Source organism: Hyperolius riggenbachi, chromosome 9 (genome assembly GCF_040937935.1).
Source record: "Hyperolius riggenbachi isolate aHypRig1 chromosome 9, aHypRig1.pri, whole genome shotgun sequence".
NCBI classification, from domain to species: Eukaryota; Metazoa; Chordata; class Amphibia; order Anura; family Hyperoliidae; genus Hyperolius; species Hyperolius riggenbachi.
Genome location: NC_090654.1, coordinates 266,043,521 through 266,154,689, shown reverse-complemented (window position 1 = coordinate 266,154,689; position 111,169 = coordinate 266,043,521). Strand labels below are relative to the sequence as shown.

General features: G+C 45.6%; 2 protein-coding genes across 4 annotated transcripts; one reads left to right on the top strand and one right to left on the bottom strand.

Annotated features, from left to right (window-relative positions):
* Window positions 1–11,407: 11,407 nt before the first annotated feature.
* ABCD4 (ATP binding cassette subfamily D member 4) lies at window positions 11,408–41,319 on the top strand. Of its 2 annotated transcripts, XM_068252209.1 has the most exons (19): window positions 11,408–11,666; window positions 12,222–12,340; window positions 13,943–14,070; window positions 18,485–18,624; window positions 18,712–18,828; window positions 24,084–24,209; window positions 26,359–26,409; window positions 27,109–27,203; window positions 27,780–27,901; window positions 28,008–28,099; window positions 29,271–29,348; window positions 32,411–32,622; window positions 34,941–35,032; window positions 35,139–35,175; window positions 37,149–37,198; window positions 37,342–37,394; window positions 38,840–38,916; window positions 39,493–39,608; window positions 41,112–41,319. In XM_068252209.1, the coding sequence occupies exons 1-19, from the start codon at window positions 11,629–11,631 to the stop codon at window positions 41,178–41,180; spliced, it is 1,812 nt and encodes a 603-aa protein (XP_068108310.1). In that variant the 5' UTR covers window positions 11,408–11,628; the 3' UTR covers window positions 41,181–41,319. The 2 variants fall into 2 exon arrangements, with proteins under 2 accessions (XP_068108310.1, XP_068108312.1); XM_068252211.1 differs by lacking the exon at window positions 11,408–11,666 and having other exon boundaries at window positions 12,262–12,340; window positions 13,948–14,070.
* A 12,871-nt stretch (window positions 41,320–54,190) lies between these two features.
* VSX2 (visual system homeobox 2) lies at window positions 54,191–104,312 on the bottom strand. Of its 2 annotated transcripts, none has more exons than XM_068252207.1 (5): window positions 104,007–104,312; window positions 91,270–91,351; window positions 81,565–81,688; window positions 62,426–62,606; window positions 54,191–55,645 (listed from the first exon to the last, which is right to left on the bottom strand). In XM_068252207.1, the coding sequence occupies exons 1-5, from the start codon at window positions 104,308–104,310 to the stop codon at window positions 55,293–55,295; spliced, it is 1,044 nt and encodes a 347-aa protein (XP_068108308.1). In that variant the 5' UTR covers window positions 104,311–104,312; the 3' UTR covers window positions 54,191–55,292. The 2 variants fall into 2 exon arrangements, with proteins under 2 accessions (XP_068108308.1, XP_068108309.1); XM_068252208.1 differs by having other exon boundaries at window positions 54,191–55,582.
* Between the last annotated feature and the right edge of the window lie 6,857 nt (window positions 104,313–111,169).

Below are 111,169 nucleotides of genomic sequence, written 5' to 3'. Positions count from 1 at the left end.
ACCCATCAATCACCCCCTATCACCACCTGTCACTGTTACCCATCAGATTAGACCCTAATCTGCCCCTTGCGGGCACCCAATCACCCGCCCACACCTCAGAACGCCCTCAGACCCCAGCCCTGATCACCTCGCTAGTGCATTGCTTGCATCTATTTCCCCCCTCTAATCACACCTTGAGACACCCATAAATCACCTCCTGTCACCCCCTAGCACACCTACCCATCAGATCAGGCCCTAATTTGCCCCGTGTGGGCTCCTGATCACTCGGCCAAACCCTCAGATCCCCCTCAGACCCCCTTCCGATCACCTCCCCAGTGCATTGATTGCATCTATTTTCCCCTCTAACCGCCCCCTGAGACACCCATCAATCACCTCCTGTCACCCCCCTAGCACTCCTATCCATCAGATCAGGCCCAATACATCCTGTCATCTAAGAGGCCACCCTGCTTATGACCGTTTCCACAAAATTTGCCCTCTCATAGACCACCTGTCATCAAAATTTGCAGATGCTTATACCCCTGAACAGTCATTTTGAGAAATTTGGTTTCCAGACTACTCACAGTTTTGGGCCCGTAAAATGCCAGGGCAGTATAGGAACCCCACAAGTGACCCCATTTTAGAAAGAAGACACCCCAAGGTATTCTGTTAGGTGTATGATGAGTTCATAGAAGATTTTATTTTTTGTCAAAAGTTAGCGGAAATTGGATTTTTATTGTTTTTTTCACAAAGTGTCATTTTTCACTAACTTGTGACAAAAAATAAAATCTTCTATGAACTCACCATACCCCTAACGGAATACCTTGGGGTGTCGTCTTTCTAAAATGGGGTCACTTGTGGGGTTCCTATACTGCCCTGGCATTTTAGGGGCCCTAAACCGTGGGGAGTAGTCTAGAAAACAAATGCCTCAAAATGACCTGTGAATAGGACGTTGGGCCCCTTAGCGCACCTAGGCTGCAAAAAAGTGTCACACATGTAGTATCGCCATACTCAGGAGAAGTAGTATAATGTGTTTTGTGGTGTATTTTTACACATACCCATGCTGGGTGGGAGAAATCTCTCTGTAAATGGACAATTGTGTGTAAAAAAAATCAAAAATGTGTCATTTACAGAGATATTTCTCCCACCCAGCATGGTTATATGTAAAAATACACCACAAAACACATTATACTACTTCTTCTGAGTACGGCGATACCACATGTGTGACACTTTTTTTGCAGCCTAACTGTGCTAAGGGGCCCAAAGTCCAATGAGTACCTTTAGGATTTCACAGGTCATTTTGAGACATTTGGGTTCAAGACGACTACTCACGGTTTAGGGCCCCTAAAATGCCAGGGCAGTATTGGAACCCCACAAATGACCCCATTCTAGAAAGAAGACACCCCAAGGTATTCCGTTAGGAGTATGGTGAGTTCATAGAAGATTTTATTTTTTGTCACAAGTTAGCGGAAATTGATATGTATTGGTTTTTTTTTCACAAAGTGTCATTTTCCGCTAACTTGTGACAAAAAAAAAATCTTCTATGAACTCACCATACCCCTAACGGAATACCTTGGGGTGTCTTCATTCTAAAATGGGGTCACTTGTGGGGTTCCTATACTGCCCTGGCATTTTAGGGGCCCTAAACCGTGAGGAGTAGTCTAGAATCCAAATGCCTCAAAATGACCTGAGAATAGGACGTTAGGCCCCTTAGCGCACCTAGGTTGCAAAAAAGTGTCACACATGTGGTATCGCTGTACTCAGAAGAAGTAGTATAATGTGTTTTGAGGTGTATTTTTATACATACCCATGCTGGGTGGGAGAAATCTCTCTGTAAATGGACAATTGTGTGTAAAAAAAATCAAATAATTGTCATTTACAGAGATATTTCTCCCACCTAGCATCTGTATGTGTAAAAATACACCCCAAAACACATTATACTACTTCTCCTGAGTACGGCGGTACCACATGTGTGGCACTTTCTTGCACCCTAAGTGCGCTAAGGGGCCCAAAGTCCAATGAGTACCTTTAGGATTTCACAGGTCATTTTGCGACATTTGGTTTCAAGACTACTCCTCACGGTTTAGGGCCCCTAAAATGCCAGGGCAGTATAGGAACCCCATAAATGACCCCATTTTAGAAAGAAGACACCCCAAGGTATTCCGTTAGGAGTATGGTGAGTTCATAGAAGATTTTATTTTTGTCACAAGTTAGCAGAAAATGACACTTTGTGAAAAAAAACAATTAAAATCAATTTCCGCTAACTTGTGACAAAAAAAAAAATCTTCTATGAACTCACCATCCTCCTAATGGAATACCTTGGGGTGTCTTCTTTCTAAAATGGGGTAATTTGTGGGATTCCTATACTGTCCTGGCATTTTAGGGGCCCTAAACCGTGAGGAGCAGTCTTGAAACGAAATTTCTCAAAATGACCTGTGAAATCCTAAAGGTACTCATTGGACTTTGGGCCCCTTAGCGCAGTTAGGGTGCAAAAAAGTGCCACACATGTGGTATCGCCGTACTCAGGAGAAGTAGTATAATGTGTTTTGGGGTGTATTTTTCCACATACCCATGCTGAGTGGGAGAAATATCTCTATAAATTGACAATTGTGTGTTAAAAAAAGAAAACAATTGTCATTTACGGAGATATTTCTCCCACCCAGCATGGGTATGTGTAAAAATACACCCCAAAACACATTATACTACTTCTCCTGAGTACGGCAATACCACATGTGTGGCACTTTTTTGCAGCCTAACTGCGCTAAGGGGCCCAAAGTCCAATGAGCATCTTTAGGCTTTACAGGGTGCTTACAATTAGGCACCCCCCAAAATGCCAGGACAGTGAACACACCCCACAAATGACCCCATTTTGGAAAGTAGACACTTCAAGGTATTCAGAGAGTAGCATAGTGAGTCCGTGGCAGATTTCATTTTTTTTTGTCGCAAGTTAGAAGAAATGGAAACTTTTTTTTTTTTTTTTTTTTGTTACAAAGTGTCATTTTCCGCTAACTTGTGACAAAAAATAAAATCTTCTATGAACTCACCATGCCTCTCACTGAATACTTTGGGATGTCTTCTTTCCAAAATGGGGTCATTTGGGGGGATTTGTACTATCCTGGAATTTTAGCCCCTCATGAAACCTGACAGGTGCGCAGAAAAGTCAGAGATGCTTGAAAATGGGAAAATTCACTTTTGGCACCATAGTTTGTAAACGCTATAACTTTTACCCAATCCAATAAATATACACTGAATGGGTTTTTTTTTATCAAAGACATGTAGCAGAATAACTTTCGCGCTCAAATGTATAGGAAATTTTACTTTATTTGAAAAATGTCAGCACAGAAAGTTAAAAAAGTCATTTTTTTGACAAAATTCATGTCTTTTTTGATGAATATAATAAAAACTAAAACTCGCAGCAGCAATCAAATAGCACCGAAAGAAAGCTGTATTAGTGACAAGAAAAGGAGGTAGAATTCATTTAGGTGGTAGGTTGTATGACTGAGCAATAAACCGTGAAAGCTGCAGTGGTCCGAATGGAAAAAAAGGCTCTGGTCCTTAAGGGGTTTTATGACTGCAGTCCTTAAGTGGTTAAACACACCTCGTGTTCTCTTTAAAGCGCCTATAGTGGGAACTGAGCCATAGGAAAACATAGACATTAGTATGAAAATCAGTTTTCTTTCAGTTATAACTTAAAGCAACGTATTAAAGAGGAACTCCAGTGAAAATAATGTAATTTTGAAAAGTGCTTCATTTTTACAATAATTATGAATAAATGGTTTAGTCAGTGTTCCCTAATTTACATTCTGACATTTATCCCATGGTGACATTTTTACTGCTGGCAGGTGATCTCACTGGATGTAGCTGCTGCTTGCTTTTTTGGCAGTTGGAAACAGCTGTAAACAGTTATTTCCCACAATGCAACAAGGTTCACAGACAGGAAACTGTCAGGACCATGGTCCTCCCAGTTTCTTGTGGGAGGGGTTTCAACACAATATCATCCATACAGAGCCCCCTGATGATCCGTTTCTGAAAAGGAATAGATTTCTCATGTAAAAGGGGGTATCAGCTACTGATTGGGATGAAGTTCAATTCTTGGTCAAGGGGCCTTACACTCTCCATTCATTGGGTAAACTCTTCTCCCAAGGGCAATACAGGTACCGCGTTACGGTTGAATGGAAACTTACTCAAGAAAATATTTTATTTAACAAACATATCAGCGAGACGTCGCATCCAAGCTGGTCTGGTATCATGTCCTGGGAGGTTTAAGATCTATGTTTCTCTTTCTCTAATTTCCCAACGCAAATTCTCCCCTCGTAGGTCTTGTAAGTCTCTAAACATTTTCCACCTTGTGTACTGCACTCTGTTCACTAAAAGATACATTTCCAACTGGGGTCTCCCAGGCCCAAACTATTGTTAAATCTATCATGCAAGACTCATAACCGCAAAGTACAGTAATTGCATTGGTGAGTTTGCCATGCTTCTTCTTTAGAACGGTGACCGCAGGAATTATGTTTCTTCTGCTTTTCCTTTTCTGGATCTACAAAATTCAAGCGGACATATATATGTTGTGTGGACCTAAAAAAATAATTAAATGCACATCAGCAGCATAATAAGGATACATCCAAGCAATTTAAAAATAAAAATATCCACTTACCTGGGGCTTCCCCCTGCCTGCCGTCCTGTGCCCTCGTTGCAGCTCCGCTCATCGCCGATGGCTCGGAGTCCCCTCCGGCGCAGGATGTCCACTGCACCTGTGCGAGCGTCTCTCAGAGTCGTAATGACATCAGCCTGACTGTACTGCGCAGGCACAGTAGTTCTGCGCCTGCGCTGTACAGTCCGGATGACCTCAGCGTGACCAGTGAGCCGCATGGTGGAACGCAGAAGAAACCGACCTGGTGAGGTTGACATCTCCACCGGAGGGGACCGGGAGTTGCAGCGAGGGCACAAGACGGATGCTGGGGCTGGAGGAAGCCTCTAGTAGCGTGAATCGGGGGGGTTGGCCCTAGAGCTGCGCAGCCGCGGCCAGCTCCGGCGGCCATATTGGCAGAGGCAGGAGAGCCCGACCCGGGCCATGCGGTCGTGACAGGCCGGGGGTCTATTGAGTGGCGGGGACCCGGCGGAATGAAACGGAGGGCGCGGATGGCGTCCTCCGTGTCTTTTAAAGAGATGCAGGTACTTCACTTTTTTAACTTTTTTTTTTATAATTTGGCCTCGTAAGTCCTTTAAAGAAAAACATTTCTTTGTTACATCCAAATCCTGTTATAAATCTTCAGTGTTTCTACTTCCTGCTTTCATGGTAGCAGATATACAGTAGCGAGAAAAAGTATGTGAACCCTTTGGAATTACATTGATTTCTGCACAAATTGGTCATTAAATGTGATCTGATCTTCATCTAGTCACAACAATAGACAATCATAGTCTGCTTATACTAATACCACGCAAATAAATGATTCCATGTTTTTACTGAACACACCATGTAAACATTCACAGAGCAGGTGGAAAAAGTATGTGAACCCTTAGATTTAATAACTGATTGAACCTTCTTTGGCAGCAATAACTTCAACCAAACTTTCCTTTAGTTGTAGATCAGACGTGCACAACGGTCAGGAGTAATTCTTGACTATTCCTCTTTACAGAACTGTTTCTTGTAATATTTGGTGTAAGTCGCTTTCTTGAGGTCATGCCACAGCATCTCAATTGGGTTGAGGTCACTACTCTGACTGGGCCACTCCAGAAGGCATATTCTTCTGTTTAAGCCATTCTGTTGTTGTTTTACTTCTATACTTTGAGTTGTCCTTTTGCAACACCCATCTTCTTCTGTGCTTTAGCTGGTGGACAGATGGCCTTAAGTTCTCCTTAAAAATGGCTTGATAAACTTTGGAATTCATTTTTCCTTCGATGTTACCAATCCGTTCAGGCCCTGACACAGCAATGCAGCCCCAAACCATGATGCCCCCACCATCATACTTACAGTTGCAATGTGGTATTGATGTTGGTGTGATTTGCCTCTTTTTCTCCACACATTGGCTATCATTCGTAAAGCATTTCCGCATGCGGAAATGCTTAAAACAGCTGACTTTACCGACCACTTAGCAAGTGCAGCATTCATAAAGGCTCTTTCCGCATGAAAAAATGACACTACCGAGCAGAGTGATAAATCACCGCTTTGTGCTGTGATTATCGGAACAAATGTAGAAAAATGTTAATTCATAAAGATTACCGCCAGCGGTGTGAGGTCGGGAAGTACCGCTCCCTCTGATGTGGCGATAACAATGTTAAGTGAATGGAGACACACAGACCTCCCAGGCAGCTGCAGCAGAGCGGAACACGGAGAAATGTATCAACTCGGCAGCTTCTGTGTCTCCGCAAGCCTACCGCCAGCCAAGACTCCGCACTGCTATCGCACCTGAATACATCTTTATGAATGCCCACCCAGAAGTCTAAAATACCGCCAGCGTTGTTTTCCCGCATTGATTCTCCTTACCGACAGCACTTTTATGAATTATACCCTTAGTGTGGAGAAAAAGAGGTACAGTCGCTTGGCAATCCTGCTGGTCCTCTGCCTGTAATACTTTCTACCACAGACCCTGAACAAGCATGCAGCAGATCGGGTGTTTCTGACAATATTGTTAGAACTGACAAGATTAAATTCATGCTTGTTTCTGGTGCCATTCAGTTCACTACTGCAGCCAAATGGATCAGCAGGACTGCCAGGCAACTAGTATTGTTTAAAAGGAAATAAATATGGCAGCCTCCATATCACTCTCACCTCAGGTTCACTTTAAAGTTTGCAAAAGAGCACCTGGATATTCCAAAGCAGTATTGTAGTAAAATATTCTGTGGACAGATGAAACCAAAGTTGAGAAGAAACACACAACACTAAGGGCCATATGCAATTCTCTTTTTCACCTGAGTTTTCTCCTACGAGAAACATTTTCATTTTCGATTTAAAAAAACATTTCAGCACTTTGCAATGAAAAAAAGTATCAAAAAGTAGGTAAAAAGTACTATCAAAATTGTTTTGAGCATTTTTTTGCTTGCTGAATGTTTAACCACTTAAGCCCAACTGGACGAGATTTCTCGTCCAGTTGGGCTGCGCGCACTCCCGCGGGTCGCGCGCGCTCCCGCGGGCCCCCCCGTGCGCGCCCCCGCTGCTTGCCGCTAGCCCACCGATCAGTGAAAGGGATTATAAATCCCTTTCGCTGATCGGACCCCCCCCCCCCCCGGAGAAAAGCCGACAGCGTCTCTTCAGACGCTGCGGCTTTTCTGAGCTCTGGTCTCCTTTCTTCTGCCTGGGAGCGAGATCGATCGCTCCCAGGACTTTTTGATTCTGGCCATCTTGTGGCCAAATAGCAAATTACACCTAAAATAAAAAGTTTTACAAGTAAACATATAAATATATTAAAAAAAAAACCCTGTTTACCTCCCACACCAAAAAATACCCACATACAAGTTTAAATAAAAAAAAAAAAAACATAAATAGTTACCTAAGGGTCTGAACTTTTTAAATATGCATGTCAAAGGAGTATATCAATATGATTTAATAAATTATAGGCTTCTAAACAGTGATGGACGCAAAACGGAAAAAATGCACCTTTATTTCCAAATAAAATATTGTCGCCATACATTGTGATAGGGACATAATTTTAACGGTGAAATACCCGGGGCATATGGGCAAATACAATACGTGAGTTTTAATTATGGAGGCATGTATTATTTTAAAACTATAATGGCTGAAAACTGAGAAATAATGATTTTTTTCCATTTTTTTCTTATTCTTCCTGTTAAAATGCATTTACAGTAAAGTGGCTCTTAGCAAAATATACCACCCACAGAAAGCCTAATTGGTGGCGGAAAAAACAAGATATAGATCAATTAATTGTGATGAGTAGTGATAAATAAATTGGCAAATGAATGGGGGGTGAAAGTTGCTCGGATGTAAAAAAATTTCAACCCTTCGGGCTTAAGTGGTTAAGGGCTGGTTCAGACGGACGTTTGGAGGCGTCGCGTTCGTTGGCGTCACGGCGGCAATGCGTTCGGGCTTTCAGCAGCGTTCGCGTTGCGTTCGGATGCGGTCGCGTTTTTTCTTCCCCTAGGGGGACATTACCCGTCGTGGTTAACCGCCCCTGGAAGCTACATGTAGCTTCCAGGGGCTCCTTGAACGTCAGGGTAAAATTGGGACCCGAACGCCGCGCTCGTGCAAACGCGCGTGAAAGCTTGGTACAAACGCTCCCATTCACTTGAATGGGAGCGTTTAACGCCAAGCCCCGAAAGCTGGCTGTAAACGCTCTGCAAGCGTCCGTCTGAACCAGCCCTAAAGGTCATTTTATTGACAACTTTCAAAATATCACCTTGGAGAAAACTCAGGTGAAAAATGGAATTGCATATGGGCCTTAAAGTGAACCTCCGGACTAAAAATCGACTCAGCAGCACTAAAAAGGCTTTGTGTTTCTTTAACAGTTTCACAGCATCAGAACTTTGTTTCTCTTATACAAGCCTCATTTTTAGCTGCACAGAAGAAAACTGCCCGGGCTTTTTTCCCCTGATGCTGTGCAAAGCATGATGGGATTTCTGATTTTGTTGTTCTCGTTCTGCTGTTTTGGTGCAATTTTTTTACATTTTAAATTTGACATTTGAAGCCTAGCGTGTGCAGCTGGGAGGGGTTATCAGGACACAGGATAGTTGGAACTGTGTCTCCTGCTCCTTGTCACCTCCTTTCAACCAAAAAGATGGCTGCCCCCATGACAAAGATGGCAGCCCCCATGAATCACAAACATTTGCCTGTTCTTTTAAAACAGGGTGGGTAAGAGATTATATTACCTATCTATTCTAATTAACATACTAATGTAACTTGATGACAGTATGTTTGTTTAGGCTGAAGTTCCCCTTTAAGGCTCATACACACATCAGACCATAGTCTTTGGAAAATGAAAGATCACAGACCAATTTTACCCCCTTCTATGTAGTATGAGAGCCATATCTACACAGTCTATTCTATGGAGCTGAACTCCCCATCAGATAGAAATCTTTGCAAGATGCTGCACACAAACATGCTGTAGACATTCAAAAGATCACCTCCTGCAAAAGATCTGTCCCTGCAAAAGATCCGTTCCTGCAAAATGCATTCATAGTCTATGATATCTGCAGATCATCATACACACCTTGTTTAACAGACATTCATCTGCAGATCAGATCCACCAGGATGGATTTTCAGATCTGCATATGATTGTCTGATCTGCAGATGAATGTCAGTTAAACAAGGTGTGTATGATGATCTGCAGATCCCATAGACTATGAATGCAATTTGCAGGAACGGATCTTTGGCAGGAACAGATCTTTTGCAGATACTGATCTTTTGTGTCTGTACAGCATCTGTGTGTGCAGCATCTTGCAAAGATTTTTTTCATATGGGGAGTTCAGCTCCATAGAATACACTGTGTAGATATGGCTCTCATACTACATGGAAGGGGGTAAAATTGGTGTGTGATCTTTCATTTTCAAAAGACTATGGTCTGATGTGTGTATGTGGCCAAAGGGCTGGTTCAGACGGACGTTTGGAGGCGTCGCGTTCGTTGGCGTTGCGTTCGTGATGCGTTCAGGCTTTCAGCAGCGTTCGCATTGCGTTCGGATGCGGTCGCGTTTTTCTTCCCCTAGAGGGACATTACCCGTCGCGGTTAACCGCCCCTGGAAGCAACATGTAGCTTCCAGGGGCTCCTTGAACGCCAGTGAAAATCGGGACCCGAACGCCGCGTTTGTGCAAATGCGCATAAAAGCTTGGTACAAACGCTCCCATTCACTTGAATGGGAGCGTTTAACGCCAAGCCCCGAACGCTGGCAGTAAACGCTCTGCAAGCGTCCGTCTGAACCAGCCCTAAGTGTGATAAAAAAAGAGGCACAGCACACCAACATCAATACCACATTGCAACTGTAAGTATGATGGTGGGGGCATCATGGTTTGGGACTGCTTTGCTGTGTCAGGGCCTGAACGGATTGGTAACATCGAAGGAAAAATGAATTCCAAAGTTTATCAAGCCATTTTTAAGGAGAACTTAAGGCCATCTGTCCACCAGCTAAAGCACAGAAGAAGATGGGTGTTGCAAAAGGACAACTCAAAGTATAGAAGTAAACAACAACAGAATGGCTTAAACAGAACAGAAGAAAATACGCCTTCTGGAGTGGCCCAGTCAGAGTCCTGACCTCAACCCAATTGAGATGCTGTGGCATGACCTCAAGAAAGCGACTTACACCAGATATTATTCCCACCTTGGGTTCCCTTTAAACGTGCAGCAATGTTTTTTTGGACAGCAGTTGCTTCCTTTGTGGTATCCTCCCATGCGAGTACCATATAATGCCTCAGAGAGGCAAGCACAGGATCATAGCTCCCAGCTGTCCCATTTTGGAGGGACAGTACCTCTTTGGGAGCCCTGTCCTTCTTTCCTCCTCATTTGTCCCTCTTTCAGGATTTTGGCCCTCTTTCTATGTAAACAGTGGCGTAGCTAAGGAGCTATAGGCCCCGGTGCAAGTTTTACAATGGGGCTCCCCAAGCACTCTATACATAACAATTGATACGGCGCAGCAAAACCTGCCAAGGACAACAACAGTGTCAGAAGTGCAAGTAGGGAATGGGAAACAGTTTGTTAATTATTAGGGCCCATTCACACTAGAGCGTTTTGCCGCTATTTTGGCAAAACGCTGAAACGCTAGCGCTTTTTATGGGCCCGTTCTAACTTGGGCGATTTGTGCTAATCGCTGCAAATCGCCCAAAAACGCAAACGCGTCTCCTGCACCATTTTCACGCGATTTCCCGGCGATCGCGTTTCAGTGCTATAGAAGTGCTAAACGCGATCGCGGGAAAATCACCGCAGTGTTCAGTGATTTTTCAGCTTTAAATTGCGGAAAAATCACTCCTGCAAAACGCCGGCAAAAATCGCTGGCGTTTTGCAAACGCAGGTGTGAATGGGCCCTCACTATTTAAAGCATCTATAGAAGTTATTATTACCAACACAGGGCTAATAGAGAGCTAATATTGTGATTGAGGGAGGGCGCCGATGCGGTCGCTACCTCTGCAACCCCTATTGCTACGCCACTGTATGTAAATATATATATATATTTCTTTACTAAAAATGTGTTTGATTGACTCTAAACTTTATTCACATCCATTAAGATAAACTAATTTGAAAGCACAGGATGTTAGCAACGTCTGTTATAGCAGAGAGGAAGTTCTGAGTTCAGGTCCGCTAATAGGGCTGCACATGAAAAGCAGGGGGGGGGGGGGGGGGGTTGTATATGGTAGAGGAGAGTATATATGTGAAAGGGGGGGCTGCAATACTTATGGATGACATTAAGTAGCGGTGGACGGTAAGCACTGTGTATCGGCTGGACTTTGTCTCCCTCTGGTGGTCGCTCACGGGTATTACACCTTTCTTGTATGATTCGCAGTCGGCGTGGAGGCGCTACTCAGCGGTCGCATTAGCCGATCGGGAGGATGGGATTGGCGGACTTTGATGATTACGTCATTAATATGTTTTGCAAAACATCCGTCCAATTTTAAATAACCAACAACATGGATGCGAGTCCTCAGTGCGGCGACACTTCCGGTTCTGCCTGTTACTTCCGGTTTCCTGAGGACTTTACTACTGCAGATTGCTGAAGATGAGGAGAGAAGTGAAGAGTCTGAGAGCTGAGAAGGGGTCAGTAATACCTTCATATATTTTTCATCATGTTATATTTATATAGGAAGGAGGGGCTGAGTTATAGTGTATTATTATTATTTACTATTTATGTAGCACATCATCCACAGAGCTGTAGAGAGTGTATATAGTCTTGTCCCCTTAGCTGTAGCTCAGAGGGGCTCACAATCTAATCCCTAGCATAATCCTATATCCATCATGGAGGTCAATCCATCATCTGTATGCTTTTGGGGTGTGGGAGGAAACTGGAGTGGCAAGAGGAAACCCATACAGACACAAGAAGAACATACAAACTCCATGCAGATAGTGCTCTGGCTGGGATTTGAACTGGGGTGCTAGCGCTGCAAGGAAAGAGTGCTATCCACTACATCACCATGCAGCCTACAGTGTAGACACTTGGTGGTGGTGGCGGCGGCACGGACAGTGGAGTATTCTGACACGGTGAGCGTGGGGTATACACACAGTGGTATTGGGGTGGGGTGAGCACACACAGCGCAGTTATGCTCTCCTTGTTTTGGTGTAATGTGTATCTTATGTATGGTAAATGTTTTGCAGGCCTCGTCTGGACTGGCAGTTTTTGTGCCGTTTTTGGAGTCTGCAGTCTGTACTGTTTCCTCGATGGACGTCTCAGAATACATTAATGCTGCTAACGCTGCTGATTGTGGCACTTGCTGGTTAGTATACCCCCTGCTATCATTACCCTCTGTATACCCCCTGCTGGCATTACTTTCTGTATACATACTCTGGCCTTTCACCTTTCTCGCCCAGGCCTATATGCAATCAACTTTTTTTTTCTCCTATGTGATATTTTCAAATCTTGTCAATAAAATGTCTTTTAACTACCTAACGACCGCCCCACGCCAATAAGAATGGCCGCGGCGGCAGCCCCAGGACCGCCTGACGCCAATTGGCATTAGGTTCTGGAGCTGGCTACTGCAGGAGATCACGTGCAGGCTGTGCTCGCATCTCCTGCTTGGGGGGAGGAGCTCTGCCCGCCTTCAGTCTCCGAGCGGCGATACCTGGCAGGTAAAGGTGCGTACACACGCACTACATGCGCCAACAACGGATCCGTCAGACCCTCCCGCTGGGCGGACTTTCGGGCGACAGTAGCACGTGTGTACGCACTGTCGGCGGACTGATAAGGCTGTTTCTAAGCGATCTGCTGTGCGGATCGTTGAGAAACAACCTTATCAGTCCGCCAACAGTGCGTACACACGTGCTACTGTCGCTTGAAAGTCCGCCCAGCGGGAGGGTCTAACGGACCCGTTGTTGGCGCATGTAGTGCATGTGTACGCACCTTTAATCAAACAGAAAATTGTATGGTGTGTACTAGGCATTAGAAAGACTAGGTTGTGTTAACTCATTCTTCCTTAGCTCATATTAGCTAGCGGGTTCCAATTTCCCGAATCTAAAGAGGTGGTGGCTGTTTTTACTGTTTCATTGTACTTAGTAATTGTATCTGTGTGCACACATTCCCTCCTGCTTTGTCTGTAATACCGATTCCAGCTATCCGGTACATCGATTGTATCCACAGGATTGGATTGTCTGTGGGCCAGAGTAGATTGGGAGTCTTGAAGAATTCTGGCCGGCAGGGGGCGTGCAACACCTTCCCTGTCCTTCTCCTGTCCCTTCCCCATCCATCACATGTCTGGTCATGTCCCTGCCGCATTCATCACCTGTCCTGTCCCTCCCCCTGACCATCGCCTGTCCCTCCCCCTGACCATCGCCTGTCCCTCCCCCTGACCATCGCCTGTCCCTCCCCCTGACCATCGCCTGTCCCTCCCCCTGACCATCGCCTGTCCCTCCCCCTGACCATCGCCTGTCCCTCCCTTGTCCCGTCCAATGTCCTGCCCTGTCCTTTCCCCTGACCATCGCCTGTCCCTTCCCCTGACCATCGCCTGTCCCTTCCCCTGACCATCGCCTGTCCCTTCCCCTGACCATCGCCTGTCCCTTCCCCTGACCATCGCCTGTCCCTTCCCCTGACCATCGCCTGTCCCTTCCCCTGACCATCGCCTGTCCATCGCCTGTCCTGCCCTGTCACTTCCCCGTCCATCACCTGTCCTGCCCTGTCACTTCCCCGTCCATCACCTGTCCTGCCCTGTCACTTCCCCTGACCATCGCCTGTCCCTTCCCCTGACCATCGGCCGTCCATCCCTTGTCCCGTCCCCCGTCCTGCCCTGTCACTTTCCTTGCTTCTTCCTCCCCTCTTGTTTGGATTATCTATGGGATACATTAATTTGTTGACAATTTACAGGTTTTCTCCTTTGTCCTGTCAGGGCAGGTGGTCATATACCAGGTTGGCATCTTGCCCAGCCAGTTCTATGGTGTCCTTTCTGATCAAGATGTGAATGGATTTAAGCGACTGGTGCTGCTGGCGATTTTCTTCATCTTTCTCATCTCCATGGTGAGTCACTCTTTCTGAAACAAAATGTTACCGTCATTCTGCCTAGCTGTAACAGACTTGTGAAAGAACTCCTATTGGTATAATCATACCTCCCAACATTTTGAGATAAGAAAGAGGGACACTTAAGGTGGGTACACACATCAGATAAAAGTCTTTGGAAAATGAAAGATCATAGACCAATTTTACCCCCTTCCATGTAGTATGAGAGGAGACTCTACAGTCTATTCTATTGAGCTGAACTCCCATCTTTGCAAGATGCTGTACACACAGATGCTGCACAAATACAACAGATCAGTATCTGCAAAAGATCCGTTCCTGCAAAAGATCCATTCCTGCAAAATGCATTCAGGCCTAGTGCACACCAGAGCGGTTCGGCTGCGTTTTGCGATCCGCTTGCGGCTGCGGATACGCTTGGGTAATGTATTTCAATGGGCTGGTGCACACCAGAGCGGGAGGCGTTTTGCAGAAACGCATACTCCCGGGCTGCTGCAGATTTTGGATTGCGGATGCGTTTCTGCCTCAATGTTAAGTATAGAAAAAAAACGCAAACCGCTCTGAAAAACGGCACTTCAGAGCGGTTTGCCAGGCGTTTTTGTTACAGAAGCTGTTCAGTAACCGCTTTACTGTAACAATACATGAAATCTACTACACCAAAAACGCTTCACAAAACCGCAAAATGCTAGCTGAAACGCTACAGAAAACTAAGAAAAAGCGTTTCAAAATCTGCTAGCATTTTGCGGATCTGCTAGCGGTTTTTGGTGTGCACCAGGCCTCATAGTCTGATACCTGCAGTTCCTCATACACACCTTGTTTAACAGAAATTCATTTGCAGATTAGACCATTATCTGCAGATCTAAAGATCCATCCTGGTGGATCTGATCTGCAGATGATTGTCCGTTAAACAAGGTGTGTATGAGGATCTGCAGATATCATAGACTATGGCTGATGGTGATGGCAGTTGGCTGATGGTGTAATGGTTAAGGGCTCTGCCTCTGACACAGGAGACCAGGGTTCGAATCTCGGCTCTGCCTGTTCAGTAAGCCAGCACTAATTCAGTAGGAGACCTTTGGCAAGTCTCCCTTACACTGCTACTGCCAATAGAGCGCGCCCTAGTGGCTGCTGCTCTGCTCTGGCGCTTTGAGTCCGCAAGGAGAAAAGCGCAATATAAATGTTGTTTGTCTTGTCTTGTCTAGACTATGAGTGCATTTTGCAGGAACGGATCTTTTGCAGGAACTGATCTGTTGCATGTATACAGCATCTTTGTGTGCAGCATCTTGCAAAGATTTTTATCTGATGGGGAGTTCAGCTCCATAGAATAGACTGTGTAGGTATGGCTCTCATACTACATGGAAGGGGGTAAAATTGGTCTGTGATCTTTCATTTTCCAAAGACTTTTATCTGATCTGTGTATCCACCTTAAGGCTACACCCCTGCCACACCCATGGTCACGCAAACCATAAAGATTTCATAGGAAAAATATGTTGTTTTATAATTCACACCTCACTGGTCCTTTCTATCCTGGTTCATTTTCCTTCATATTAACATTTGATGAAACTGGTGATCTAATAAAGGGGCAAGCAACCTAATCGCCATGTTATAAATATGGTGGATGGGAGATTTTTGGCAGTCGGTTTAAAATAGTGACCCAGATGAAAAATGGCAATATTTTACGCTGGGATTGGGTTAGAAGGGCGCCTGGGTTGATGGGGTATAGTATGTTTCTAAAAATGGTAGCTTTATATGGAACTTTTAAGAGATTAATCGTGACAAGAATTGTCCTACCTTATAGTTGTCCCATTGCGGATAAAGGACAGTAGAAATTCAAGGTAGAAAAAAGGGGTCAGGTTTATTGATGCACTAGACAACGCGTTTCACGGCCCCAGCCGCTTCCTCAGCTCAATAATAGTGCCTGATTGCTTAATCAAACTGAGAGTCCTGGCACTTTTTTCTACCTTGAATTTCTACTGTCCTGTCAGGGGCATAACTAAGAGCCCCCGGGCCCCCCTGCAGAACTTGTGAGCGGGCCCCCCTCCCCCCTGGGGCCCGCTCGTGGCTGTTTTGGGGGGCTGGAGGGTTCGCACCATGAGGGAAAAGCTATGGCCACAGTCCTCCCTCACCTCGGGCTTTCCCCTCTGTGCTCCCCTCCAGCTTCAATAGCTATACAAGTGCAGAGGACTGAGCGGCGGGCAGTGGCAGGCAAACATACCTTCCGGACGCTTCTCGTTTTAGTGACTGATGCGACTTCCTGTTTTATACAGGAAGTCGCGTCACTCACTAGAGCGAGAAGTCTCCGCGCTGGAACGCACGGAAGCTATGTTTGCCTGCCGCTCCGCTCAGTCCTCTGTTTTTGTATAGCTATTGAAGCTGAAGGGAGCACAGAGGGGAAAGCCCGAGGTGAGGGAATCTTCCTCGCCGACTGTGGCCATAGCTTTCCCCTCCTGTTGCGACCCCTCCAGCCCCCCAAAACGGCCACGAGCGGGCCCCAGGGGGGCCCTGCGGGTGTATGGGCTGCATCTCCTATTGTTACGCCCATGTGTCCTGTATCCGCAATGGGACAACTATAAGGTAGGACAATTCTTGTCACGATTAATCTCTTAAAGTGAATAGGAAACGCATTGTTAAAAAAATGAAGCAAATACTTACCTACGGAGAGGGAAGGGTCTGGGTCATATAGAGCCTTCCGTCTCCTCTCTCGGTGATCTCTATACTGTGCTGCCCCCCCCCCTTCCCCTCCCCCCCCCCCATTTCAATCCCCCACCGAAAGGGTATTTGGATGTCTTCGGGAGCCGTGTCCTCACGAAGCCGTGCAGCTCCATACTGCACAGACGTGAGCGTGCTTGCGCAGGTGCAGTACAGGGCCGCTCTTCTTCAGGAGCACTCGGGCTCCCTGAAGACTTCTGAAGCCTCCTTCGGCCGGATAAAGCAGTATTTGACTAAATTAGTCAAATACTGCTACCGGGCGAGCCAGCACTGGAACGAGGGGACCAGGAGAGGAGCGGGAAGGCTCTATAGGACCCAGAGCCTTCCCTCTCCTTGGGTAAGTATCTGTCTCATTTTTTTAAATGCGGTTCCCATTCACTTTCAAAGTTCCATATAAAGCTACCATTTTTAGAAACATACTATACCCTATCAACCCAGGCGCCTCCTAATCCAATCCCAGAATTATCCATATCTCCCCTACTCTTAGGGGTGATTTTGGTCAAATTTCCCTCGACCTACAAATCAATCTTTTGGAGCAGCGACCGCTAAGCGTTGAAAGGCCAAGTGGAGACGGTACTTCTCCACATGCTAAAACGAGTGGTTGCCTCTTTCAGCAGCCCAACCTTGTGAGTATAATCTCCATTGAATTTTGTTCTACACCTATCTGAACTATTAACGTATTGCACCAGATTGGGCTCCCGGATCTCTCTGTGCTTTTTTTTTTTTTCTTTTCACAACAATATTTTAAGCTGACTGACAGTTTCATAGACATGGAGATCTTAAGCTGCCATTATTGCTACATAAAGAATTCCATTTTTGTGGCAATCCTTTCCCTGCAATAAATACATTAGTGTAATATCTCACCTAAACCCAGCAATGTCCTCCTCCTCCATCCTCCTCATTAGTTCCAGCCGGCCGCTCGCTGCCTGCTCTGGAGGTCCCGTCCTCTAATCTCACCTACACCCAGCGATGTCCTCCTCCTCCATCCTCCTCATTAGTTCCAGCTGGCCGCACACTGCTTTCTCTCTGCAGGTCCCGTCCTCTAATCTCACTTACACCCAGCGATGTCCGCTCCGTACATCCTCATTATTTCCAGCTGGCCGCACACTGCTTTCTCTCTGCATGTCCCGTCTGTGTAATCACCTGACATGCAGAGGACAGGAAGTAGTGTGAAGCCGGCTGTAACTGATGAGGACGGGTGGAGGGGACATCGCTGTGCGCAGGTGAAATACACTGAAGCTGCACCTCCGATCAGCAACAGGAGAGGAGACCCAGAAGGGGGAATCCATAAAGAGGGAAGAATGAAGTCGACCACCCTCTGCCACATCCCTGACTAAGGGGCAGCACTGGCTGATGCAGAAGAGGACAGCCCGGGACAGCAGTGGGGGTTAAGCGTGATGCGGGACCACGCCCCCAACCCGTGATTGTCCCTCCGAAATCGGGACACTTGTGAGGTCTGGGTACATTATAGTGCATGCTCCCCTCCCAAAGCACTACCTCCTCTGTCCCCTCCCTCTTTCTAGCACAAGACAGGCCGCTGCCCCATCACCTCTCCACCTCCATCCTTCACCAGACCTCACCCCAACACCCTGCACCCTCACCCTCCATCTCCCACTCCCTCTGGTGTCCACCCGGTTCTGACACTGTTATGTGTTATGCCGGTTTGAGGTTGTGCTGATTATTTCTGCAGTGAATGTTGTGGTTTGTCTTTCAGCTTCGCAGCACTGAACAGTACATCAGTAAATTGGTGTATGTGAATTGCCGGAATGTGATGACGCAGTATTTACATCAACTCTATTTCACCAAACAAGTCTATTACACACTGAGTGTTCATCATGCTCACATGGATAATCCGTATGTGACGTTCAACCAAACATTACCAATTACGCGCCAGTAACTCCAGCCATGTGAGCTGACAATCTACTGACTTCTGTCTTCTAGAGACCAAAGGATGACACAAGATGTGGAACGATTGTGCCGAGAGCTCAGCTCCTTCGCCAGCAAAATACTTACTACACCCTTCACACTGGTCTATTATACCTATCAGTGTACCATCAGGTCAGTATGGTGGAATGTCTTTGGCTTCAGAAGGTCAGGTGGTAGCTGAGTAATCGACTGGAGCACCTATACTGGGGTACCTCTGCGCACCCGCGAATATTGGGGTACTTCTGCGCACCTAGGAATACTGGGGTACCTCTGCGCACCCTAGAATACTGGAGCAACCTGCAATTTGTAGGTGGCTATGCAAGAGAATGTATTCTTTTGTACCAAGACTCCGGCTTTGTACTTAGCTCTAGGGATAGCGGTGGTTCCTGGATGATTGATTACTGTGAAAGCATTTGTAAAAATATTTGCATGTGAGGGTGTGAAGGGTTAACTGACTTTGCTATGTTGTTGGCCATACCCTGTTTAGCACCTCCATAGTTGCTTACCTAAATGTCCTATCTTGAGGTGATGTGCCTGGATCTGTGTGTCTGGATCTATGTGTTTTTTCGAGTAATGTACTTTGTAAGGTGGGGCAGGGGTCTCCAACCTTTCCCGGGCCGGGGACCACGTTCTGACCAAATTTTTTTCCGGGGACCGCCGCGGGGGTAGTGGACGTCAGGTGTGTGTCCTAGTGGACAGTGGAGCGGGTTACGGGGGGGTGCTGGCGAGGGTGCAGTGGCATAGCTAGCATAGTTGCCCCAGTATAGGGAGTTTAGTTGCCCCAGTATAGCCATTATAGTGCCCCAGTATAGCCATTATAGTGCCCCAGTATAGCCTGTATAGTGCCCCAGTATAGCCTGTATAGTGCCCCAGTATAGCCTGTATAGTGCCCCAGTATAGCCTATATAGTGCCCCAGTATAGCCTGTATAGTGCCCCAGTATAGCCTGTATAGTGCCCCAGTATAGCCTGTATAGTGCCCCAGTATAGCCTGGATAGTGCCCCAGTATAGCCTGGATAGTGCCCCAGTATAGCCTGGATAGTGCCCCAGTATAGCCTGGATAGTGCCCCAGTATAGCCTGGATAGTGCCCCAGTATAGCCTGGATAGTGCCCCAGTATAGCCTGGATAGTGCCCCAGTATAGCCAGGATAGTGCCCCAGTATAGCCAGGATAGTGCCCCAGTATAGCCAGGATAGTGCCCCAGTATAGCCAGGATAGTGCCCCAGTATAGCCAGGATAGTGCCCCAGTATAGCCAGGATAGTGCCCCAGTATAGCCAGGATAGTGCCCCAGTATAGTGCCCCAGTATAGCCAGTATAGTGCCCCAGTATAGTGCCCCAGTATAGCCAGAATAGTGCCCCAGTGTAGCCAGTATAGTGCCCCAGTATAGCCAGTATAGTGCCCCAGTATAGCCAGTATAGTGCCCCAGTATAGCCAGAATAGTGCCCCAGTATAGCCAGAATAGTGCCCCAGTATAGCCAGTATAGTGCCCCAGTATAGCCAGAATAGTGCCCCAGTATAGCCAGAATAGTGCCCCAGTATAGCCAGTATAGTGCCCCAGTATAGCCAGTATAGTGCCCCAGTATAGCCAGTATAGTGCCCCAGTATAGCCAGTATAGTGCCCCAGTATAGCCAGTATAGTGCCCAAGTATAGCCAGTATAGTGCCCAAGTATAGCCAGTATAGTGCCCCAGTATAGCCAGAATAGTGCCCCAGTATAGCCAGAATAGTGCCCCAGTATAGCCAGAATAGTGCCCCAGTATAGCCAGAATAGTGCCCCAGTATAGCCAGAATAGTGCCCCAGTATTGCCAGAATAGTGCCCCAGTATTGCCAGAATAGTGCCCCAGTATTGCCAGAATAGTGCCCCAGTATAGCCAGAATAGTGCCCCAGTATAGTGCCCCAGGATAGCCAGTATAGTGCCCCAGGATAGCGCCCCGGTATAGCCAGGTGGTGGTCCCCGCCGCTGTTATTACCTTAACAGCGGCCACTTTCCCCTCTTCGGCGCGTGTATTTATTCAAGCAGCGTATCTGCCGGCTGCTCTGTGTGATACGACAGGAAGCAGGGCAGCAGCTTCCTGTAGCGGCGATATGTATCGCCGTTACTATGGTAACCGAGCCCTTTTTCCTGCGCATCACACAGAGCAGCCGGGAGATACGCTGCTTGAATAAATACATGCGCTGGAGAGGGGAGAGCGGCCGCTGCTAAGGTAATAACAACGGGGGACGGGCGGGAGGGGGGTTGAAGAGGACAGTCCTGCGGCCCAACTGGGAGCGTTTCGCGGACCACCAGTGGGCCGCGGACCACAGGTTGGGGATCCCCGAGGTGGGGTGTCTGCCCTTCTGAGTCTCTGAGGATGGACGGATGGAGGATAGACAATGTCTCATTGTCTGGCTTCCCTGCTGACAACTGTAGTGCTAGAGAATAGGGAAGGGGTTTATGCTGCTGAGGTGAAGAGCGGGTTATGCTGGGAATACACGGTACGTTTCTGTGACTCGATTCTGCTGCCCGATCGATTCCCCGCTCAATACCGTGGGCGATTCTCTTCTGCTCGTTTTCCTTATCTTTTTCTATTGTCCCCCATGCGGTATGGAGCGCGGAATCGATCAGGCGGGAGATCGGACATGTCGGAAATGATCAATCGAGACATCTAAATGTGGCAAAAACGTACCGTGTATTCCCAACATTACAGTCTGAGAGTAGCTTCACAGTTATTTTAAAAACATATCCGTGGCTCCGTTTTTTGGCCCGGATCAAAAACGGAGCCATGGATACCAATATTAAAAATAGCAGCAGTCTTCATAGCAACAGTTTCAAAACAGATCCATGTGCGTTCCGGGGGATCCATTTTGAGAAACTGAATGGACGGTCCAGGCGTATCGGGACTTCACGGACCGCACGTAGAGCCACATACACGGAGGGGTAGTGGCAGGCATTGCAAAAATGGATCTCCCTCTACACAGGCACAGAAACGGAGACTTGGGCGCAGCCGGAGCCACCATAGACCGTAATAGGAATTACGGCTATAGCAGCTCACAGGGAGTAACTTTGGCGCCAACAGAAGACGTAGCTGAAGTTACTTTTAGAACACAATAATTCGGCCTCCAGCATTTTCTCTTAAATTTTCCCCTAGGAAATCATTTTTAACTTCTATTTAAAGGGGCACTAAAGTGAAATTTAGGATACTGTGATAACCTTAGTAGCATGTTGCAAATAGGAAGAGAAACGACATATTAAGTATTGTCTGTTAAGCTGCCTGTTAATTTACCAAAGACATTCGACAGCACATTACAGACTTGCTGATGAGCTTACATTACGAGAACTGTTTTTTGTAACAGCATGGAGAGGAGAGATATGAGCTGCACAGCCCGACTGAACAGCAGTGGACATAACCCCATGCGTGTTGAGCGCTGACACGTGGTGGTGTTAAGGGCGGCAGAGGACCGCAACATGTTGAGTCTGTCAGGACCGGTTCTAGCTACAATGGGGCCCTGGAGCAAACATAACTTGGGCAGGCCGCCCTAGCAATGCCCCTCTTCCCCGCAGCCTCCAGGTTGACTCTCAGAATCCCTCCCACCACACACCCAGCCAAACAAAATCATTAGGTGTCCATCATATGTCCCCAAAAGCATAGTTTGGGACCCCATTATTCCCCTCCTTTTTTCCCTTACAAATCCAGAATGTACACACATTGGGGTCGTACCTAATCCAGGCAGGACGCGGGAGGCAGCACCATGCTCTATGCTCCAGACTAATCCCCACAGTGCCTCTTACTCATTTCCTGCAGGCGTGTATGGAGTCACCATAGTTGGAGGGGACACACACCTTTGGGGTACTTGCCCCCTTTACCTCTATGGAAGCGCCGGCCCTGGAATCTGTGCATGGCTGTGGCCGTGCTCAGATCTGACTCTGTGGGGGGGACACCTGTCTAGTGCCTGTACAAAGCACTAATAAGCACCCGCCTTGTGCAGGAGAGTAGCTGGCAGGCAGTGAATTAACCGCCAATCATTTGCCAGTATGAAAGGGGCCTTATCCCAGTAGCCTAAATGTCACTATAGTGCCCCTTTAATATAACTTTTCAGCACTTTGGAATTAAAAATGTACCAAAAAGTAGATGAAAAGGTACTGTCAAAATGATTCCGAGTATTTTCTTGTTCGCTGGTGGCTTAAAATGCATTTTATTGGCAAGGTGTGAAAATGTCACCTAGGAGAAACAGTTTTCTACATATGGTCCATGGAGTCTTTCTCGGATACAACTCTACACTTAATACTATGTAGTAACGTTCTAAAATAATGATGAATCTATAGAAACATTCAGCACTTCATCATGTAACGAATATATAAAGTCAGCGCAGGTCTATAGTAATACAGCTTTCGTCATTTTCTGGTATACAGGATCTTCGAACAAAAAGGTAGAGAAGCAAGGCTTACCAGATTCTAACAACCCACATTATAAGGTTGTAAACGAGTTTGATAGGTGGTCCGCAGAACTTTCAAATGGTGTCGTTTCACCAGCGATGTTGCACACCACAGATTCCTCCGGAACATATTAGATATCCTGAGGTCGCAGAGACTCGCCAAAGAGGAGTCCAGTAGGATAGTGACATGAAAGAGATGTACGGCACATCTAAGTGTAAACCGTCTTTATTACATAACAAGTAAAACAATTTAAAAGCAAGGATAAAAGAAACTCACATGCGGGGCCCGTGCACTGGGAACCCCGAAAAGTAGCGCGCATAAAATGGTCAATAGAAGACCTCAAATAAAATGGTGCCGCCTGTCGCCTTCCCGCGACCTCAAATAAAATGGTGCCGCCTGTCGCCTTCCCAATGGCGGCACCATTTTATTTGAGGTCTTCTATTGACCATTTTATGCGCGCTACTTTTTCGGGGTTCCCAGTGCACGGGCCCCGTATGTGAGTTTCTTTTATCCTTGCTTTTAAATTGTTTTACTTGTTATGTAATAAAGACGGTTTACACTTAGATGTGCCGTACATCTCTTTCATGTCACTATCCTACTGGACTCCCCTTTGGTGAGTCTCTGCGATCTCAGGATATCTAATATATTCCGGAGGAATCTGTGGTGTGCAACATCGCTGGTGAAACGACACCATTTGAAAGTTCTGCGGACCATCTATCAAACTCGTTTACAACCTTATAATGTGGATTGTTGGAATCTGGTAAGCCTTGCTTCTTTACCTTTTTGTTCGAAGATCCTGTATACCAGAAAATGACGAAAGCTGTATTACTATAGACCTGCGCTGACTTTATATATTCATTTCTTGTGTGGACTTTTGGACATTGTCCTTCTCGGCTGCGGTCGCCTTCTGCCTTGGCGCTGACACTTGTTGTTTACTTCATCATGTAACAACCGCTTTTACACGTTTTCAGCACAGGTTGGATGGGTCCAGTTTTCATCTTTGGATATTTTTTGGTTGGATCTGTGCTGAACAAACTTCTGATGGGTCCAGTCATTCCGAAGCTAGTTGAGCAGGAGAAGCTGGAGGGAGATTTCCGGTGAGTGTGATGGGTTGCACTGTGTATGTCCGTGGGGGAGGAGGATGAGGGTTTGGGTTGGTGGAAGGATTAGTAGTTTACAATGGGAGTTCGGGTTGGTGGTAGGATTAGTAGTTGAGTATGGGAGTTTGGGTTGGTGGTAGGATTAGTAGTTGAGGATGAGGGTTTGGGTTGGTGGTAGGATTAGTAGTTGAGGATGGGAGTTTGGGTTGATGGTAGGATTAGTAGTTGACGATGGGCGTTTGGGTTGGCAGAAGGATTAGTAGTTGAGGATGGGAGTTTGGGTTGGTAGAAGGATTAGTAGTTGAGGATGGGAGTTTGGGTTGGTGGTAGGATTAGTAGTTGAGGATGAGGGTTTGGGTTGGTGGTAGGATTAGTAGTTGAGGATGGGAGTTTGGGTTGGTAGAAGGATTAGTAGTTGAGGATGGGAGTTTGGGGTGGTGGAAGGATTAGTAGTTGAGGATGGGAGTTTGGGTTGGTGGTAGGATTAGTAGTTGAGGATGAGGGTTTGGGTTGGTGGTAGGATTAGTAGTTGAGGATGAGGGTTTGGGTTGGTGGAAGGATTAGTAGTTTACGATGGGAGTTTGGGTTGGTGGTAGGATTAGTAGTTTACGATGGGAGTTTGGGTTGGTAGAAAGATTAGTAGCTGAGAATGGGAGTTTGGGGTGGTGGAAGGATTAGTAGTTGAGGATGGGAGTTTGGGTTGGTGGTAGGATTAGTAGTTGAGGATGAGGGTTTGGGTTGGTGGTAGGATTAGTAGTTGAGGATTGGAGTTTGGGTTGGTGGTAGGATTAGTAGTTGAGGATGAGGGTTTGGGTTGGTGGAAGGATTAGTAGTTTACGATGGGAGTTTGGGTTGGTGGTAGGATTAGTAGTTGAGGATGGGAGTTTGGGTTGGTGGTAGGATTAGTAGTTGAGGATGGGAGTTTGGGTTGGTGGTAGGATTAGTAGTTGAGGATGAGGGTTTGGGTTGGTGGTAGGATTAGTAGTTGAGGATGGGAGTTTGGGTTGATGGTAGGATTAGTAGTTGAGGATGGGAGTTTGGGTTGATGGTAGGATTAGTAGTTGACGATGGGAGTTTGGGTTAGCAAAAGGATTAGTAGTTGACAATGGGAGTTTGGGTTGGTAGAAGGATTAGTAGTTGAGGATGGGAGTTTGGGTTGGTAGAAGGATTAGTAGTTGAGGATGGGAGTTTGGGTTGGCAGAAGGATTAGTAGTTGAGGATGGGAGTTTGGGTTGGTGGTAGGATTAGTAGTTGAGGATGAGAGTTTGGGTTGGTGGTAGGATTAGTAGTTGAGGATGGGAGTTTGGGTTGATGGTAGGATTAGTAGTTGACGATGGGAGTTTGGGTTGGCAGAAGGATTAGTAGTTGAGGATGGGAGTTTGGGTTGGCAGAAGGATTAGTAGTTGAGGATGGGAGTTTGGGTTGGTAGAAGGATTAGTAGTTGAGGATGGGAGTTTGGGTTGGCAGAAGGATTAGTAGTTGAGGATGGGAGTTTGGGTTGGTAGAAGGATTAGTAGTTGAGGATGGGAGTTTGGGGTGGTGGAAGGATTAGTAGTTGAGGATGGGAGTTTGGGTTGGTGGTAGGATTAGTAGTTGAGGATGAGGGTTTGGGTTGGTGGTAGGATTAGTGGTTGAGGATGGGAGTTTGGGTTGGTGGTAGGATTAGTAGTTGAGGATGAGGGTTTGGGTTGGTGGAAGGATTAGTAGTTTAGGATGGGAGTTTGGGTTGGTGGTAGGATTAGTAGTTGAGGATGGGAGTTTGGGTTGGTGGTAGGATTAGTAGTTGAGGATGAAGGTTTGGGTTGGTGGTAGGATTAGTAGTTGAGGATGGGAGTTTGGGTTGATGGTAGGATTAGTAGTTGACGATGGGAGTTTGGGTTAGCAGAAGGATTAGTAGTTGACAATGGGAGTTTGGGTTGGTAGAAGGATTAGTAGTTGAGGATGGGAGTTTGGGTTGGCAGAAGGATTAGTAGTTGAGGATGGGAGTTTGGGTTGGTAGAAGGATTAGTAGTTGAGGATTGGAGTTTGGGTTGGTGGTAGGATTAGTAGTTGACGATGGGAGTTTGGGTTGGTGGTTGCTGGCCGTGCGACTCTGGTGAGGGAGAAGTAATGCTGCCGGTCATGTGACTTTTTCTCTTTTTCTCAGGTTTAAGCACGTACAGATCCGTGTGAACGCAGAGGCCGCAGCTTTCACCAGGTTTGTTTGGATGGTTTAATTCTCAGGATAGTGAGATGAGTAAATACATTATACATGTCAAAATTTGGGGTGGGGCATTACTTTGTACTATTCAGGATAGTGGGTGGAGTAATGACATTGCACATCTTCTAACTATGAGAGCAGCCATTACACTGTATTTGGGGCTGTTTATGGGAGGAGCCATTAAACTGTATTTAGGCTTTTGGGAGGGGCTAGTACACTGCAGTCTTTATTGTAAGGGGGGGTGGCAAAACGTTTTATTTGAGATAGTGATAGGGCCATTACACTGTTCATGAGGGTGTAGGAGGTGGGTGGGGCATTGCACTTTACACAAGGCTTTGGGAGGTGCCGTTACATTGTACTCTGATGTTGTGGGAGGGGCCACTACACTTTTGGGGATATAGGGAGCCCCTCCCTAAATCCCCAAAAGTGTAGTGGCCCCTCCCACATCAGTCAGGCCCCTCCCACATCAGAGTCAGGCCCCCATTACACTGTGGGGAGGGGCTATTAAACTATACGCAAGGCTACTGGTGGAGCCATAACACCATTCAGAGGCTGTAAGAGGAGCTATTACTCTGTACTCTGTTGTGGGAGGGACCATTACACTGTATGTGGATGTGGGAGGGGCCGTTACGCCTCAGGTGTTTGGGATGAAAGGTACTGAGTGCATTAGTCTCATGCAACGTATTGCTGTTGCAGGGCTGGGAGTGTGGAGCAAGAGAGAACCGAGCGCCGCCTGCAAAACCTAATCGCCACACAGAAGGAGCTCATGTATCGGGAACTGTGGCTGTACTGTGAGTAGGGGAAAGGAGGAGGGGCTGTGTGGTGAGGTAGAGGGAGGTGAGGAAGATTACATAGCACAGGGAGGGCCATTGCTTGGCTCCTTCCTGCACCCAAATAAACAGCGGCTGGATCATATGTATCAGGTGGGGCGGAGCAGCTGAGGGGTGAGGTAGTGGGTTCAGCAGGAGATGGGGGGGACTGCAGGATGGGTTGGAGGGACGGGACTTTGAGGTAAGGTAGGGGGAGGGAAGGGGCAGGCCTCAGGGTGAGGTAGGGGGATTAGGGGAAGGGCTGGATGAGGTTGGGGGCTGGGTAACATGAGATGGGTGGGAGGGTCTTGCGGGATGAAGTTAGTTGGTTGGGGAGAATGGACTGCAGGGTGAGGTTAGGGGAATGAGGGGGCGGGGTGAGGTTGGAGAATGGGGTTTGGGGCCGGCCAGCATGAAATGGGTGGGAGGGGCTTGCGGGATGGAGTAGGTTGATTGGGGTGGGGTAATGGACTGCAGGGGGAGATAGGGGGATGGGACTGTTGGGTTAGAGAGTCAGTGATGGTGATCACTTTCTGACATATTGTCTCTTCCCGGCAGTAGGAACAAACGTGTTTGATTATGTTGGAGGAATTATGAGTTACATGATAATTGCAATTCCCATCTTCTCCGGAGTGTATAATGACCTCAGCGCTGCTGAACTCAGCGAACTCATCAGTAAGGTGACTGGAATTCTGCAACCTTTCCCACGGCCCACTGACTCCCACTGCCCCCCCCTCCCCGCTAACTTCTATTTCCTTCTGCTAATTCCTAAATCATCTCTTATAGAATGCCTTTGTTTCCATCTACCTTGTGAACTGCTTCACTCGGATCATTGACTTATCCAGCAGCCTCTGTGACGTGGCTGGCTACACCCACCGGTGAGTATCATAGGAAGGGGTGGAGCTCTGACCTGGTACACTGTGTGGATGGAAGGGATTGGAGCTTTTGCTAGGTACACAGTGTGTATGGAAGGGGGTGGAGCTCTGACCTCATACACCGTGGTGATAGTAGGGGGTGGAGCTCTGGCCTGAGAGATGTAGGTGATAGATGGGGTTGGAACTCTGGCCAGGTACACCGCATGGATGGAAGGGGGTGGAGCTCTTGCCATGTACTCAGGGTGGATGGGAGGAGTGGAGCTCTGACTAAGTACACAGCATTGGTGGAAGGGGTGGAGCTCTTGCCAGGTACACATGTTGATGTTAGGGGATGGAGCACTGGCCAGGTACACAGCATGGATGGAAGTGGGTGGAGCTCTGACCAAGTACACAGTGTGGAAGGCAGGGGGTAGATCTCTGACTGTATCCAATGTGAATGGAAGGGGTGGAGATCTGGCCAGATACATGGGGAGAATGGAAGAGGTGGCGCTCTAGCCAGGCACATGGCATGGATAGGAGGGTGTGGAGCGAGAGTTTGGTACACAATGTGGACAGAGGAGGGTGGAGCTCTGGCCAGGTACGCGGTGTAGATAGGAGGGGGTGGAGCTTTAGTGAGGAACATAGGGAGAATGGAAGGGGTGGAGCTCTAGCCAGGCACACGGTGGGAGGAGGTGGAGCTATAGTTGGGTACATGGAGGGAGTGGAGCTCTGGCCAGGTACACAGTGTAGATAGGATTGGAGGGAAGGGAGCTATAGTCAGGTATGTGGAGGGAATGGGAGGGGGTGGAGCTATAGTTGGGTACATGGAGGGAGTTGAGCTCTGGCCAGGTACACAGTGTAGATAGGAGGGGGTGTAGCCTTATTCAGGTACAGTGTGGAGGGAAGGGAGCTATAGTCAGGAACATAGGGAGAATGGAAGGGGTGGAGCTCTAGCCATGCACACGGTGTTAGGGGGTGGAGCTATAGTTGGGTGCATGGAGGGAGTGGAGCTCTGGCCAGGTACACAGTGTAGATAGGAGGGGGTGTAGCCTTATTCAGGTACAGTGTGGATTGGAGGGAAGGGAGCTATAGTCAGGTACTTGGAGGGAATGGGAGGGGTTGAACTATAATCAGGTGAATGGATGGGTGGAGCTCTGAGCATTGATGATGATGTCCCAGATGCGTGTCTTCTCAGGATTGGGGAGCTGGCGGAAGTGATGAAGGAGATTATACAGGAGGAAGATGCTGCGTGTCTGGAGGGAGAGGACGACCAGTGAGTAGAGGCGTGTTCATGTTATTTGATGCTGACAGCAACATGAATTGTGTGATGCATTCTGCTTTACCTTAGTAAATACTTCTTGTATATCTCCAACTAGGGATACATCACTCTGGACTCCTTTTATACGTAGTCCTCTACAGCACATGGGGGAGCGGGAGGTGTATTCCACTAGAATACAGGGGCAGGGGCGCTCTCTGTTCCTCCAAGATTAAAGGGGAACTGAAGAGAGAGGTATATGGAGGCTGCCATGTTTATTTCCTTTTATGCAATACCAGTTGCCTGGCAGCCCTGCTGATCCTCTGCCTCTAATACTATTAGCCATAGCCCCTGAACAAGCATGCAGCAGATCAGTTGTTTCGGACTTTAAAGTCAGATCTGACAAGACTAGCTGCATGCTTGTTTCTGATGTTATTCAGATACTACTGCAGAGAAATAGACCAGCAGGGCTGCCAGGCAACTGGTATTGCTTAAAAGGAAATCAATATGGCAGCCTCTGTATACCTCTTACTTCAGTTCCCCTTTAAGTTCATATACTGATCATTCTGGAATCACTTGCAGTACCCTTTCCCAGCCACAATGTGTCAGCGGTATTCTAATACTGGAGAGGAAAGGTATGTGGTCCCACTGCCTGTAGTACTTTTTCCCAGCCACTGAATGTTAGTGGTGATATGTTAGAGAGGATAGGCATGAGGTCATACTGTCTGAAGTACCTCTTCTCAGCCACTAAATGTCAATAGTGTTCTACTGGAGCGGAAAGGTATGGAGTCACACTGGCTGCAGTACCTTTTCCCAGCTACTAGATGTCAGTAGTATTCTCATACTGGAGCGGAAATGTATGGAGTCACACTGGCTGCAGTACCTCTTCCCAGCTACTAGATGTCAGTAGTATTCTCATACTGAAGAGGAAAGGTATGGAGTTACACTAGCTGCAGTACCTTTTCCCAGCCAAAATGAACAATGTAGAGACTGATTAGAATAAAAAGGATTACATGCAAAATAATACTTTATTTGTGACCATACAAGTCAAACGTCCATGCAGTTAGGAGTTCCAGCTTACTTCAGGGTGGAATTTTGTAACATTTTTTGGGGGGGCTGCTGGCCAGACTTCCTTTTAAAGAGACTCTAACAAAATTGTCAGCCTTTTTTCTTCTATCCTATAAGTTCCTATACCTGTTCTAATGTGGTGTGTCTTACTGCAGCCTTTCCTAGTTGCACAGTGGCTGTATTATCTCTGTTATATAATCGAATCTTCTTTCCCCTGACGGCCTTGTCCAGGCTCAGGCACTCAGGCTGGAATGTGCAGCTCTGCTTGTGATAGAAGCTATACACACCCTCTCCAGGTCCCCTGCAGGCTCTGTATGAGTCACAGACTGAGCTCCTCTGAGCCTATCACATTCTGGTAACAGCTGTCTTTTGTTTGTAAACCCTGCCTAAAACTGGCAATTACAAGCCAGGATTGCAGCAGAGAGTGGCAGAAACAGCACAGAGGGGCCCAGGAGAACATAATGAATAGAATGGTATGCTTTTTATTGTAAGAATTTTAGAGTACATATTCTCTTTAACAGTCTTTCTGAAAGGTTTGATTCATAGAATATCTTAATATGTCATATTTTGGCCTTCGCTACTTGCATGTAAAATATAACTGTATATTAATGACCAGTGAAAATTCCACGTCAGTTTAAAGAGCACCTCATGGCCAAGGTTTGACTAGCAAAACATATATGTAGTCTATGCACTGTGTACAGTTGAATAAACATATGAAGTTTACATCTGTTACATCGTAGTGGATAAAACACTCACATTTATATCTGTAGCAGCACTTCCTTCTTTCTCCTCATGCTGAAGTCTTGGTAAAATACACTCACGGCATTGTGTCTTCCCCTCCAGCCTGGTGCCCTCCCCTGCCCCTCCCTCCCCTGCTCTCTGCCTGCCTGGATCAAATTACTTCTCTCTTCACAGTGTGAGAGGAGAGACAGAAGTGCTGCAGCCTGTCTCATCCTATCTATTTGCTATAATTCTTATCTCAGATGTCTGTCTGCCTGCCTGGATTAGATCACATGTACATGGGGGCTGGTGTTAGGACATCAATCCCCCAGCATCCTTTGCACCTGTGGTTTGGAAAAAAAAAATCACCCTGGCCCTTGGATTGTAGTCGACAATCGCTGTTCTGCGTGACAGTATTCTCACACTTGACCGGACTGGCTGTGATCAGCAGCCCCAGACCGCACATGAGGCGGGGTGAGGCAGGTTCCTCAGGCAGTGGAAGTTTCGGGCACCGCCCACTGAAGTACAGTGGGCGGTATTGCAGGAAGTGACGTGAGCGGTGGAACGCAGCGCAGGATCCAGGAAGTAGGTGAGTCATTATGCTCCCTCGCTGTCCCCCTGCTGTGCCCGCTGTCTCCCCTTCCTTGCTGCTACCTATACTGCGTAGGGCAATTATACTACCCATTGGGGGGGCATCCTCACAAGTTTGCCTCAGGCGGCAAAAAGTATAGAACCGGCCATGGCGGTCAGTGTATTGGATGCTGAGCTTTGCCCTGCCTCATGAGTTCCCCAGCCCTGTCTTCCAGGACCACCTACAGTGCATGATTTTGCAGGAAACCATACACAATCACAGGTGGGGTAATTAGTGTTGCAGCAGAGCAACTCCCTGTGTGGATTTATACAAAACATGCACTGTTGGTGGGCCTTGAGGACAGGGTTAGGGAACACTGATTTACATCATACATATGTTCCTGTGTATACGGCAGAAGGGAGGGGCCTCGCTGGTGATCTCAGGCTTATGATAGAAGAGGCAGTGTAATATAGATACAGTTGGAAGGGTAAATGACATGTTGCACCAGGCTTGCCGTGGAGCTCTAGTCAGGTATAAGATGGAGGTGGGTGAAGTTCTGGTCAGAGTTCCCCTCTCACTATTTAGATGCTGGACTGCAGTGAGAGTTGGGTAAGGTTTGGGTGAAGGTGAAGGAAGGGTTTTCTGTCCCAGGTGGTGCTTTGTGGGCATATTGTCAGGAAGCAGGGGAGTTTCTTATTTTTAATGCTTGCCCTGTTTTCAGTGACAGGTCTGCAGAGGAGATGCTGAAGCTTGGTGAACCAGTCTTCATTGTAGATAATGTAACCATAACAGCGCCAGGATCAGAGTGCACACTCGTACGGGAGCTCAACCTGACGGTGGCGGAGGGAAGTAATCTGCTGATCAGTGGGGAGACTGGCAGCGGCAAATCCTCCATTCTGCGAATCCTGGCTGGACTCTGGAAGACCAAGCATGGTACCAGCAGTGTGTGTGTGTGTGTGTGTGTGTGTGTGTGTGTGTGTGTGTGTGTGTGTGTGTGTGTGTGTTTCTGTGATAATATAATGACTGTAGTGTGTGTGTGTGTGTATGTATGTAGTGGCTGTAGTGTATGTATGTATGTATGTATGTATGCATGTAGTGACTGTAGTGTGTGTGTGTGTGTGTGTGTGTGTGTGTGTTTCTGTGAGAATATAGTGACTGTAGTGTGTGTGTGTGTGTGTGTGTGTGTGTGTGTGTGTGTGTGTGTGTGTGTGTATATATATGTATGTAGTGGCTGTAGTGTGTGTATGTATGCATGTAGTGACTGTAGTGTGTGTGTGTATATGTAGTGACTGTAGTGTGTGTGTGTGTGTGTGTGTGTGTGTGTGTGTGTGTGTGTATGTATGTATGTAGTGACTGTAGTATGCTTGTGAATATGTAGTGACTGTAGTGTGTGTGTGTGTGTGTGTGTGTGTGTGTGAGAATGTAGTGACTGTACAGCACTGATGTCTGTTTAGTCTCTCCCTTGTCCATGTCTTCCAATCTCAAATTAACTTTGACAGGAGTAACCTACATACAGGCATTGCTAAAGCAAGAGAAGTGTGGAGGAGGTATCCTATATACTGGTCCCCGGTTGTAATTATACATGGCATGAATGCATCTAGGCACACAACTGACACAGCTGTACCTGCTCGTGCCCACAACCACCACACTAAAGCCAGAGACCCACTGGCAATACTTTTGCAGCACTTGCAAATCACCAATGACCAGCAAACCGCTGCAACAGTGGAACCCAGTTGGAATGATTCCTGTTGCAGCGTTGTGATTGAGGAGCGATCGCAAACTCCTTTTATACAGCATTTTGCAAGTGATCCCAGAGCGATCGCATTTAATGCTACAGAGCGAAATAGTGATCTCTCCTGGAATCGCATTTACAGTAAAAATAAAAACTTTAAAAAAGCAAGGTGCGTACACACGTCCAACTTTACGCCTGATTGTCATTTAAACTGGTCGTTTGAACGACTTGAAGTGCAAACAACAAGTTGTTCAAACGTCATGTACACGCTGAACAACAAAGTGGCTGAGACAATGGACTAGATTAAATGACTGATCAAACGACTGTATGTTTGAACGTCTATTAGTTGGACAAATGACTAGAAGTCGTTTGTACACCCGTAAGGACCTGACAGTCCTTTGAACGACAGATGGTCGGATTCTCTAAGCGAATTGTGCAAAGCGGCTGTTATCAGTCGCTCGACAACGCGTACACACGTCCAACTTGGCATGCAAACGACAAGTTGGTCAAAAAAGTTTGCTGTGTGTACGTACCTTTACACAGTTTGGGAATTGTGGACGCTTTGCAATCTCTTGTAAAGCGATAGGGTCTCTTTTGTGGAGAGAGGTGGGGTAGACGGTGGGTACTCCTGTAAGATCAGTGGTTGTCGGTGTGTGCTGCATCACGCTTAGGCAATGACCTGTTGATCTTCACGTTGGTGGTCTGCATGGCCTTTCCAGGCCATGGAGTCTAAGTGGCCACGGGTCTTCATGAGAGCACTCCACAAGGGATGATGGACCACCACCCCTAGTGGGCAGTGGACTACTTTGCTGACTGGTAGTCTTCAGGTCATGACCCTTGAGATCTCCCCACTGAACAGGAGGATAGGAATCCAGGCAGGAAGGAATGGCAGGGCTTACTGTCCTACTAGTCCTGACTAGGGTAGCTCAATCGAATTTAACATTTCCGCATTTCCAATCACAGAATTCAGAAGCATTGGACCAATCAGCGAATGCAGAATGTTTCAGCAAAAATTGGATCACCATGGTCATTTTAGACCAATCAAAGACTTATTTTCCATTTTTCTCAATTTACGTTTTTCAAATTGCCTAATGGAAAAAGGCATTGGCAGAAATCGGAATTTCGGCGGAATCGTAAATGGGCCTTTCCAAACATCCTGACAGATGAGGGAGTGACACCAGACAGTGGGAAGCAAAATGAATGAGAATGGTGCTAATTTGCCCTTAGTCATTTAGTGATAGGATAAACAATGTTGTGGGGTAAGTTGTACTACAGCTAGATCTCTAACAAAGGCAACCTCACATCTGATCATAGCAAAAGATGTTGAGGAATTATGTCCACTGTTTGACTCTGTGGTCTGCATCTCCTACCTAAACTGTAGCCACACCTCAGTCTTGGCTTCCACGACACCGTTCATTCTTCTGACTTAGCTGTATCTTGCAGACGTCAACCTCCATCTTCTTTTTCTGTTAATTTTTTTTCTTCTGGCCTGTTCTCATTCTTTTGTTTGCTTACTTAGGTCGAGTGTCAGTGTTGACTCCGTTTGGTCCACGCGGTGTTCTGTTTCTTCCACAGAAACCGTTCCTAAGTGATGGGACCTTGAGACAGCAGGTGAGTGGATACTTTAGTGATCCTACATGACTTGTAGAGGAACGTGACCTGGGTGTGATGGTACCTTGTGCTCTTCTGACACATTTGCCTCTTGTTTGTTTTCCAGGTGATTTACCCCCTGAAGGAGATTTACCCCAGTTCTGGTGAGAGGCTTTTTGTGAAGTTGTCACTCTCGGTCTGTGCCACCAGGAATGGCACATAGGATTTCCTTTTCACGATAGGGCTGAACCAGACATTGCATGAATAAAGCTCTTTGTGGCTGATGGTCTGCAGTCATCAGTGTGGACATGTGAAGGCCAGAGTCTTCATGTAGTCCATTTTTGCACAGATTGAACCATCTGTTTGGGGTGGAGACACATAATCTCACAGGAAATGTTGGAGAGATGTCTTTCTGCAATGTGATATGGGTGGTAGTGTGAGTTGTCAATGTATTATGGGAAAAGACAGGACACAGAACATTTATATTGTGCCTTCTCCTGGCGGACTCAAAGCGCCAGAGCTGCAACCACTAGGACGCGCTCTATAGGCAGTTGCAGTGCTAGGGGGTTTCACCCAAGATTTCCTTAGTGAATAGGTGCTGGCTTCGGGCCCATTGCGCTGGTATGTATTGGTACATGTTTTTCCCACAGCAGTGCATTGTGAAAAGGCTTTCAGTTAAAGCTGTATTGTCACCATAAAAATCTAATTTCAACAACAACTGGTCTCAGTGTATTAAGTGATAAAGATGCTAATCCTGCATTCAAAACTTGCAAAACTTTTTCTGCTGTTATGGTTTGTAGTTATCACATACTTTAGGAGCACTGGTCCTAGTGCCAAAGAGTTAAATGCTGGGAATTCTTTTTATCTATAATATATTCCTCCTCTTCCATTTATTTATTTCCCTATTTAGCTGCTTATCAGAAACACCCTCTGATTACTTGTGTTTACAAGCAAGGCTGAGGTGACTCAGTGATTGGATGTGTAAATAAAAAAAATAGACAGTGCAGTTGTTAGTATACACCTCAGTGGGAGTGTCTGAAGACTCTGGGAGGAGGGCAGCTAATGAATACACAATGAGCAAGAGAAGGGAGGGGGGGAAACAAGAGTCAGGAAGGATATGATGTCAGCATTAGCTTGGCAAGATGGCCACTGCCTAGAATAGGATTTTCTGCTTTTCCTTTATAAAATTCACAGAAATCATTACGTGGATAGCACAATACATCTGTTATGTAAGTAGAAGTAGTATTTATCTACTTATATATGTGTTTTTTATTTCTAGGTTAGCATGGGTGTCGCTTGTTCTTTAAAACACGTAGAGTGGGAACTGTGCCATAGGAAAACATCGACATTACTTTGAAAATCCGTTTTCTTTCAGTTGTGAGAGCAACTGATTAAGTGTAAAAGGGGCCTTACTGAACAGGAAGGGCTGAGATTCCAACTCGTGGTCTCCTGTGTCAGAGGCAGAGCTCTTAACCAATACACTATCCAGCCACTGGTAATGGCTGGATAGTGTAAGGGAGGGTTGTTGTAATGTAGCGCTGTATTAACCCTCCCACCATGACTTAAGACAGTGACAAGTCACCACCCCTCCCACCATGACCTTTTACAGCATAAGGCGAGCTGTGATTGGTCAGCAGTATGTGCATTTAAATTTTTAAGCCACAAGTTTTCTATTTAGTCCGCCTGTTGTAACCTGATGTCAGTGATCAGCTGACATAATGCTGATTGCCTATTGGTTTATTTGGTGCTTCTGTATACTGTATAAGGGACAACCTGTGTCTGATATCAGTAGGGAGCTGGAAAGGCTTGAGAAAGGAGCTATTGTCATCACTCCAAAACGCTGCCATGTACATTCCACTTTCTCAATACAAAGAGCGGAAAATTACATTGATGGTACCGTCTTCTCTGAAAATGTCTTCTAATGTGCTTCCACCTGACTCTCTGAAGACAGCTTTCCTAGTCAGCTGACCTCTTTACTCCCGGCAGATACTTGTGTCCAGTCACCAGTTTGCGGACATTGGGGGGCTGCTGACTGATGGCGGATTTTCAGATGTGATGCTTTGCAGTTTATATTTATGTGAAGGTGGTACAGAGGGTTGTTTGAAGTGCTGACTCAGCTGTGTCTCCTGTCTCGCAGGTCGAGCCGATGATGACAGAGTCCTCAGATCTCTTGAGCTGGCAGGCCTGGTAAGATATGTCTCCAATAGTCTCGTCTCTTCTTAAGTATTCAGTGCTGGGGAAGTGGAGTGCTTGCAGTGTTGGGGTGGCGGTAATGCTGGGGTGCACATGTTAAGCATGGAATGACCTGCATGTTGTCCTCTTTGTTCTAGGGATCTCTGCCGAGCAGGACGGGAGGTCTGGATCAGGCAGTTGAATGGAACTGGTGAGGCCGTCGTGTGTGTATATCTGGTAGTAGAAGATAAATGTGTGAGTTGTGTTTGTCTGGTGGGGCATTGTGTGTGTGTGTGTGTGTGTGTGTGTGTGTGTGTGTGTGTGTGTGTGTGTCTGTCTGGTGGTATATCAGTACATAGCATGCGGTAGGTGTAGGCGATTGTGGGTGGAGTGGTGGATTGCGGCCGAGATGCAGTGGTAGGATACAGTGGTGGACTGCGTGGCATGCAGGGGCTTGACTGTTATGCAGTGGTGGAATGTGTGGGATGCAGTGGTGGATTGTGGGAGGGGATGGAAGGGATTGCCTGCTATGTAGTGTTGGATTGTGTGGGATGCAGTGGCTGATTGTGTTAAATTCAATGGCAGATTGCGTGGGATGGATTGCATTGCGTGGTATGTAGTGGTAGGATAGAGCAGTGGATTGTGTGTTATGCCGTGGTAGGATGCAGAGGGGGATTGTGTGGGATTCAGTGGTGCGTTGCATGGCAAGTAGCAGTGGGATGCATAGGATTACATAGGGTTCAGTGGTGGATTGCATGGCAAGTAGCAGTGGGATGCATAGGATTACATAGGGTTCAGTGGTGGATTGCATGGCAAGTAGTGGTGGGATGCATAGGATTACATAGGGTTCAGTGGTGGATTGCATGGCAAGTAGTGGTGGGATGGAGGGGATTACATAGGATTCAGTGGTGGATTGCATGGCAAGTAGTGGTGGGATGCAGGGAATTACATAGGATTTATTGGTGGATTGCATGGCAAACAGTGGTGGGTTGCATGGCGAGGCAGGGCTTCTTGTCGCACAGCACGCCATGTAGCGCCTGAGTTGACGGACTACAGATTCTTTCTCCCTCCGAGTTGCTACGACTCAGAGGACGAATAGTAATTAGGGCCACCCGGAATTTGTGGAGCAGCAAGGTGAGCCGTCATCTGGCTTACCCTGCGTCAAAATGATGGGTGGCCACAACAAATGTATGCATTGCATGGGATGAGATGTGGAATGCAGTGGTGGATTGCGTGGGATACAGTGTTGGATTGGGGGGGGGGATCGGCATGCAAAGGGATGCAGTGAAATGCATGGTTGGCAGTAGTGGGATGCTGTGGCAGATTGAATGGGATGCCTTGGTGAATTGCGTAGAAGGCAGAGTGTGTTGGTGGCCAAGTACATGGGAGGCAGTAGCGGAGTGCATGGGAAGCAATGTGTGGGGTGTAATAGCTGAGTGTGTTGTGTGCGGGGGATTTCAGGGAATGCAGCTACAACTCTCTTGAAAAGTCAGTAAATGACAGACCACCTACCCATGTGACTGCGGTGGAGCTTGCTGGCTTTGATTTTCCTATGCAATAGCAGCCTGTGTGAGACACAAGGAGTTAATAAGGGGGAGGGGGCTGCATTTATTTTATTTTTTGTGAAGTCTTCAGAAACCTTTTTTATTTTCCCAGGTTGGAGGTTTTGTCGCCAGGAGAGACGCAGCGTTTGGGCTTTTCTCGTCTCTTTTATTTACAGCCCAAATATGCAGGTGAGCATCAGGCTGCGTGCAGTCCTTCCTGTAGCCCTTCCACATGTCTTCCCACGCGGCCGTCTGTGCGTCTTCCCACGCGGCCTTCTACGTGCCTTTTCATGCATTCTATCAGGTGTCTTCCTACACAACTTTCCACGTGGTTATGTGGAAAGCATCATGGAGGACTTTCTATGTGTCTTTCCATGCTGCCTTCCGCGTGGCTTTCTTAGCAACCTTCTGCGTGGCTTTCTTAGCAGCCTTCTGCGTGGCTTTCTTAGCAGCCTTCTGCGTGGCTTTCTTAGCAGCCTTCTGCGTGGCTTTCTTAGCAGCCTTCTGCGTGGCTTTCTTAGCAGCCTTCTGCGTGGCTTTCTTAGCAGCCTTCTGCGTGGCTTTCTTAGCAGCCTTCTGCGTGGCTTTCTTAGCAGCCTTCTGCGTGGCTTTCTTAGCAGCCTTCTGCGTGGCTTTCTTAGCAGCCTTCTGCGTGGCTTTCTTTGCAGCCTTAACAGGTTGGGATTCCAGACTTCCAGGTAGAGGGACGGCTGTAAAGGGTGTCTTCCAGGTGACGATGTACTGGGTTTTTTTCTTCCCTGACAGTGCTGGATGAGGCGAGCAGTGCCCTCGGTGAAGCTGCGGAGATGGAGCTGTATTCGCGCTGTACACAGATGGGGATGACCATGATCAGTGTTGGCCACAGACGGAGCCTGCAGGAGGTGAGAGCCATGTGCCAGTGAAGTGTGGTGTGTCCGTGGATGATCCAGTATCATTGTTGGTGGGCGAGCGTGCCACACTAATAATCAATGCAATTCGTTGATACTAGATTCAAATGTATGTGTAAGCCGTGTGTATGAACTGAATGTGAGCTGCCTGAGTCTGTACTTGAAGAAGCATGGATGATGTAGGAGTAAGTGCAGTGCAGCAGAATTGTTGGAGTAATAAGGAGGGGTGAGTGAGTCATTGGCTGGGAGAGCAGCAAGCATCAGAGTATTTGGATCGGGTAACGGTGAGTGTCTGTGTCATTGGATGGGGTACCAGCGAGTGTTAAAGAGACTCTGTAACAAAAATTTCATCCTGTTTTCTACCATCCTACAAGTTCCTAAACCTGTTCTAATGTGCTCTGGCTTACTGCAGCACTTTCTTCTATCACCGACTCTGTAATAAATCAATGTATCTTTCCCCTGTCGGACTTGTCGCCCTGTGTCTGGAAGGCTGCCAACTCTTCCATGCTGATCTGTTATGCACACCCCTCTCCAGGCCCCTCTATGCAAACTCCAGCGTGTGTGTTATTTACATAAGCCAGCAGCGTCTCTGCTCTCTTATCAGTGAGAGAAGAGAGCTGGATAAAAATCCTCCTCTAATAGGCTGTGAAAGGAGCTGGCTGACACATACTGAGGAATTACAGACAGGGCAGAGCTGTCTGCAGGAAGAAATGATCAGCCTCACAGCCTGTCACTAGTATTCAGTGGATGAGAGCTGCAGGGGGACAGAATGTAAATACACAAGTGATCTCTTGAGATTCAGAAGGAAGGCTGTATACAGCCTGCTTGTGTATGGATGTATTTTCTATGTGTGGACATACTGTACATGTAAATCAACCTACTTCCTGTTTTGGTGGCCATTTTGTTTGTTTATAAACTTTGTAAAAGTGTTTTTGACTACTTTTAATGCGGCGGGGAGTGGCGAAATTGTGACAGAGGGTAATATATGTCCCCTAATGCACTGGTATGTTTACTTTTGTGCGATTTTAACAACATAGATTCTCTTTAAAGTCATTGGCCCATGGAGTGGCAAGCATTGGAGTCATTGGATAGGAGAGCAGCGAGCATTGGAGTCATTGGACGGGGACCAGTGATTATCGGAGTCATTAGTGTTCGAGGTCTGAGCTGTGGAGGCATGTGCTATTTATTGGAGTTGCAGAAAGAGTATGCAGGTTGAGTTGGAGGAGAAGGGTGTAGCATGTGTTGAAGTTGAAGGGAGGGGCAGGATGTGGTGGAGGAATGTGCAGCATGTGTTGGAGTTAAAGGACGGGGCAGTTTGTGTTGAAGTTAGAGAAGGAACATACAGCACCTGTTGGAGGTGAAGGGCGGGGCAGTGTGTGCAGCATGTGTAGGAGTTTGTGTAGGAGCATCATCTCTTGTTCTTTTCTCCATGTATGACTGGCCTGTATGTTTTCCTCAATTAACGCTCTGACCAGTCTGCATGGTTGTCTCCAACAGTTTCACCACATGGAGTTGAGACTCGGCCCTGGAACCAATTGGGAGCTGCAACGCTTGAAGAAGTCCTGACCAATGGCTGTCAGAGGTTACTTCCCTATACATCATGAGTGACGAGGCTGGCCTTCCACCATGATGATCAAAGCTGCTTAGTGACCAAGATTATGGATGATTTTCTGATGGATGATTTTCTAATAAACACCTACCTATATCACCGTCTGCTGCTTATTCTCTATCCCCAGTTGTTATCCGAAAGTCCTTCTCATACATGGCCAACAAACCCCCTGCCATTATCCAAAGGACCCGTATCATACATGGCCACTATCCCCCAATGGAGATGTAATTTCAGGGAGCACGAGGGAAGAGCCAGTGTGTGAATGCCCTCTTCCCTGCTGGAAGCTGCTATGATGTGGGAGGGGTTTAGAGTAGGAGGAGTCTATAAGTGCTTATGGGGTTTGAATGTCTGCTTTTTGGCTTAAACTGTCATGATGCAGGAGACATGGGAGAGGGGTTAGGGAAGGAGGAGCCTATAAATGCTTGCAGCATGTGAATGTCCTCTTCCTTGCTGGAAGCTGGTATGATGCAGGAGATGTGGGAGGGCTTTAGGGTAGGAGTTGTCTAATAGTGCTTGCAGCGTGTAAATGTCCTTTTCCCTGTGTGGAGCTGCAGTGATGCAGGAGATGTGGAAGGGGTTTAGGGTAGAAGGAGCCTATAAGTTCTTCCGGTGTGTGACTGTCCTTCCCTGCTGGGAGTTGCTATGATGCAGGGGACGTGGGAGGGGTTTTGGGTAGGAGGAGTGTATAAGTGCTTGTGGAGTGTGAGTGTTTGCTTCCCTGGGTCATGCTGCTTTTCTTTTCATTTCCATCTATTTGTTGGTGTCATGCAGTCTGGAGACATCCTGGTAGCTCTAAGATGGTGGAGCAGAAGGGGATGAGCAGAGCATGACAGGATTCTGCTAGGGCAGCGGACAGTGTAGATAATTTGGGAGGCAGTGAAGAGACTGGAGTCTAATAAGAAAAATGCTACCTACCCTGGCCTGGGGCTAATACATGAACCAAAAGAAACACAATGACCAGTTATAATTATGTGCCGCTTGGGGCCACAAAATCCTTAGCAGCTCCCCTGTCTATGAGAGGTCCTACTTGGGGAAGACAGAGGGGGACACTGACACAGGGGAACAGAGGTGACACTTTTCTAAATGTCCTCCTTGGATTAGTAATACATTTGGCAGGCTGCATGGAGCAGCAGCAATGGGAGAGGTCCTCCTTAGATTTGTAATACATTTGGGAGGCTGCAGAACACACAGGCACTGGGACAGAACTCGAGTAAATGTTTTATGTTAGGAAATTGGCAGTTCTATGCAGTGAAGTCTGTAAGGCCTGTGCAGTGAAGGGTGCTGAAGTCCTCTGAGGTCCAAGCCTGGTTCAGCTGTGGAATGACTGTTGTGTCTGGTCTTTCTGCTTAGCTGTCATAGGCTATAGAGCTTTGAAAGTTGTAGCTTTTGACATAGGGGAAGCCTCTGCACAATCACCTTCTCACAGTGACTGAGGTGACCTTCTCCTCAACTGAGGTGAGTTTTTTTAAATCTTGTCCTTGTGGCGTGGAACGGGCTGTGTGCCTGTCAATTAGTAATTACATTCTGTGGGCTTTTCAGGAGGGTCCTTCTAGAAGTTTCTCAGCGTAAAGATGTGTGTGATTAAAGGTGACTACTGAAGTCTATGACCAGGACCCAGATTCCCGTGGGCCAGGAAGCACCACCATTTCCTCTTCCTACCCCTTCCATCCACAGACACTGGATGGAATGTGTCTTGAGTGGCCTCCTCCACTTCCTTGTCCTTGGTACTCACATCACTGTCCTCTTCCTCCATCTGTGGACTATGAAAGATGGAGCTGTAACGGAGCCTGGGCTTCTTTACTGCGAAAAATACTTTCCCCAGGGCACTGAAAATGACAGAATGTCAGCTTTTCCTCCTCTTTCTGTTGGTGAGCATATTTTCCAAGAGGCTGACAATGGAGTAGGTGTGACATGACTGCCTTATCCCAGCTGACAATTTAGCTTGTTTCTTACAGGGCCCAAGAATGGTGCACACTCCTTGTATCTTTAGCCACTGCTCATGGATGACCAGCTAACAGTCGGGTCTCACTTGATTTATATAGCTAGTAGCCCTGATTGGTGGTCAAGTTTAGATGGTTTGTATCGCTCAGTACTACATCTGTGAAAGGAAGAGGTGATGTCTAGGTGTAGAGGAGGACACCATGACATCTGTGTAGGCTCCAGCGTCTCCAAGCACTTGTGAGGAAACTTGCAGATAACGACAAAACATTTGTAAGGCGTTTTTCTCCCGTAGGAATCAAAGATAAGTATGAGCCTCCTATGGTGTAAGAAGTTGCCTTCATTCAGTATTGCTAAACAACGACAGAGCATGGAATCCGGTAGTCTAACAAGTTATGATTGTGGTTGTACTCCATACATATATTTCACTTCCAGTTTAAAATGAATTGAAATTAAAGTCTCTGCAACATGTTAAATGGGGGAAGCATTTATATGCATGCATGCATACATTAATGGTGCCTTAATTGGCAGCCATGGCCACAGGCTTCTGCCTTTTCCCTACCAATTCACCTTGATTTACACCCCCCCCCCCCCCCCCCGAAGGTGTGGTGTGGTACGGGGTAGCCTGGGACGCTGTTGCGGGTCGTTGGGAGTTCGGGACCTGCAGTTTTTCCACCTTGCCGCTGCCTGGGTCTGTTGTCTGTGCAGCTACAGGCCTTGTGGAGTCCACCGCTGCTACCCAGGAGATCAGGGCTGCAATGAGGTAGGAAGACACCGCACTGATTGGGAAACCTTTGGCCTCACTGGATGCTGGCTCCATCCATTGGCTGCTGCTGCTCCACTGCAGCAGGGACACCTCTAGTTCAGCCTCTCCATGATGCCAGCCACTAAACCAGAAGTAAAGGTTGCCACAGCCAGAAGCTTCTGTGACAGGTAAACTATCTTGACCAGCTCTGCTGAATGCCTTCCAGGAGTCGGGTCCACCACAGAAATGTATACTACAGCACCTCTTCAGCTGCCAGATGTTAGCAATCGGGATCCTCAGCAACGTCGGCCATCACCGCAGGTTTCCCTTCATGAAGAACTAGGTCATCACTGCTGAACCTTTGCCTCCCTCTGCCCCCCACATGTCTCCTTAGGGATAACAGATGATTGCCAAGTGCGACTGGTGGCGCCGTAGTATGGCAGCCTTGGCTCTTGTACATTATCCCCACCCCATCCTTCCAGAACCTAAATGGGCCAAAACCAATTCCGAGTACAACTCCCTGTTTGTACTTGGCGAAATAAATGATTCTTATTCTGAATATATCCTATAACCCCAATACTTAAAGAGGAACTCCAATGAAAACAATGTAATGAAAAAAAGTGCTTACTTTTTACAATAATTATGGATAAATGATTTAGTCAGTCTTTGCTCATTGTAAAATCTTTCCTCTCCTTGATTTACATTCTGACATTTATCACGTGGCGACATCTTTACTGCTGGTACCGTGTTTCCCCGAAAAATAAGACACTGTCTTATTAATTTTTGCTCCAAAAGATGTGCTAGGGCTTATTTTCAGAGGATGTCTTATTTTTGGGGGAAACCCTGGTAGTTTTCCTATACAAAATATATATACTGCATGCCCTACTGAGACACAAGCAGCATACACAGAGCTTGTGGTTTGCAGATATTGGCTCTCACTTACAAGAAATTGATTCTGCTGGTCATGTGGGTAAGAGTCTATTTCTTGCAGGCAGAGAACTCTGTCAGGCTTCCCAGAGCTATGATAGGATAAGCTGTGTGTCCTGGGAAGAGGTGAAGTGCTGCTGATGCTTATCATGACCGATCAGGAGGGCTGGCTCCAACAAAAACACAAACTGCCTGACACATATACAGGACTGTAGAACTCGCATTATACTGCTGCTCTCCTGTATCCAGGCTTTGTATGGAGCGTGACTTGCTGGTGTCATGTGGGCTGCTCCTAGAGCTTACATTCGGGGGATGTCTTATATTTCAAGCATGCTATAAATTTCCTGCTAGGGCTTATTCTCAGGGGATGTCTTACTTTAGGGGAAACACAGTATTTTATTAGTTGGATATTAACCCATAGGGCATAGCATATTGTCAATGGTCTTTTTTTTTCAAATAATGATCCTGTCTCCAAAATACCGTTCCTTTCTTTAATGAGCATCTATGATCCCAAAAAAGTCAGTTACCACAGTAGAGGTAAACCTCTACATAATCGATAGTCATATAGACATAATTCCCCATCCTCCTTGACCTCGCCGATCCAGCGCTAGAACCCTCCGAACTTATTTGACAAGCACTTGTCAACTATCTTCTCATGGCCGTGCTCCTCTCCGTGCACGAGTCACTTCATACTACTGCATACTGGCAACAATTCAGCACATAACACGTTTCGGGCCTTGCCCTTATGGAAGGTCAAGGCCTAAAACACGTGCTGATTAATCTGTAATAATCCAGAATGCAAGTTGAAACCTACAGTGTTCCTTCTATTGTTGACTTGTTGCCATGTCTGGAGCAGGAGTGGTGTACCTGTATGAAGCAGTGCACAAGCGAAAGCTCTCCTGCAAAGGAGGGGTGCTGCTCCTCTAGTCCCCCACCTGAACGACCTGCTCCAACTTCTTCACCGAATTATCAGCCTCTGCCGCCAATTGTAATTCCCAGCAAGGTCAGGTGTGCGTGCCGCAACGCATTCTAGGAGTTGTAGTCCATGGATGCGTGTACAGAGCTGTACTTGCATCTAGGGACTACATCTCCCGGCATGCATTGCGGCACATGCGCAAAAAGAAGATGGTGCATGTCATAAAGGTGGGGGGGCCAGAGGAGCAGCTCTCTCCGTCGGTAATTACTGGTGCTCCCCCTACAGGACACACAATTATGAATCCCACTTATGGGGAGGTTTGTTTAAAAAAAAAAAAAAAAAAAAAAAAAGAGAAATCCAGTGCTCCCTTAGCTTTAAGACGAATATATGTATTTCATGGATACGTTTGTTCTTTTTCTCTCCCCCTGCCACTCACATTTTACACACAATTAATGGCATCAATTCTGGTAGGGTTATCAAACAAACTACCTCATGTGAGATAATTTACCTCCATGAGGTAATGACATTTAGCAATTCTGGTAGGTTTTAGTCATGTTTTACCTCATGAGGTAAATTTATGAAGTAATTTGTGAGGTAATTTGCATAAATTTTACCGAAAATAGCTATTCTCATGGAAATTAGGGGGCATGTTAGCACATAATTTACCGATCAGTTTAAGACCTGCCTGTACCTGGAGGTAAAGTCAATTTGTATGCATTTTGCAGTTTTTAGTAGTGTTCCTATTGCTGTTTTAGTGTCATTCTTATTCAGGCTCTGTAATAGAAAAGAATAGTAGAAATAAAACTCCAAATATTTACTGGATTTTTTTTTTTTTTTTTATAACGGATGCCTATAAGTCTACTTTTCATAGGTTGCTACATATTCAAATGCACCTACCCCCCCCCCCCCCCCCTCCCAAACAAAAAAAATCTTCCAGAGATTATCCTAACTTATGGAAGACAATTAAAGACTATTATTTATTTACTGCATGCTTACCGCTGAAGTACCACACGGTTTACCACACTTTATGTATTTACCTCATGTTTTACCTCATGAAAAGGAAGGTATTTTACTTACCAAAAAATATTTACCTCGCATAGCTACCAGAATTGAGGCCAATGGGGGCCTAAAGTAGCGCAGCTTAATGAGGAGTGAGTTATGCGCACACTACGCGCAGTAGTGCAGTGTAGCGTGCGCTGGTTACTTACTCGCAACCTTCGGCCACTCCACTGAGCCCCAGCGGGTCCACTGGCTTTAATGCATGTGATCCTCGCACTTTGGCCCAATAGGCTGCCTGTCAAGCATCCTGTTGGGCCATTCAAAGTTCGGGGATCAGGTCCATTAAAGCCACTCATGATTTATCTGTCCTTATCTAACTTGACTCATGATATTTGCATTTATACATTACCTGTCCTGTGTCCGTCCTCAAATTCCCCGCTTTTCCCTATACACTCGGGCCGGCGTGGCGCGTGTGTGATGTCACAAGCGTGCAGACACTGTGTATGGGAAGCGTAACGGACACCGGTGGATTCGGAAGAGGACGTGCAACGAGACACAGGACAGTTAATATATAAATGCACATACATGCACAAACGTATATATTAGTTGAACATCGCCATGGAGTTTCGTCGCTCATCCCGATATAGCTCGCAGTTACCGCCGTGCAGCCGGCCAACCACGATGGCCTGAGATCTTGCAGCATGTCCGACCAATTAATGCAACCAGTTTCGGCTCGAAATTGTCCATCGGGCATGCACTTGGCAGCACTGATTTTCATTCAATACGATTATAATAAACAGATGGTTGATCAGCCGCCAATAAGTAAGCTTTGTGAATTAACCCCAATGTCCCTTATTCAATTAGGGATGCTCATCACGAGCTCATGATCATGAGTAACGAGTAATCACAAGCTGTTTTTTTGCAATCACGAGGTCGTAATTGGCATTAGTAATAGGCATTAGTAATAGGCATTAGTGATCTGCATTAGTGATCGGCTCTCGATCAAGAATGCTAATCACGAACACACTCATGATTGAGCTTGTTACCGACTCGTGATCACGAGTTACTTGAGATCACCAGTCGGTATTTGTGATTAAAAACCCACCGACTTTAGCGGTTAACAGCAAAGCCCCCTTACATGCTAGAAATACCAAATATGCAGGATACGTTAAGGAGAATAGTGGGAACAAGGGGGGGGGGGAAAGGTTAAAAAAAAATAGGAAAAGATAGCCGCAATATGGTGTAAAAAAATCTCTGACATCTCTTCCTATTTTTAAAAACTTTTTTTTTATGTTCAGAGGGTAGGAAAAAAAAAATGGGGTCAAGCCTTCCCCTCTCCCCCAGAGCCTTTGTCCAATCCATGGACAAGGTGCTCTTCCCCACCTCCAGTGCACCAGGAGGAGGTGGGAGTCGCCGACTCCCTGGGGGGGGGGGGTTCATGGTAACATCTGGGAGTCCCCTTTAAGAAAGTAACCCCCAGATGCCCACCCCCTTCCCAGTAGAAATGAGGGTGCTATGGGTGCTCCAGGGTGACAGCATATGTGGGTGCTATTGGTGCGGTGAGCTGGGAGGAGAGTGGAGCCGGGAGCCACTGAGGACAGAGAGCGACGCAGCCCTGCTATACTAGAGCTAAAGTATCTTTGAATTTGGCTCCAAGGCTGTATTAACAGACCAATGGGGAGCCTTGGAGCCAAATAAAAAGATGCTTTAAAGGGACTCCAAGCGTGTACATATGAATTGGCCGCCGAAAGACTTGGGCGCAGGTCACAGCAGGTATATGGCTTATCCTGCTGCTGAACAAGTTCTCGGCGGCATAAATACTATTCCCCCTCCACGTCCACGTGGATTGTGGGGAATGATATAATTCGGCCTCCAGCTATTGCTGGAGGCCGAATTATAGTGTCTTAAGAGCAACTTCAGGCTGAAGTTACTCACAGTGCACTGTCTATGGTGGATCCGACTGCGCCCAAATCTCCTGCGCTATTATTACAGCGCTCGCTCCGAGTAACTCTCATGGGTATGCCTTTAAGCCAGACGACTTCTAACAAAGTTGTGCTATGGCCCCTCTGGAGGAGCCTCTTGCAATATTCGTGCGTGTCACTTCCTCTTCCTGCTTCCTTCACTTGTTCAATGGCCATGCGTGTCACTTCCTCTTCCTGCTTCTTTCAGACTAGCAGCACTAGGAAAAAATTGTGTTTTTATCGTTAGACTAGCGGTAGGTCTTCCCTGAGAGGACCCGTCACCGCCGTGGGGAAGTCTAATAGGGAATCATTTGTGCACATATTATTTATATTGAAGCTAACATCCTCCTTTGCTGTACCTGTTTTGAATGCATGTTGTGTATTTTAGTCCACATAGTGGAGCTCTGCACATCTATTGCAGGTAGTCAATTCGGGTGCAGCCTCTGTTTGGAAGCGCTGCCAATGTCTCCTGCTGTACAAAACTCATGTAAGTATACTTCTGACTAGCTGCATCCATGTGCTTCAATTTGCATTCAAATTATAGATTAGGACTAGTACATGATTTGCATCTGATTTGCATTCAATGCATGTATTTAGCTCCTGTGGGGCTTTGCATGCCTCTGTTGGTCTACAATTCAGTTGCAGCCTATGAGCGCTGTCATTTGTTTGATGTCCTTCAGTGATGCACTTCTCTAACAGAGAAGACAGGGGTGACCCGGAAGTTATAACATAGCCAAGATGGCAGCCACGATTTTTACATTGAAATCGAACAAAAAGTATTTGGTATAGAATGGCGATTCAGGCATCAAATGAAAAAGGAGAGCACAAGCTACAGAAAGGTATGCATCTTTAAGTACTGGTCGGAGTCTCTTAAAGGTATGCCCATGAGAGGTGCTCGGAGTCTCTTTGAGCTCTGCTATACTTATATATACAGTATGTATAGCAATCCCTGGCCAAAGCGTTGCGGCTCATGAAATTCATTGCTCTTTCTTTTGATATATGTAAATTTACACTACCGTTGGGTTTGCTACATTAACTGTTATTTACTGCATTTAAACTTTATTTATGCATGTATACTTTATTCCTCAAACTTCAAAATCGATTTTCTCAAAAACTATAAGGTCTTTTTGAAAAAAAAGTTTTCCTCTTGTTCCCACTGTTCTTCCTAAGATATCTGCAAATTTGGTGTTCCTAGCATGTAAGGGCGCTTTTCTATTAACCGCTAAAGTCAGCGGGTTTTTAATCACGAATTACTACTCGTGATCGTGAATACATGCGGTTATTCGACTCAAAACTGCACTTGAGTCACATTTTCTTTTCTATTCGTGATTGTGATCATGAGTCAATTCGTAAGTGGGCAGAGTCGAATTTGTGATCACTCGAATATGTGATTGGGGGTATCCGAGCATCAATGGAGTTTACTCACATGAGATAATTTTACACCTTATCAGTAAAATGCTTTTTAAGACCCCATCAAGCAAGATAATACAAAAAGTTTGATAATTTTTTCCTTTTTAGTACTTTTTTTTTTCCTTTGCCAGCTCCTGAAAACATATTTTTTAGAGGGGAAAAGTTAATTGACTATGTACCTGTGTGTCTTCGAACTATTCTCCACATACTCACCTACTTTATTTAAGCATTTATCATATCGTTTTACAAGGTTTAATTGTACAAGGATTTATTGTAGTAGCACCACATGCCTCACCTATGGGTTGGAGGGATTGAGGATCGGGGCTTTAGGTTAATGCTACTGAACAAACTGTTACCAGCATCCTGCAGTCATGTGACAGCCAGCGCAGGGAGCAAAGAGGTTATCCTGAAAGATGGAATTTCATTACACAGAAATAACATCTTGTGTGGCAGATAAATGCAAATGGACATCTGTCTGTACATTACGCAGTGTATGCCCGTCTCTGTAACATATAGTGTACGGCTATCCCTGTACTTATCGTGTAGCATGTGGCCATGGGCTTGGGATTTGTCAGCTTTTTGTACTGTGTGGAATGTAACGCTACATTAATGTAGTAATTTGAAGAATTTAGCTGTATGTCACGTTAACATACTAGGACGGATTCATAATTTACAACAGGGAACTCCCTATGTTCACCATTTACCAGCATGCAGTGGAGTCATTGAAAGGTCTCTTGTCTATGAAATCCAGCGATTATGGTATTACAGGTGCATCAGCGGCCATCTGCTTGCTATAGGCACAGAACCAACACTGTGGATTGAAGAAGGTCATGTGGAACCATCATCAGGCATTAAAGTAGATTGTGTGTATGCAGTACTGGGGAGGAAATGGATTGTGTGGAACCAGAACCGGGGAGGAAATGGATTGGGTGGAACCAGAGAGGAAATGGATTGTGTTGAACCAGCAGAAGAGAGGAATGGACTGTGTGGACCTAAAGCCAGGGAGGAAATATATTGTGTGAAACCAGAACCGGGAGGAAATGGACTATGTGAAATAGAACCGGGGAGGAAATAGATTGTGTAGAACCAGAACTGGGAAGGAAATGGATTGTGTGATACCACCAGAACTAAAGAGGAAATGGATTGTGTGGAATCAGGAAGGAAATAAATTGTGTAGAACCAGCAGAAAAGAGGAAATTGATTGTGTGGACCTATAAACAGGGAGGAAATGGATTGTGTGGAACCAGAGCCAGGGGTAAATGGGTTGTGCAGAACCAGAGCTGGGAAGGAAATGGATTGTGTAGAACCATTAGAAGAGAGGAATAGATTGTGTGGAACCAGAAACAAAGAGAAAACGGATTGTGTGAAATCAGCACCAGAGAGGAAATAGATTGTGTAGAACCAGAACTGGGAAGGAAATGCATTGTTTGGAAGCAGAGAGGAAATGGATTGTGTGGAACTGGGGAGGAAATGCATTGTGTAGAACCAGCAGAAGAGAGGAATCGATTGTGTGGACCTAAAACAGGGAGGAAATGGATTGTGTGGAACCAGAGCCAGGGGGAAATAAGTTGTGCAGGACCAGAGCAGGGAAGGAAATAGATTGTGTGGAACCAGAACTGGGAAGGAAATGCATTGTGTGGAACTGGGGAGGAAATGGATTGTGTAGAACCAGCAGAAGAGAGGAATCGATTGTGTGGACCCAAAATCAGGGAGGAAATGAATTGTATGGAACTAGAACTGGGAAGGAATTGGTTTGGGTGGAACCAGAACCAAAGAGAAAACTGATTGTGGGGAATTGGCACCAAAGAGGGAATGGATTGTGTTGATCCAAATCCAGACAGTAAATGTATTGTGTGGAACCGGGGAGGAAATGTATTGTGTGGAACTAGAACCAGGAAAGAAATTGATTCTGTGAAACCAGAACCAGGGAGGAAATGGATTGTGAAGAACCAAAACTGGGAAGGAAATGGATTGTGTGGAACCAGAGCCACAGAGAAAACTGATTGTGTGGAATCGGCACCATAGAGGAAATGAATTGTGGAACTGGGGAGGAATTTTATTGTGTGGAACTAGAATCAGGAAGGAAATTTTATTGTTTAGGACCAGAACCAGGGAGGAAATGGATAGTGTTGAACCAGAGAGTAAATGGGGTTGTGTGGAACTGGGGAGGAAATGTATTGTGTGGAACTAGAATTATAGAGGAAATGTATTGTGTGGAGCCAGAGAGGAAATGTATTGTGTGGAGCCAGAGAGGAAATGTATTGTGTGGAGCCAGAGAGGAAATGTATGGTGTGGAGCCAGAGAGGAAATGTATGGTGTGGAGCCAGAGAGGAAATGTATGGTGTGGAACCAGAGAGGAAATGTATGGTGTGGAGCCAGAGAGGAAATGTATGGTGTGGAACCAGAGAGGAAATGTATGGTGTGGAGCCAGAGAGGAAATGTATGGTGTGGAGCCAGAGAGGAAATGTATGGTGTGGAGCCAGAGAGGAAATGTATGGTGTGGAGCCAGAGAGGAAATGTATGGTGTGGAGCCAGAGAGGAAATGTATGGTGTGGAGCCAGAGAGGAAATGTATGGTGTGGAGCCAGAGAGGAAATGTATGGTGTGGAGCCAGAGAGGAAATGTATGGTGTGGAGCCAGAGAGGAAATGTATGGTGTGGAGCCAGAGAGGAAATGTATGGTGTGGAGCCAGAGAGGAAATGTATGGTGTGGAGCCAGAGAGGAAATGTATGGTGTGGAGCCAGAGAGGAAATGTATGGTGTGGAGCCAGAGAGGAAATGTATGGTGTGGAGCCAGAGAGGAAATGTATGGTGTGGAGCCAGAGAGGAAATGTATGGTGTGGAGCCAGAGAGGAAATTTATGGTGTGGAGCCAGAGAGGAAATGTATGGTGTGGAGCCAGAGAGGAAATGTATTGTGCGGAGCTAGAAACGGAGGAAATGAATAATGTGGAACCAGAGTAAATGGATTGTGTGGAACTGACTGGGGAGGAAATGGATTGGGAAGAACCGGCAGAAGAGAGGTATGGATTGTGTGGAACCAAAATGGGGGAGGAAATGTATTATGTGGAACCAGAACTGGGAAGGAAATGGATTGTGTGGAATCGGAACCAAAGAGAAAATGGATTGTGTGGAATTGGAGAAGAAATGGATTGTGTGAAACCAGAACCAAAGAGAAATGGATTGTGTGGAACCAGAACTAGGGAGAAAATTTGATTGTGTGCAACCAGAACCGGGAATGAAATGGATTGTGTAAAATCGTCTCCAGAGAGGAAATGTATGGTGTGGAGCCAGAGAGGAAATGTATGGTGTGGAGCCAGAGAGGAAATGTATGGTGTGGAGCCAGAGAGGAAATGTATGGTGTGGAGCCAGAGAGGAAATGTATGGTGTGGAGCCAGAGAGGAAATGTATGGTGTGGAGCCAGAGAGGAAATGTATGGTGTGGAGCCAGAGAGGAAATGTATTGTGCGGAGCTAGAAACGGAGGAAATGAATAATGTGGAACCAGAGTAAATGGATTGTGTGGAACTGACTGGGGAGGAAATGGATTGGGAAGAACCGGCAGAAGAGAGGTATGGATTGTGTGGAACCAAAATGGGGGAGGAAATGTATTATGTGGAACCAGAACTGGGAAGGAAATGGATTGTGTGGAATCGGAACCAAAGAGAAAATGGATTGTGTGGAATTGGAACCAGAGCAAAATGGATTATGTGGATTTGGAGAAGAAATGGATTGTGTGAAACCAGAACCAAAGAGAAATGGATTGTGTGGAACCAGAACTAGGGAGAAAATTTGATTGTGTGCAACCAGAACCGGGAATGAAATGGATTGTGTAAAATCGTCTCCAGAGAGAAAATGGATGGTGTGGAACCAGAACCAGGGAGGACATGGCTTGTGTGGAACCAGAACCGAGTAGGAAATGGATTCTGTGGAACCAGAACTGGAGAAGAAATGGATTGTGTCGCACCAGAGAGGAAATAGATCACATGGAATTGGCACTGAAGATGGAGGAGGGAAATGGATTGTTTGGAAATTTGGTCAGTGTGAAAAGACTTCTGGGGACCCTCATAAAATATATACATTGGGTTTATTTTACAGAAAGTTATCACAACAATAACAGCTGAGCTAAGAAACATTCACATTCTGTACATATATACATGACTGACTCCAGGACACAGAACCTCAGACATGGACTGCTAGAAGCTGTCTGGCAGATAATGTAGCACAAAGTCATCGAACGGTCATGTAATATGGGGGGAAGAGGTAGATGAAGACTGCGTGGAGGCAGGGACGGATCTAGGGGGGGGGGCAAGCGGGTATCTTGCCCCAGGCGCAGTTTGTTGAATTCTTAAAAAGGCGGCAAAATGAATGGCAGTTTAGGCGCCAAGACCTGACCTTTAGGCGCCAAAACCTGACCTTGCCCCAGGCGCAACTTGGTCTTGATCCATCCCTGCGTGGAGGTCTCTTGTGGTATGTTCTGTATGGAGGACTGTAGTTGTATGTTCTGCTTGGAGGACTCTAGCTATATGTTTTGCTTGAAAGACTCTCTACTTATATGTTCTGTGGAGAGGACTCTAGTTATATGTTCTGTGTGAAGGACTGTAGTTGTATTTTCTGCGTGGAGGGCTCTAGCTATATGTTGTGCTTGGAGTACTCTCTACTTATATGTTCTGTGGAGAGGACTCTTATATGTTCTGTGTAAGGGACTCTAGCTATATGTTGTGCTTGGAGGACTCTAGTTGTATGTTCTCTCTGGAAGACTGTAGTTGTATGTTCTGTGTGGAGGCCTCTAGCTATATGTTGTGCTTGGAGGACTCTACTTATATGTTCTGTGGAGAGGACTCTAGTTATATGTTCTGTGTGAAGGACTCTAGCTATATGTTGTGCTTGGAGGACTCTAGTTGTATTTTCTGTGTGGAGGACTGTAGTTGTATGTTCTGTGGGGAGGGCTCTTGTTGTATATTCTGCACGGACTGCAGAGAAGTGTTTGTAACATGCAGTTTTTCCCCCACTTCCAGCAAGGTTCAGTCTGTACAGAAAGTACCACAAGCATCCTTTAGTGACGTGCTCAATCTTCAAGTCTGTTTTATACCCAGCTCTGTTTAGTGCAGAATTCGTATACATTCTCAGAGAAATGCATGATAAGAGGGAAATGAAGCCTTCGCAAAGTCTTTGTATATTAGACCTCTGAGTCTTGCTGGACCTCCCTCTCTGTCTGTCCATCATCATCATCTGCCTCCTCCCTACTTTCAGTCTTTGCTGGTGTGTCACAGTTTGTGCTTCTCAGGACCTTGGCACTATGCTCCAGGGCTCGAGCACGCAGGGCAGCAATGCTATTCTCTCTCAGTTCCTCCTCCGAGATGGGCATTGGCTGCTCAGCATCTCTTCTTTCTTTCACTTCTGGATTGGGTATGGCTGGCGTCTCTCGTTCCACCGGTTCTGCAGCCTCCAGAGACTTCTTGTGCATCCCTGCAAAGAATTGTTGGTATTCGTGTTTAGAAAATCGTCTGGGCATTGACAGGCCATCGTGAACTGAAAACAGCAAAGATAAAGAAAAGTTTAGCAAATACAACTAGTGAGCAGTGCAAGCAGGCTAACCAGAGAGCAGAAACATGTGGTGTAGCACCAGGGACTTTATGGATGGGACCTATGTCTGAAGGGGAAGGCCGCATATGATAAGACATGGGTTTCTTCCAACAAGGTGCTGTGAAAGTTCAGGGTCGAAGGAGAATATATTTGTTTTGGAGGAAAGAGGAACAGGGTACTAGGCAAAGACAAGCAGCAGAGACTGTGGAGGAGCAGCAGAGATAGAGACTCTAGGGCAGGGGTGCCCATTAGGTAGATCGCGATCTACCGGTAGATCGCGAAGGCCTTCATGGTAGATCCCGACCCCACTATATTTTCCATTCTGTATATACAAGTGTGCTCCTAAAATTGTACATAGGTAGATCACTTTGACTTGCTAATTTTTAAAAGTAGCTCACAAGGCGAAAAAGTGTGGGCACCCCTGCTCTAGGGGGACACAGGCAGAGTTTTATGAAAAAGAATACACTGCAGAGACAAACGGTATGGGATGAGGAGGCGGAGTCATATAGGGTAAGGGATGAGTAGACAGAATGGTATAGGTTACGTGATGAGGAGGTGGAGTCGTAGTGTACGGGATGAGGAGGTGAAGTCGTGTAGGGTACAGGATGAGGAGATAGATTGATATAGGGTTCAGGATGAGAAGGTAGAGTCATATAGAGTAAGGAATGATTAGGTGGAGTCATGTGGGGTATGGGATGAGGAGGTGAAGTCATATAAGGTACGGGATAAGAAGGTGGAGACATATAGGGTATGGGATAAGGAGGTGGTGCCATGTAGAGTACAGGATGAGTAGATGAAGTCATGTAGGGTTAAGTCGTGCAGAGTACTCGATGAGGAAGTCATGTAGGGTCTTGCTATTCTCACATTGCAATCCACATTATCCTCACACCACAATCTTTGCTGTTCTCACAACATTAATCTCACTACCCTGAAACGATTATTTAGCTCCTTGCCAAACCGTGTGTAAATTTATAAATTTTAAAACAATAAGTTTTGAATCAGGATGTTATAATTTATTGGCTAACTTAAAAGAAAAAGGGCTTTCATTCAGCTAAAAAGCCTTTTTCAGATTCAGTTCCTGTATAGTGACAAGATGTTAGAACAGTACGCTTATACGGCATACATGGACATCAAAATGAGGTACAGAAGCGTTTTTTTGCACATAAAAATGAATGTAATTCAGATGCCTTAAAGGATACTCCAACTGAAATGTGACATAATGAGATAGATGTGTATGTACAGTGCCTAGCACACAGATAACTATGCTGTGTTCCTTTTTTTATTTTTCTGCCTGAAAGAGTTAAATATAAGGTATGCAAGTGGCTGTCTCAGTCCTGACTCAGACAGGAAGTGACTACAGTGTGACCCTCACTGATAAGAAATCCCAACTATAAAACACTTTCCTAGCAGAAAATGGCTTCTGAGAGCAAGAAAGAGGTAAAAAAAAGGGCAATTTCTTATCAGTTAGAGCCACACTGTAGTCACTTCCTGTCTGAGTCAGGACTGAGTCAGCCACTTGCATACCTGATATTTAACTCTTTCAGGCAGAGAAAGAAAAAAAGGAACACAGCATAGTTATCTGTGTGCTAGGCACTGTACATACACATGTCTATCTCATTATGTCACATTTCAGTTGGGGTATCCTTTAATTAGTTTAGCTATATACCTGGGAGAGAGGAAGAAGAGGTGGAGGATGAAGAGGAGTACACAGAACCAAATCTAGGAGATGAGGAAGAGGTGGTGGATGGAGGGGAGATCTCAGAGCCAAACCTGGGAGATGAAGAAGAGATAGGGGATGGAGGGGAGTACTCGGAGCTAACCCTGAGACATGAGCAACAGGTGGCAGATGAAGGTAGTACTCAGAGCTAAACCTGGGGGATGGGTAAGAGGTGGTTGATGGTAGTACTCAGAGCTGAGGGACAGTTAAGTGATTTTATTGTTTGTATTTATAAAGCGCCAACATATTACGCAGTGCTGCACATTAGTTTAGGTTACAGACAATATTTAGGGGTGACATACAGCAAAATGACAATGCATGAATACAAGAAAGACCACAGTATGAGTACAAGGTAATGCTTAGTCACTGGAGGGGAGCAGGTTTTGTGGACAGATTTGTAGGTCAGATAAAGTATCTTGAATCTGATTCTGGACTGGATAGGAAGACAGTGGAGGGATTCTAGGAGGGGATCTGCCGTGGTGGAGCGATGGGAGCAGTGGATAATTCTGGCTGCCGTATTCATGATGGACTGCAGTGGGGCTGTTCGGGTCATAGGGAGACCAGACAGCAGGGCATTGCAGTAGTCAAATTATTGAGGGCATGGATGAGGAGTTTGGTGGTGGCAAAGGTCAGGAAAGGGCGAATCTTACAGATGTTACGAAGGTGGAAGTTGCAGGACTTTGAGGTTTTGGATGTGGGGAGTGAAGGAGAGTGCGGAGTCCAGGGTGACACCCAGACAGCCGGCTTGAGAGGTAGGGCGAATGGTAGTGTGGTTAACAGTGACATGCACATCTGGGAGGTTCATGGATGGCCGGGGTGGGAAGATCATAAATTCCGTTTTTTGTCTAGATTTAGTTTCAGGAACCTTGCGGACATCCAGGAGGAGATGGCTGATAGGCAGGAGGAGACCTTGTCCATGGTAGTGGTGGATATGTCAGGGGTGTGGAGGAAGAACTGGGTATCATCTGCATACAGATGATAGTTAAAACCCATGGAGGAGATAACCTTGCCAATGGAGGATGTGTATAGGGTGAACAGTAGGGGGCCAAAGACCGAACCTTGGGGGACTCCCACCGAGAGGAAGTTGGGGGTGGACGAGGACTCATTGAAGGCTGTCGTGAAGGAGTGGTTGGAGAGGTAGGATGAAAGCCAGGACAGGGCGAGATCGTGAATGCCCATGGACTGGAGGAGTAGGGGATGATCTACTGTGTCAAAAGCTGCTGAAAGGTCAAGAAGGAGGAGAATGGAGTATTTACCTTCAGCTTTAGTTAAAGCAAGGTCATTGACCACTTTGGTGAGAGCAGTTTCGGTTGAGTGGGCAGGCCGAAATCCAGATTGCAGTGGGTCTAGCAGTGAGTTGGCATTGAGGTACTGGGTCAAGTGATAAGACAATATGCTCTGTACAGCACTGTGAAGATGTTGGCGCTATATACATACTAAATAATAATAATCCATGTCTGTATCTTGTTAGTATAGCACCACAAAGGATGAAGGAACTATATGAATCCTTAATAGTAATAATAAACATGATGAATGTGGAAAAAGCTCAAATACACACCTAGGAGCTCAGGAGGAAGTGGTGGATGGAAGGGAAACCTCAGACATGAACCTGAGAGAATATGTTGTGAATGGAGAACCAGCTCAGATACAAACCTGGGAGCTCAAGAGGAAGAGGTGGAAAGGAGTCGGACATAAACCTAAGATATAAATTCATGATGGTAGATGGTGGAAAAACCTGGGAGATGAGAAAGAACTTCTGGATGGAGGAGTTCAGACTTGAGACATGTGGTGGTGGTGTATGGAGGATCAGCTCAGGCACAACCCTGTGAGCTCAGAAGGAAGTGGTGCATGGAAGTGAGAAGTTAGACATAAGCCTGATAAATCAGATGGTCGTAAATGAAAGACCAGCTCAGATACAAACCTGGGAGCTCAGGAAGAAGTGGTGGAAAGGAGAAGTAGGACATCAATTTAGGAGATGAGATGATGGTGGTAGATGGGAGAAAAATCAAAGCTGTAAACCTGGAGAGGAAGAGGAGATGGAATTTTAGGATGTAGGAGTTCAGACTTGAGACGTGATGGTGGTTGTGAATGGAGGACCAGCTCAGGTACAAGCCTCTGAGCTCAGGAGGAAGTGATGGATGGAAGGAAGAAGTAAAGGTGCGTACACACGTCAGATAAAAGTCTTTGAAAAATGAAAGATCACAGACCAATTTTAGACCCTTTCATGTAGTATGAGAGCAATACTCTACACAGTCTATTCTATGGAGCTGAACTCCCCATCAGAAAAGAATCTTTGCAAGATGCTGAACACACAGATGCTGTACAGACACAAAAGATCAGTATCTGCAAAAGATCTGTTCCTGCAAAAGATCCATTCCTGCAAAATGCATTCATAGTCTATGATATCTGCAGATCCGCATACACACCTTGTTTAATGGACATTCATCTGCAGATCAGACAATTATCTGCCGATCTGAAGATCCAACCTGGTGGATCTGATCTACAGATAATTGTCCGTTAAACAAGGTGTGTACGACATCTGCAGATATCATAGACTATGAATGCGTTTTGCAGGAATGGATCTTTTGCAGGAAAAGATCTTTTGCAGATACTGATCTGTTGCATGTGTACAGTGGTCTTTGTGTGCAGCATCTTGCAAAGATTTTTATCTGATGGGGAGTTCAGCTCCATAGAATAGACTGTGTAGGTATGGCTCTCATACTACATGAAAGGGGGTAAAATTGGTCTGTGATCTTTCATTTTCCAAAGACTTTCATCTGACATGTGTACCCACCTTTAGACTTATGTCTTACTTCTTCCTTCCTGAGAGATGAGATGGAGGTGAATGGCAGGCCAGCTCAGATACAAACCTGGGAGCTCAGGAGGAAGTGGTGGACCAAAGGGTTAGGTTAGACATAAGCCTGAGAGATGTTGTGGTGATGAATTCAGGAAAAGCTCAGGTACAATCTTGGGAGCTCAGAAAGTAGTGATAGAAGCTATCAAGATTCTACCTGAGTCAGACTTGAACCTGAGAAATCAGATGGTGGTAAATGACCAGCTCAGATACAAATCTGCGAGCTCAGAAGGAAGTGGTGGAAAGGAGAAGACAAGCCTAAATTTGAGAGATGAGGAGGAGAAACATTTGGATGGAGGAGGAGTTCAGATAGAGACCTGTGAGATGTGGTAGTGATGAATGAAGGACGAGCTTCGATACAAACCTGGGAACTCGGGGAATTAGTAGATGAAAGGGAGAAGTTAGACATAAGCCTGAGAGATGTGGTGGTGATGAATGGAGGACAAGGTCAGGTACAATCCTGGGAGATCAGGAAGAAGTGTTGGAAGGGACAAGTAAGACCTGAACCTGAGAAATCAGATGGTGGTAAATTGAAGACCAGCTTAGATACAAACCTGGGAGCTCAGGAAGAAGTGGTGGACAGACGGGAGATGTCAAACATAGGCCTGAGAGAAGATTTGGTGGTGAATGGAGGACCAGCTCAGAAGCAAACTTGGGAGCTCAGGAGGAAGTGGACAGAAGGGAGAAGTCAGACATAAACGTGGGAGATGAAGAGAAAAATTTTGAAGGAGGAGTTCAGATAGAGACCTGAGAGATATGGCGGTGACAAATGGAGGAGAGGCACAGATACAAACTGGGAGCTCAGGAGAAAGTGGGGGACAGAAGGGAGAAGTCAAACATAAGCCTGAGAGAAGATTTGGTGGTGAATGGAGGACCAGTTCAGAAGCAAACTTGGGAGCTCAGGATGAAGTGGTGGATGAAAAGGAGAAGTCAGACATAAGCATGAGAAAATATTTAGTGGTGGTAAATGGAGGAAAAATCACAGATATAAACCTGGGAGATATGTAGGAGAAGGATCTGATGGATGGAGGAGAAGTTCAGACTTAATGGATTCCGGAACGGAGAGGGATATAGAGGCTGCCATACATATATCCTTTTAAACAATGCCAGTTGCCTGGCAGCCCTGCTGATCCTATAATTTTAATACACCTTAGCGATAGACCCTGAACAATCATGCAGATCAGATATTTCTGACTGAAGTCCAACGTAACTACTTTAGGACTGCGCTAGTTGAAATCAACGCCCTGTTTTGATGGCTATCTGGCTGCCAGGGCGTAGATTGCAACTCACCACCACTGTGCGCATCTGCCTTTTCCATGCTTCCACCGATCTTGCCTCCCCGCCATTTCCCACCGCAGCTCACTTGCACTGCCTGTCCCTATGACGGCAGAGCCCTGTGATCAGGTCAGGAGCCAATTTCATTGGCTCCTGGCCCTGTCTTTCAATGTAAGCAACTCCCATTGGCTTACATTGAAAGACAGGGTCAGGAGCCTATAAAAACGGCTCCTGACCGGCTCACAGGAACTCTGCCTTCATAGAGATGGCAGAGCGGGTGGCCCAGGTTCCCGATGTGCGCCTATCGTCGGGATTCCCCTGTTTCTGTACCAGCGATCTCTGGTACTTAAGTGGTTAATCTAATCTTCAGTTGCAAGTTGCATGCTTGTTTCAGGTGTGTGATCCAGATACCACTGCAGTTAAGAGATCAGCAGGACAGCAGAGCAACTGGTATGGTTTAAAAATAAATACGACCGCTCCCATATCCCTCTCAATTCAAGTGCCCTTAAAATCTCAGAAATGAGGTGGTGGTGGATGGAAAAGGAGATCTCATATACACCTGGGAGATGAGAAGCAAGTGGTGGATAAAGGATGAGCTTAGACATAAATCTGGGATGAGGAAAAGGTGAGGGAAAGAGAAAAGAGACATGGGAGATGTGAAGGAAGATTTGGAAGGAGGAAAGAATTGGATATTTCAAGATAATCTTGGGAGAGAAGTAGGAAGTGGAGAATGAATGGAGGAGCTCAGACATAAACCATGGAAATGATGAAGTGTTGGTAGATAGAGGGGAGAGCTCAGAGGTGAACCTGGTGGATGTTCCCTCCTGGCCAGAAGGGGGCATTGTACTCTGAGTATGATAAAATGTAATATGTTCCTCACCCAGCAACCAGGGCGCACAAGACTCCATAATTCCGTCCTTGGCAGATTTTAGTATGGACTCCGGGAGGGGGATGGAGTGTCGGACCATAGCACCATACAGTCCATATTCCGCCATAACACTGCTCCGTCCCCAGCACTTCTCACGCTTTCGCCACTTGGCACGTCTGTTCTGGAACCAAACCTGAAAAACGATTTAGTAGCAGATGTACATTATTGTGCAGAATGTTTCCAGAGAACAGTAAAGTAGTTTCCCCACAACCTTTCTTTCTGTTTTATAGAAAAAAAATGGTCTTGTAACATCATAGTTGTATAATATATGGTGCTGAAGGCCCCCTCCCTTGCTTAGAGATGTTTATTATAATTTGACTAATTCTATCCAACTCTCTTATGTGCCAGTTTTGTTCATACTGTACACTTCACCATCTTCATAAGAGTTCTTTGTACTTGAGGCATAGACTGCAGAAATTGACCTCTTGAGTTGGGCCACTTATCTACTTGGGCTGCTTTGTCTCTCAGATGCTCAGATTTCGGCAGCCCTCATACACTGACCAGCGTACAACAGAACTTCAAAGATGAGTCGCCACTCGCCTGTGGTTGGGTGTTTGATTCGTCGGGCTATTCAATTGGTTGGTTAAAAGGGACACTGAGTCAGAAGACACACATGGCAATTCATTGGCTTTCTTGGGCTGAATGCTACACATGAAAGCGGGACGAGACCTATGTGATGTAGGCTATGGGTGATATACGTTATAACTGGATTGCTGTGATGTGGACTTTCTCTTTGTGTTGATTGCAAGTTACGGGACTCAGGTGTGGGGGTGTTGCTGTTGTTCTATTGTGTCCAAGCTTTGTTGTTTTTTGATAGAATGTAATTCGTATTTTTTTTTCACAAGCCTGATATGCTGTCTGCTAGGGAGAGAGTGGCTCAGTTTTGGACAGCTAGGAGAGGGCTGCATGCTACTTTATGGATGCTACATCACAGGGCCAGTTCTAGACTTTTTGCCATTTGAAGTAATAAGTTGTGAGCACCCGCCCGCATGTATCACACATACCCCTGAGAGGAGGATTCCCATTGGTCAGTTATAGGACCAATGGGGAGCCCCAGCAGCACTTTTAATGATGCCTTTCTCGAACTTGCTATACTTCAGTAAAGCAAGCTTCAACCTCCGTGGCAGCATCACTCTCCTCCATGCAATTTGTATGCAAATAAAATTGTATTCAAAAAAGCATTACAGAATGTATACAAGGGTTAGTTACAAAAAATGGTAGTTCAACCAATCAGAAATACAATAATCAATACCATTTGGCAACAAAATAGTCAATAGTACATTAAATCTAGTTGATATAATCAGATGAATCGGGAAACACACTGTCACAAAGAATATAGGCAGTCCATATCAGTTTCCAGGCTAAAGACCAGTAGCAGTCCATATATTTTCATGTGTGTCCAGTGTGATCCCAATAAAAGTCTCCTTTAAACTCCCTGGCGTTCTATTAAAGATCGCCAGGGGGCAGCACAGCGCTATTTTTTTAATATTTTTTTTTTCAATCATGTAGCTAGCCTAGCGCTAGCTACATGATGCCCCCCCTCCCTTCCTCATCCCTCCCACCCCTCCGATCGCCGCCGGCGCTCTTAGCCATAAGGAAATCCCGTTCTGAACTTGATTTCCTTTAGGGCTTCCCCCGTCGCCATGGCGACGATCGTGATGACGTCATCCACGTTGTGACGTCATCGGGAGTCCAGATCCACCCCTCAGTGCTGCCTGGCACTGATTGGCCAGGCTGCGCAGGGGTCTCGGGAGGGGGGGGAGGCCCTTACGCGGCGGGTAGCGGTGCATCGGCGGCGATCGTATACAACACGCAGCAAGCAAAGTGCTTGCTGCGTGTTTTACAAAAAAAAATTATGAAAATCGTCCCAGCGGGGCCTGAGCGCCGTCCTCTGGCGGTAATGGACGTAACAACTCGGCCATACCGCTAAGGAGGTTAAGAGCAATTGCTGAGAAGGTTTTGTTGTAAAAAGTAAACAGAGCGAGTGGAGGTGCTGGCACCCTCTAACATTACCCCAGATGTCGACGGTTCGAATCAAGTCCTTTTTCAATGGGTTCAGGCAAATTAGCAGGAGGCACACAACTGATGTGCAAATGAGGAGGTAGAGAGGAGGGACACTGCACCCAGTATAATGGCTACTATTTATGCTTAATTATTTCCTTTATGGGAGTGCAATACCTAAATATTCTGTTCCTGAGGTATCCTTCCTCCCCCACACACACATAGCACCCATTTCTGCCACACCAGAGCATCCACAGCACCATACCATGGGAGCCTGTCCCACCTACATCTGCCAGTTCCTGCACACTAATCCCCCCCCCCCTCGTAACACCCGAAATTTGCCATGCACTGAAAGGAAATCCTAGCAATAGCATCTTTAAATTTACTGCAGGAGTTTCCCACTGATTTTTACCTTGACCAAAAGGATCTTTTATAATGAAGGTCTAAGCACGTCTTACAACACTTCAAACATAAATTCCCAATATGTACTCTTCATTTTTCAACTGCTACACATTCATTTACTCAATCAAAAAAAAAATCCCACATTCAGAACACACACACCTAATTTTTCAACTGCTGCACATTAATTTACAAAAAAAAAAAAAAATCCCACGCTCAGAACAGAATTTCCCACACAGTCCAAGACAGTTTTCCCAATATGCAAGTGATTTCCCTCACTCAGAACAACACTTTCCAGCCTAAGCACATGCCTGACAACACTTCAAACATATGTTCCAAACACGCAAACCTCATTTTTCAACTACTGCACATTCATTTACTCAATTTAAAAAAAATTCCCACACTCAGAACATAAATTCCCACACAGTCCAAACTGTTTTCCCAATAGGCAAGTGATTTCCCTCACTTAGAACATCATGTTTCAGCCTAAGCACACGCCCTACAACTTTCAAACCTATTTGCCCAATACGCACACCTCATTTTTCAACTGCTGCACATTAATTTACTCAATCAAAAACATTTCCCACCCTCAGAACATAAATTCCCACACAGTCGAAAACAATTTTCCCAATATGCAAGTGATTTCCCGCCATCAGAACAACATTTCCCAGCCTAAGCACATGCCTTACAACACTTCATATCATGGACCATGCAGGCTGCTATAGTTCAGGCTGCAGAGCTCCACGAGTTCCAGTGCCTGCATATGTGACAAGGGGTTAAAGAGGATTAGGAGGGTTGACCTCACGCTGTCTGTTTTTTTTTTAATGTATACGAGTATACAGAGCTTGGGACTAGTCTGTATTGAAGTGTACCTCAGTAAAATGTTGTTTTACTTAGTTAAAAAAAACATTTTTCCTTTTGAATTTTTAAAATTGATTTTCTTAAATACTACAAGGACTTTGTGAAAAAAAATGTTTCACTTATTTTTAATATTCTCTTTAACATACCTTCCAATTTTGGTCATGATAGCATGTATGGGCTTTGCTATTAACTGCTAAAGTTGGTGGTATTGACTACTGGGTGTGCAGGCTTGACCTGTGGCCAGAGCTGGCACAATTTTCTATGGAGCTTTGGCTTGCCCAGCATCAAGTGTCCTATCTGAAAGGACATTCAGTGTAGAAAGATCTTGATTGATGAGCGAACAGGTCACAACAGTGTGTACTATCTAACTTTTATAAAAATTGACGAGTCCTACTTGACTTATATGTAAACAATTTATTAGGCAGGTTAATGCAATTTTTTTTTTCAGGTCTCTGCTAAAGTGGCTGCAACTAACAATTTTAACTACTTTAAGACCGCCTCACGCCAATGGGCGTGACCGCAGTGGCAGCCCCATGACCGCCTAACGCCAATTTGCGTCAAGTCCTGGGGCTGCAGTTTCTCAGGGAATGGCCGCGCGCATGCGAGATCGTTCCCTGCCACTTCACGGAACGGAGTTCCGTGATCAGCCTGCTAGCCGCCGATCGCGGCTAGCAGGCTGCTTGTAAACGAAAGGGGAAAGAAATCCCCTTTGTTTACATGCGTACAGCGCTGCCGGGGGCCGCAGCGCTGTATTAGATCAGCGATCCCCGGCCTCTGATTGGCCGGGGATCACCGTCCCCTCATAGGATAATGCCTATGAGAGGCGGAGAGCAGGACAGGTGGCCGTCCTGCTCAATTATACAGGCAGAGGGGAGGAGGGAAGGAGAGGGAGGGGGACAGCGGCCATGATAGCCTGTATGAGGCTGAAGAAAAAAAAAAACACAATGTGACAGTGGCGATCGGAGCCCTCCGGCAGCATGTCCCCTTAGGGACAAAAATAGGAGGTGCGTCCGATCGCCATATTCCTTACCTGGGCAGTGCAGGAGGCTGAAAAGCCTGCACAGCCCAGTAGTGAAAAAACATGCCTGGTCTTTAGGGAGGTTTAACACTGCGGTCATGAAATGGTTAAGAAGGTAAATGCCACATATTTCAGGCCTCTGTAACAGTAGCTGCAACTAACAATTTATTAGGCGGGTAAATGCCAAATACTAGGCTGTAGTGAATTCAACCCTATAAATTCTCTTTCTCTTTCTCTCTCTCTCTCTCTTTCTCTCTCTTTCTCTTTTTCTCTCTCTTTTTCTCTCTCTCTTTCTCTCTCTCTCTCTTTTCAGTAATTCAGCTTAAAAGGTGAAACTAATAAATGAAATAAACGCATTACATGTGTGCGTTTTTTATGCATTTTTGCTGCGTTTGGGTGGGGTTTTTTTTTGGTTTTTTTTTTTATCACAGCATTTTGAGTGCATTTTTAATGCGTTTGCGGTTCGCATATACAAAACGCATATGCGTTTTCTATACGTTTTTCATGCATTTTTTTTATATTTCTATGTATGTAATTCACTAGGAAGACAACAGGAAGCGGAAATACATCCCCAAAACAATTTTTTGGCGGAAAAAAACGCATACAAAAATGCATGGATATCTCATGAAAAACGCATACCATTGCGTTCCCATTGACTTTTTCATTATGTGCGTTTTTGATGCGTTTTTGAATATTATGCAACTAAACCTGCGTTTTCAAAAACGCACGCATACAAAACGCATATGTTTTTTTTATATGCATTTTTTTTCCTGCGGCCCATAGACTTCCATTAGCGGCAAAAATGCAGCATTTTAAACAATGCTATCGTTTCTGCTAAGTGTGCACCTTCCTAGCCTAAAGTTGAATGGACTTTTGCATGATATTGTAATTCTTCGAGTTTCACCTGTATCACCTCACACACAGACAGGAATTCTGCAATATATAACACACACACACACACACACACACACACACACACACACACACACACACACACACACATACTGTACACACACACACTCCCTCTCTACACACACACTGTACACACACACACACACACACACACACACACTCACTCCCTCTCTACACACACACTATCTTTACACACACTGTACACACACGCACACTGTATATATATATATACACACACACACCCTCTCTACACACACACTGTATACACACACACACACACACACACACTCCCTCTCTACACACACACTGTACACACACACTGTGTACACACACACACTGTGTACACACACACACACACACACACACTGTGTACACACACACACACACACACACACTGTGTACACACACACACACGCACACACATACTCCCTCTCTACACACACACACTCCCTCTCTACACACACACACTATACACACACACTCCCTCTCTACACACACACACACACTATACACATACACTGTATATATACACACACACACACACACACTCCCTCTCTACACACACACACTATCTTTACACACACACACTGTATACACACACACACTGTATACACACACACACACACACACACACACACACACACACACACACACACACACACACACACACACACACACACACACACACACACACACACACACACACACACACACACACACACACACACACACACACACACACACACACACACGGCTTGATTCACAAAGCGGTGATAACCCAGTTATCACGCCTAAAAGACTTTAGGCGTGATGACCTTTTCACCACTGAGTTATCACCGCTTTTTCCTGCTCTTCGCGCGAAGTTACCGCGCGTACGCGCGCGCAAAGTCCCATAGGGTTTAATGGGAGCTTCGCGCGAAGCGTCGGGTGCTGCGTACGCGCGGTAACTTCGCGCGAGTTTCTTCTTATCACGCCTAAAGTGAGTTTAGGCGTGATAAGGGGCTTTTCACTGGCGTGCAAACACTTTGCACCGCTTTGTGAATCAAGCCCACTATCTCTACACACCTACACACGCACGCACGCACACACACACACTGTACACACACACACACACTGTACACAAACACACTCACTCACTATCTCTACACACACACACATACACACACACACATACACACACACGCACACACACACACTGTACACACACACACACACACACTGTACACAAACACACTCACTCACTATCTCTACACACACACACACACACACACACACACACACTTCTCACACACAGGCGTACGTATTTTGTGACATATATATAAACACACACCGGCAGATGTATTTCCCTCTATACACACACGTGTCCCCAGTCCTCTGCAGTCGGTGACAGACGTCCCCTGTGGTCCCCGCATCAGTCTCAGGGGGCGCCTCCCTCTCCAGCCTGACAGCGATTGTCAGTGAAGCTGATGATTGGAAAATCACTTAATTTCCAGATGAAGGGATGCAACGGAATCGTCTGGGGAAATTAAGCGCTCCGGGCTGTGGAGATGCCATTGACCCTTCCTAATTAATACGACACTTATTCCTCAATCTGAGGCAGCAATACTTCCTACCAGTCACCTAATTACAGCAGGAGGGGGAGGGGCTCATTAGCACATTAACAAGATGTGCCAATATTTCATCTTTCAATCAGGGCAGTAGATGATGGCGATTACTGCTCCGGAGGCGGGGGGGCAATCCCCCGTATACAGAATATAAACATTCTCCACGCTGACCACAATGTCATTCCAGCTGACTAGCTCTGCGCGAGATTGATTTCCCATTGTGCAGCTAAATACTGTGTAACACGTCTTCCAACCTCTCATCCCCAATTTACTGCCTGTCGCAGCTCCCCACCCAACGCCAATGCTACAGCCACAATCTAATAACCGACACTGCCCCCCACCCAACGCCAATGCTACAGCCACAATATAATACCCGACACTGCCCCCCACCCAACGCCAATGCTACTGCCACAATATAATAACCGACATAGCCCCCCATTCAACACCAATACTACAGCATCAACATACTACCTACTGCAGCCCCCCACCCAACGCCAATGCTACTGCCACAATATAATACCCGACACTGCCCCCCACCCAACGCCAATGCTACTGCCACAATATAATAACCGACATAGCCTCCCATTCAACACCAATACTACAGCACCAACATACTACCTACTGCAGCTCCCCACCCAACGCCAATGCTACAGCCACAATATAATAACCGACACTGCCCCCCAACCAACGCCAATGCTACAGCCACAATATAATAACCGACACTGCCCCCCAACCAACGCCAATGCTACAGCCACAATATAATAACCGACATAGCCCCCCATTCAACACCAATACTACAGCACCAACATACTACCTACTGCAGCCCCCCATCTAACGCCAATGCTGCAGCCACAACATACTACCTACCACAGCCCCCCACCCAAACGCCAATACTACAGCCTCAATATAATAACCAACACTGCCCCCACCCAACGCAAATGCCACAGCCACAATATAATAACCGACACTGCCCCCCACCCAACGCCAATGCTACAGCCCCAACATACCTGCCACAGCTCCCCACCCAACGCCAATGCTGCAGCCCCAACATACTACCTGCCACAGCTCCCCACCCAACGCCGATGCTACAGCCCCAACATACTACCTGCCACAGCTCCCCACCCAACGCCAATGCTGCAGCCACAACATACTACCTACCACAGCCCCCATCCAACGCCAATACTACAGCACCAACATACTACCTGCTGCAGCCCCACACCCCAAACGCCAATACTACAGCCTCAATATAATAACCGACACTGCCCCCACCCAATGCAAATGCCACAGCCACAATATAATAACCGACACTGCCCCCCACCCTACGCCAATGCTGCAGCCCCAACATACTACCTGCCACGCTACGGTTTGCAATTTGTATGGAGAAATTTCCAGCAAGCTTGTAGTCCCCAATGCAGGCCCAACAGACTGTCTGTTGGGCCTGCATTGGGGACTACAAGCTTGCTGGAAATTTCTCCATACAAATTGCAAACCGTAGCGTGGCACAGCCAGCCTGTATGTTACAGGGAGACGATACTACATAAGGCGAGTCATCGTGCTATGCGGAAGATAAGAGGTATATCATAAAATGGGTGATATTTTGGCTTATGAAGCAGATCTACTTGGTTTAGTGAAAGAGTCTTTAAGGAACGTGCATCCCATCTGAATAGAAAAGATCTAAACATAAGTGCACATTGCTGATCGAATCTGGGGGTCAGCATTGGAATCTGGTGAGCAGTTAACTGTTGCATTGTCGGTGGTGGGAACACAAATTTGATCACCTGACACGGTGAATTATACAGTCACTTTTAATCCTGTGATCCACGGCAGTATTACGCTATGTCCGCATATTGTGTTTGAATCTACAGATGCCAATAGCAGTGGAAGATCATTGGAGTATATGTACATGCTGTGTTTGCTGATTTGTCATTGAGTCAGCCAACTGATCTGGTGAGAGTACCTGGTGGATACATATTTGTGAACTTATGATATTGTTTGGGTCCGCTTTAATACAGACTGGTCTGGGACTGTGGACTTTTTATCATTTATGTTGAGCGCCTGCACAGACTTCATATCACTCAAGTTATACCTGCCCTGATTCTGCATTACACTATCCTGCACCCTACTTTAGGGTGCACCATGGATGTGACCCAAGGGGTTTACAATTTTGTGGGCTTGAGAAAGTCACATATGGGTGGAGGGGTTGCCATAGGGTGAGGCATATCTCTAGAAAAGAGACCCGGTGGATTTACAGTATGGGGAGCCTCCAGCCTGGAGGGCACAATGTTGATCTCGATTTAAATTGCGTTATTGCTGATAATTGAGTGTGCAATGTGGGTAGATGCAATATGAACCAATACCCTGGATATGGATTATATGTGAAGTGTTGGGGTGTCAACCATGAAATAAAGCTCTGCACAATAGGTTTATCTAAACTTTTATTTAAACTTTATGGCAAACTATGATTATATGTATAGTAAGTATGCAAAATGCATGTAGACCAGTATAAAGGAATGATACAGCAGTGAGTAATAAAAGATGTATATAATATAATTTTAATGTGCGGGGATAGTATGTAAGGGGTTTAGTGTGACTAATTTTAGATTATATTGTAAACGGGTTTTCCCCCGCCACGCTGGGACACTAATAGATGGTGAGGAAGAGGTGAGGGGTGTGTTTACAGGAGCGTGGAATACAGTCGCGCCCTGACCAATCGAAACACAGACTACGTGAACCAATGGGATCGGAGGAGGCAGAGAATGCCGGGAGTATGACGCGTATGGCGTCATGGGGTGACGCGTATAGCGTCAAATGACGCGTATAGCGTCAAGCGGTGAGGTCCAATTGGAGTGCTTATACTTACGTGACATCACGGAGTCTGACCAATGAAGCGCATTAGCACTGTGGATGGGGAAAGGGGGAGCGGCGAGCAAGCCGCAACACGTGACTATAAATACATCCTGGTTAGCGTCTGACTTCCGTGCCTCTGATGAGTTACGAGACAGTAACAAAATCGATAGGGCGGAGGCGGACGTACCAGGACAAGAGAGACGCCCTTTGAGCTGGACCAGTGGGGGTCGGACGGTAGTGGAGTCCGTAGAGTGTGCCCGGCCTGGCAGCGGGGGAGAGCCCGTGGGAAAAAACTCTGTGCGCAGTAAACTTCTTTGGACATGTGAGTGCAATTTTATAATAAAACTTATTTTAATGAGACAGTATTACGCTATGTGAGACCTTTTCTTTGAGGTATTGCAACACAAAAAGGATAAAGGAGACAGAGCAGTGAACTGTGCCAGGATCCTGAGGAACCTAGGGTCCCTGGATATTGTGTGTGGTTGGCCAGTCTAACAGTTGCCAATTTATCTGGTTGAACAGTGGTCAAAAAGCTGCTTGCCTGCGCAGGCAGCTGAGCGGATCATTACAGTACCCCCCCCCCCCCCCCCCTCTAGGGTTGGATTCCAGACGAGCCTCTAAACTGATATTTGCAAAAGACTCTAACTGAAGACTCATGAAGGTCGGGACACCCCAACAAGGCCCAATTCCAGAGTCAGCCCACCCGAAACCGACCTCGTCGGGAGGAGAAGCCACCGAAACATGCCCATCAGCATCACAAGTCTCAGTGCAACACCCATCAGGACTGTGAATACCAGAGAAAAAGCCATCGACACCCACCGAGCCATGCCCACCACCTTCCAGGGACCGTCCAAAAATACCAAACCTGCCACAATACCCATTCGAAGTGTCCCTTTCCACAAAGTACACACTGCTGATCTCATCCAAGGTACCAGGAAATATTTCTCCCGGGATCTCCCAGAACACTTTGAAGCTCCACAGAGATCACAGGAGGGCAGAACGATCACCAGGCTCACACGGAGAACTATCAAGAACCCCTATGGAACCAATGACAATTCTGGATTCAGAATTACCAGGACAAGCATCAAGACCAGGGCCTTCAGGGACCACCTCTGGGCATGCAGGCAGGCAGGCAGGCAACATCAGAACAGGTTTCCACCAAGGAAGCATCTGAGCAGGCTGGCAACCGAGACACACTTGGGCTTTCTGGGTCACAAAACACATCGGGGTACACTAGCCCAAGGGGAACCTCAGGACACGTCGAGGAACTGCCAACCTCAGAGTCCGTTACGACAAGACCAAAACCAGAACCGGGCAGAGAATCATCACGAGCAGTGGTCTCAAGCACTGGACTCTCAAAAGAAGACTCGGACTCAGGCTTAGAAGTCTCAGTGACTGTAATGGTGTCTGACAAAAACTCATCATTGACTACGCATAACTGAAGCTCCCCAAGAGCTGCAGAAGTAGTCAGCACGGCAGGAATGCCTACTGAAGTGGGCAATACTTCAGAAGGAGTTTGGGGGCCAGAGGCATCTCCTATAAGTTCTGCACCCTTTGGGAGGAACTCTGAGACCTCCAGAACATCAGACAAGACCTCAGGAACATCATTTTCCAAGTTTTCTAAGAAGGATTCTGAACTATCCATGTTACAGGGCAAAACTTGAACTTTATTTTGTGGACATGGCAGATGTCCCAGGGAAGGTTCCACCATAAACTGAGACTGAATTTCATCATCATGAGCGGAATGTACAGGAATATTTACTGGAACACACACTGACTCCCTAACTTTAATCTCACTGCACCCAGAATTCTGCGTAGCAGTCAAACTAGCATGCAACTAGCATGCAAAAACAGGTGAGTATAGTAGCAATACCTAGACGAGCCTCTAGGGACACTGCAGGAGATTCTAAACAAGGCCATATTAACTCATCCAGAGTACAGGGTGCAGAATCAGCATTTTCCTCAGAACAAGAAAGGGACTCACAAATGTCAGTGCGAGTGGAGATCATGTTTTCATTCATGGTACAGGGCAGGTTCAGAGAAAGCTTCTCTGGGCAAGGCAAATAAGCTTCAGCATCAGATTCGCAAAACCGAAGCGCTGTCTCACTCTTAGATTCGGCTAACAATGTCGAATCCGAGGAGTCAGAACGCAAAACTTGCGAATCCAAAATCGCTTTAGGTTGTGAAACTGACGCTTCCATAGCGCAAACTTCCGCGATCTGCGGAGCAGACTGTAAGGCGTTCAGGACAGAAACACTGGAGCAACTGTCACTAGGCAACGGGCCCTTACAGGTGTGAACAGGGTGAGACAAAGACTCATTAGCAGAGGAAACAGCGACAACATCAGGAGAAACTTTAGACATATTAATTTTACTTTTGATGCTGCATAATTTAGGAATTTTCCCCATAGCAGGATCACAGATGGAAGATCTTAAAGATCGGTTTCTAAATGACAAGGGGTCCCACACATCCTTGAAAAAACTGGCACATTCATGCTGATCACAATCTGCAAGAACATCCGAGAAACAGGAATTAGATCGCATAGATTCAAACTGCACACAGTCAGGAGGGAATCTTTCAGGATCCGCACAGGAATCAACCACAGTGGTACACCCATTCATCTCAGAACGCACAATGTCAAGACTCACATGCTTTACCCCAGAAAGGCAGGAACAATCATCCGACAACGATGTCTCTTTATTGGAATCAATTGATTGGTGTGTGTGCAACTCATCCAAAATCGTCTGCCATACATAAATCACCAGATCCACATCACCCTCGTCACATTCATCGGAATCAATCAAAAGGTACATAGAATCGAGACAATCATTCAAGACATCTTCGCTTTTTGCGATGTGAAAATCGCAAAAGGCTTTCCAATCAAAATCAAATTCCTCCATCAAGGCCCCAATTTCCCATGAGGCAAATGGAGGTTCAAACAAGCCAGTATCAAGATAATCTCCATATGGGTGGAGATCAGGAACAAGAACAGATTTTTTAACTGCTTTAATATAGTGTGCGATCCTACCTATAATAGGATCCACATAAGCTTTGGATTGGGGCAAAAAACCCAGAGACTGAGCAACATCATTGTAAACATCAATAGGGAGTGTTTTATTCAGATGCTTGCGATTTTTAGTTTTTCCCTTTTTAGCCACTTTGCATGTCTGTTTAAATGCAAGAAACGTATCCAGGCAGTTCTCTTGCATCTGCTTAGAAGCTGAAGTGGCAAGAGAAACATTGAACTGATTATCATACTGAATGGTTTTGCACATTTCAGACTTGACAGAAATAACCTCTTTATTTGTGGTTGCTATGGGCAACGAATCTTTTGGCTGACAAGCCGAATCAGCAGATTGGCCTGCAAGCACCAGCTCATTAACATATGGTAATGACAGAGAAATGTTGCATAACCTAATCTGATCAGCATTTTGCACAGCAGGAAAAAACTCATAGAAACAGCCTGGCAGGGGAATTCTAAGCTTACGAGAAAACACGTGAGCCAGAAACCTACGAGGGTTATGTCTCAGATTCTTGTGTCTGGCATACTCATCAGCCCACACGAACAGATCCCCTTGGAAAAGATTGTAAGCAATCTGATAACTCCAAGTGGAAATATTGGTGGCCTGAAATTCAGGATTTGCCAAGAATCTGGAACATTCTGATATGAACTCCTCTCTAGTTTCAGAGTCCAGTATCTTAAACCTCTTAAAGATACAGGACCCATATTTGACCAAATCGTACAAATCGGAAATTCCCTCTACACTGGGAATTTCGGTTTGGCTGGTCATACTGTAACGATTGTGGAATTCTCTCCGTGATCAGCGCACAGGACGTGCGCTGACACTGCGGAAATCCTCCACAAGCGTATAATTTGAGGGAACCCAGCAAAAGGTGTAACGCACCTGTAGAGGGAAATTCCTGTCGGCAGATGGAGCTGTGGAGTGCAGAGGAACAGATCCCCTGCCCTGCCACAGACGCCAGACAGGAATTGTACGAAACGAAGAAACGCAGGGCAAGATAGCCCTGTAAGAGAGAGAGCAAAGCGACAGAGGGTATGCATGTCCACCAATCTAGTCGCCACCCTGCGACGATGAACACACAACCATGAAGATCAGGTGAGAAGGCAATCGCAGGAGATGGCGATTGCTAACAGCGACACAAGACAGAATAAGCACAGAGGAAGAATGTATGTGTGTGCACCAATCTAGTCGCCAACCTGCGACGGTGGACACACAACAGAGGAAACCGAGTGAGAACGCAATCGCCTGAGAAGCGATTGCGAATGAGAATGAGTAAAGGGACAGATTGTATGTGTGTGCACCAATCTTGTCGCCAACCCGCGACGGTGCATACACAACAGCAGATATGAAGTAGGAACGCAATCGCGAGAGAGGCGATTGCCAGAGGTGAAACAAGGCTACAGCAAGGCAGAGCACGAGAGTAGCAAAGGCACAGCAAATCATACAATGAGAAGATAAGGAAAATAATAAACGCTAACTAAACACGAACACCGCACTCATTCGCAACAGCGAACGCGTTTTCTGCGCGGTCTCCGCGTGTTAAGCACAACAGAGACAAGCACGCCTAACTAATCACCGACAGACAAACATGAAACAGAGGACGCGAGCGCTTGCTTAACGGTTAATTCACCGAGCCTCCAGCAAGCGTTCGTAGCAGACAAGACAGGTACACAAAAACAGGGATAAGTGCGAGATACGATCCACTGCTCTTTCCGCCAGAGCGAGTGCGACCCAAGTAAGGCAACAGAGCTAGCAGGATCCACTGCTCTTACCGTCAGAGCAAGTGCGATCCAAGTATAGCAAGAGAGTTGCAGACCAGAAGGATCCACAGCCGCTACTGCTAGAGGCTAGTGTGATCCAGGCACGACAGACAGACAGAACAGCAGGGCCTACCAGTAACAACCGCTGCTCTGGTTAGCACCCCACAGACAGACAGAACAGGCAATACAAATAATACAATCCTAACTGCTCTAGCAAGGATGCCTAGTGCAGTCCCAGGAATTACTCTAAGCTAATCTTCAAACAAAGCAAGGCTGACACTCCAGGAGTGTTTCACAGGACAACCCCTTATGACCAGCCCAGGTCTGTGATATCACATGGTATTTATAGTACAAACCTCCAGAGGATGTGGCTAGGCAATTTGCATGACAAACGTATGCAAATTCCTCAGCAGCAGCAAGCTGCAAAACTGACAAAAGGTCTCTCTTCCAGAGACCTGCAGAATGCAGACCTGAACAGTGGTCAAAAAGCTGCCTACCTGCGCAGGCTGCTGAGCGGATCATTACAACTAGCCTTGTTTCTCTGGGTATAACCCCCAGGCTTACAACATGATTTCTGAATTGAATTCTGGCTGGACTTCTGGAGAATGTCATCCCAAGCTTACCATCCACATTTTTTGCTTCCAAGAGTGAAACATGGCGGGGGTTCAGTCATGGTATAGGCAGCCATATGGAGGTATTCTGACAGATCAATAATTCTGAGGTATTCTGCTGGACCCATCATTACCCTGCAAGGCCTCATCTCTGGTAACGACTATGTAAACCATTGTGAGTGACCAGGTCCATCATCCCATGGTGCAAAGCTTCTTCCCTGATGGTGTGGGTATAAGATTGGGTGAGGAACAGCCCAACTCTAAACTTCTTGAAGAGCGACACTGTGGAGGTTTCATTGCACAGGTCATACACTATGGCAAGACTGAGCACAGCACAGAGACCAGGCATGTATGTTTCATTGGTAAGTCTCTCTCAGGCAAAGACAGCAGATTGGAGTCTTAAGACATGCTGGTAAAACTCTTTGAAGAACTACTTCTTAGTACTAAAAGGGGAGGTCTTTCTATTACTTCTATTTGCAGGACCTAATTGGTGGCTGGGGCCACATATGGCTACCTAAAGTAGTGTTGGTGCCTGTCACCTCACTTCAGCACCTGGACATGTGGACAGCATTGGAGGAGTTCACTTATTTACGCTTCATATTGCACTTCATGTGACTCACGTGAAGAGCAAATAAGTGAACTCTACCTGACTACATCTTGTCTGGTTGCTGAAGTGTGAAGACGGGCAAATTGCAGTTTATGAATTTTAATAACCCAAATTCAAACACTAACACTTTGCCTAATATTGTCATATATGAACCACTTTATCCACCACTACAGTATATCTACGTCCTCTCTGACTTCATCTATGCCACGAGGACATAGTTATACGTCTTGTAGCAGAAGCACAGCTGTGCATCATTGGGCTTGCTCCTGTGCACACCTCTGGCACTTTTTGATGCAGCTCTAATTGATGAAAGGGAATATATGTTCCCTGAACCGATAAGATTAATTTTTTCCACTACAAATACTTTTATTTTCTCAGTTCATAGTAAAAAAAATGCACCCTGTAGCATTATTTCAAAATCAAATATCTTCACCATAAATTGTGACAGGAACATAATCTAAGTTTTGTGACAAACGGTAGTGTGTTTCTTATCTACAGTAGCCCTTTTTATTTTTTGGAATTGGTAAAACTATGAAAAACTGTGTTGTTTTTTTTTTTTTTTTTCTTCCTCTTTTTCCCATTAAAATGCATAGATAACAAAATTGTTCGAGGGAAAAAATGCCATACAATGAAAGTCTAGTTTGTCTTGAAAAAAAAAACAATATATATTTAATTTAGGTGTCATAAGTAGGGATAAAGTTAATGCTGATTAAATAGGGATATAGCTAAAATGTCAAAACTGCTCTGGTCCATAAGTGGGAAACAAGGTCTGGATGTGAAGTGCTTAAAAGAGAACTGTAGAGAGAGGTGTATGGAGACTGCCATAGTTATTTCCATTTAAGCAATACTAGTTACCTGGCTATCCTGATGATCCTCTGCCTCTAATACTTTCAGCCATAGACCCTGAACAGGCATGCAGCAGATCAGGTTTTTCAGACAATTTTGACAGATATTACAAAATTAGCGGAATGCTTGTTTCTGGTGTGATTCAGCCACTACTTCAGTCGAATAGATCAGCAGGGCTGCCAGGCAACTGGTATTGCTTAAAAGGAAATAAATATGGCAGCCTCCATATACCTCTCACTACAGTTCTTCTTTAAGGAATCAGAAATTTAATCAGAAAAATGATCGGAAATCTGATTGAACGTGTTGGAAATAATTGTTTCGACCCCTCTATCTGATGGGAAAGATATTTGTACAGCAGGAAGCTGAGAGGATGTCTACCACAAGGAGGACCAATCTTAAAGTGACTCTGTAACAAAAATTACAACGTTTTTTCTACCATCCTACAAGTTCCTAAACCTATTCTAATGTGATCTGGCTTGCTGCAGCTCTTTCTACTATAACCATCTCTGTAATAAATCAATGTATCTTTCCCCTGTCAGACTTGTCGGCCTGTGTCTGGAAGGCTGCCAAGTTCTTCAGTGTTGAACTGTTCCTCTATGCACACTCCAGTGTGTGTTTTATTTACATAAGCCAGCAGCTTCTCTGCTATCTTATCAGTGATAGAAGAGAGCTGGATAAAAATCCTCCTCTGGAGGCTGTGAAAGGAGCTGGTCTGTCACATACTAAGGAATTAACGACATAGGCAGAGCTGTCTGCAGGAAGCCTGTAATGTTCAGTGCATGAGAGAAGCTGGGGACAGAAGGTAAACACACACAAGTGATCTCTTGAGATTCAGAAGTAAGGCTGTATACAGCCTGATTGTGTATGGATGTATTTTCTATGTGTGGACATACTGTACATCAACCTACTTCCTGTTTTGGTGGCCATTTTGTTTGTTTATAAACAAACTCTTTAAAACAGTTTTTGACTACTTTTAATGCGGCGGGGAGCGGTGAAATTGTGACAGAGGGTAATAGGAGATGTCCCCTAACGCACTGGTATGTTTACTTTTGTGCGATTTTAACAATACAGATTCTCTTTAAAGCAAAATGCTTAAGTGACGATTCTTAAAGTGTTCTTGACACCAAACAAATCACCCAAGTTAATAGTATATTTGTATTACTGTACAGGACACATATGTCTATGTCCATATTGCACCATTCTAAGCAACTCCCATTAATCACAATCCTTCTTCGAAGTACAGTACAAGCCACTTGTTAAGGGCTTGTTGAAATCCTGGATCTGAAAGGAGTGGCAACAACTGCAATGGACCACTATAACACGCCCATTTCAGCCAAAAACACGCCCCTCCTAGCCAGAGTCGGGACAAGGTCCTCCAACACCCAAGGCTGAGACACCAAAGTGCGCCCCTCCATCTCTCCCACCCCAATTGTTACATACTGATTGCTATTAGACTAAGAGGTGCTTCAGGACCCCCAACACCTTAATCTCTCGTTATCTGGCTTGCAGTCACTGCCATGTATCCGCTTTTCTTATTTTTCTCTGCTTCAAACATAATAGGGGAAAGATAGCTGAGTGAGTTGCGCGTCCCTCCTACACTGCGCCCTGAGGCTGGAGCCTCTCTCGTCTCTGCCTCGGCCCGCCTCCGCTCCTAGCCTTCAGAGGCTGCACATGGATACAGCAGAAACTTTCCTGCTTTGTATACACAGCTTAGTATACACCCATTGCAGCAAAAAACACACCCCTCCCAGCCTGTAGCAGCCGCACATGTATACAGCAGAAACTTTTCTGCATTGTTTACACAGCTTAGGACAACACAACACGATCTGATAATTCTGGTCAGCCACAACAATCTTATCAATTAAACTCTAAATGAAGTGAAAAGCTTGAGTGTAAAGCTGGCCATACACTGGCCCGTGCGGAAAATTACCGTCGATCGCCAAAGGGTAGGGAGCGCGTCGCTAGCGGCGTTCGAGTGCCCGACGACCGACGCAATAGAGCCGCATACATTACCTGCTCCGCCGGCACGACTACCCTCGGTCACCGCTGCTCCCTCTCCGCGCTGGTCTGGTCTCCGGGTCCGGCATGCTTCAGTTCCTCCTGCCCGGCAGGAAGTTTAAACAGTAGAGGGCGCTCTACTGTTTAAACTTCCTGCCGGGCAGGAAGAAGTAAAGCATGCTGGACCTGGAGACGGAGCAGCGGAGACCTGGGGACTGGAGTCGCGCCGGCGGAGCAGGTAATGTACGCTGGCATGCGGGCGGGGGGAGCGGCGGCAGCACCACCACCACTACAACAGATTGTAAACGGTTTCAGGCTGAAATCGGTTCACAATCTGTTTGCAGTAAAGGTAGCCATACGATCCCTCTCTGATCAGATTCGATCAGAGAGGGATCTATCTGTTGGTCGAATCTGATGGCAAATTGACCAGTGTATGGCTACCTTTAACCCTTCTAGTACCTTGGAAACCAGTGAAATGGTTTTATCTATTAGTTTTGTGCTTTGTTTAATGCTTTAGATGCATTGATGAAAGTTCAGTTTCCCACAGGAGATATAAGAACATGATGGTGGCCATAGGAACAACAAGTTCAGCAGAAGGCAGTACCTGAATGCGATCTTCCGGGAGCTCTGTCTTCATCGCCAGCATTTCCCGAGCATACACATCAGGGTAATGGGCTTCATTGAAGGCTTTCTCTAGCTCTTCCAGCTGGTATGAGGTGAAGATTGTCCTGGAAGAAGTCACATAGCAATAGGATGAATCTGCTAATTGTATCATTGTTATTTAGGTTGAAAAAAGACATCCACCAAAATTAACTTCTTAAAGGATGTGTATGTACAGTACCAAGTAGGGCTGCTCAAATCCGGAACCAGGAGATACCCGGATAGTTGCTATCCGGATATCTCCCAGTAAACCTGTGCGGGGTCGGGGGGGAGGGTCAATCTTACCTGTCTGACGTCTTCATCATCCGTCCCTTGGCGCCTCCCACGATGCGCTCCACGCGCGTCACGTGATTACAAACACTTCCTCCTTCAACCCGGAAGGAGGAAGTGTTTGTAATCACATGACCGCCGCTTGGACCGCATCGTGGGAGGCGCCGAGGGACGGACCAAAGAAGAAGTCAGACAGGTAAGTTTGACCTCCCCGCCCAGTCTGCACAGGTTTACTGGGAGATATCCGGATAGAACTATCCGAATGTCTCCCAGTTCCGGATTTGAGCAGCCCTGGTGCCAAGTATACAAATAACTATGCGGTGTTCTTTTTTTTCTTTCTCTGTCTGAAAGAGTTAGACATCAGGAATGCAAGTGACAGTTTCTGTCTAGGTTGGGACCGGGTCGGACTGAGTCAGACTACAGTGTAAATCTCACTGATAAGAAATTGCAACCATAAAACACTCTCCTGTCAGAAAATGGCTTCTGAGAGCAGGAAAGAGATAAATAGAAGTCAATAGATCATAGATTTTAGCTCTGGCATACTTCAATGCATGTGTCATTGAGCAGAGACAATGAAACAGTAAAAACTTAAAAAGTAGATTTAAATATAAAATAAAACTGGGGGATATCTAAAATAGTCATTTTTAAGAGAAGGAGGATAAATAAAAAATGTATATCATCAGTTTTTCACCTCGTTTTACCTTTAACCCCCTTGGCGGTATGATTCTCTCTGGATTTTAGGGTCTAAAAGCGGTACAATTTTTTTGCACACTTTCAAACCCTAAAACCTGGATAAAATCCTGCTTCCAGGGAGATCTGCACTGCCCCAGCAATCACTCACCTCCCTGGCTTCAGCGCTGCAGTTATGCCTCCATCCTCCGGGTGGCGCTGCAACTAAAGTGAGATTGCCGGCTGTCATCATGACGACAGCCAGCGATCTCACCAGGAAGAAGCAGAGCCCCGGAGGAGAGGAAGAAGAATGGCGTCCGACGTCGGGATCCCTGGGAGATATGTAGAAACGCTCCCTCTGCGCACATTGCTCTGCATAGAGCCTCCGGCGGCGACCCCGAGCCTAGGTCGGGATTACCACTCTTAGCTGCAGTTTTCCGCCCCGACCCTAGCTCGGGATTACTGCCAAGGAGGTTAAAGAGTACCCGAGCCGAAGCTTGGGTACAAAATGAGATACTTACCTAAAGAGAGGGAAGGCCCAGGATGCTATTGAGGCTTCCCTCCCTGCTCTGAAGTCCCCTGTTGCTAAGCACCACCCCCAGAAGATTAGTGACAAGGCATTGTCGCTAATCAGATCGGGGCTGCGCAGCTCTTCCTGTTCCAGCGTGGCCGCACAATAGCTGACCCAGCCCGTCCGTGCATGCGCATTAAGCCGGAACCATGGGCTCTGTGGTACTGCACATGTGCAGAAGGGCTTGCACGGCCACAATTCAGGAAGAAGAGCTGTGGCACAGATGGGTAGGGGGGCTGCGCTCAGCAACAGGGGGCTTCACAGCAGCGGGGGAAACCTCAATAGGATCCTGAGGCTTCCCACTTTTAAGGTATGTATATGATTTTGATCCTGAGCTTCGGCTTGGGATCACTTTAAGCCTCACAGTACCTTAATCCAGAGGAAGGAATACGCCATAAAGTCAGAAACTATCTCCTGACTGCATCAATGCATCATCTGCCCACAACCAACAATCATAGCTGAAGATGTCCTACAAAGTAAGGCAAGCATCCAAGCCCTTTTTATATGGGAAGCATGGAATGTGACATTTGTATTACCTTGGCAATTTATTCCACATTGTAACCACTCTTACTGCAAAGAACCCTTTATCTAAATATGTAGGAAAAACCTCCTTTTGCCATGCATGGTTCCTGTCCATCACTGCCAGTGTAGGCAGAGCTTGGCTAGTGTACTGGTGTTGTCTGTGAGGCAGGGTTTGAGCCTTTGACCAGGGTTCAAATCCTGGCGCAAGCCATTACATAAAACAGTAAAGAGTCTTTGGGCAAGGCTCCCTAATGCCCCTGGTTGCCTGTGGAGCGCACCCTAAGTGGTTGCAGCTCTAAAGCACTTTGAGTCTGCCAGGAGAAAAGCATATAATAAAAAGGTTATGTCATGTATCTTATTTATACTTGTCAACCTCCTTGGCGGTAATCCCGAGCTAGGGTTGGGGCGGAAAACCGCAGTTCAGAGCTGTAATCCTGACCTGTGCTCGGGGTAGCTGTGGGAGGCTGTGTGCAGAGCAAAGCGAGCAGCGGGTGTTTTAACATACCTCTCGGGATCCCGACATTGGCCGCCATTTTTCTTCCGCTCCTCCGAGGCTCTGCTTCCCCCTGGTGAGATCGCGGCTGTTGTCATGAGGTTGCAGCGCCACCCGGAGGATGGAGGGAAAACTGCAGCGCTGGAGCCAGGGGGGTGAGTGATTGCTGGAACTGCTGAAGACCTCTGTGGCTGTATGATTTTTTTTTTCAGGTTTTAGGGTCTGAAAGGGTGCAAAAAAATTGCACCGCTTTTAGATCCTAAAATCCGAAAAAAGAATCATAATGGCAAGGGGGTTAATCAAGTCACTTTTAAAGGGACTCCGAGCACCTCTCATGGGTATGCCTTTAAGCCAGATGACTTCCAACAAAGTCGTGCTATGACCCCTCTGGAGGAGCCTCTTGCAATGGCCATGCTTGTCACTTCCTCTTCCTGCTTCATTCAGTGATGCACTTCTCTATCAGAGAAGACAGGGGTGACCCGGAAATTATAACATAGCCAAGATGGCATCCGTGATTTTTAAATTTTACATCATTATATGCATACTCCGGCCCCCCAGCAGTCTGAAGTATGTTGATCCGGGCCTCGACCCAAAATGTTTGGGGACCCCTGCTCTACCTCCATGGGCAGCAAAATCCTCGACCAAGAAAGTCGTGGATTTTGCGCAGGGGATTTTGGGGGTATAAACCCCTCGTTTTGCTGCGGAGATGCAGCGGTTTAGCACTAGCTATAGTGCTTAACCTATTTTGGTTTCTGGACGTAGAAACTGCGTCCAGAAACCATGTGCGCTACCGCGCGCCCCCGCGGCCGATCGCGCGCGTGCACGCGCACTCCCGGCCGCGGATTCGGTAGTCAGGGAATCAATATATCGGGCTATGAAGCCCGATTACTGATTCCTCTCCCCCGCTGAAAAAGCGACAGCTTCTCTCGGAAGCTGCGCCTTTTCTGGCCGTTCCCTGCCCGATGCGCCACTCTAAGCGTGTGTTAAGCTTAGAGTGACGTCATGTAAACAAACTCATGGCCGCCATCTTGTGGCCAAAAAGTAAAACTACACCTGAAAATGAAAATAAATTAAAATCAACACACATTTACATTATAAATCTATTGTTTACCCCCCACCCTCCCAAAACTACCCAAATAAAATGTTTACTATAAATAAAAAAAACCATTACAATAAAAAAAAAAAAAACATGTAAATATTTACCTAAGGGTCTAAACTTTTTAAATATCAATGTAAAGATGAAATATTTCTATATTTTTTTTTATTTTAAACTTGTTAATAGTGATAGATGCAAAATGGAAAAAATGCACCTTTATTTCCAAATAAAATATTGTCGCCATACATTGTGATAGGGACATAATTTTAACGGTGTAATAACCGGGACATATGGGCATATACAATACGTGAGTTTTAATTATGGAGGCATGTATTATTTTAAAACTATAATGGCTGAAAACTGAGAAATAATGAATTTTTCCATTTTTTTCGTATTCTTCCTGTTAAAATGCGTTTACAGTAAAGTGGCTCTTAGCAAAATGTACCCCCCAAAGAAAGCCTAATTGGTGGCGGAAAAAACAAGATATAGATCAGTTCATTGTGATAAGTAGTGATAAAGTTATAGGCTAATGAATGGGAGGTGAACATTTCTCTCGTGAAAACCACGGAACCTGAATGGGTTAACATAAATAGAAAAATGTGAATTTAGACTCTCTTCAGAGTCTCTTTAAAACGGAGAGCCTGATGCCTGCAATGGTTCCCCGATGACTGCAGCACCCGATACCACAATTTACAGGTCAGCCTGGCACATGTACTGACACCCGGCGCCTGACACCCAGTGTTTAAGATGACCCCTGACTTTTCAGAAGATTTTCAGAGGTTAAAAAGTCGTCTTATATGCCATAATATACTATTTAGCTTATATGTTGATCTACGATTGGCACGATCGAGGTACACGACCTTACATTTATCTACATTAAACTTTTTCTGCCATGTGTCTGCTCGTATAGCCATGCAGTCGAGATCCTGCTTAGTATATGAATTCCGTTATCTGAGCAAAGTATGGAAACAATCTCCAGGTTCTGGAGTAAGTTAGGGTTGATCAATGAAACGCAAATATTTCCGAGTTCATGCAGAGTTATGTACCCGTATATACATGCATATAGGCCAACCCGTATATAAGCCGAGGTACCCACTTTTCCCTCAGAAACCATGAAAAAATGATTGACTTGCGTGTAAGCCCCCTCCACAGTAGCCAGATGTTCCCCAGTAAAGTCAGCCCCCCTTCCCATAGACAGATATGCTACAGGATCATACAGCTGTGTCTCAAGAAGCCACTATATGGCATTACAGATATGAGACACAGTGATTGCCACACAGGAAGAATCCCCGATCATTGCACCACTGACACATTGCTTGCAAGCTCCGCTCCACAAACAGCGGACACAGGTAGTCTTAAACAGCACACTCTGCACACCATGTTGCTAGGGATGGGGAGGAGGGGCATGGACACAGCAGGGAGCAACCGGTAAGAGCAGGATCACTAGTGCACAATCTTTTATGCTCCTCTGCCATTAACAAAGCATGCTCCACCATGCTCCACTGACTTGCATATAAGCCTAGGGGGTAACTTTTCAGCACATTTTTAATGCTGAAAAATTAGGCTTATATGTGAGTATATACAGTACATTTGTATACAAAAATATGAAGCTTGAAAATGGACCAATTAGTTAAACATGGGTGGGACTTGATCGGTAAGTAATGAGTAAATGAGAAGGTCCTGATCACCTAGTCTGATCCGAGAATCCATTACAAGTCTGCTCCCTTCATTCTGCGTATTCAGTGTGATCACCAAATGGAGCTATGTGTGTACTGTGCATAAGGATGTGTTAAATATGTAGAACAAAGATAGGGGGAGGGAAAGCTGGGGCGGATCGGCTGGAGCAGATCGATTGCGTAAAATCAATTGGGCAGATTGGTTGTGCAGATCAGTTGGGGAAGATTGGTTGGGGCAGATCGATGGGGCAAATTAATTGGGGCAGATTGGTTGGGGCAAATTAATTGGGCAGATCAGTTGGGGCTAATGGAAACAGGAATTCAATCTTGGAATGGAATCATCAGAGGGATATGATGAAAATGGATGCAGCATGTATAGACTGGGGTGTGGCTGACAGTGATGCTCAGATACCCTCAATCACGAATTCGAGTAAATCCAGCCAGGCAGAATCGAAATCCGGATACGCCATGATCGTGATCCAAATTTCAATCGGAGCTTCGAATTTGACTCGGATTTTAGCCGTGATTAAATGTAGAATCTGTGATCACGGATTTGACTTTAGCGCTAATAGCAAAGCCCCAATACATGCTACAATCACCAAAATTGCATGGATTATAAAAGTGATCAGTGGCTACAACTGATTATTTCAAAAAGACCTTATAGTTTTTGAGAAAATCGATTTTAAAGTTTCAAATGAAAAAAGTATACGTGATTAAAAACCCGTCGACTTTAGCGGTTAATAGCAGAGCCCCCTTACATGATATAAACACCAACTTTGCAGCATATGTAAAGTAGAAGAAGAGGATTTTTTTTTTCAAAACGACCTTATAGTTTTCGAGAAAATTGATTTTAAAGTTTCAAAGAAAGTTTCAAAGGAAAAAAGTATACATGTAAATGCGGTAAATACATTAACTGTCATTTACGGCATTTAAATGTATACTATTTTCCTTTGGTTACCCGTGATCACGAGGCCGTGGAGAGCAACACTGGTGGCTGATATATTGTGGACGGAGCAGACTAAGACCACCTCCCATAATAAAGTATTCCCAGAATGCACTGAGCCCATGATGTTTTTATAGCAGTGATTGTAAATCTCCATGTATTTACTCTACTAGGCTGTAATATCTGAGTGTGTAGCTGTATCAACCGTCGCACCTGTGACTCTGCCTTATGGGAGGAACACAGCGACAGAAGGGTGCCTCGAGGTGTGGGAGGGAGGTTAAGGTACCAGGTACTAACAGTGTTTCCTACCCACCCCCCAACCCACCAGCCAGCAGTGTTTCATACCCACCCTCCCCACTAGTGAGCAGTGTTTAAACCCCATCCACTCCACCCACCAGTCACCAGTATTTCCGATGCACTCACACACCCCACCAGTGTTTCTCACCCCACCAGCCATCACTGTTTCCCACACAGCTAACCAGCCACCAGTGTTTCCCACTAGAAACCAGAATTTGCGGCTATTCCCCCCCCCCCCCCCAAGAGCCCTCAGACTCAGTATAGGTAGGTAGCCATGTATAGGTGCCCACAGTATAGGATCACATGTGTATGTGCCCTCAACATAGATTGCTAAGCATAGGTGCCCCCAGTATAGGAAGTCAGTTGAAGGTCTCCATCCCCCCATAGATAGCCAGGCATAGGTGCCTCCAGTATAGGTAGCCAGGTGTTGGAGCCCTCAGTAAAGGTAGCCAGCTATAGGTGCCCCCAGTATAGGAAATCAGGTGTAGGTGCCCTCAGTATAGGCATCCACCTATAGGCGCCCCCTTGGAAGCCGGCGCCCTGAGCGACCGCTCCGGTCGCTCATATCAAAGGCCGGATATGTACTTACTCTGCGCTCCTTTACAGACCCTGAGCTAGCAGCTTCTCATTATCACAACACCTTAACTTCAGCCTTTGACTCTATGGTTCCCTCCTACATGATCTACCGTCGCTGGGCCCATCAACCTGGCGATGGTAGACCATTTCAGTAGTTTGATCTCCAGAATGGCTTGATGAGGAGACCAAACTACTGAAACATTGCTACCGGATAGCTGAACGGCGCTGGTCAAACATTGATTTGCCTGAGCACTTCCAGAACTACAAAGAGGCTCTGCAAATAATCTGGCAGTCCCTCTTAGCAGCCATATACTCATAATTTTCCTCCCTAATCTCCTCACAGTCCTCCAACCCTAAACAACTCTTTGCTACCTTCAACTTCCTCCACCGGCCACCACCTCTACCTCCCACTCACTGCATCTCAGCCGAGGACTATGTCTCCTTCTTAAGAAAAAAATCACTAACATCAGGGAAAGCTCCCAGCAGACTCCTCTCTCCATACAAACCTCAAACCTTATATCCTCTCTAACCATCTTCTCACCACTATCTGAACTCACTGTCTCCTCTCTCATCTCTAAATCTCATCTCACTACATGACCCCTTGACCCCATTCCCTCTAACCTCATTACTCACCGATCCTCTACCGTCTCACCTACCTTAACCTCCCTCTTCAACCTTTCTCTCACCAAGAGACCTTTCCATTCACACTCAAACAAGCCATCATAACGACTATACTAAAAAAAATAAAACGTTCTCTTGAACCCTCTTCCCTACGCAACTAGCGCTCTATCTCTCTCCTCCCCTTCTCTTCCAAACTACTTAAGCGCAATCTCTACTCTGACTTAGTCCGTCACCTCTCCACTTATTCTCTGTTTGATGATGAGCTACAATCTGGATTCCACCCCAGCTTCTCTGCTGAAACTGCCCTACTCAAAGTAACCAACAACCTGGCAACTTCTAAATCTTAAGGCCTACTCTGTTCTCATCCTCCTAGATCTCTCTTCTGCTTTCGACACAGTGGACCCCCTTTCCTTCTCCAAATCCTTTCATCCATGGGTATTCTGGGTCTTGTTCTCTCCTGGCTTTCCTCACAGATAGGAGCTTCAGAGTCGCTCACTCCTGCAGCACCTCATCTCCAACTCCATCACTATTAGAGTTCCCCAAGGCTCAGTCCTAGGACCTCTGTTTCTCTATCTATACTTATGGTCTTGGTCAGCCCATCAGTGCCTTTGGCTTCCAATATCACCTATACGCTGGCGATGCCCAAATCTACCTTTTAGCTCCTGACTTGTATACTCCTAACAGCTCGTGTCCCTGACAGTCTCAATGCAATCTCCTCCTTCATGTCCTCCCGTTTTCTAAAATTCAGAATGGACAAGACTGAAATTGTAATCTTCCCACCTCACAATTCAATATCCCCATCTGACATCACTATTTCTGTTGATGATACTTCAATAAAGCCTGTCCCTCAGGCTCACTGCCTAGGTGTAACACTGGACTTGAGGTTCTCATTCAAACCACACATGGACAAATTATCCTACTGTTGATGCCTCCATCTAAAAAACATCTCCCGCATCTGCCCTTTTCTCTCACCGGTCACTACCAAACTTCTGGTGCATGCCCTGATTATTTCACAACTTGACTATTGCAACTCTCTGCTCTGCGGCCTCCCTGCCAACCGTTTAGCCCCGCTACAGTCCATCGTGAACTCTGCTGGATGACTGCATGACCCCTCCTCCTGCTTCTCCAGCCCTATACCCCTCTGTCAGTCCCTTCACTGGCTGCCAGTTACACAAAGGATACAATTTAAAATCCTTACTCTCACCTACAAAGCTCTTTACAACCTAGCTTCTTCTTATCTAAATAAACTTATTTCCAGATACACACAATTTCTACTCTGCTAACAATATTCTCCTGTCTTCCTCTCTGGCCACCTCTTCTAACTCCCGCCTACAAGACTTCTTTCAATCCTCTGCCCTCCTCTGGAACACTCTCCCGCAACACATCCGCAACTCACTCACACTTACCCTATTAAGGTGGAACCTGAAAACTCACCTCTTCGGGCAAGCATACTCTCCTAACTAGGACACTTTGGCCACTGACCACCATTTCTACCACTCCATATACAGCTTCCCCTTACCTATGGTCCTGTGCCTTAAACCTTTCGACGATGAGGCCTTTTAGCCAGGGCTCTCCTCCCATTTTGTCTCACAATGCTGTGTAATGTGTGTGCATACCTCCCACCCCTATGTAAATATATGTAGTTGATTTGTTCACTGCTTCAGTTGTACTCCACCATTGTCATTGTCTTGTATCATTGTTTTGTATTGTTTATTTTGTATTGTTATAACCTGTATTCTGTTATACAGCACCACGGAAGATGCTGACGCTATATAAATCAGAAATAATCTGAACTGTCACATTCTCAGTGAGGTCCTGGCTTTCACCCACCATGACATTCAGGCTGGTGTTGGATGGATTGGCGGATGGATGGATGGATGGACTGATGGACACGTGGATGGATGAAGCGTGGTACCTGTGCCGCCTCTTTTTCCTCTTCTTGTTTTGGTTGAGGGATTTGTTCAGTTTTCTGTCAGTGGATGAAATCTCCTCAGAGTCTACAGAGAGCAGAAAACACTGTAATGCAATCAATTGGTTTAATGAGAACGTCAACATTCTGTAAGAACGTTACATGGGTGAGAAAAAGTATGTGCCCCTTCCCACGTGGGTCTAGTATTACAGTACACATGGGTCTATTAGTCCTTTAAACCCATGTGTACACCTAGTCTAGCGGTACAGTACACATGGTGTAGTATGGATACAGAGGCGCCAAAAGGATAAAAGTATCTAAAAAGTTTAAAATATGAGGAGGCAGTGGTGGACCTCCACCAAGCAAACACAAAAATTGCCAATGTATTTGTCAAATACAACAAGTTTATTTACAGTACATACTGCGGGGGACAATGCAATGCGTTTCCCAGGTTTGATCCTGCTTCATCAGGCCCTTTTGTCCTACCAATCCCCCCCCCCCCCCCTTACTAGTATTAGGTTGCCTTTAGGCCCCTCCCCACACATGCATTTTAGTATTAGGTATCTTTTGCCTCTGCCACTCTTGGATATTGGTATTATGTGGTGTATTGGTCCCAAGCTCTGCGTACCAGATAAAGTTTGTGACTAGGGATGGCCGAACATAGTGATATCATGTTTGCAGATACATTCACGAACATTACCACTGACGTCTGCCATCCGATTGTTTACAGCGAGACCCATTGACTTTAATGGCCAGGCTTATTTCTGAAGCCTTCAGGGCATCTCTGCAGTTACAATTCCTTAAAAAAAAAGGTGTACAAAGTGTACCCAAGCCAGGGCAGTGGTATGGAGGAGGCGGATCAAGGGCAAAATATTCCACACAAAATACATATTTTATGCATATTTTTCCGGACCATTTATCTCAACCTGTCTCTCGCTGTTTCTTGGTTGTTTACTGCAGAAAAGTTCAAAGGTTATTTAGCTCTGCTCTGTTTTATAGTTTAAAATGCAGAGTGTAGTTTGCAAACTGCAAATATTATTGATTTATAAAGCGCCAACATATTCCGTGGCACTGTACAAAGTAAGAAACAAACATGGGGTACAAAATAATACAGACAATGGTATACACCAGTATACAAAATATCATCAATGCCCACTGCCTCCCACTTCCTTCTAGCCCATGGGGTGTCAAACACAATTACATAAGGTACCAAAATGTAAAACATAGTCTAAGTCACGGGTCAAATTGTTTATTAAGATTTAGTATTTACTGTACAGTCTAAAACAAAGTGGCATAACTATAGCGGCCATGGAGGCCCGCTCCTCTCCCTTCTGCAGAGTAGTTCAGTAGAATAATTTAATATACACCTGCCCCAGTGCTCCTTTCAGGGCTGGATTTATATTTTTTTTACTGCCCAGGGCCCACTATCACCCCCCAACTTCCCCCCCCCCACCCACCCCCCCGCCCCCCAACACACACACACACACACACACACTTTAACCCCAGAAAGCAAGACTCACACACACACACACACACACACACTTTCAGTAAAGGTAGCCAGATACCCTCCCCTTTCAAATCAAGTAGTCAGATGACCCCCCCCCCCCCTCCTTACTGTATAGGTAGCCAGATTAATCCCCCCCCCCCTTAGCATAGGCAGATAAATAGACCCACCCCCTTAGAATAGGTAGGCAGATGACTCCTCCCCACCTTTACTCCCTGGCTTCCTCGCAAGATCCGTAAGTCCGGGCAACCGCTGCAGGCGGCAGTGGTTGCGGACCAGTTCTATGGTCTTTACAGTGGCATGGGGCTGCTAACTGCCCCAATGCCAGGCCGCCCTTTCCCCCTCTGCGCCCTAGGCCACGGCCTGTGTGGCCTTGGGGCAAATCCAGCTCAAGTCTGCTTTGGGTCTCTTCTGATCTTCTTGACAGCCACATGCTCTTTGCTGCATACCTCTGGCTCCTGTAGTATGTCAGTCACATGATCGGGAGAGGGAGGTATGGAAGCACAGAGCGTGCAACTGCCAGTAAGAACAGAAGAGACATGGCGCATCATTGGAGCAGGTAAATATTACACAGTTCTGCTGCCCTACTCTGCTATGTGGGGAGATGGTGTGTGTGTGTGTGTGTGGGGGGGGGGGGGCTAGTTTGTCTTACCGGTTACAGCAGGGGTTGAGTTTGGATCCAAGGTGGAAGCCCCATGCTAATCATGGTTGTCCCATGAGTTATTGCTGCACACCGCCTCAAACTGACATTTTAATCAGAAACACTGTCACTGGTGTGCTCCTCCTGACAGGAAGGCTATGCACAGTCTTTCTTTTGCTTATTACAACTATGTACATTGGAAGCTCTCAAGGGCCACATAAAAAGGAAAGGAGGGCTGCATTTGGCCTGCGGGCCTGGTGTTTGGGTGTTTGACACCTGTACGGGATGATGTCACTGATGGTTACTTCCCTGCGACTGACTGCGACTTAGCTGTCTCATCAAAAGCAATCTTGTCCAAAATGTCTGTGACACTTCGTGACACACGGACTGTCTGATATCACAGACAAAACTCACAGTATGGTTAGGTGACACAGGTGTGTTGGTAACACTGTATGATAATCACTTAGTGACACAAATGTCTGTGACACCGTATTTTTTTTAAATAAGGAAGACATTGGGCTTGATTCACTAAGACAAGTAGCGTGCCTTATCAGAGTTAACACACCTTATCAGAGTTTGTGTGCCTTATCAGAGTAGCATAGCGAGCGCTACGAATGTATGCCTGCTAATTGGCAATGACGAAAGCTCCACTCGTCCTGCCCTGAGCCCCAGCGGGTCCAATCAGTTTAAAGGACATTATCCCCGCACTTTGATTGGCCCAATAGGCTGCCTGTCACTTGACAGGAAACTTGACAGGCAGCCTATTGGGCCAACAGGACGAGTGGAGCTCTTGTCATTGCCAATTAGCAGGCATAAGTTTGTAGCGCTCGCTATACTACTCTGATAAGGCGTGTTAACTCGGATAAGGCACGTTAACACTGATAAGGAGTGTTAACTCTGATAAGGCATGCTATTTGTCTTAGTGAATTAGCCCATTGACTGTCTGATATCACAGAAATGAACGCACAAGTTAGGCGACAAGAGTGACACTGTGTGGGGGTCAGTCAATCAACCACTTATGCACAGTGACAGTGGGCTGGAATGGTGATGTAGCCAGTCACACATTACACTGTATACGGGTGTTGTGTTGCTATAACACACACCACAACATACCACAATGCAACAACAAAATATATATCAGAACAGCAGGGTCAATGTAAGTCCACAAAATGACTAATAGGAAGAGTCCTCAAAAGGACTATTGGGGTTCCCTAACTCGTGTACTACAAGGAGCAGAGCACCTAGGAAGCATCTACACAGCACAATATCACAACACAGCCTATCTAACGCTGTCCCTGTATCAGCAGCAGCACCTCTCCCTGCACTGACTAAAGACGAGTGAAAAATGGGCGCCGGGATCGTGCCTTTTATATAAGGAGTGACCCGGGTGATGACCAGGTCGGATTGGCCGTCCTGTCCCACCTAACTTCAGGGTGAAGGGTCAAAGAATAGAACTGTGGGAAAGTATAGGGCGGACGTAAACAGCATGTACTGTTCACCTGCCGAATTGTTCTGGCATCACTATAACCTCCTAACAACTTAGATCCCAGGTGTCAAACTCAAGGTCCACAAGTTGAATCTGGCCCAACTTGCCATTTTATGTTGCCCACAAGACCTTCAAATGACTGTCTAGTATGAGGTTTATGATAATTTAAAGCCCACATTGCCCATAAACTACATCTCCCATAATGCACTTCAAATTTGTGACCCGCGTATTGACATCTCATCACCAGGGTGCAGGGTTTACTACTTCAGCTGGTTTCTCAATGGGCGAAAATTAAAAATGTCAACAATCCCAAAATGTCCAAGAAGATAAAAGCTGACTCCAAAAGAAGGCAATTAAATGAAAGGTGGGAAACAAATATACGTTTGTACTTCAAAAAGACAAACTGGTACGTATTTTGACACCAAGCATGAAGCTAAGTATGCTACACATTCCTTTCAAGAAAACCATAACACGTCCAGGATTACAGTAAAAGGCAGAGTGCAATCACTGCAGGAAATGTTCATACAGATACAGCCAATCAAGATGCTGCAGTGAAACCTAGTTTTATCATGGCAGAAGGAATCGCACAAACTTTTTGAAGCAGTGCATGCTAGTTTATTAAAGCAAACCTGAACTGAAAAATTGAAAGTCAAAATAAACATACATAGGTCATACGTACCTCCCGTGGTGTTTGCTTATCAACCCCTTTCTCGTATCCCGCGTCCTGTTTGTCCACTGTGATCGATGGAATTCTCCGTCCTCCATTTTAAAATGGCCATTACCCCATACCAGCTTCCTGGTCAGCACACTGTAATACTGCCCACTTGAGCCATAGAGAAACATGGACATTACCTTGCACATCAGTTGTCATTTCAGCTATAACTGACAGAAACTGATATGTAACTGACAGATATAATTATATATTTCAGTTCTGACAAAATCTTGTCAGAACTGGAAGGGATCTTTGTTAGAAGAAAATGGTGAGCCTCTGAGAGGAACTGACGGCGAGGTAAGTATGTTATATTTATTTGCAGGTAGAGCATGTGTTTATTTTAAATCATTTTACTTGGTTCAGGTTTCCTTTAAGAGAAAAGCGGGTTGATTCACTAAGAGAAATAACGCGAACAACCTCCTGTTACCTGTGCTATTTCATCATTGTGCCTTAATTGTGAGAGTTTGCTCACTATGCGCGCTAGTGGCCGCATAGCGTGTAATCTACTCCAGTGACAGGAGCGCACGCTAAGCTGCTGTATTGCACCATAGCGAGCGCTAGTAACTTTACGTCAGCTCCACTCCTCCACCCTGAGCCCCTCCGGGTCCACTCACCTTAAAGGACGAACCAGAGTGCGGGGATCACGTCCTGTAACGTGAGTGGACCCGGAGGGGCTCAGGGCGGAGGAGTGGAGCTGGCGTAAAGTTACTAGCGCTCGCTATTGTGCAATACAGCAGCTTAGCCTGCGCTCCTGTCACTGGGGTTGATTACACGCGCTACACGCCCACTAATGCTTGTAGCGTGCAAACTCTGACAATTAAAGAAAACCTGTAACTAAAGAAAGTTCCCCTGGGGGGTACTCACCTCGGGTGGGGGAAGCCTCCAGATCGGATCAAAGCTTCCCCTGTCCTCCTCTGTGTCCCACGGCGGTCTCGCTGTGCCCCTCCGAATAGTGCAGTGCAGTATCGGCTCTCCGCCTCGGAGATAGGCGGAAATAGCCGATCTCTGTCGGGCCGCTGTACTGCGCAGATGCAAGTCTCCTGCGTAGTAGAGCGGACCCGGCAGAGATCGGCTATTTCCACCTATCTCCGTGCTGAGAGCCACAACAGCTCCCCCGCTGGAGCCAGGGAAGGTTTCAGGCTTGTTAGGGGAAGATTCCAGAACGCTTCGGGGGAGACAGCAATGTACTGCCTGCAGCTACAGGGATGGGGGATGCCTCATTGGGACCCTAAGGCTTCCCCCTCCCGGGGTGAGTACTCCCTAGGGGATTTTTTTTTTTTGTTACAGAGTCTCTTTAACGCAGATCAAGTAGCGCGAGTAACAGGAGGTTATTCAAGCTATTTCTCTTAGTGAATCAACCCCTAGGTCTTTGCACTCTGCTCAAATTCATATTCCTGTCTGAAACATTGGCCTGTTGCTGGGGAATTGGTCCAGTACCAAATCGCTGTTGTCAATTTTCGAAGCTAAGAGTCTCCATTTTGGCAAAATCTGTGTTTTCTTGCTACTAGAGTTCCAGCTTGCTGTGAGTGTGCTTTTAGTGTAGAGGGTTAATGATCGTTTGTACTTTGTCTGGTCTTGCAGTTCCCAGCTACGGCTCTTGCTGCACTGAGATTTCATGTTTTCCTCATATTTGTTTGGGTTTCCTCTGTCTTCTCCAGCTTCCACTCACATTCCAGAGACAAGGCAATAAGTTGGTGGAAACCCTCCAGCTGAAGATGAAAGAAAGAAATAGGAGATGGAAGAGCAAAGACACCTGTGCTGGCAATAAGGAAGCGGTTTCCATCTATGCAGGTGCTTTAGGTGGTCATGTCTGGGTCCAGTCAATGTGCCGGAGGAGAAATATATGTACTGTACTTATGGCTTATGGTGGAACTCATGAACATCACAGAAGTACAGAATGTGATCCAGCAACATAACTAGACTTAAAGAACAACTATCAAACTGTCCTTCTGTAAACCCCACATACCTACAGAGCTTTTAGCCAACAACACTAGAAAGCTTTTCAGAGGCATCTCAGCACAGCCTGTGTGGAAAAAAAATGCCTTGCTTACCAGTCATTTGTAACAATTTGTATCGGCATAGAGGCTAGCGCTATACCATGTAGATAGGTTACACTGCTCTGTCACTATTCACAGAGGAATCATTTACTGTTTGTTTATGCCCTGCCTGCTTTCTCACAGATCATATGAGAACAGATGACGAGGGATTTTTAGATACAGAGAAGGGTCTGAAAAGAAGGACCTGTACTTCCCCCCCCCCCCCCCCCCCAGAATGAGATCTCCCTGGCTGTAAACTATTTACTTTAAAGAGAGAGAGAGACACACACACAGGATCAGGCACACAGAGCTGCAGCTGATGATTATTTACACACATTTGAGGCTATATTTCTGCTTTCTATCATTCTGAACACATTTTACTTGCCGGATTACAGCCAGTGAAGACTGTTTCTGTATGCTGGATGTGCAGGGCACAGTCCTCCATAGTAATGCCCACAGTTAAAACTGTTCTCTGTAAATGTCATATTTTCTCCACATAAAACATGAAAAGATGAAAAAAAGTCCTTTGTATTGCTATTTGATAGTAATTACTGGAATTATATGTGGTATTTAGAATTTTAGTTAACTTTTATCCATTAATAGGGCCCACTGAAAAAATGATAGCATGGGGCCCCCTTGGTCCCAGAACCCTACGTGATCGGGAGCCAGCCAATGGCAGCAGAGATTGGTCTGCTGTAAAGCAGCATCTCGGAGCAGGAAAAAAAATCACACACTCTCCTGCACATGGTTTTTGTGAGCAAATGGGGAGGTTTCTTTGCTAATTGGCCGCACTTGCGGTTGAGTAGAGGGAGGAGGAGGGCCCCTCAAAGCCTCCTGGGCCCCGCTGCAGTGGGGTTATTGCTACGCTTATGATGTGAGCCCAACTTTTCATAACCAGATTGAAGGTGTAACAAGTACAAACAGTGATTGGAAAATTAAATGTGATGGATTTTAATGGACACAAAAGCCAGTTAATTTCACACAAGCAGTTTTGTGGTGAACGTTTCTGCCCATTAGGTCAGGCCTTGAGCCAGTATTCACTCCTGATGGACAAGCAAGCCACTCAAAATAGTCATATTCTCTGTTGGTTCGAAATCCTTTTTTCTGAAATCAACTGATAAACGATTGGATGTGCTGCTGAATATCAATCAGTCCTTTGAGTGTCGCACTGTGTTCAATCCACCGATCAAGTGCTACAGGATATCCTCTGGAACCTTCATGAAACAGAGAGTCGAATGGCAGAACCTTCACTCGTGTGTTTTGTTGTTGCTCTGCCAAGCAATCCATGGCCAATCAGGAAGCCGATTTGAATGATCGATTGCCTGAAAGGTCACCAGTTGGTCAGCTCAGGTGCACAACCTAAAATGTAATCTCTCACTACTGCAGGCAATTTAAGCTCATAAGTATCACATAGATTCATTGTGAATGGACCTCACAGATCTGCCACTAGACTAGAGAATGATCAGAGGGGATTCTCATGGTAAGGACAGAAGAACATGAGCTCTACTGTGCTGTGATCTGCAGAGTCCTGAGCAAAACCTGCCTACAGTGCAGGGCCATACACATTCATTATTATTATTACTAATATTATTATTATCAACAACAACATCATCCTCTTCATTATTATTATATATCATGTCACTACAGTACGGGGAGAAGTAATGCATGCATATTTTTTTTTAATTGTTATTATTATTATTATTTCTATAAATCATGCTACTACAGTATAAGGGAGGAGTAATGCAGAAATGCATACATATCTATTGTTACTATTATTATTATATATGTCACTACAGTACATGGAGTAATGCCATACATATCTATTATTATTATTATTATTATTATTGTTATTATAATCATCATCATTATTATATATAATGTCACTACAGTACAGGTGATGAGTAATGCCATATATATATATATAGTAATTTTATTATTAAAATGATTATGACTATACTATTATTATTATTATTATTATTATTATTATTATCAGTAGTATTATAATCATAATTATTAAATAATAATGATTATTGATTTATAAAGCACCAATATATTCCGTTCTGTATAATACCGGTACGGTACAGGCAAGGGGTAGTGCCATAAATATATTTTGTTATTAATTGCAGGATATAATGTCATAACAGTACAAGTGGAGAGTACTTTTACAAAAACACAATGTTATCATATAAAATGATTGATGTTGACGTTAGATTATTATTATCCTTACAATATATTGCATGGTGCATAGTGATTATTGAATAAAATGCATGGTGTATAATGATTATAATTATCCATACAATATTTTGCATTGTGTATAATGAGTATAATTATCCATACAATATATTGCATGGTGTATAATGATTATAATTATCCATACAATATACTGCATGGTGTATAATGATTATAATTACCCATACAATATATTGCATGGTGTATAATGATTATAATTATCCATACAATATATTGCATGGTGTATAATGATTATAATTATCCATACAATATACTGCATGGTGTATAATGATTATAATTACCCATACAATATATTGCATTGTGTATAATGATTATAATTATCCATACAATATATTGCATGGTGTATAATGATTATAATTATCCATACAATATACTGCATGCTATATTTCTATTATAATATTCATACAATATAATGCATAGTGTACAATGGTTATAATTACCCATACAATATATTGCATGATGTATAATGATTATAATTATCCGTACAATATAAAACATGGTATATAATATTCTATTATATTCATACAATATAATGCATGGTGTATAATGATTATAATTACCCATACAATATATTGCATGTTGTATAATGATCATAATCATCCATACAATAAACTGCATGCTATATTTTTATTATAGTGTCCATACAATAGAATGCATAGTGTATAATGATTATAATTATTGATAAAATATATTTCATGGTGTATATTGATTATAATTATCCATACAATACATTACATGGTATATTTCTGTTATAATATCCATACAATATAAAGCATGGTGTATAATGAATATAATCATCCATACAATATATAGCATGGTGTATAATGATTATAAATATCCATACAATATATTACATGGTATATTTAGATTATAATATATATATATAATGCATAGTGTATAATTATTATAATTATCTACACAATATATTGCGTAGTGTATAATAATTATATTTATTCATACAATCTATTGCACGGTGTATATTGATTATAATATCCATACAACATATTGCATATTGTATAATAAATATATTTATCCATACAATGAATGCATGTTGTATAATAATTATGACTATCCGTACAATATAATGCATAGTGTATATTGAGTATCATTATCCATATAGTATAATGGCAATGCACATTATGTTAGGATTTTTGCACGATTATTTTATTTTGTAGGAAATAACATCTTGGAATACACAGATTTTTTTCAATATTTCATAAGTATATATAATCTCTCCCCTATAAATTATTATTATTATTATTTGTCACTACAACATAATATAATATTATTCTGAACTTATATGTTATAATAAAATTGATTATTGGCTAGGTAGTGTAAGCATTTGTCTCCAATGTCCATAAAGTGTAATTAAATGGTTTCTAACTTTTCCACATAGCAATCTAATATGTTGAAGAAGCAGTTATTATCCATGCACTGATGATAATAATATAACATATCTGTATTTATTCAATTGTTTAGTGTGTTGTCGATATTTATAATACGCATATGTTTCATTCTCTGTATATATTTTGCATTCGGTAATAATAAATTCAGTGGTCGCATTATAAACAGTTTGCTATTACAGCGTTAGAAAGACTAACATACCTCTAAAAATAGTTAACACTGCAATATTAAACCGTGTATAATCCGACCATTATATACTACAAAACACATGATATATACACTATATATATATATATATATATGTATATATATATATATATATATATATATATATATATATATATATATATATATATATATATATATATATATATATATATGTCGGATTAATCAGTTTATGTACGGATTATTATATTCAGTATACTATATGCTGCTGGGTACAAGAGCTGTCCTTAGTTGGGATTATTCTGGATTCTGTATAATATGATTCTGTGAATTATGCGGAATAACGTCACTATTCGTTTTCTATCTCTGTGTCTATTGTGTATTCATGAGATTATGAACTACTCTATATTAATTGATAATCCTGGCATCAGTCTGTTCTGTATATCAGGATTATTTCCATTTACCTCTAGAAATGATCTCCTCTACCGACTACTGTACATCTGTAAATCGCCATTATTGTAAACCTGTCCTTGAAAGCAAATAATAATAATAATACGTATTGTGCGTTATAAAAACAATGTTTACCGCCCAATAATAGAATGCTTTTATGTGTGCTGAAGAGTACACCCTGATTTGATGGGGCATTATAAAATGTGTTATATGTGTTACTTGATATTGTAGTATTGGTGACGAGGTGTATTGTTATTGCTGTGTATATTGGGTAGATAAGTGATGTTGTGTGGAGTATTGTTGCTTCTGACCTACTGTACAATAGTAATAATATTCTGTAATATAATGCAAGGACCTCATCTTGCGTCATCTTGTCCCTTCTCTGGAAATTTTAGAATACAGATAATGGCGAGTTATGCGCGAAATTAATAATAATAACAGCAGTATGATTAGTATTACTATTATTATTGTGTGTATGTATATTGGAAGGCTTATAAAGTGTTACGTAATGCCAGGTCTCTCTACTGTACATTAGAGGGATGACGTCACAGGATGGTGTATATACTCTCTGTATGACGTCACAGGATGTTGCATATATTACCCAGTCCCTGCGCTGTATATTGATTCCTGTTTCCTGTAATATATGACATGAAGATCCAGTCTTCCCATACACGTACAGATCAACATCGATTTGTAGTGATCTTTGCGATGAGTATTATTCATAGAATTGTTATAACATCGTCCGAGTTTAATGATCTGTATAGATCTGTAATGTGTGCTGGGTGAGGGGCCTTATACCGAACAGATCGGCCATCGCGCATACTGTCTTGTATGTAGAGCTGTCGGCCCATCTTCTGCGATGAAAGAGAATCGTGTGGTAATCGCTTGCCGTTAAATAAGGCCGGGATTATCAGCAGGCGATAAATTCCGTGTTACAAGGATCAGAAAAGATTGTTTTCTTCTATCTTCTGCATCTTGCGTCGGATTACACTTTATATTTGTTATAGCAGATCGGATAGAGATCGCGTTGTGTCTCCTCCAGACAGTCGAAATTGGTCATACAATCCGTAGAGGAGGTGGAACATCGGGAATACCTCCTGCCCAATAAGTGGTCGTTATTAGCGCACAAAGCTGATGAGAATTGTTGAATAATTAGCAGGACTGGTCACCGACATCGGGAGATCTGATTTATCGCATCGTCCGATCACATCCGACAAAGGAGACTAGAGAAGAGAAATCACAAGAGGACCTCCCCCGCCCTCTGCTTCCACCTTCTACGGAATCCACCTGCCCACCAATCTACCCATCTACCTACCTTCCGATCTACCAATCTAATATAGCAGAAGGTGTAATAATTGTACCGAGATTGTACAGCCCGACTCGCATCTCCCATCCCTCGCCATTATTCTGCACAGAGAGATGAGGGAGTGAGTGTCATAAATGGAGATTGGTGGGAAAGTAATGATTAAATATCGCATATCAAACAGTATTACACACATGCGGATGTATTAATCTTTACGAACACACACACACACACACACATTTGTATATGTATATGTATAAATATATATATATACACATACATATATATATATATTTATGTATGCATATATAATATTATTATTATTATCATCACTTATCCATTGATGACGTATGAATATTCATATACCATTCTATGATTTTACTAAGGATGAAATCATATTTTATACATTTTTATGTAATAACCACTGACACATTTTACATAAATATGTACAGGTAGTTTTCATGCTGTTGTACTGTAATAATACAGATCGGTTCATATATGGACAGGAAGGATTATATAGATTTACACAACATTATGGTGATATTATTTATACATAGGGTTAGGGTGATACCGTAAATGTATACAGATTATAAACAAGAGTCGATGTAATGTATTAAACAGTTTTATGTAACTGACTATGAAGAATAATATCCAAAATATTGAATATTTTTCATCTTGTTGTACAGTTATATATATATATATATATATATATATATAATACAAAGAGACAGCACGGGTATGACACACAGGTGGATGACGGTCCTCCTGTAACGCACAGATTTGGGGGTCTAACCTGAGCTGCAGCTGTTCCTGTCCTCCTCCTCGGCCCCCGGGCTGCCCCTGCCCGGAGTGTGGCCCCTGGCGGCCCCCTGTGGCCCCCCCAGTAACAGTCCTGGCTGGCTGTAGAAGGTGGGGATGGCCGTTGCCCCCAGGAGCCCCAGTCCTGATCTGGCCGCCAGCAGATGTGCCCCGGGGGGAATCGGGTGGAGGTGCCCCCTAGAGGGGGTTGGGGGGTCCTTGTTCAGTCCCAGAATCTCCTGGATGCCAAAACCTGTGCTCCGCGGGGCTCCTGGGGGCCCTTCTCTGCCAGTCATCATCTCCCAGCCTGGAGCACCAGTGCCTGCCTGCCTCACCCGCTGCTTATATAACACCCCACCCGGGTGAGGGAGAGGAGACCACCCCTAATACACGTCACACAGAGAGGGGGGTGCTGAGGGGCAAGGTGCCATACTCTCATCAATGTACACAACTTCTAATAATAATAATAATAATAATAGTGTGTGACTGTGGTGTGTGTAAGCTCCTCTGGTGCAGAGACCGATAGGAATGGATCAGTGATGTCTGTACAGCGCTGTGGAATATGTCAGAGACATATAAATGTATAATTGTGTGTGGCAGGGGTGAGGACATTAGAGTGTAAGCTCTTCTGGTGCAGAGACTGATGGGAATGGATGAGTGATATCTGTACAGCGCTGTGGAATATGTCAGAGACATATAAATGTATAATTGTGTGTGGCAGGGGTGAGGACATTAGAGTGTAAGCTCTTCTGGTGCAGAGACTGATGGGAATCGATCAGTGTGATCTCTGTACAGCGCTGTAGAATAGGTCAGAGCTATATAAATGTATAATAATAATGATAGTGTGTGACTGTGGTGAGGACATTAGAGTGTAAGCTCCTCTGGTGCAGAGGGAATGGGTCATTGATTTCTGTACATCACTGTGGAATATGTCAGAGATATACATATACATATATAATAATAATAGTATGTGACTGTGATGAGGACATTAGAGTGTAAGCTCCTCTGGTGCAGAGACTGATGGGAAAGGATTCGTGATCTCTGTACAGTGTTGTGGTAAATGACAGAGCTATATACTGTAAATATATAATAATAATAGTATGCGACTGTGGTGAGGACATTAGAGTGTAAGCTCCTCTGGTGCAGCGACTGATGGGAATAAATTAATGATCTCTGTACAGCACTGTGGAATATGTCAGTGCTATATAAATGTATACAGTAGAATCTCCTTATAGAAAACTCTGATAGTAAACCTCTGGATATAGTAAATATGGATGGTATGAACTGTTCGCACTTGAACAGTCCATGGGTAGCCTACCTCTGGGCTCCTTCTGGACTGGCCCAGTGGTGCGTGTCCGCGATCACGTGCCCGTGGCCAGGCAAGCTCTGCGCATGTGCACAATGCCACAAGTACATAGTCGTGAGGTTGTGCCCAGGGCCGGGCCGAGGCATAGGCTGGAGAGGCTCCAGCCTCAGAGCGCAGTGTAGGAGGGGGCGCACAATTCATTCGGCTGTCATTCCTAATTGTGTTTGAAGCAGAAAGAAATAAGAAAAGGGGATACATGGCAGTGACTGCAAGCCAGATAACTAGATATTAAGGTGTTGGGGAGGTTGTGGGCCCTGTGGCCCTCTTAGTCTAATAGCAATCAGTGTGTGACTGCTGGGGTGGGAGAGATGGAGGGGCGCACTTTGGTGTCTCAGCCTTCGGTGCTGGAGGACCTTGTCCCTGCTTTGGTTGTGCCCATGTGCAGAGCGTGCCTGGCCAATGGCCATCGCCGACATTCAAGGACGTGCTCTGCCGGGCCATCGCCGTACTACTGACGGACCACCTCGACCCGGGAAGTGGCCCAGGACTGTTTGAGTGCGAATAGTTCGTGCCATCCCGAATAGTGAACTCAGGCCTCAGGTCCCAGCAAATGTGTCTGTATAAATATACAATGTCTGACCAACTCTGGTATAGTAAACTTCTGATATAGTAAACTACTTTTCCTGGTCCCTCTACAATAAGAGATTCTACTGTAATAATATTATTATTATTTATTTATTTATAAAGCACCAACATATTCCGTGGCGCTGTACAAAGTAGGAAAACAACCAAGGGATACATAATAATACAGACAATGATGTACATCAAATATGAACACTGGTACTGATTACAATAGCAGATGTAACATGATGAATAAAATGTATAACACAGTGCAGGCTATTAAATGAATAACAGTCCAAGACACAAAAGGGTGAGAGAGCCCTGCCCTTGTGAGCTTGCAATCTAAAGGATTGTGTGATAATAGTGTGTGACTGTGGTGAGGACATTAGAGTGTAAGCTTCTCTGGTGCAGAGACTGATGGGAATGGCTCAGTGTGATCTCTGTATAGCGCTATGGGGGATATGTCAGAGCCATGTAAATGTTTAATAATAATAATAGTGTATTAAAATGTTGTAGCAATAGGGGATGCAGAGGTTGCGACCGCACTAGGGCACCTGGACCAGAGGAGCCCACTAGGGGCCCTCCTTTATACACCTTAATAGCTTTGCACTGGTGCTGTGCTGGTGTACACCTCTATATGTGCATTGACTCAGGGGCATAACAATAGCCTCTGCAAGGTATGCAGGAGCAGGGGGGTGCCCGGGGTTGTGAAGCCTGAAAGGGGGCCCACTTAGGACCATTTTAAGGGGCAGGAGAGGGGCAGTGGGCACACAGCTGCGGGGAGGGGGCCCAACTACCTCCTTTCCTCACCTCTGCCCCCCATTTAGGGCTCCTGGCTCCCCCCTCCAGAAATGTTAGCAGCAGCAGCGGGCAGGGAACTCACCTCTTCCACATTCCAGGTGGTGACGGATATCTACATGGTAGGAGTTGGGCCCCCCACCCTGCCACTGTGTGCCCACTGTTACCCCTCCAGACTACCTATACTCGTGGCACCTATAGACCTGAGTAACCTATGTTGGGGCACCTATAGCTGGCTGACCTATACTAGGGCACCTATACCTGGCTACCTATACTGGGGGCACCTATGCCTAGGTATCTATACTGGGGGCACCTATGCCTGGCTACCTATTCTGGGGGCACTTATAGCTGGCTAACCTATACTGGGGCACCTATGCCTGGCTACCTATACTGAGGGCACCTATGCCTAGGTATCTATACTGGGGCCACCTATGCCTAGGTATCAATACTGGGGGCACCTTTGTCTGCCTACCTATACTGGGTGCACCTATAGCTGGCTACATATACTTGGGACACATGTGCCTGGCTACTTATACTGGGGGCACCTATGCCTAGGTATCTATACTGGGGGCACCTATGCCTAGGTATCTATACTGGGGGCACCTATAGCTGGCTAACCTATGCTGTGGGCACCTATGCCTGGCTACCTATTTTGGGGCACCAGGGCAGATTGTAGACTTATTACTGCCTGAGGCAAACTTGTGAGGATGCGCCCCCCCCTCACTTCCCCCACTTGTAATGATCGCACAGCACCTGACAATTTGCACCGCGCATTATAGCTGCAGTGAGCCCCCCCCCCCCCCCCAAAAAAAACACTCTAACTATAGGTAGGTAGCCAGTTATAGGTGCCCCCAGTGTTGGTAGCTAGGTACAGTTGCCCCCAGTATAGGTTAGCCAGGTACAGTTGACCCCAGTATAGGTTCTCTTCGCTTCCTGTTTCTGCTTGGTGCTGCCCCCAGACTTCTGCCGCCACTTCTGTTGCCTGACGAAGTCGCCTCACTTGGCATTGTGGGCGGACCCGGCCTGCTGGCTACCTATACTGGTGATACCTATACCTGGCTACCTATACTGTAGATATGTTTTTTCTGTTTGTTTCTTTTTAAATATCTTGCCTTGTCTGCTTCAATTTCTGTTTTTTTTTTCTTTTTGGAGGGGAGGGGTGGAAAAGGGCCAGTTACATTTTGCAGGGGGGCCCAGTGGTTTCTAGTTACGCCCCTTGCATTAAAGGGAACCTAAACTGAGAAGGATATGGATTTCTCCTTTTAAAATAATGCCAGTTGCCGGACTCTCCTGGTGATCCTGTGTCTCTAATACTTGGAGCCACAGGCCCTGAACAAGCATGCAGATCGGGTGCTCTGACTGAAGTCAGACTGGATTAGCTGCATGCTTGTTACGGGTGTGTGATTCAGCCATTACTGCAGACACAGAGATCAGCAGGACTGCCAGGCATCTGGTATTGTTTAAAAGGAAACAGCCATATCCCTCTCAATTTAGGTTCCCTTTAAGTAGTGGTACTCCTTAACAAAATGTTTTCTTACTCTGATTACACCTTTCTGACACTGCAGCTGTATTTTTGTAGGTTTGAGGCTCCATATTAATAGAGTTCTGGGGCACCCATGTAAAACTCACACTGAGGACCCAAGTTCCTTAGTTACGCCACTGTGTGTGACTGTGGTGAGTACATTAGAGTGTAAGCTCCCCTGGTGCAGAGACTGATCAGTGATCTCTTTACAGCGCTGTGGAATATGTCAGAGCTATATAAATGTATAATAATAATAATAGTGTGTGGCTGTGGCGAGGACATTAGAACGTAAGCTCCTCTGGTGCAGAGACTGGTGGGAATGGATCAGTGATCTCTGTACAGCACTGTGGAATATGTCAGAGACATATAAATGTATAATTGTGTTTGACTGGGGTCAGGGCCGGCCCTAGACTTTTTGCCGCCTGAGGCAAATTTTAAAAAAAATTATTGCTGCCGCCGCCGAGCTGGAGGGGTAGCGGGCAGGGTGGGGGTATTGGGCCTAGCGGTGGGGAGGGGGGTCGGACCCCCCCTCCCTCGCCTGGGTCCCCGTCCTCCGCTCCCCTCCAGCTTTAAATACATCAGAACTAGCGCAACTCGTAAGAGGCAGTGGGCGGGGAGGACTCACCTCTTCCTCGCTCGATCCAGCGTGCGCTCCACTGACGTCCCTTCCTGCAGCGCCGTCCATTTACAATACAGTGGGCGGCGTGCAGGAAGTGACGTCAGTGGAGCGCACGCTGGATCGAGCGAGGAAGAGGTGAGTCCTCCCCGCCCACTGCCTCTTACGAGTTGCGCTAGTTCTGATGTATTTAAGGCTGGAGGGGAGCGGAGGACGGGGACCCAGGCGAGGGAGGGGGGGGTCCGACCCCCCTCCCCGCCGCTAGGCCCAATACCCCCGTCCTGCCCGCTACCCCTCCAGCTGGGCGGCCGGCTCCCCGCACCCTCCGACGGGTGGATGCCGCCCCTAGAAATTTGCCGCCTGAGGCAAAAGTTTCACCCCGCCTCATGAGCGGGCCGGCCCTGACTGGGGTGAGGACATTAGAGTGTAAGCTCCTCTGGTGCAGAGACTGGTGGGAATGGATCAGTGATCTCTGTACAGCGCTGTGGAATATGTCAGAGACATATAAATGTATAATTGTGTGTGACTGGGGTGAGTACATTAGAGTGTAAGCTCTTCTGGTGCAGAGACGGGTGGGAATGGATCAGTGATCTCTGTACAGCGCTGTAGAATATGTTATATCTATATAAATGTCTGTGGGAGGACAGCTACCACACTTGAATTTGGCTGCCATGAGCCCTTTATCGGTTCGGGGAAGTCCTGACACCCCTGAATTCCAGATCCAGACACTGGTTTGGGGGGGTCTATGTGGTTTGGCTTCTCATTTACATAAGACATAATTCCCTCTAATCAGCCATTACTAGAAATCATTTTCACTTTCCATTTATCCGCAGATGACTTGGTGGCACATTTTACCATCTGGTCAGTTAATTAAAGGGCTCTAGTTTATGTAAATGAGGGGGAGGGGAGGGGTTGTGTATGCAGATTATGGGATTTGGGCTGAATTAGGTCACAGTAGATGAATCATTATTTGTGGATTGATCAGAGTCATTGCTCTTGTATATCACATAGCAATGGCTCTTGTATATCATACTGTCCTACGGACTCTATGTCGCCGCAGTACCTGTCAAGTTACAGTCAGGGTAGCAGCAGCACCTATAGAGTAACAGGGCAGCATCAGGGCAGCACTTGTAGAGTAACAGTCAGGGCTGCAGCAGCATCTGTAGAGTGAGAGTCAGGGCAGCAGCAACTGTAGAGTAATAATCAGAGTAGCAGCAGCTGCACCTGTAGCTTAACAATCAGGGTAGCAGCAGCACCTGTACAGTAACAGGGCAGCAGCAGTACTTGTAGAGTCACAGTCAGGGCAGCAGCAGCACTTGTAGAGTCACAGTCAGGGCAGCAGCAGCTGCACCTGTAGAGTAACAGTCAGGGTAGCAGCAGCTGCACCTGTAGAGTAACAGTCAGGGTAGCAGCAGCTGCACCTGTAGAGTAACAGTCAGGGTAGCAGCAGCTGCACCTGTAGAGTAACAGTCAGGGTAGCAGCAGCTGCACCTGTAGAGTAACAGTCAGGGTAGCAGCAGCTGCACCTGTAGAGTGACAGTCAGGGTAGCAGCAGCTGCACCTGTAGAGTAACAGTCAGGGTAGCAGCAGCTGCACCTGTAGAGTAACAGTCAGGGTAGCAGCAGCTGCACCTGTAGAGTGACAGTCAGGGTAGCAGCAGCTGCACCTGTAGAGTGACAGTCAGGGTAGCAGCAGCTGCACCTGTAGAGTGACAGTCAGGGTAGCAGCAGCTGCACCTGTAGAGTGACAGTCAGGGTAGCAGCAGCTGCACCTGTAGAGTAACAGTCAGGGTAGCAGCAGCTGCACCTGTAGAGTGACAGTCAGAGTAGCAGCAGCTGCACCTGTAGAGTGACAGTCAGGGTAGCAGCAGCTGCACCTGTAGAGTGACAGTCAGGGTAGCAGCAGCTGCACCTGTAGAGTAAAAGTCCGGGCAGCAGCAGCACCTGTTGAGTTAGGCCAGGGTCACACTCATTTGAATCGCATGCTTTTTAGAAAATGCATGAAAAAACACACTTTTTTGATTGTGTGTTTTTTTAACGCTCAACAAGTTCATTCTTTCTGCATACTGTAAGCAGAACGCAGGTGTTCTGCATGTAATGCTTTCCTATGGTGAAAAAAAAAAACACATGCGTTTTGCATGCGCTTTTGATGCATTTTTGCCCAAATAAGGTAAAACTATTTTGAAAATTATTTCTTTTTACTTGTTAAACATGAATATTAATGAGAAACGCAAACAGAAACGCATGAAAAACGCATAAAAACGCACACGAAGAACCGCAAATGCAGGAAAAAAAT

Coding starts and splice junctions, on each gene's coding strand:
- ABCD4 (XM_068252209.1), top strand. CDS start 11,629: ATGAGGAGAGAAGTGAAGAGTCTGAGAGCTGAGAAGGG. Junction 26,410..27,108: donor GAGGCCGCAGCTTTCACCAG/GTTTGTTTGGAT, acceptor TTGCTGTTGCAG/GGCTGGGAGTGTGGAGCAAG. Junction 29,349..32,410: donor CTGGAGGGAGAGGACGACCA/GTGAGTAGAGGC, acceptor CCCTGTTTTCAG/TGACAGGTCTGCAGAGGAGA.
- VSX2 (XM_068252207.1), bottom strand. CDS start 104,310: ATGATGACTGGCAGAGAAGGGCCCCCAGGAGCCCCGCGGAGCACAGGT. Junction 91,352..104,006: donor CAGGAACAGCTGCAGCTCAG/GTTAGACCCCCA, acceptor TGCTCTCTGTAG/ACTCTGAGGAGATTTCATCC. Junction 55,646..62,425: donor TTGTGCGCCCTGGTTGCTGG/GTGAGGAACATA, acceptor TGCTGTTTTCAG/TTCACGATGGCCTGTCAATG.